This window comes from Cyprinodon tularosa, unplaced genomic scaffold (genome assembly GCF_016077235.1).
Source record: "Cyprinodon tularosa strain WSP-4 unplaced genomic scaffold, ASM1607723v1 ctg484, whole genome shotgun sequence".
NCBI classification, from domain to species: domain Eukaryota; kingdom Metazoa; phylum Chordata; class Actinopteri; order Cyprinodontiformes; family Cyprinodontidae; genus Cyprinodon; species Cyprinodon tularosa.
In genome coordinates, this window is record NW_024039212.1 from 427,785 (window position 1) to 547,344 (window position 119,560).

The following is a 119,560-nucleotide window of genomic DNA, read 5'->3' on the forward strand; positions in this document are numbered from 1 at the left end:
GGTGTATCCCGGTGCGGAAAAAAACCAAGTGGAAAACAGAATCTAAATAAAACATGTTTGAATTAATTGAAAGTCTGGAATGTATTTTCGTTTATCCCATCTTTCCATAGAGCTTTGAGCTAAATTTCTGTGTCTCTATTTATTTTGGGAAATTGGTCAAACTCAAGAATACTTAGTGGAGAGCACCTCTTTACACTAGGTCAATTCATCGATTTTACTGATAATACAGATTTTCTCTTTATGGAGCTTTAGTTTTTGGAAAGCCAGGGTTTTCGTCACCAATGCACTCCTCGGGCTTTCATAGCTCAGAGTAACATCAGTTTATCAGCTTTGGTTCTTAGATGTACACTCATAAATGATAAAGTAGCTCATTTTGTAAAGACTGGGTCACTTTGTTGCTTCTGATTCTGCAAGCTTCAATGCAATTTTTGTTTTTTCTGTCGCACTGGCTGTAATACTTATAGAGAGGCTCCTGTTATGCATATGGTGAGGAGATCCCGATCAATGTAGGACTGTAGTAATATTTTCACCTTTATCCCAATTATCCCATAAATTGAAACAATACCCCACATTTGACCAGGTCAAATTATGAAAGGTGGAAAATTATATGATGCTACAGACTCACAATGTGTTAAGGCTTTAATACCACTAGCTGCAAACATTTAGTGTGTTACATTTTAGATAGATAGATAGATAGATAGATAGATAGATAGATAGATAGATAGATAGATAGATAGATAGATAGATAGATAGATAGATAGATAGATAGATAGATAGATAGATAGATAGATAGATAGATAGATAGATAGATAGATAGATAGATAGATAGATAGATAGATAGATAGATAGATAGATAGATAGATAGATAGATAGATAGATAGATAGATAGATAGATAGATAGATAGATAGATAGATAGATAGATAGATAGATAGATAGATAGATAGATAGATAGATAGATAGATAGATAGATAGATAGATAGATAGATAGATAGATAGATAGATAGATGGCTTGCCTTGTTTCTTTCATTGTAAACCGCCAATAGGTTTTTATGAGCCTCAGAGTAAAAAAATAAAACTTGAAATTTATTAGGACCACAGTTATCTTACCAGCAATGGTTTTACTGTAATCAAGTTTTGACCCTTGAGGGTAAATAGAATAGAAAAAGCCCTTTATTGTCCCACAATGGGGATATTGTGGGATCCTGCAGATGATTTGATTGGTAATGGCTTTATTGCAATGACAAGACCCGCTACCCATTTAAATTGCATGCAGAAGCATTTCTTCCCCTGCATTGAAAAATCATTTATCCTTTGGAATGACATGGGCTGGAAACAATGCTGCCATGTGTAATGTTTGGCCTAAAGCAGCATGTGGGCAAACAAATAATTGCAGGGAAATCATAAGCTTAATTCATGTGGTTACAATATTTAGAAATAGAAAACAGACAAATATATAATTCAAGCTTTAACCTCCATGGCTAAAACAGACATGTACATTTAACAAAGCAAGTTCATAGTATTGTTGTTTGATAGAAAAGGACATTTCAATTTGAAACAATCTTTTCTTAAGGACAACATTTGTTTACTTTTTAAGATAAATGGTTAGATATTAAAATATAGGCAGTTGAAACCTGTGCTCTTCATGCTGGTAAATGATAAAAACTTGGTAGTTCTGTTTTACAGATCTGAATAATTGTGGGAATCCTGACATTAGCTGTTTCAGTATTATCAATGAATCGTTAAGATAGGCAATCCAGCCCAATACCATTTGAGTTGAGGCTTTAATGTACCTTCACCAGAGACCGTGGTGTACTTAACGGAAAACATCTGATACCTCTTCTTTGCTACCTATGTTTAAGTTTTCTCTCTCAATAAGTCTAATGTTCTCTAACGTGCCTACTGAAGCTCCCCAGGGTGAATCATCTAGGTATTTCCAACAAATCGTCTACTGCATCCAAAGCAATTCACAGACAGCAAGCTTCCTGTCCAACACTTGTATTAAACCTAAAGCAGCCAATGGGATTATGTGACCAGAGTTTCAGATCAGTTCTCAGGGAGTTCTCTTTCTGATTTGTAAACAAGAAAGGTCTCAAAATAATAGAAAAAACAGACAGACAGGACTGGTGAAAGTAATTAAAGTAGGCATTTTGTAAAGTAAACCGAGGATCAAGAGCCTATTTGAACAGCGTGTCAACCTCAAGGACTATGTAAAGAACATCCACGGAATTGGATGAAATTCTCATGAGGGCAGCTGGCATGCATCAAAACAAAGACATTTACTGTTAGGACTCTGAACACTTCAATTCTAGTTTGTCAAAACTAGAATATACAACATTTAATATGCCCAAGTCAAAACAAATCCTTCAGATAAATGAGAGGAATTACAAAACACCCTGCTCCACACATCAGGCCTCTCCTATGTCATAGTTTGACTTGTTTGTATTTATGCATTTTGGAGTCTTGAAACCACAGCTTTTCTTTTGCAAAAGCTGCCTCTCAAGCCCACAGTTACAAGAGCATTGCATGCTATTTCTTTTTCTTAACTCATAAAACCTTTAAATATAGGATCCAGGAGATCATAAACAACGTTACAGGCTAGGAAAGTAAATGTCGTGATAATGTTTCACTATATGCACCAGGATTGGAATACAACTGGTTTGGCCCAACTTGAATGGGAATTGGAACCTAAAGGAATCTAAAGGAATTGGATGAGTTGGAAAAGAAACAGACTTTGCTACTATGATCGAGGAGTATCTGGGTAAAATACAAACTTGTGGATATGAATTGATAAGCAAATATATTAAGGCCAAAAAAAGGTTCTGGATAAATACTAACCTTAATGCTGACATGTTAAAGTGAATACACTGGTGTTCTGTACAAAACTACAGCTTTTCTTCTTTTAAACAGCTGCTTTTAATCTTGAAACAAACATAAATTAAAAGAACTTTTACCATTAATGGGAAATACTGAGTATACTGCCCCAATTCAGAACAAAAGATTGTAGATATTACATAATAATGCCAGCTCTGTACTGTACATGTTTGGATGGTGTTCTCAAAATTGAGGTGTTTTCATTTCCTATAAATCTGTGCCCATAACAAAGTTTTCACTTTTAACAGAAATGTTTTGTTGTGGTTCTACCCTTCATGTGGATCAGTTTTGAGCTTTTTCCCTGACAACAGCATAATTTGTAAGCAAACACCATAGAGGAAGGATTTAGAAACATTCCATTGCTGTTGTTGTGTGTACAATAAAAATGCTTGAATGAGGAAGTCCTTGGACACGCACAGTGTGTTTACACTCAACAACAATTGTATGGGGGAAGGATATTTCCCCAATAAGATTTTCATACAATTAATTCAAAGTCACTTTATGCAACAGTTGAAGCTGGATGAACCATTAAAATAATATAGCAGTAAAGCATTCTTTGTCAACATATCTTGGATTCATTTTTAAATTTTTTATACCTTAATGTTTCATGTTCTATTCAAGGGCTGTATGGTGGTGCAGTGGGTAGCACTATTGCCTTGCAGCAAGAATGTTCTGTGCTCGATTCCTGGCCTTTCTGCATGGAGTTTGCATGTGTCTCGCATGCATGGGTTCTCTCTGGGTACTCCAGCTTCCTCCCACAGCCCAAAAACATGATTGCTAGGTTACTTGGCTTCTCTAAATTGTCTTTAGGTGTGAGTGGGTGTGTGTGTGTGCATGGTTGTGTGTCTTTGTGTGTCTCGGTTGCCCTCCAACAGACTGGCGTCCTGTCCAGGGACGCCAGTCTCTTGCCCATAGACTGCTGAAGATGGGCACCAGCCCAACTGTGACCCTGACAAGGACTAAGTAGGAAAAAATGGATGGATGGATTTTCTATTTAAAGTATTCAGGCTTAGTTACAGTTTGTTTGAGCTGTATTTTTAATTTATTTCCATTATTTTCTTTAATGCAGGTATCACATTTCTTTGTTTTATTGATTATATTACACTTATATTCTTTTTGGTTATATAGGGCTTTGTGTGTTAATTTCTATTGGCTATCGCATTCCACACAATGCTTAGATACAGATATTTGTTTAAAAAATCTGACCATCTTGAATAAAAAAGACTTGCACAGTGCTTTATATGTGCACAGAAAGAACCATTAACACTTATTATACATATCGATTCAAAATACTGCTGGTTGCAGCCAAGAAAGTCCTCATCAGGAACAAAACCCCAATGGACTGGAATTGTAGAAGGAAACATTGACATAAAGGAAACACTGACATACATTTTGATGTCACAGGAGGGACATCTAAGAAGTAAATTGAAAAAAATAGACAATCTACAAGACCATGATTGAGGAAAGAGGACTGGAAAGATCAATGTATCAATGTGCAATGGCAGTATTACAGATTCACAGAGCTATTTATTCAGATTACTTTGCTGTTATTGTTTTTTTGTTTTTGTTTTTGGAAAAATCAATAAATATTTAAGTGGAAAAAAATCTGTCTTCCTCTGGGCATTATGTTATTGACTTCCTAATGTTGTTTTAATCAAGCCCTTTGGTCTAGTTTCTGGTCTCCTATTCTCTGGTCAAGCTTTATTTACTCACTTATTCTCTATGTGATCCTGTTCCTTTCCCAGATTATGTTATTCTTTCTTTTTGAGTTCATTTTATCTCTCTCTATATATATATATATATTCAGTGCTTTTTCCTTGCATTGGACACAGTGTAGCTTTTTTTTAAAATACCTTTTCTATATTTGTGTACAGCTGTTTTTGGATACAGTATATTTCTCTCTAGATCCTCTCTGCATCAGATTCCCTTATTAACTTTAGACCTTTATGTAATGCATACAAATGTATACAAGTAAGCCACAGGTGACCTTGAATTTATTTTCTTATTTTTTTGTTAATAAAATCTGACTTTTTTAAATAGGATATTTATTATTTTTACTAAAATCTTTGTATTTTTGGTATCAATTAATTGAAATATTTCATAATCATCAAACTGTTCCCTTATGCTGCAGTGACTAATGCGAACCTACAATATAAACATAAACATATGTCATGTTTTATATCATTCCTTTCTAAGATAAGTTATTTTCAAAATTCCTTGAAAATTATTTTTTGATATTCATTATCTGGTTTGAAATTTAAAGTTGCCATCTCAGCATAATTATTGATGAATAATTACTTATAAACTGAGATGTATAAAATATGGTTTTGCTTTGGCTGCATGTTTGGTTGGTAGAATAAAAGTTTCTCAAAAACAAGCTTGAGGGAGCTGCTTAAAAACTGCCTGAACAAACTATATGTTGCTTTGTTATGTTGTCTTTATTTGCTTCAATTTCATCTCCTCCTTAAAAACTAATTTTTTACGTCTGTCAAGTTCATCACATTTAATTTAAAAGTATAGTAAACAGAAGAGCATTTAACTGCAAGCCTTGAGGTTTTCATCAACAGACTGGATCAGGATGTAGATCTTACCAAATCAGCACCAAATGACACTGCACACAGAGCAGATCAACAGTTAAACAATGTTTTCATTGTCCTCTGTGGGAGGCTGGAAGCCACAACTCATGATGCCAGTTGGCAAACCTTCCACAGTGGTTGCCTGTTAGCATTTATCTGTGATCTGCTTTGTGCAAACTCATTAGGTACACATGAGATGTAAACATGTATAATAAATAAAATTACACAAGTTTGATTCACACCCACCATTTTGTTTTATTTGTTTTTCTGAAAGCTTGAGTAAAATGTAAGGTACCCTATTTTTTTATACCCTTTTTTTTAAGGCAGAATATCATATTTTAAGAATTTATACCGTATAAGCAACTACAGTATATAAGCAGTTGTGTGTCCTTGTTGGGAATATGCTTTTAAGGAGTTCTAGAATATACAATTTGGTGGATAAATGTAAACTTTGTTGTTCATTTAGACAGTGCTGTGCAGCTCCTGGTCCCTTTTGTGTTTTTTTTCATTCCTTACCTTCCTTTGTTTTTGTTTTTTTCTATCTCTATATCTTTTTGTAGACTCATTTCATCTTTACACTACCTGATTTTACCTCCATCTTACCTGTGTTTGGGTCCTTCACCAACACATAGGATGCTTGTTACAGTCTTATAGAGTACAGTAAACATACAGCCTGATCTACTAAAAGTGTTTGACAGCTCTGCATGATTTTCCAACTGGTAACTGGAAAAACTGGTTATGTTACACGTTATTCCTAGATTAAACTTGAAACTTCAGAAGCAGATAGATGAAAAAAAAAAGATTTAAAACTTTCCTATGACTTTAACTAGTATGTTTGCAGGAAAAATATATGGGGTTCGTTTTTGTAAATATTAAACTCTTAATATCACTATGAGAAGACTTTCCTAGGACTCTCTTCAAAAGGAGGTTTCTTATCTCAACTTGACTTTCCTGGTTAAAAAAAACTGAAAAAAACAATAAACAAAAATAACCTTAGACAGCTGATTTGTACAACTACACCTAAAAAAATAGCTTCCAGCAATACTTCATTATGAAGCTGCTCATTAGTATCACAGGTTGAGTGGGTTTGAACTAAATTTGAGACATATAATTTAACGGTTGGCAGAGCAACAAGGCCAGCAGGAACTAACTTAGACTGTCACAGTGACAGGTTTGAGAAGCAAGAAAATCAACTCACACCTACTTACCAAATCTGCAGTGGCTTTCCCAAGGTCTTAAACACATCACTAACTTCAGCTTTCTGACATTCCATTTGCAAGAAGAACAACCGTATGAATAAAGGAGATCTGTACATTATACAAAGTAAAATCCTTAAAGTTGATGTTATAGTTTAATTACCAGATACAAAAACATTGTTAGACTCTCAACATTAATAATAAAGACTCTTCTTGCCTTCTAACCAACTTATCAAAACCCCATCACTGCAACCAGACTTCAACAACCCAAAACATGCATCCTAAAATATGAATCTGTATTTGATCTAAGTGTTTTAATGTACTGCATTAAATGCTTAGTTTCTATTGGGTGACTGCAGAGGTGACTGGGTTCAGCTATATCAGATCATCAGTCTATGTGAAACAAATGCTAAAATAGATTTGTGGAAAATTTCAACATGGAACTATTAAACTTAATGATAATCAATGTTGGTGAACTCAGAGAATCTAATAATCTGTTTACAAAGATAAAAGCTGCATCATCAATAGATTTAGACTAAAGGACAAATTAATATTTGACACCTCAGCTTTTTTGAAGAGCTACATTGCTTGCCATAAATGAATAAAACAATGCTATGGGGGCTTTATGTGGGTTTTATGTGAGTTTTCATGGTAGTATATTTTACTTTGTTATATCTGACATCTTTCTAAGTTTATGATTGGAAACTAGTTGGTGATTTCCAAAGATTTGTTATTATTTATGATTAAAAATCATATTGAAGGAAACCTTTTGCAGGATTAATAGGAGTGGTCGTTATGAGAGAGGTTGTTCAGGCTGTTATGATTTTTAGATTTTGCAATCAATACTGTACATTCGAACTGAAGTTCAAATGTAAGGAATTGTACTGTTTAGCAAATGCTTTAAACATTCCAGCATCACCAATTCATAAAAATGTATATGCCAACCATTCAAAAAAACATGAGGTATTTTTTGTTTACCCGGGGCATAGAAACTAAAATATGAGGTGATTAGAGAAAATATCTGTGGGATTTTTGAGGAGGAAATTGGAATCACATGTAGATAACTTTCCAAACTGTTCCACTACAGCTTCTTTTTTTCTGCCCTGAAAACTATTCATTATTCTAATTCAATCTACTTTATTTATAGAGCACTGGACTCTAAGCAGAGTTAATCCCAGGACGCAAGTTTACAAGTTTGTCCTGAACTGTAATGTGAAACAGCAGGCCGACCACACACAACAAACACATTGGACTCACTCCCACAGAAACTCCTTTCAAGCTGAAAAAAAAAAAAACGAAAACAGGTGCCTGGCTTTTGTTTCGTTTTATCCCTTGAAAGCTTGTTTAGCTGCTATCTTTTCTTTGCAGCTTAGGCATTGCCTGAAGCAGTACAAGTTTTGGTGTGAAGTAAACTAACTCTTGCATAAAGATGAACTACGTATAGTAAGTCACCCTCAAGAGGCCGAGATTAAGTCCTCACTATCTAGGTTCATTACCTCACATGTTTAATGCATTAGAAGAATAATGTTTTAATGCAGGTATCATAAAATCTTGCAAAATAAAACTAGTGCTTGTGTTTCTTCTACTCAAACTTTTAAAAGGGTTTTTGGTGGATATGCAGCTTTGCATTTGGTGCCAATTGTTTGATTGAGGGAGGGAGTTCAACATCTCTGAAAAATCCCAGAAGAATGCTTTCAGAACCTGTTTATGGCCTTCTGAGGTCTTCAGGGCATATAGCCACTTTAGGGATATACTAAAAGAGAGAGATTTCAACCTCTTTTGCATAATGACTTCCAGACTATTGCGTGTTGCTTTCCTTTTATGCCGCATACTCCTGTCAGGGTCTATCATTGCGTTGCTCTCACTCTGAGACAAACGTTTTGTGGCACGGATTTAGTGTTCAAATGATTTATAAACCTGATGCACTTGGAGAGTAAGGCCTTACAGATCCATTTGCAACTTTTATTGAAGATATTTTTGTGGTGGATCAAGAACACTGACAGTCCATGATAGATTTGTGCAATAGATTTAAGCAATAAAAAATTAAATACCCTATGTGGCTATCTGGAAAGCTGTGCATATTTGAGAATTACATATTCATAAATCACTGCAAGTAAAATGAAAATAGCTCTAAAATATTTCAAGATAAATCACAAACTGCTACACCATTTTTCTCTGTGGGGTTAATATAGAAGTATTTTATGTGTTCTGAATCTTTAACCTCATTCCATACGAAGCCTAAATAAAAATAATTATAACAGCCTCTTACTGAAATTTTAATCACCAGTGGAAAGTAAAACCAAATCCTTCTGACAAACAAATCCTAAGAAACACAAATGTGTAGTTCTGAGTAAGGTCACAAAAATGAAATATGAAATGAAATCAAAATGTATTTCTTTGGTCTGTTGGTTTCTGATATTTGAGTCTATGTCAGTCCCATCTGTAGTGTTTGCCTGTTTGTATATAAAAGACATGCAAAACTCTTAGATGATATCTTTAGAATGTGATTTACCTTTTTTTAGGGGATTGTTATTTTTTTTTTTCGGGGGGGGGGGGGTGGAGGTGGTTCTAGTAGGCTTTGCAGAGAGGCTGGGTGGGCTTCAATTACCACAAATGAGAGACTGTTTTGGCTGCAGTTCCCTCCTGTCTGTTTGTATTATATGACCTTACTTTTATTATTGGACATTTAATTAATTGGCTTGATTACTCATTTCATTCACCTGGCTAGCTCCGCCCTGTCTCTCATTACTGCTCGTCTGTTTCACTTGCTTCAGCCTCTATTTAAACTGGCTGTTTCCAGTCATCAGTGCCAGGTTATTCAAGCCCTTGATGAGAGTTTTCTAGCGGATACTATTATTTGTGATTACCTGATCCCAACCCGTTATGCCGTTGAACCTCTGAGCCTGCCCATTCCGGTTCTAATCTGTTTGCCTGACCTGTCTTTGGACTCCTGCTGGATTATGCCTATTTACCAAACTGGAACTGCTTCCTGACTCCATTCTGGATTTCCTTTTGGTACCTCTTTGGATCTCTGATCTCCTGACCCGGACTTCTGAGCACCTCCTTGACATAGGCTTTGGCTTCGCCCTCTGGATTAACCTGCCTTCCTTCGGCACTGACGGAACTTTAAGACCAGAGGTTCCTGCCTTAGACGCCCTCACTGTTCACTGCAGATTTTTTATTCTAGATTAACTGTCTGTCTGCTTTGAATACTGGTTCCTCTGTTCTGAGCCTTTACATATACAAATTTTAGACTCTGTGTTGCCTGAACATGGTTGTATAATTATTGTCCAAGTATACAGTATATATTGACATTAGAAGGGAGTTATAAGGCTCTGATCAATTAGTCCTATGTTGAGAGCCTCATCTTTTCTCATGTTTAGTGTCTGGACTCTATTGTGATATACTGTAGGTCTCTTATTGGCAGCTCTGGTAAAAGTACACATTTGTCTGTTCTTCTGGAATAAGTATTGGCATTAAAAATTATTTGATTATAATAGAATAAAATAGAATTACAACGAATATAAAACAACGACAAATCAAAAACTAGAAACACAAGAATAGACTGGAAAACAAAGGGAAAACCACATTTCATAAAAGAAGTGCTTTGCAACTATAGAAAGAGGATCATATAAAAATTTTGAAAAGGAAAAGACAGTCAGTTGCAGCGAAAAAAATAGCAGTTTTGATGTTAACACACTCATGGTGAGGATATAAATGTGCAAATCACGGAAATATATGGAGCTGGATTTTGCCTTGTTTGTTAAAAAAATAATTTGCAAGTTTAAAAAAGTGAATGTTTTGAATAAAAACATACAGCTTGTTTTCTTTTTATGGACACTTTTCAGATTTTGAAATAATATGTTTTTCATACAAACTTTTTTCTTCAGGTTACATTTTTTTTCTTAAGAAAATTGTATAGCCTCTATTTAGCATCATAGAATAGTGTATAAATCAGGGTTTGAGTAGATGGGGAAAAGAGATAATTTTGAAAACAAGCCCGTAAGGCTGAATCAAATTATCTTTTAATCTAATTGTATGAAACAGTTTTCTTCTGATTTGAATTTTTTTTGTTTGAAGTTTCCTTCGGTTTTAATCTGTTTAATTAAATAGGGAACCATTTTCATCTTCATTTAGCTTTTCCAGTTTATTTCACATTCATGGCAGACTTCTTTTTCTGTCAGTAGCGTAGGTGACTCTCCACTCAAGTGACTGCCGCTAACCTTACGAACAAGGGGGGTAAATGGGGGGTTTCCCCTTTAATTTGTCACCTGTCTATACAAACAGCAATGACAGGCTCAGAAAACAAAAAGCCTACTCAGACGGAGAATATTTTGATTGCCTGTCGGCACCTGGCATTCCATTACAGGCTTTTAGTATGATGTTACCATTAAAACTGAATGGATTTTCCTTCTGCCATCAGATCTTATTAAGTTAGAAGTCCTCAAATGTTTGAGAGTTTTGTTGTTGTTAAGATGTGTGTTTTAGGATTGGATATTGTTACACTCCTAGCAGACATCATGTTTTCGGTTTTCTCTTGAATGATTCAGATGTAGAGCATTTGGTTAGAGGGAAGCACCTAAAATATGAACGATGGAAACTACTGAGAGATATCTGATTGGCACTGTTCAAAGCTGTTGTTCTTTCTCCACCTGGCACTGATAACTTTGAAGGAATCCGTCTCAGTTTCTCCTAAGAGGAAGCAAAACTAAAGTGAATAGTTATGCAATAAAATGGGAAAATAACCTAGGGCTCTGCTCTGTGTTTTCGGTTGAAAAGTTGCCATCCTTCCCTCCTCCTGATATTGCTCCCCAACATTTAAGAAGGATGGGGGGTTTTCTACAACCCACTTTGCTGTTATCAGTCTACCCCCCTTCTGGAGTTAGTTTGGAGTCCTCTGCCTGTCGGTGCAATGTGACGGCAGACAACCCGGAGTCATGCATAAAGAATTTTTCTAAAGATTTTATGTGCTCATTGTTTACACTGCAGTATCAGTATCAAGAAAACTGTGAGCAGTCAGGGTTAAGAATCAGGATGTTTAGTCTTTAATCATAGAGATGGTTCCACTGGACACTATTGAACAAGTCATGCAATGCAGGTAAACAGATACTACCTGAGAAACTACAGGGAATAAGGGCAGTCTGCTGAAGTAAGACACATACAACAATGTAGCCAACTGGGTCAGGGAATACCAAGCGTTCCAGCACAAGAAATTAAATGACAAACAGCCCAGCAGCATCTGTTAAACTGTCTTTCTCATTTGCTTGTTTTATTGCTGTGGGAACTTCCAGACAACAGACAGAGAGAAGGTTTTCAATCCTTCTGTGGTATGGTGTCCACCACCAGCCCAACCCCCTGGGGGCCCAACCTTCAGGGTAATTTCTGAAACTCCTCTAAGCATTCCCTGGGGTGATGGTTGTTTATAAACCTACTTGGCAGCAGTTTGTTGAGAGACGGGTGTGTTGGTTGGTGTCAACATGTCGTAATACATGATAAATATGCAGGAGTGACATTGCCAGTGATCTAGTCAATTTGCATTGCACATAAAACATATATAAAGATGAAAATCAACGTTTTTTTTCATCAACTATAAATGTTATGTTTGCTTGTATTTATAAATGGAGATACTAAAACAGATAATTAATATAGACTAAGTAGACCTGTGTTAATAGAAACAGCAGCTTTTAAATGATGATTTTATTTATTAAGGGTCAAAAATTATACAAATCTCCCTATGTTTTAACATAAACCCTAATATCTGGATGAACCCCACTTGGCAGCTAACGGGGGCACAAGAGTTTTCAGTAAGTGGCCATTAGTCTTTAACATTGCTGCAGAGAATTTCTTTCTAAAGTAGTCTCTACAGTTCTCTACATTATGCATTAACTGACTGTGGTCATTTGTGGCCACTGCATCTTTATCAGCTTTTATATTTTTAATCTAGGCCATTCCAAGCCTTCTTTTAATAATAATAACTGAACTTTATTGATCTCACATTGGAGACATTTACCTCTGCATTTAACCCATCCCCTTGGGAGCAGTCGGCTGCCATCATGGGGCACCTGGGGAGCAATCGGGGGTTAAGGGTCTTGCTCAAAGATCCAGAGCAGTAGTCTGTTCGAATGGGTTTCAAACTCACAACCTCAGGATTCCAAGCTCTATGCCCTAACCACTAGGCCGTCACTCCTTATAATTATTGTATTTCTTTGGACATAGAGGGATGCCTGGTGTTCACCATTCATAATTTTTCTTCTGCTTAACCCATCTGTGCTTGATGGCTGAACATTCCCTCTAAGATTTACAGAGCAAAGTTCATGGTTCATTCAATTACTGCAAATCATCTAGATGCTTGAGCAGCAACGCTTTAACATGCCAGACTTTTTGCATTGTGTGTGTTTGTTTGGAAAAAATGACCTTAACGGTGTGTGTGGGGCCTGCGGTTCTTTAGACTATCTATTCTGCTTTTATTTGTGATGTCCTTGATCAGACATCAATGCTCTTTTAACTTAATCATATTCTGACAAATCATGGGAGATTAACCCCTGTCCCACATTTTCCCCATTTGAGAAAAAAGGCTCTCAATTTGGTTCCCTGGAATCTGAAGGCCTTAGAAATTAGGTTTTATCTCTTTTAAGTATGATAGATTTCGACAGCTTTGTTTCATCATGGATCTGTAGCTGTTTGAAAACTTGATTGTACTTCATTTTACCTAAATTTTCTACAAAGGTTTTTGTTATAATAATTAATTTTCATTGAAAGTAAACTCAGTTTTTGAAAATATGTTTTAATCACAAGTAGTTCTAAATCTGCAATTTTTTTAATCTAGGTTCAGTGTGCTTGTCTGGAGTTAATTACGTGATTGAAAACATTTAACACCTTAAAAACTATTCTAAAGATGGAAAGTAGCTTTATAAGCATCCTCACTGGTCGCTTACAAAGTGTTACTGGTCCAGTTCATAAACTCTGACCTCAATTATTCCTTTCAATTCTAGGTTTCTGCAAGGAGATCACAAAGGCTGTGTCCAAATGTCCACAATAACGACTATATATGTCACTATATAGTGGTTGTTATGCCATTTTAAATGAGTGTCCGAACATCTAGTGTATGAAAAAGTAGTGGACTAAAACTTTCTCACAATGCACCTTGAAAAGTAGTGATCATCCATGGTCGCTAGACGAGCAGATATATCTCGGACTGCTTTCAGCGGAGTGCTCTCCTCGCAAAGCATTATGAGACTTGTTGTCACAGCGGCCTACTGTCGCCAGAGGCTGTCGCTATCCAACAGTGGCAACTAATAACAAAGATGGCACAGGCACCCCGCTGTGGAGGAGGAGTTACGTGACCAACCGGGAGTGAAAAGTAGTGATCATCCGTCCCAATGGTCAGTTAACTGAGTCCACTATAAAGTCCATTATATCTAGTCGTTGAGGCGGACATTTGGACACAGCCAAAGAGTCAAGTTAGCATGTGCCAGGTTTTTACAAAAGCTGTTCAAACACTAAGAAATGCATGGGGTGAAGGTACCACAGAGGATAATGCTCAGGCAGCGAATGAATGGGAGCCAGTTCCTCCTATAATACTCCTCTGATGAGTGGATGGGACAGATGTGCAGAGGGATCAGCTCAACACCTGCTCCACTGCACCCTCTAGTGCTCAACAAGTTGTTCAAACATGCGAGAAAATACATGACAATAAACAGAGCATGTCCAGATCCTGACTCAAGTAGCAATTGGTTGTTAAAGGTCTAGTTATTAAAATTATAACCAAAGTTGTCACTTGAATACATAGTTTGCTTATTCCTTGTGCTTGATCTTTGCTGGGTCTTAGAAAGGTCAAAGAGTGAGCTTACTCCTCGTCACCCTTCCTTCTGTATTACACAACGAAGATCGGCCATGACTTGTTTGTACATCTGCTCAGGCTTCTTGCTTCGTCACCAGGAGGAGCTGTGTCAATATTTGTGAAGTCGTAACTTAATGATTCATTGAAAAGCCCAATAAGACTTCAATGAAAGGAGATTTGTGACGTGATTGAAAGCTTGTACACAATCACAAATAAATGCGTGTGCTTACAGGCTCATACAGTAGAGTCGAAATACAAAACAGTTGACGGGAGAGAAGTAAACAAGCAGAGGAACCCTCAGTGGTGAAAGGTTGTATTTGTTCAGCTGCATGAAAATTTACAAAGGAAGAATTTCTATTATGGTCAACCAGAAACAAATATAACCAGTGACCCCAGTTATAATATATTGCCCTTTAAACTTCCTGACTCTTTCAATTCCTTTGATTATTAACAGGTAATCCTTGTTTTATTTGCCTTTTTAGCTTACGTAAAATCTTTTGTTGTGGCACATTTTCAATGTATTTTCCCCAAGTTCAAGTTTTGCTCCCTTATATAGAATATCCACACGCTCTTCCTGGCTTGGATTATAAAGTAGTACAATTTTTTTTTTTTCTTATAACCATACCGATATCCGCCTGCTTTAAAATTGGAAGAAACTACATGGGGACATTCTCTAACACTTTTTTCTTTACGAGCAAAAAAATAAATAAAATTGAAATATATAGCATCATGTGAAAATTACACTTTTGGAATTTAGTTACATTATGAGGTAAATCTGTTACAAATTCTGTTTCATGGTAAATTTAGAACAAAATATGCTCTGCATTTCTCACTTTTGCTTTTACTGGATGCATGTTACAGAAAAAGAGTTTCTTTGCTTTTAAATCTAGTAGTAGAATGTTCTAAGTTTATTTTATACAAGATATGTTTCTTGTGGATTTTAATTTTACTGCTTATTTCCCATCAGTTATTGTTTTTTAGCATGTAGACATTTGTCCTTAATTTTAAAACAGGCAACCAAAAAGAAGGTTAAATGCCTCCTCTTCCTGTTTTCTCCCAGTGTTCTTCTTCCCTTTTGGAATTCTTTTTTAGTTTCTTTTTTAGTTTTTTTAGGTATTTATGTCACTCTGTTTTGTTGGTCATTGGTTTTTTTCCATTTTGTGTTATATTTCAGCTGTTTGTATTCCTTGAGTTACTCTCTCTTTCCTCCTTGTGCCAGTTTCCTTCCGCCTAGCTCTCTTCTAGTTACTTCTGTCCACACCTGCTCCATATCAGCTGATTAGCCCATTCTTTGTTCTGTTCCCCATATATACGGTACACCTCCTGTGCAGTTCCTCATTGCTGGTTTCTGGTAGTTACAAGGCCCCACCTGTCTTGGTTTTCCACTGATGTTACATGGCTTTTTGGTTTCCTGTATTTTATTCTTGATTTTTTTTTTTTTTTTTTTTTTTTTCTGTTGCCCTTTTTGTTTTGATTAAATCAGCAAAAACTCCTCTCTGCATTTGGTTCCTCAACCTCCACTCAACCTTGACAAGTGTACCTAATGCTTAATGCTTCTTTGCACAACTTAAATCAGCCCTGCTTTAGAGATGCATTGTGTCATCCTAATAAAATATCAACAGCACAGTGAGATTATAAATGAAAAGTTTTTACTTTTGGTAGGTCTGGAATATTGGAATGGTGCCTTCACAGTTTTCAATAAAATAAATGAATAAATAAACCAAAAGGCAGTTTATTAAAAGTAATAAAAGCATGACTAGACAATACTATACTTAGAAATACTGTACAATATTGTAATCATTGCATTTTTTACAGTGGAAGATAGAAATATTAGATTTAATTAAATAGATTTATATTTACTCCATCTATCCTATGAAGGTAACACTTTTCTCATCGGTTCAGTTTTATAATGGCTTTTTTAAAGTATTTTTTTTTTTACAATTACTATGGATCAGAATACAGGACTTTAGAGTTTGTTTTAGTCTAATTTGTTAACTGTCATGTGTGCTGTACATAAAAGTTAGGAACCTAAACCTAATTTGCTTTTATCTGACTAGTTTGTAGAGTTTAACAACTTGTGGATATATTTGTATCCTTTGCACCTTTTTACCTACTTTTCCAGTTGCTAAATTGCTCAATATCAGGTTAGATTCCTCATAAACAGTAACCGTGTTCTTCAGTTACATAGTAGCTGAATACAGGCAAACAGAAGACAGCTGAAGATAAACTGTGAATCTAGCAGTTTATTGTTTATTCTTTCACAGATGAATGTAGTCTGAGTCCACGTCTCATCCAGGAAAGATTCGTCTAGCTCCAAACATTCAAGTGGATGCATTCACATGATGTCAGAAAGTAAACACCATATTTTTCCTCCTGTAATTTCTGTGGGGTCAGGCATCACCCACTTGGAACATCTGCATAGCTCAAGCAAATGTTAGGGATCACTTCCAGATAACATTTGCCATCAGTGTTGTGTGAACTGCACCTTGTTGCTCCTCGTCCCAAGGGGACTCATTTCATCTGCGCTGACAGACAGATCATGTAACCTAATCTGGTTATGCTGCAGCCAGCACTAAATCACTAGTCGACACTGGATTCATGCAGACAAAATACATCTAAAATATGTTTGCAGAAGAAAAATATATTTGATAATTAAAAGGTTAACTTAGATTATAGCTAATCGTTCTTTGGCTTACAGAAGATGGAAACCACACAGAAAGACAGGCATGGGAATTATCCATCTTTCAGCACTTTGACTTTTTTTTCCACCTCATTATTTTGCTGGAGTCACCGAGTGAGACAGCCGTTTGTTTTTCTCTTTGCCTTACAGTGATTTTTGGGCATCCAAAGGGGTGGATTTAAAATCACAAAGACTGAACTTCCTGTCATGCTTCAGAACTCAGCTAATGAGGTTTGATTAAAGCAGCTGAAATCCAAACCTCTCTCTCCTTGTGTGTTCACTTTCAACCCTTTAGGCCAAAACACAAGCCGGATAAATACATGCATGACGACTCACATTTGCAGGACTCTCAGTCTGTGCGTGTTTCCTCTCTAAATCATTGCCTTCGAATTGTGTGTGTGTGTTGGGGGCTTTTACCCTGTGACCCCTAGAAAGGCCAACCGAGCACCAACAGCAGGATGAATTTAGCTTAAACGAGCACTTGGAACATCTGGAAATCTTTAACCTTGGCTAAATAAATAGGTGGAAGAAGATCTGTGGTTTTTGTGTAGCAATTTGACACTGAAGCATTTTTGGGTCTCCATCCACAGAGGGGGGATGAAAATAGATTTTATGGATCTATATAAACACAAAATAGACACAAAACAAGCAAGTGTATAAAAAAAAAAGTCCTTAATGTACCCCAGTTTCTTTTAATATCACTCAGTGACTTCATGCAACTCAACAAAGTATCTTGGAATTACAGAGAAACTCAGAGGTGGTGAAAGCAGTGTTTTGTCACTGGACACTGCTGACTCCTTGTGGACGTTGCGGCCCCTTGCAGCTGTAAACTTTGGAAATTAAATAAATGATCCTAAAAGAGATTTTTCTCTGATTTTGACTATTTGTTCAACATATCACAAGCCAGCTATAGGTTATGTATTTCAACCTAAAAATATTTTTCCTGCTTACTTTAAAATTCCTGTTATTACAAACATGTTTGCCTTATGAATGCATTCTTATAATGTCACTGTTTTCTCTTTTTTTCTGTCATTTTTTCCAAGCAAAACAAGAGAAGACATTTAATGCCATTTTTTTTTTCATTTGCACTTACGGAAATCGGGTTAAGTTTATCTAATCCGTTTTTATAGGGGATTTTTTGTTTATCTGTTATTTTATGCCTTATATTATTTCATATAATTTCATTTACTTTTTTACAAGAGCTAAAAATATATATATATATTTTGCAAAATAGAGAATCCACATCCTAAAAAGGTTCAGCTGGATTTTACAGCTTCCATCTCTTCCACATACATATACCGTATATGCTCCTTGGCAAGGCAATGAACCATAGGTTTGCTATCAATCTGCTTATAATTGAATGAATGGGAACCATTGTCCAGAAAAATCTAAACCATTTCACTTTATTACACATAACTTAATTTCTGGACTTCTATGGTTGCATATCTTTATATGTGCGGATTGCATGGATAGTTACTGACATCTAGTGAAAATGTCATGTCAATAGCACCTCCAGAAATACAGTAGATTTACTGAGAAAATTGTGGCATGTTCAATCGGTATACACTGTATTTAAATATTTAAATCTAATAAAAAGAAATAACTGAGGCAAGCTGATTGACGATTTCTCACCTTCTAATAAAATAAAAATAAATAAAGTTCGGAATCTCCAGCTGACACCTGGAAACATTAAGCCAGAGGTCCTCCATCCCTTCAAGCTTTATTTTGGTTGAGGCCATGAATTACTGCCAGGTTGATCAGATACTGCTGCCATTACTATTACAAGAAATATCGGTCAACTTTGATAAAAAAAAAAATCTTAGTTAACAAGAAATTGAGATCCAGTGTTTCTCATACAAGCCAGCATTTTGTTAAATACCTTGCCAGGGAGGATGGATCCAGTGTTGCCAATATTTGTGCCTGTTCTGAATCTTTTTTTGTTTCCATATAGGTTTAAAAGCAACTTACACACAGTTAGATGAAACAGTTTAACAATAAAATGTTGAAAGAACCTTGAGAGGATGGAGTCTCCATTGTGATGGGAAATATTTAAAACAACCCCTCTCAGCCAGACACTGTGTAGCCTTACAGGTATGAGATGGCCTGAGCAAATACTTTAATAAAATAAAAGACAATGAGCACTCACATGAAAATATAGTGAAGGAATTTGATAGGAAATGGATTCTTCCAATAACAACCATTTTGATACTTATGGACTCATGATAACGTTAAAGAAAATAGTAGCTTAAAGGTCACTGAGTCATTGTGGCCGGCCACTTAACTAATGTTCAGTTCAATTCTATTCAGTTTATTTCTATAGCGCCAATTCACAACACGTCATCTCTAGACACTTTACAGTTCACCAGATCATACAGTCAAATTGATTCAAAGTTTTTTCTATCTAAGGAAAACCAGTTGATTGCATCGACTCATTGACTTGAATGCAATCCCTCACACTAAGCATGCTTGCAGCGACAGTGGAAAGGAAAATCTCCCTTTTAACACGAAGAAACCTCCAGCAGAATCAGGCTCAGTGTTAGCGGCAATCTGTAAATTTGCGTCCCTGTCCAGGAAACACACAGTCAGGCAGACGAGCTCTGAGCCAACTCCCATGTCAGAGGATAAAGAGAGCACATCCAGCCAGTCACAGTCAGAGAAACAGGACTACACTGAAAAACAGGGCCAATCTCACAAATCTGTAACAAAGGTGTTGATGGCAGCAGCACGGCTAATATTTCTCCCCAGAATTGTGTCACTGCCAAGAATGTTAGGAAACATTAGACAAGAGAAAAAGGGAAGGTGAGACCAAATATACATCAAAATAAATCTGTATTGAGAGAGTCTATGTGATAAACATTGCTTGTGTCTATGGTTTATAATAAATATCTCGTGATGACTAATACTGACTCAATGTTCAAAGAGATCAAGCAGCAACACAAACCCAGAGGAAAGTAGGGATTGCTCAACTGATTTCAGCTACCTTTGCATGATCAGAAAAAAAAGTGTATAAATAACAACAAAAAAAGTTCATGAATCTATTTAAGAATGATACACATGTAGTTATAAAAGCAGTTTAATCATCTTCAGCAAATATTTATTTATTTATTTTTTCATGTTCCACCGCAGTGGGTTTAGGACGTACAAACGAAAAGGGATCAACGGTGACACCTGCTGGTTAAACTCTGTCATCACACCAGCTGGTTTAATTTAAGGTGTTATTTTCAGCATCATGCATGTGTTTAACATCTGCGCTTCGATATCACAATCAGAGACCAGTACTATTCAAGCTCAGTGAGGAAAAACATTATTTCTACAGATGAAGCAAGTATGTTTACAAATGCGCGCTGAAAATAGATTTAATAGCATAAACAGATTGACCAAACTACCAAAATATCTGCAAAGACAGTTTAACTCTAATGCCATAAACTAATTATCACCTTGCAATCATGCTTCTTCAAATTATAGACCTGTTTTACTGTATATCAAATAGTCTTCGTCCTACTGTTCCATTGACAGAGAGCAGATTATGACAGAGGTTTAAGGCTTATTATTATAAAGATTTAAATAGTACAGCCAAAATGAGACAGGACCTTCAAGAACAGTTTCTAATTTAAGAAACTTCCTTTTCACCATCTGGTACCCAGCCCACCCCCAAAACAAACCTGGGTAACCAGAAACCAAACTGCAAACGTGACCCTTTGCATGAATGAGATTACCGTAACGAATGTAAAATATAAACAGCAATAAAGAGGGAAATAAATGTTGTCTGAGTAAGCATCAATAGCATATTTCTGGAAACAAAAGAGCATATAAATGATAAATTGGACTTTTTGTTTTTATATATTTTGGATTTATTTGTTTTATAGTGTAACTTCAGATGACTTTGAATAACTGGATAATTAATACCAAATAAAGGCAACTGAACTGAATTAAATTCGAATTAAATAATTCTTTTAATGAATAAAACTAAAACTACAAATAAAACTACTATTATTACATCTAATATTAATAGCAATATTAACAACAAATAATGAGTCTTCAGTAAAACAGGGATTGGGGGAAAAAATGGAAGAGAATAATACAAACAGGTTTGATGACATCTAAAATTGTAGTAAAAAATGAACAAATAAAAAATGATAAATGACAAATAAAAACAACATTGAAAGCATTGATATTAAATTAAGCATGCAACAGAACAGAAAGTATGACAAAACATCTGATCAAGAAAATATAGAAATGTTAGAGTATGCCAGCTTTTATTTTGACATGATTTAAAACCATCCTTAATTCTAACACAGATTTAAAAAAGTACTTAATTATGATAAAAATAAAAAACTCAAAAGTTTCTCCATTACTGCAATTAAAGCAATAATGGAAACAAAATTAATAAAAGAAATCACAAACAAAAATGGAAATAAAAGAATCGGTTGCTTTTTGTTGTTCACACCTGATCCTGCTTTCAGGAACTGTTTCCTTCTATCAGTTAAATGCTGCCCTATTTTGCATCACAAAATAAATAAATAAATAAATAAATAAATAAATAAATAAATAAATACATAAATGTCTAAACACTCATCCTACAATATACAGCAAATGATATGATATATTAAAACACATACTTTAAGAGCTTGGCAATCAACCAATTTTTCTTTATCTTTTCAGATATTTAAATGTTTACAAATATAAAAAATAAAATCTACCAAAATTTCAGATGTTGTTTTCCTTTTTTTTAATCATTCACTTAAAGTCTTTTTTATAAATGTTGTGTTTTGTTTAAAATTAGTGTTTTTTTTAAAACCTAAACAAGCTTTGCAGCTGAAATGTTATGTTGAATATTGTGAGTAAAAAAAACAAACAAACATTCCAGCTGTTTATATTGATATCTGTATTTTAATTCCTATGTAATTGTATTGTATAACGTGTAAATTACTGAGTTCGGAAACAAGAGGTTTCATTGTTTGAATAACTTTATTTTATCTAATAAAAGAAAAATACTTAACTTCGCTGTGAACCTTACTTTTATCAATTAATACGCTTTAAATATAGGGTCTTCTATTTTTCTTCACGAAGTGAAATCTCAATTTTGAGATTTACGAGGTGCACCCAAATGCACCATAATGTCTTTATAGATTTCCCGTGCGCGTCTTTTCCTTAAGTTAAGGTACAGCCCTCCAGTCTTGTTCTGTACGTGGCAGCGGTTCCAAACTATCCCTTCTCCACTTCCACGGGGGCACAGGGTTAATTTTCATCCACGCAAGAAAGGGTGACAGTTTAAGGGTGACAGTTTCCCTTTTAAAGACGCTAGAGGTTAACAGAAGGTAAGCCGACATTATAAGCTTATTCTCTGACATACAAGCTTGTCTTTACATCACTGATCTCCTCCTGCCTCCAGAACACGCTGTGATGGTTGTTATGAGGGAGTCCAACTAGCAATGTTTCGTGTTGTTACTGAACATTATAGAGCAAGAAACATGTATTTTGGTAAATTATTATGTGGCACGGCGGTTGCTTACTTCGGACGTTTGTTTCAAGTCGTTAAAAAAGATCGAGTTTAGCGGTTGCGTTAAGATGTTTCGCAGCGGACGGGAGGAAAGTTTTCAAAGTTTGCGCGAACTTTCTGACGGTGTACCTCACGGGGTGGCATTGTTTGACACACAGATGTTTTAAAGTGAAATAACAATTTTAAATTGTTAAATGAAATGGGAGCTCATGCAGGCAGACGGGGGATTTAACAGAAGCAAAGCAGTTGTATATTAGGATTTTTCTAGAAGCGACTGACCGGGGCTGACGTCACCTGGTCCAAAGCGATGGTGATGAGGATTTTTTTCTTTGCTCTGTAAAACAAACGAATTTAATACTCAAGCGGTACAAGTGAGTAAAACTCTCCTTAGCAACGATTACAGCAGTTCTTTTAAGGGTCAAGGAGCGTATGGGTTGCAACGGAAAGGATTAGAAAAAAAAAAGTTAACTGCTTTTTACATTTTATTTCAGTGTAGTATGGGGAAACGTCAGAATTCTGACTTTTTTCTCAGAATCTGACTTTTTTTCAGAGTAATCTCAGAATTCTGATTTCAATCTCAGATTTCTAAATTTAATCTCAGAATTCTGACTTTGATCTCAGATTTCTTTCTCAGATTCTGTCCTTTTTCTCAGAATTCTGACCTTTTTTTCTCAGAACTCTGACTTTAATCTCAGGATTCTGATTTTAATCTCAGGATTCTGACTTCAATCTCAGAATTCTAACTTTAATCTCAGAATTCTAAATTTAATCTCAGAATTGTGACTTTTTTTTTCTCCGAATTCAGACTTTTTTCCCCCTCAGAATTCAGACTTTTTTCTCAGAATTCAGACTTTAATCTCATAATCTCAGAATGATGACTTTAATCTAAGAATTCTGATTGTTTTTTTTTTCCCATATTAAACTGAAATAAAATTTAGTTACTTTTTTTTTGTTAGTAGGCTGCAGATTGGGACCATAAATAATCAGCTGGGGTGGTATATGCAGGGGTGGTTCTAGACAATAGGAGGGGCAAGTGGGGCCAGTGTTTCTGCACTGAATGAAGTGAAATGTCAATGCAATTTGAGTTAAATTGATTCTTTTGCAATTGAGAAATGGTATTATTGGTTTTACATTTTAAATTTTATTTACCCTAATTTAATTTTAAAAAACAACTGAAATAGTTAGCTGTTACATCCATATCTACCAAAACATTTAAAATAAACTATTCATAATTAAGGAATATTATATATTTGTGACATATTTGAAATTACTCAGCAGCTTTAACATTCTGGCTTAAACATGGCTGTAAGCCTTCTACAACAAACCAAGATTTTGCCACCCTGGCGTCCTCTTCCACAACAACTTAGTCCCACTTTCCTCCTCTAAATAAAATAATGTATGACTGAGGAGACTCATCCAAGACCTACGACACAAAACTCTCCTCCTCTTACATGTTTACGCTGTCCATAGCGTTCCTTGACAGTGTTTCTAAGTGCTACTTGGTCCCAATGTAATTTCCCATTGGGAACCCACTAGCACTAAGTTGCTAACTGGTTAGCAAGATGCTTCCGACAAATCGTCCACAGCCAAACTTGCTTGCGAACTTTCTGCCACAACAATTCCCCCCCCCCCCTTTATAATCACTTTATTCACTTGTGTAGATTCGGGCACCACTCGGGAGAATTCAGAAATGCGATGGTTGGAACAGCCGCTTCCCTACGACTTTAAAGGTGTAGTGGAGGATGTTCTTTTTCCAGGTGGATCATCAGAATAAATAATTCTGATGATGTTTACGTAAGGCCGTCCTACGTGCTGTTGCCTATTTTCACTTACCGGTGGTGAGTCTGACATACTGATAAAATGTCAAATCTTCTCTTCGAAAGTAAGCTTGTATGAGCGATGCTAACAGCAGCTTTAAACAGAACGTGCACAAAGAGAAATGGGCTTGTGCGTGCTCTCTCACATGTTTAATAGGCGTTCCGTCTGAGGAGCAGGGTTATGCATGTGCATTTTTTTTTTTTTTTTTAAGTGAAGAGGGCAAGTAAAACTGATAAATTAAGCTGGAACAATTGAGGAGGGCAAAATATAGTAGGATTATTTACACCCCTACAGCAAAGCTTTTAAAATTCCAACCAAATGTTTTCTTGTAGAGAAAGAGAGCCTGTTTTTGAAATATCATTCCACTTTCTTTGTTTAAGTAATCTTAGATCAAATCACATCCTTCTTAAAATAGTTTGAGGATTAAAAGCTTTGATTAAAAAGCCTAGGTCTTTGTCCACTTTCAGGCTTCGGCTTATAATGTTACCTAGAGTCCAGTTTGTAAATGAGAGATGCCTTTTAGTGACCTGGTTTTTCTTCTTTTTTTTTATCATATGACAATGATAGTAATTGGCTGTGTCAGCCACTGGAGCAGCGGAAGAAAAGATGGCATAAATCTGTCAGCAGCGATTAGGCTGGAAGGTGGATGACATGCAACCCAAGAAGGATGACTTTAGAAATACAGCTTGTAGGCAGAATAAAATGACCTTAATAAAATCCTGCTTCCTTTAATAATAAAACAAATCAGGCCCAACATGGAGTATTTTTCTGTTCCTGTCTTTTTCAGTGCGTTGCCATGGCAAAGAAATGTGTTTGGGACAACATTGCTGTACTCGTGTTCAGTTTGGGGCTTAAATGTGTGAATAATCATCAAAAAAAGTTTATTAAAAACATGATATTTGAACTGAAACTAGTTTTTAGTCTGATGGCTATAGAGTTGTTTTTTTTGTCCCACTCTGTAAACATTTATGAGATAAACAAGTTTAATTTTGGGTTACAGATTTCTGACCTCATGGTGTTCGATATATGGGAAAAACTAATTTTTTCTGAGAAATAAAAAGTGCAGTGTATCCAGAAAGTTAAACAAAACAAAAAGGGGATGTTTCAAACACCTCAAGCAAAGTTTTGTGGGAGTGAAAGTAGTTTTTTCATTGCCTTTTTTATAGACCTTTAGGTAATTTTCTTAAATAGCATCAGAGCTTTTATTTAGATTATTTATTTATTCATAATATGCAGCAAATATTTTCTTTCTGTATACCCTTAACCAATTGATCTAAACCTCTGAATCTAAACTATGTTTATATTTCCTTAAATGATGTTCTTTTTAGACACTTATAGATTGAATCAAGCATAAAACAGGTCTAAATGTCAAACTGTTCTGTAGGTAAAGGATGTTTGGGAGTAGAAGGGTGGCCTGGTCCTGTTTACACCATTATGCTGTTACCTTCTCCTCCTGCTGACCTCAACTACACCCATCATTAAAAGTCAGGCTGTATACAGAAGTGGTCTTCATGTCAGCTTAATGTACTGATTACCATCAGTCATAGAGAATCTGTTTAACATTCATTTCTCTCTGTTTACACACTGTGAGGGGCGCTAGAAGCTAGCTAGCTAGTAGATTTGGATCATGTCTTCACTTCCATGAAAACTATAACAACTTATTCCCTTTTAGTCGAATAGTTTAGGTCAGATTTAGCCAAACTTTAATCTTTTTATTTTCTTGCCGGCTTCTTCACCAGCTGCACGTTGGCTTTTGTTACGCTGGTCCTCTTTATTAGCTTCCATTTTCTGCTGGATCCATGTGAAAATGAAAGCCCGTAGGGGCAGAAGTTATGATTTCCAAAATTACTGAGAATTGAAGCAAAAGTTCTCTTTGTAGGCATTGAAATTACACACTTCCTCTTTTATTTGATTATTACTTTTCTTCTTTCCCCTTGATCTTTAATTTTCCATAGAAGACATTAGATCCGTTTAAACTCCTCAGGAACACATTTATCAGCCAAAGTTTTATTCCTTATCCTCTAGACACTAGCATTGTATTCAATATAGCGGGTTTTCTTTTTACAGATCATCAGCTGATCACTCCTATGGCGACACAGCTGAAAAATCATTCCGGTAACAGATCTGAAGACCCTGATATTGTGGTTATATTTAATTGCAATTTTATTATTATATCTGGTAACAGAAGTAGAGAGGAGTAAGATATTTTTTGTAAACATTTTTGAACATTAGTCTTTCCCTTTCATTTTATTGAGTGTAGCCAAGTCCCCTCGCACTTCTCTACCCTCAGGGAGATGTGCAGCATGTGTGTCAGTCAGTGACACACTTGACCATTTTTTGAGAGGTTCTCTTTTGAAATGTTATCAGTAAAGGCTTGCACTGTCCCATTTTTTTTGCCCTTTTCTGGGCGACCTTCCAGTCGTGCAAGAATGTTCCGATCGGGCCAACTTTCAGCCTGATCGTGCGTCGTGTTGTGTAAAGGGGTCATGAGGGGTGATCAGCCTCTCACGATCACCTCCGATCAGGAATTGTGAGGTCGGGAGAAAATCAAACAGGTTTGATTTTCAGTCAACCGTTTTGGGCAAATGCTCAGAGGACATGGGCAAACAAGGACTCTTCTTCTTCTTCCTCTCAGACGAACCACAGAAAACACAGGAGCATGGCGGGGGTGCAGGCGAAATGGAGTTATTTCTGTAAAATTGACAGACCGTAGTAGCCACATTTGCTCAGCCATGTCTTTGTCCAAATACATCGTTGCCTTTTCTTTTTAGGGCTTTCAGCACAAAATTGCACAAATTGCCAAGGCAGCAAGTTCCACTCTAGTGAGCTTCATATTCCTCCTCTACTCATTTGGCATCCGGATAGACAAGTCTGAGTAGTGCCATCTCACTGCGGAGCTGAGTCCGACGTGGTTTTTAGACGTACAGTGTGAGCAGGTAGATTGCATCAGAGCGTTGTGCCGCACATACATTGTGAGCTGTGAACTCAAAATCGCACAGTGTATGCCCAGCTTAAGGTATGGAGAAACCTATCAGCAACAGTCCTGCCTGGTCTTGTTCAAAAAACCTGAGACCGCCCTGTAGGCAGCCCTGACCAAGACCGATGGAGGACTGCGTAAAAATGCTGTCAATACCAAGCCCAAGACTTTGGGGAGTGGTGGTTTAGTGGTCAGGGCATTGTGCTTGGAATCCTGAGTTTCTGAGTTCAAGCCCCACTCCCACAGACTGCCACTCTGGGTCCCTGAGCAAAGACCCTTAACCCCCACACTGCTCCCTTGGAGCCGCACAATGGCAGCCCACTGCTCCCCAAGGGGATGGGTTAAACGCAGTAAGTTCATTTCGTTACTCTGTACTACAGTGTAATGGCAATAAAATGCTGGAAAAGTCACATAATCACACCAGTCTGTGTTTGATCTCTCTAACTGATTCTACTGTTTGAAATACTTTTCAATAATGGAAAAGAAAAATATGAGACCAAGAACCTTAAAACATGGTCTCGAGACCCAGACGGATCTGGGGTACTATGACACTACCAGACACTAAATAAGAGGAATGGTTTTCCCAGCTGGCCCCTAGAGTGAAGAAAAGGCAGCTGTTGGACAGAGTGTTCATGTTCTTCTGCTTTCCTCTGCTACAGATGTCAGAGAGTTTACCTCTGGAGCAAACACTGTTTCCTTAGGATCTCTGCCACATTAACCCATGTTGTATAAATGTTCAAAGCTTTGATCCCAATTGATTAGTTGTGCAATGGATCCAGGAAGGTTATCCTAGGAAATCAAATATCCTGACCTTTTTTTTTTGGTTCATTCTTGAAGGATCGTGTGTCAAATATTAAGCTCTTGGCGAGCTTGAAACATGGAAAGTTATTTTCACACCGCGTGACTCATTGTTTAAAACACAGGCCAAGGTTGTCTGGTAACACAGCCAAACATGTCTGTCTTTCACATCACCTCCGCTACCTGTTTCTCCTCTGGACCTTTTACAGAAACGAAAAGCTAGATTTAGAGCCCAGAAATCCCTGAAGCAGGATTGTGCTTCAGGAATGCCACATGGAGCTGCTGCGTGCAGCAACAGGCGGGACTCTGTTTGAGCTGAGTAATCATTCTGGCTGTAAATTACTGGGGGGATTTGGTCACTACTTTTCCAGCTCGGGACTGTGGTAATGATAATCTAGGGCAAGGAGTATTTCATTAAACCATTCAGCTTAAAAATGCTCCTAACAGAGAGAGAGACTAAGAATATAACAGACAAGCTTAACAACTCTACTTTCTTGATTATTGATTAGTAGTAAAACACATCAGTGTCGTATATTTCTTAAAAGTGAACTGTATTGTGTATACAGGTGTGTGATGATCAAGTGCCCAGTTTCATTTACATTTTTCCGAATAATTTGGGTTTTCATGACATGTAAGGTGTAGTTACAGAATCACACCAGTCTGTGTCTGATCTCTAACTGATTCTAAAGACTTCAGAATCAGAAAAACTTTAATAATCCCAGAGGGAAATTACTTTTGTTACACACTCAAGTTACAGTTTTACATGATATATACACACATCCAACTATACAATAAAATAAAGATAAAAAAACTAAGAATAAAAAGAGATAAAATATATATACACATATAGCTCTTCTGTATATATATCTGTACGTATATCTATGCATATGTGCCTGAATCACTTGAGGGAGGCGTTATAGAGATTGATGACCACAGGTAGGAATGATTTCCTGTGGCGCTCTGTGGTGCATCTGGGTAGGAGGAGTCTTTCCACTTATATTCCAGCTTATTGAGATGCAATCAGACGGACGCTGTATCCTGAATATTTTCTGTACAATTCTGCACGTTTCTTTTGTCCCTATTTAAAATATCTATGAAAAACTAAAGTTTTAGACATCAATTAGCTTAGCAGCTGTTGAAAAAGGCCTTTTCTTCTCTGACATGTCTTATACTTTGCAGCTCTCACATGTCCACGCCCACTGTGGCACATTCCATTGTAATAACTATAATCGTAAAGACATTAAAGCTAAAAACGGCGATTATAAACTCTTTTCGCCAACATAATTTGAGTTTATGTACCTTCATTCAAATCTATAAAATACATTTTTTTTATTTACTTCCTTACCATTCTTTTAACTTCTTGGGTCATTTTTTGACTCATCGGTATTTACTTAAGAAGTGATAAAATCATTAACAGACCCTCTGAAAGGGTTTTAATTGCATAGTACATTAGAGCTTTTGCCTTTATCAACTCAATTATTTATGAAATAGCTTTTTTTTTTAACTAGAGAACTTTTTAGAACCATTGATCAACCTATTTCTGCCTTTTATTTAGCCTTGTTTTTTTCACTCTTCGACTATTCAGTTGTGCAGACAACTGTGCTTGTGTTTGTTTGTGTGGTTGATGCAGCATCATTACTGAGGTTGGCGGTGAGGCGAAAGTGAAGAGACATCACTGAGGGAGCATCTCTCTCTGTTCCACAGAGCTCACACAGACCGTATTGCTTCTGGCCCCGGATAAAATTTTTTTAGCTTCCGATAAAAACATTGCCTTTACTCAGAAACGATAGATTTTTCACAGCTGCTTGAACTGAAACTCAGCTTTTTCTGATTCGTTGGAAGTTTCCTGGTAATGATTTTCGTTTGTGTTTCAGATGTGGAAGTTGGAATGAGTGTGGGCCTTTTTATGACTAGCCATTGGATAGACATGTGGGAAAAACAGACTTCTCTCTCTGCACAAGAGGGAACAATGGAATAAGAAAACGTAGCATATCTCATGTTCAGCTCTCTTGTAGATCAAACACATTTTTAATCGGAAATATTTCTAACTGCTCCTTCCGCCTCCTGTTGATTTTATTGAGAAGCAGACATAACAGCTACTAATGACTGAATTAACAGGAAATACTGTGTTAAACACAGTACAGAAACATGGTATCCTTGTGCAAAACAACTCCACATTTATTCACAACTAAAGAAAAAGTCCTGAAGACATTTTATCAGAACTACATTCAACTTTTATATTTTTATGTTTCCATTTCTCTTCTTTTTATGATTTCTGCATCAGCTGCACCTTAATGCAGCATAAAAAGTTATGCTTTAATGTGCCAACATATTTGCAGTACAGAACTTTTTCCTTTCAAATAAAAAAAAACTGTTTAGTTGCAACTTTAAACCTGTGAAATTTAGCTTTTTCTTAATTGGATTGAACAATGATGAAAACAGACCCCCAGGGATTTATTTACATTGCATATGATAAAAAAGAGCCCAATAACAAGTAGACGGGTTTATTTCACTGTGCTGTAGACCTTTTTAGAGCTCGAGCTTCTAAAGTATCCCTGATTGCTGAACAGTTTAGTTACAGTAGATGAACAAAAAGTCTTGGTTTTAGGACATTCCTCATAGAGACCTGATCAGATAGCCTGTCATGGATACTTAAAAGTAAATTATGATATATACGTTGAGTATTGGGTGTTTTATTGAGTTATGTCTTTCTGTTATTAAAGGTTACTGAAGCGGGGAAAAATGAGAAACTCTCTGTTTTTGATCTGCATTTTTCTGTGCTGCTGGTCGACACATGGGGAAGTCTTCACCTCCATTGGTAGGTTATAGTCACTTTATTTCTTTTTTTCTATTCTGATGGCTATTTTAAATGTTAAGTATTTATTCCTGTTTGCCTTTTTTGCTCATACCTCCTCTTAAAAATATTTTAACTTTATTTTAGGAGTATTATAATTGGTGAAAGGTTTGAAGAAAACCACCTTGTCCAAAACGATTTTTTTTTCTTTTTGTGAAGAAACAGATATTTGATTAATAGATTAATTAAACAAATGTATCAATTAGGGAAACAATCTCAGTAGATGGCCCGCAACACGCCCATGAATTATACATGCAGTTTTTAATGGCACAAGCTGTTTCCTGCTTGTTATTTGGGATCTTGAGATCAGGCATTTGTTTTAAGTAAGCTTAGATTAGAAAATGACACTTTGTTTAAAAGATACATAATTTTAAATACCAGCTGCTTAATGTGAAGTAATCTCTTGATGTCATCTTAAAATAAGATAAAACTCCTATTAAAAAAATGGTTTATACTTCCCTTCTGTTTTGTGTGTTTACTTTAGTTTATCTATATACGTCTTTAATTTGTTATCCTGTTGGATGAAAGAGTATATTGTCCAATGTGCATTTGCTCTTTTCTGATTTATTACACTGCTTGCATTTATTCCCCGCTTGCTTTCTCCTCCTTAAGTTAGTCAGACTCGCATGCCTTGCTGATATATTCACTACAGTCTTAAGAGGGTTTGGATTAATTTAGGCTGTGGTTTGCTTAATATTCCTACACTGTCACAGCTGTACAGTATCAAAGGTTGGATTTATTTTACAACCTAGTAAAACAATTTGACCAAAAGGAAAGTCGTTAAAAAAGGATAAAGACATCAAAAACTGGATGAAGTAGGTCATCTTTCCCTTAATCCTAAAGACAAAGTGATGGTGCTATATTAAGTTGTTTTTACACCAACTGACCAATAATATATTTCTCTATATCTCTTTTTTACTCTGTAGGTCAAATGACTAATTTGATCTACACAGAGAAGGAGCTGGTCCAGTCTCTGAGGGAATACATCAAAGCTGAGGAGTCAAAGCTGGAAGCGGTCAAAAGGTACCTCATAAACTGTGACTTAAAAATTACCCTCTGAACCTAGTAGTTCAGAAGGTAATGTACTACAAGTTTTTAATTTTTCTTATTTTAAGAAGACAGTTCCTTTTTTTTTTTTTTTTTTTTTACACTGTATTTTCTAAAGTGCTCACACTTATAAAACCTCACTAGTTTAAGTCATGTTACAACCTCCAACCTGAACGTATTAAAATGTATTTTTTTCTCTGGTAGACCGACAAAAAGCATTATCTTAAATAATATGATATTTTGTTTTTATTTACTTATGCAGGAAATCCAGTGCAACATATTACCTTTAGAAGACTCTTAATTTGTCAAAAATTACATTTGATCTGAGTGTAATTACAGCTGAGATTACGGCAGAATATTTAAATAAAAACACCACCTTATCTAGTACGGGTGACAGGTTTTAAACGGCCTATTAGCAAACTAAAACACAAAGCTCATGCTGTGTACGAACTGCAAAATGGCGAAATACTGAGACTAATCAACCAATAAGGATCAGGCTGCTTTGCATCCTCCCACTACAAAGCCTCATCTTTAGTTCTTCAGTCTGACCTGTGCCTGGTTTTTACAGTGGAGTAACAATGGGGGGAGCTTTCCTTTAAAAGGATCCTTAAGGCTCCAACAGTGAAAAAGAACATCAGGACTAAACTGTGTCCCTAAGCTCACAGGTTAGTCAAAGAGAGCATTATTTAGAGAAGCTACCAAGGTCTGATGTTAGGAAGAGGTGCGCACCTCAGCTGGAGCATCTTTCTAAATGAGAGCAGTTGATCATCTATAGGCCCCATAAAACCCTTTTTATTTTTTCCCAAATTCCGTTTTTTCCGTTTCAATTTTTGCGAATTCAGTTTTTTTACCCTTTACTGTTATTTCAGTCGTAAAAAGAATGTGCTTTTAATGTGAATAATTAAAATGTACATAAATAAAATAGGAATGACCTGAAATTTATTGAGGTAAAAAAAACACATTTTCTCAGTACTTTTACTGCATGATGCAACATAACACTGCACTCTAAGTACTTACAAATTATTAATGGTTATAAACCAAAGATTATAAATAAAAGTGCTCCATTAGCTTTTTCAAGTAAAAAAATAAAATAGGACCTCTCATTTTCAGAATTATAAAGTATTTCATAAAGAATCATATTTTCTATACAGTACATTAAAGTGCATAAAAAACAAGGCAAAATACAACAAGTATGTAAGCAAGTGTTTCTCAACTTTTTCGCTGAAAGGGGAGCTGTGGAGAGCCGCTTCGCCATTTTTTTCAATGTTTTGATGGGGGAGGGTGAGTGGAAATGACAGAGCGGGGGATGCAAATCTGTGTCACCAAGATTTGCATCCCCCGGTGTGCATTTCCCCCTGACATACGTTCTTCTCTCACTAAAAAACAGAATTTCATGTCAAATGTTGAAATTCCGCGTTTACACTAGATTCTGGGTTAATTTGCCAATTCCGCGATTCCGTTTATAGGGATATAAATATAAATATATATAAATATATATAAATTATAGGGCCCTACATCTACTCCGCGTACCTTCAGTTTATTAACGAGGCAAGAAAACCAACATTAGATGTTTTGTTGTCATTGGGTATAAACCAGAGAACAGGAAAATCCTGGTGACCTGAAACCTACGGAAATTAGATCACCCAGAAATATACAGAATGTATCAATATTGTGTAAACATGTGTATTGTAGTTTAATTAACTACAGTACAAACCCATACCTTGGTTTCTTAACGAAAACAGGCTTTTCTTTTTTCAATGCATTTTAGTCCCATTTTAACACTGTTTAAGATATGTTTTCTGTTTAATTAATTTGCTCTTTTTGGAATCTTTGTGAATACCTTCTTTTTGTTTATTAGTTGGGCTAGCAAACTTGATGCTCTGACCAGAATATCCACGTCTGACCCTGAGGGCTATCTGGCCCATCCAGTGAACGCCTACAAACTAATGAAAAGGCTGAACACGGAGTGGTCTGAGCTGGAGAACCTGGTGCTTCAGAATCCATCGGATGGTAAGAAAGTATCTCCGTTCACCGGAGAATGATTCTGCCTCTATGTGACACAGTTAGTAGTTACACCAAGTATTCTTAAGGCTGACTTATACTTCGAAACTTGGTCGTCTGCGTAGGTGTCGCAGTGAACATTGAGACACCGCTTCCTCAGACACTCAGCTGCACCTCCCCCAAATTGTAGGTGACTGCAGACAGTGCTGCAGACAGGAGACCTCTTATTGGTGCAATCTACATCCGCTCTACACTATGCGTATCTCCTGTTTGTTTCGATTGCGGAAAACGACTCATGAAGATGGACCAGCTAAGAGCGAGCTGCGCGAGAACGCTGGGACCCTTTTTCCACCTGGATCGCCCTCATGTCCCCCGGTTGTCGCACAAACTTGCGATATTTCCTCAGCACCTCGGCCGTATCTAGACCTACAGCTAGTTTGTGATTGTCCCCTTTTGCCTTGTGGCGTGGAATAACACAGCATAGACCACGTTTCAAAATTGAGCATAAATCAAAAATGTCTTCATCATACCTGCAACAAGCTCCCTGCGACACACTGCTGCGGGAGTATAACCAGCCCTTTAGACTTAATCCTCTTTCATGATACACATTTTATTGAATTTAAAAGCTTGTATAGACAAATCTTGTTCAATTTTCAGCATTTTCATACAACACATTTCATTTCATGTAGAAAACAGCATTTTTTTGCTTAAAAAAACCCAGAAATCCAGAAGGGATGTAAATGGAGCAATCAGAGCTTTGGCTGTTCAGCTTTGCTCGAGGGTTCCTTTCCAACTTTGACTGCAGCTGGTCCTCATCTGAGCATATTTTAGCTGCGTTCTCTCTTTGGGTGTGTGTGCATGTTTAGGCAAAGGCTCTTATCTGTTCGAGACAGCCAAACAGAGCATGAGTGGAATAAAAAAAAAAAAAAAAAAAATCTGTCGACGTGGCCATTAGAGCAAGAAGCTTTGAAATGTCACTGCTACTACTAATGCAATCAAACAACGTACCATCATCCAAAAAGGGGAGCTTCGATCGAGGTGTCAGGTGTGACACCTCTCTTTGCTCAACCGTCTAAACATATTAGGAATGTGAAAGTTTTGGCTCATACTCTAGAAACCTCTCTGTGCAGGACTGTACTGACTCCAGCTGCTGCTGATGTGTTGTGAATCACTAACTAAACTAAACTCTTCAGTTTGTGCTTCAGTCCTCTCAAGGCTGTTTTTTTTGTTGCTACTTTTGCTCTATTTTCCACCACACTTTTCTCTTCCACTTAACTTTATTTGCTTAGATACAGCCTTCTGTGAACGGACTACTCCTTCGGTAATGCTCGTGTGTCGCTTACCCCAACTGTCATATCAGCAGACTTCCCTATAACTGCAAAGGCCATAGCTGTCATAGATTATGAAAATGCTAACAATATTGATCTTTGGTCCTGCTGTTATTTGGGGTTTTTGTTAGCTTTGATCCTTCGTGTAAAAGTTAGATGAAAATGAATAATTTAAATGTATTTCTCTGTTTAAATAATCTAAATATGGCACTTTTTGTCCAATACGAAAGAAGTTTAAAATCAATCCACAAGCCACTGGACTTTTTTTTTAAGTTTAAAGACGTTTTGCTTCCTATCCAGGAAGCTTTTTCTATTCAAAATGTGAGAATTAGTGTTCAGTTTGAAGCTTAATATAGTAGCCCAAAAACTTATTTTGGAGAAGATGAGAAGATGCAATTTCAAACCAGAAGAATGGGTCCGCCCCTTAGAAAGGAGGAGTCATTTGGGTTCTTTGTTAGCCTGCAATATCAGATACTGGTCTATGCCTCTGAAAGGGGGGTTGTTGGGGGCAATGTTGGCCTAGCTGCCCAGGTGATATGTTTTTCCCCCCTGCATTTGGGTGGGTGGGAAGCGAAACGTCTTCAAACTTGGAAAAAAAAGTCCATTGGATTGTTTTTGTTATGTTCTGTAGGATGAGTTATACAGAAATATCTCATTAGGTTCATGTTTCAGACTCTGGTTGCTAAAGTACTGCTCCACAGATAAAACTACAGAGTAACAAATCCAACTGGTAAAGTTCAAGCAGTACTGACGGCCAGTCACGTTCTTCTTCTATCACATATTTGATCTATAAATCCAAGGCTATAAGAGGAACATATTCTGCTGTCTATCACGAAAAACATAGAGACCACTAATACCTAAAGAAATTTATTTTCATTACATTTACTGACAAAATCAGTTGTAATATCTAACTTCTATTTCAAGAAAAAAAAAAATCAACAACCTACCAAGTTCTGCTATCTATACAGAAAAATAAAGGTATTTGTCTTTTTTAAAGCAGTAAATCCCCTATTTGTGATCCTGTTGTTTAAAAGAGCCACGCTGTTTTCACAGGCTTCATCAGCAACATGTCCGTACATAGGCAGTTCTTTCCTGATGCTGAAGATCAGACTGGTGCTGCCAAGGCTTTGATGCGTCTTCAGGACACATATCAACTAGATTCAGAAGCGTTCTCCAAAGGAAAGCTGCCAGGTAACCAAATGGTTGGAAACTGTGTGATTTATGCTGTCTTAATCTCCCCAGTTTCTACTTAAAGTGACTGTGGCTTAAATGAGGAGTTTGGATTGGTTATTAAAGTAGAGATGTGCTGATCTACAGTAGTAGCTATTCAAAATTTCCCCACTGTCCTTGATGGGCCCTTGGCTGGTCCTTGTTTGTCCCCTACAATTCCTTTGTAGGGGACAAACAATTCAACCAGATCATACAGTTGGATTGGTTCAAAGTCTTTGATCTTAGGAAAACCAGCTGATTGCATCGACTCATTGACTCGAAAGCGATCCTCACACCAAGCATGCTTGTAGTGACTGTTTAGAGGAAAACTCCCTTTTAACAGGAAGACACCTCCAGCAGAACCACACTCGGTGTGAGCGGCATAGAAAAAGAAGCAAAAGGCAACTGCCAATCATCTCCACAGGCAGCCCCGTCCATGAAACACACAGCCAGGCAGAAGAGCTCCAAGCCAGCTCCCATGTCAGAGGATGAAAGAGAGCACATCCAGTTTGTCACAGTCAGAGAAACAGGAATACACTGAAAAAAAGGCCAAGCTCCAACATCTATAAACAAAGACGTTGATGGTAGCATCACGGCTTATATTTCTCTCTAGGATGATGTCACAGCCAAACAGGAAATTACCAGATAAAGCTACTATGATAAGGTTAGAGGTTGAGCCAACAATCACTGAAGAATAAGGGAGATGTAAAGGGGTCAGTATTTCCTCTTGCAGTATAAGCATATAGCAGCACAAATGAAAAATAATATCTCAGAATAACCTACTAAGTATATTGGGTGAGGTATAAGAAAGGTAGAGCCACAGCACAGTCAAGGTAGAGCCAAGCACTTTTTCTTAGTCAGATAGAAGGCAGGATTTTTAATTCTGTCCATTTTTCTTAAATTAAAACAGATAAAATTTTCTTTGGAAAAAAGTAATCCATTTTTTAAAATGTGTTTGTGGGAAATGTTTTCTGATGACACTATTATTGGAATATTGAATAAGTTTCCTTATATTCCCTCTCAGGTGTTCATTCTAACGCCGTCCTAACTGTGGACGATTGCTTTGACATGGGAAAGACAGCCTACAATGACGCCGACTATTACCACGCCGTTCTGTGGTTTCAGCAGGCTCTGAAGCAGCTGGATGCTGGAGAGGAAGCTGTGGTCCCCAAAGCAGAAATCCTGGACTACCTGAGCTACTCTGTTTACCAAATGGGGGACATTGCTCGAGCTATTGAGCTCACACGCCGGCTAGTGTCCATCGGTAAGTCACAAGGCAACAAACCATCTTTTTAGCTAAAAGGCGGTTTCCATTAATAAACACAGCCCCTACCCAGCCCAGCAAACAATATGATCACAGCCACCAACTGTGATGCAAAGACTGGTAGTTTTTCTCTCCAAATCCCAAACCACCTTGGTATCCGGGTTAAGCTGTTGCTCGGTGCTCACCAGTGCAGCAGGGTGTTGTCCACTCTGAAAGTCGGTGGTTTTAAACTGTGATTTCTGCTCCACAGACTCTGAACAGCTGCAGGCCATTCATTGTGAGCTGTGGTGTCCTTGGTTACATGTGAAGTGAGAGGGACTGACAAGAGGGAAAAAATAAATATACTTTACTCTGGCTTAAATAATAACATTACTTAGCTTTAACATCAAAACTTTTCTTACTGCTTTCCGCTTCCACTTTCAGTGCATCTGAACTGAATCAGCAGAAAATCCAACAGTATTTTATTTTATTTTTATTTTTTAAGTTTTTGATGTGGGATTCATGTAGGAAGACAGTGATTTGACAATCTCCACTTTCTGTGATCACCCATATTAATAATGCACAAACCTTTAGGTCAGATATGTAATGCTCAGTTAATGGGAGTGTTTTGAAATATTCAGGGATTAAAGATATTTTTTTTAAAAAGTAGAGAATAATGGAGAAACTGAAAAAGGGAATAATACTTGTAGAGAATTATGAGGATATAGAGATAAACTCCTGGTTATATGTTCATTTAATCTGTTCAGTGTGTAGCTCCAAATAACATTTTTATGTGGTTTTTTTTTTGTACAATTATGTCTAAAATGATAATATGTTATAGCTTCATAGATGTGGCAAAACAAATTCAAAATTCTAAGCTTTCTTGGCATCTTTCTGGGTCTTTCCTCGCAGTTTTCCTGAGGCTTTCATGTTCTTTATATTAATATCGAAATCATATCACACTGACAGAGAAATAAATTGTGATATATTTGCCACATTGTCCCTCCTAACACAAGCATATTTACAAAGAAGTCATCCCCCCATTTATTGCCATTTTCTCCCGCCATTAGATCATAAAGATAAATTAAGATCTCACCGACACCATATTCAAATGTCTACTTTTTCATCTCTCCATAATGACCAGTTATGTATTCAACTTAAAGCTCTAAAAAGGAAAAACAATTATGTCAGTATAATCTTGCATTGTCCACTTGATAGCGCCATTGAGCAAATAAAGGATGCAAATGCAATGGCTCAGGTGTTGTGGAAAACCTCAGCTTTTTTTTAAGAGGCTTCCTTTTTTTCCATCCCCTAAATTTGTATTGATTGTATAGTTTATGTTCAAATCAATAATTATTTAATTTAGCCTATACATTAGAGCATAACCATAAACATTTTTTTCCATATAAATATTTATATGTTCCAGCTTCAGGGGGTTATACTTCAGCCTCTAAATCATGAGGCTGCAACACATGTAGCATTTCCAAAAGGTGAAGTATGGAATCACCGTACCAGCGTGTTGTTTGATGATGATGCTGCTCCTGTTTGAAGCATTTATGTAAAGCACTGAATAGCTTTGGAGGTAATACAAACCATCTACAGGAACTGGTTTGCTTTTGTCAGGAGAAACGCTTAGATTAGTTTGATACAGGGTCAGATGGTGTCTGTCTGTTCCGTACAATTTCCCCAGAAACCCCAAAACAAACTTTGGCTAAATCTATTATATATAGTGTATTTGCACCCTAGCAGTGTGTAAATGACATGACAGGAGCACACCTTCATGCTTCAAAGCTTCGATCAAGCATAAGCCACAAGTTTTTTATAACATTTTTACTTCACCTTCTCTAATAAATATTGCCAGTTATCCTAGCATGTATCCTGCTAAGGATAAAGTGTGAAATATAATTTTTTTTCCCCTCCACTTTCCCATAGTGGTAGCAAGGCCTTGGACACCTCCCCCCTGTATGATATCTATGTGTTGTTTTTCTAGGTATTTTCTTTTTATTGGATGGGCTGTACCAAAACTGCATTTCCCTTTAGGATTAATAAAGGATGATTGAATTGAGTTTGTATTAGGAGGTGACATTTTTGGTCAAACTTTCTTAAAGCTTAACTGTTATTAGTAGAGTTATAAATGTTCATTAAATTCATTAAAATAGTTTTCAAATATAATGTTTTTCTTCCTTGTTAAGTTACTATAGAGCTACTAAAGGGTCAAGCATGTTTTCCTACTAAAATTCTCTCAGAAAAGTATTTGTTGAACAGTTACTTTTCCATACAGAATTTATGCCTGTTTAACATTTGCCACAAGAGGGCTCACTTGTTACATCAAACAGTTCTCTCCTTTATTTTGAAAACATATAAGATTGAGACAAAATATTGGCCAAGGCTACTGAAATATACATCAGTGAAAAAAAAAGAGATTCTCAAATAGTAGTTTTATTTCTGATCAATTGCACTATAAAGCTCTTATAGTGCAATTGCAACTCTTATAAAGTGACAGATTATAATAGACTATAATTTAGACTTCTGCCACTTATAACTTATGTCTTTTTATACACACAGAGTATATACAAAATCAAATTTAATTAAGTACAGCTTTTTAAGACAGGAAAAAAACTCTTACCCCTTTTAGCATTTTCTAACGGCAGTCTCATTTCCTTACTTATTGTTAAAGAAAAGTAAGGTAGATATGAAAATGTGCACTTGTCAGATTTGCAGGTTTTCTAATGTTAGTTATTCTTTTTTTATACTGACAGACCCGACTCATGAGAGGGCAGGAGGAAACCTTCGCTACTTTGAGCGACTGCTTTTCAAACAGCTTAATGAGATGAACCAAACCTATCAGCCTGCCTCTGAAGAACCCATCCAGCTTGGGACCTACACTCGACCTAAGGACCATCTGCCAGAAAGAGAGGCCTATGAGGCTCTGTGCAGGGGGGAGGGGCTACAAATGGTGAGGCATTGATGAGCTTTACACTTTATTGTACAAACCTATTGGTGAGTGACCTTTCAAAGCATCTGTGTCTCTATCAGAGAGAGAAGTGAAAACAGTATTATACCAAGAAACTAGAGCCAACCTGAAAAGGCCTCAATTGGCCTCATCGATTTTCTTTCTTGTTTTGTTTCTGTCACTAACTGATGTCTGAAAGGCAAAGGGCTGGGTGAATTCTGCAGACTTGCTTGGAAATCCTTTGCTACCAATTATTGACTTACCTTAGTGTTGACTGTTGAAGGTGAAGAAGCTGGAGCTGGGAGCCACAATGTGATAAAGAATTATCTCAGTTGTAAAAAGAAAAAGGGAAGATTCTACAGGTCAATATACAACACTTGGTGTGTATTTATGTTCTGGGTGGGATGTTCCCCTCAAAAATGTACCTATTTATGGAGGGAGTCACCACCTCTTCTCAGTCTTCTGGTCCAAAAGGTTTTAGCGGTGCTAGACCAGGAACATACTGGTGTACTACATTGACTGGATAAAGGTTGGACAGTGTTGCTTTAATTCACATATCTGCTTTAAGCATCAATGAAAATACACAATAATTAGCAGAATAGCTTTTATCCGCTGTCCTGAGGACACATAAAAGATATTTAGTTCCTCACACATACCCCTGTGTTAAAGGAATAGTACACCCAAAACATGATTAGCCTTCATTTTCTACTCATCCCCATGCTGAACAACACTCTGGAGTACTTTTTTGATATCTCAAATGCATCTGGAGATCTGGGAGGCTTCTTGCTGTCTGCTGGCATTCAAATAATGGAGGTCTGTGACGCCCGAGACAGAAAGGTCCATAAAAGTCTACAAAAAACGTGTCAATATCCCTCCATACTGCTCGTCCAATGTATTCCAAGTGTCCTGAGTGGGTAGCATCCAGAATTTACCCGAAACGAAGTCATTTAGAATGTTTTTAGAGCATAAACAGTAGTGTATAGGATTTCCTGAAAGCGCGCGCCCGCACGTTCACGACGCTACGGAAGCCGGCAGATCAAACCAGATGAAAGTGCGCATTCAGCATCTGCTCTGCCGATAATGCAAGCGTAGAAGAAGAAATGTGCTGTTTACCTGTGCAAAGAAAGAAACAACGAAAGAAAAATGTCTGAGGACTTCAGTGTTAAGGAAGAGCATGAGTTCTTTGCCGAGCTAAATGCGCACTTTCATCCGGTTTGGTCTGCCGCGGTTTCCGTAGCGTCGTGAACGCGCTTTCAGGAAATCCTATACACTACTGTTTATGCTCTAAAAACATTCTAAATGACTTTGTTTCGAGTAAATTCTGGATGCTACCCACTCAGGACACTTGGAATACATTGGACGAGCAGTATGGAGGGATATTGACACGTTTTTTGTGGACTTTTATGGACCTTTCTGTCTCGGGCACCGTAGACCTCCATTATTTGAATGTCAGCAGACAGCAAGAAGCCTCCCAGATCTCCAGATGCATTTGAAATATCAAAAAAATACTCCAGAGTGTTGTTCAGCATGGGGGTGAGTAGAAAATGAAGGCAAATCATGTTTTGGGTGTACTATTCCTTTAAGAGTATAAATCCAGCCTGCCTTTTTATGGAGCAATGGCCAAAAGATTTTTAATGAACTTTGTCTATGCTGTGAAAACAAGAGTAAGCTTTACCTTTTTTTTTTAACCAATAGGTCAAGATAATAGATTCTGGTACACCGGATTCTGGTCATATACGATTAGTTGGTATCATGCTGTGTTGACTTTTAATGAAGACTCACATGGAGGTGAAATGTTTGCTTGTTCGTTTCTCCACGTAATTTGCACCTAAAAGTTGCGCTTTTTTTCAATGGTCCTTATAAATACTATTTTCTTTCTGCCATTTTGTGTCATTGTAAAGAAATTTTTTACTTTTATATCGTTTAAACTTGTTATAAATAAATCCCCAAAAAAATTATACCTCAATGAGCAGTTAAAGAAATCTTCAACAAAAAACAAACAAACAAACAAACAAAACACTAAGATTTCATTTCAAGAAAAATAAGTTATAGTAGCTTCATTTTAGGTATGGGCCAAGTTGGAAAATATTGTGGCCGATTTCCATGAAGAGACAATCTAAAGCACCAAACCTCAGTAATATACTTTTTCTTTTTTATTCTGCAATTTTGCACCCTGTCCAGCAGATGGCGCCTAAGGCAGTCGCATGTGTAGCGAAGCAGGTGTTCTGTCAGAGCAGCATACCTCGTCAGACCAGTATACCCATAGTAATATGTATGTGCTCATGCAGAAAGGGACATTTAAACAACTTCTGTTACATTTGCAGATCAGTATGATAATCAGACAGGTCAACTGGTACATCCGGGTGCGAAGTACGCAAACAAAGAAAGCAAGCCTGTCTGTGTTTAAAGAAGTGTAGCTTTATATTCTGTTTAGCTCAGACTAAAACTTTTTGTTTATTACATCCCTCTTGAATACACTATTCTACTTAAATTTCGGTATGCTTTTCTGGTATGCCTGTATGTTTACCTTCAACTACGACTTTTTGTTAATCATATCACGTATAAATAAAGTCTCCTAATATGGAGGTCTTCAACAGGGAGGTACTGCATCAGGGTCACGAAAGTTTTGGTTGATTAGACTTTTTTTTTTTTTTATCTATTTAAATGTCTTTAAATCCACATTAATATGAATTCAACGAACTGTGGTAAACAGATATATGGAGGCAGAAGATGTCTTTCAGTCATCAATGCACACACTCAGTTAGAGCTGGGCGATATGGCGATATATATCGTGAGGACGAGAGAAACATGTCTATCGTGACCTTTCTCCTCTATTTTTTCTATCGTGATAAACTTCTTTATTATTATTATTACTGCTAATATACATTTTAATATAATCTGTTAATATAACATTTTGCGTTTTTGCTATGCAAATTCTAAGTGTATATAACGAAAAAAAAAAGAGAATAAAAAGATAATGTGTAGAGAACGTGGTTTTGCGACACTACACCGCTTTACGTCACGCGGCTTTGCACCATACGTTTGCGACATTACTGATGGAGAGAGCCCGTGAAATTTCTTTCTGGCTTGAAAAAAAATTAATGATGGACACCCAAGAAGATTTTACCGTTAAAGCGGAGCTGCCTGGCTTATATGCTAGTTGTCGGGCTGAAGTGGAGAGAGAGGTACGCAGTGGTGCGACGCATTATGCGTTGACTACGGACATGTGGATGAGTAGAGCAACACAGCCTTATATGAGTCTCACCATCCTTATCACGGACTGGACCCTCCGCGCTCGGTGTCTACAGACCGTGTACTTTCCTGAGGACCACACCGGAGTGATGCTCGCCCAAGGTATGAGCCTGACATTGCTATGCACTTTTGTACGTTCGCTAGTTTTACTATTATTGGTTTTACTAATATGCTTACACCAATGAACTGTGTGCTTTTACAGCATACGCATCCATTACTGGACCTCACTGATATTATAATTTATTCTGAAGGGGGGAAAAGTGAAGGCTACTGCACCTGTGAGTGTTGTGTTTACACACAAAGGTGCTGTAGCATTCACTTTTTCCCCTTTAGAGTAAATCATACTGTGTGTATTAGTGTGTACTGTTTGTTATAGTTTGTTGTATAGTACTGTTGTGTTCCATGTTTTTAAACTGTGCAGCACGTTTCTCTTGTGACTGCTGAAAAATAAAGAGAACAACTGAAACACCCATAATTGTGGTACAGGTCGTATGATGGATCACATTTTTAACTACACTGACACTCCTATCCAGTAGAACATGTGGGCATTTTAATTAATGTAGTTATTACCAGTGCAGACACATTTCTTCTTAAATAGGCGAGGCGCCTCCTAGTGGAAAACAAGGTAAGTGAAAGACAAGAGAAAAAACTGGCCTTGGAATTTTATAAAATGTCAATAACAAATGAATATTAAATGATTAATTACTGCAGCGCAATAGCCAAGATTCTATACTGTTCACTGTCATGGCCGCAAATTGCATAACTGGTGTTCTTGGTTTGGGGTTGGGATTCTCATATTAGGAAACAAGATGATGGGTAAAAAATAGGCGATGAAAGATTTTTTTCAACTCTGTCCATCTGACGGACTATGAAAACATAAAATGCAACATCAGTTGTGGTATATCGTGATATATATCGTTATCGTGATATAAAATAATCCATATCGTGATATAGTATTTTTTCCATATCGCCCAGCCCTACACTCAGTGACACACAGGAGCTCTTTCAAGCTGGGCACCGTTTCATTAACATTACCTGTCCTATCAATAAGGAATTAGAATCAGAAATACTTTAATAATCCCAGGGAGAAATTACTTTCATTACATTACTCATTATGTATTAGAATGACTATAGGACCAGTTTGCTATAACACAATTTCATACAATATATATAATTAGGGGCTCCCTGCTCCATCTCGCCATCAGTTTGGGGGTCCTTGGCCTGGAAAATGTGGAAGACCCCTGGCCTTGTAGACTTCCTTCCACTTAGTGTCAGACGGATGCGAATCTGAGGTCTTGCGCATGCGTATTGCCTATGGTATGCTTGTCTGACAGGTAGGGTTGTCACGATACTAAACTTTTCATTTCGATACCGATACTAAGGAAAATATTCGATACTCGATACCATTTTCAATACCACAAGGATAAAAACAAAGACTCCAAAAGTCTACAGAAATATTTTCATTAATAAATAAAATACAATAAATAAACACAATAAAGGTTGTATGCTGTGCATAATATTAAGCAAGCTTGATAAAAAACTTATAAAATTCAAATTAAGTGTTCCTTCCTTGGCTATGCTTTGCACACATAACAATGACGCTAGCCAAACCAGTTAAGAAACAAAAATAATTCTCAGCAGCTGCACCTCTTACAAAAAAAAAGAGTCTGAAACTGAAAAGAGCACAGAATTATTCAATCCCACAGTGTTCAGAAAGTGCATTGTCCTCTATTCTGCACTCTAGATGAATGACTGCTTAGGTGCCACTGGTGACGGCACTGTATCGATACTTTTAAAAACGAGTATTGTATCCGGATACAACATTTCAGTATCGATACTTTTTTGTGTTTCGATACTTTTGACAACCCTACTGACAGGGTATGCTGTTCTGACAGAACACCTTCCATGATCCTGGTTTTGCCATCCAGCCAAAAAGCTCTGCCAAGTCTGTGCAACCTGTGATGACTTGTGGGGGAAAATCCAAAACAACTCTCCAATATTTCTCAGCTGATAACCACTCCTGGCTGATGAAATTATGTTTGTTTTATCACAAATGTCAATCATGCAAGATTATTTGCTCATTATTTGTTAGAAGAAGCTTCACTAGCTCAAACGTTGGCCTCCAGACATTAAGTAGACCAGCAATTTTGACTGACTGGAAGCAGCAGGTGACGCTGCAAAGTATCTTTTCTTTCACAAGAATATCAGCTCATTCTGTGATAAATATGAAAAGTCATAGGAATCCAACTGCCTCCACCAAAATGGTAAAAGAATATGCGTGAAATCCAAAAATTAAGTCTGTGTTCAGTTAATCGTTCACTTATAAGATAGATACAAATAAATTGAAATTAATTTCTTAACTTGAATCTCTTCTGTTTTTTTCCTATCGATTTTTATTTTTATTTTTTTTTCAGACTGAGGCAAGACGGAGTCGTTTGTTTTGTCGGTATCACAATGGTAATCAGAATCCTCGTCTCCTGCTGAAGCCAATGAAGGAGGAGGATGAGTGGGACAGCCCCCATATTGTTCGCTACCTGGAAATGCTGTCAGATGAAGAAATTGAGAAAATTAAAGAGATTGCAAAACCCAGGGTGAGATAAACAATTCAATTCAGCACAGTTTATTCAATTAATGCATATTAAAAACATGTAACCTAAAGCACTTAATAGGGTCAATTCAATCAAATCATTTCAGATCGATTCAGTTTATTTATATAGAGCCAATTCACAACACCTGTCACCGCAAGGCATTTTACAGAGACAATACCGTCAGATTGGTTAGGAAAACCTGGAGATTGCACCCAGACATTGACTTGCAAGGAATGCTCTTGCGACAATTTCTATTTGCTTTTCGTCATTGAGTCTTCAGCAATCGCTCTTATGAAAAAAAGCATGCTTTTAGTGACAGTGGAGAGAAAAAACTCCCTTTTAACAGGAAGACACCTCCAGCAGAACCAGGCTCAGTGTGAGTGGCCATCTGTCGAGGCCGACTGGGGTTTAAGGAGACAGAAGAAGACATACAGAAAGAAGTACAGATATTAAAGACAACTGGCAACTAGCTCCACAGGCGGCCCCGTCCAGGAAACACACAGCCAGGCAGACGAGCTCCGGGCCAGCTCCCATGTTGGAGAGCCCATACAGTTAGTCACAGTCAGAGAAACAGGACTACACTGAAAAACAGGCCAACTCCAACATCTATTAACACAAGATGTTGAAGGCAGCAGCACAGCTGATATTTCAATCCAGGATGGTGTCTTTTTTTTTTCCAACTTGCTACCTAAAAGTTTTGTGGCAACAAAGGAAAAGCTAGATTATTTCCTCTGTTATGGAATTTATTGTGTACTTTTTGTTGTTTTCTTTAAGCTGGCCAGAGCTACAGTCCGTGATCCCAAAACAGGAGTTCTCACCACAGCCAACTACAGAGTGTCAAAAAGGTCAGTACTCACTTTGGTCACTAATATGTAAAAAACATATTTGTTAGGTGGCTCTTAAGAAGCACCCTGCTTTTCTACGTGTGACTTTAGTCCTATTGTTGGTGGCTTTTATTAACGTATTTATAAACCATAAAACAGATTCTCTTATGCAGCGAGTAAACAGTGTTATAATCTGAGAGTCTCAGCCCAAATGTTTAGATTTAGTCTGTTTTATGATAATCTGATCAAAATAAACGGAACTTTGTGGGATTTGTGGCACTGCGCTTGTAATAAGAGTAAATAATAAGTTTTATACAGCTTAAACCAAGGAGAATCAACACGTAGTGATGGGCGATTACATTGAAAAAAAATGTTCTCAAAGAGATATGGGGAAAGAGGAATTTTGGATAAAAATTAAACAAAATATTGAGATAGGACCAATTAAAAATAATGTGAGGAGAACCTTGGTACAAATTAAGGGCCTGACCTTTGAGGACAACAAGGTAAAAAGGAAGAGTGAAAAATGCCTAGCTTTTAGAAAGCAAAGACACATAGGTCTGGATATTAGCTCTGGCAGTGGGCCTTAAGGGATTTATCTACTTTGAATTATGAACCAGTTTGGACTTTACTGTACTGTGGTATACTGTCCTATTTGATTCATTGTGGAGACAGTTGTGGTCACATTTCGATAAACTAGTCTCACATAATGACCAATGTACAACTTAGCTGGTTGCTCTATTTTCCAAGTACAGCCATTCCAGAACAATTTTAAAGCAGATTTCTTCCTGAAATGCAAAGAAAATGAATTTGAGCGCTTATATTAATTTACAAACTTCCTTTATGTCGAAACCTAATTTTCCATCAAAGACAGAGAAGTATTCATAACATTAAATGTTCCAGTTGCTTATTTTTAGTTCACTTCTCCGTCATCTCACAAGTGATTTAATGTATTTCATTCATCGTCCAAAAACGTCATGTTCCATGACGTGTGTTTAAAAGCCAGCTAATATGTCTTATCCACAGGCTCTGTACTGCACATGATCACTGAATAAAACTTTTATTACATTTAAGCTCCTTGGAAATATACTGTACACAGCTTAGTCTCACACGTGCTCAGCATGTGCTCGTTTACCTAATCCATGTCCTCTTCAATGTGTATTTTGTGTTTCTTTTAGAATTTTTCTGCTTGTTCTTTATGGGTTCTGTAAGTATTGAGGTGTGGAGTGTTCGGTTTGAGCAGAAAAAGAACAGCCCGTTTAATTGGAAAATCCATCAATTAAAAACTTCTAGTGACGCTGTTAGGAACAAATGGAAAAGCCGCAGGACACATAAAATTTGCAGATGTGGTGTCCGCACGTCTCATTATTCGTACGGAACGTACTTACGTCAAGCATAAATCTACTTTACAGCTACCAAGTTAGCTACCGTAATCAAACTTTCTTCCATTGGGTGCACTACAACCTATTTATTCATTCATAAGAACTCATTACTAAAGATGAGAATAGTTTAAAGTTTGGTAGATGTTTTTATGAAAGCAATATTGGATGTTTTGCTAATAAAAATCCAAAATAATTACTTACTGTCCTTTTTAAGGCCATGGTTATATAGCACTTCCAAACAGCAACATTGTAAAAAAAAAAAAAAAAAAAGTTTTTTTCCAAGCCAGGCACAGAGATAATTAACCAATACCTTACCTGTGAGTTTTGACGGCTAGATACATTTTTAGAAGTTATAATGACTTTAACTCCTCATGAGTATTATTGTTATTACTTCTTGAAAAAAATCATTATTTATTTAAACATGTCTTTTTTGGTGATTTTATTTTGAAGGCTTAACAGTAAAAGATAAGAATGAATCTGGATAGGCTGCCGTTAAACATTTAATATGGACTTCCTGGATAGGTGCATATAATATTTGTTTCTTTCTTCAGTGCATGGTTGGAAGGAGAGGAGGACCCTGTGATTGAAAGGGTTAATCAGAGAATACAAGACATCACTGGCCTCACAGTAGAAACTGCAGAGTTACTCCAGGTAAGCGTCCCTTTGTTTTTACAGTCATATAAATTTACTTTGCACACCTCAAAACCCCCATTGCTGACTCCTACCAATGAACATAACTTTAGGTAATTTTTTTTCCTTTAGAGTTTACATTGTGTGGCCAAAGAGGTGTCACTGTGTCATTTTATCTTAGTAAAAAATAAAAGCCATAGAGTGTTTGATCATTTATGGCTTATCAATTAACCCTTAAAGATTTCAATCAACTCGATTACATCAGAGGATAAAGCCTGCGGGCATGGATGTGATACAATTCTAACTCAAGGTTAAGTCATTACAATCTGAATTACTCACTATGCATCTAACAAACAGAAATCTGGAACCAGTTCAAACCAAGTAGTGATAGCATCATTTAACCTTATTTTAAACAGCCAGCATATATAAGAACAGCTGGAGTCTGGTTCCCTAACATGTACAGTATTGTAAAAACATTGAAACATTTAAAGAAATGGAACATGTAAACTTAAAAATTTCATTTTCTTTTCTTCTTTTAATTAACTCTGTTGTCATGGACTCATCAGGTTGCTAACTATGGTGTTGGAGGACAGTATGAGCCACATTTTGACTTCTCAAGGGTAAGTTTAGCTTTTCAGGGGCATTTTGGTGGTAAGAGAAATCTGAAAATTGCATGGGATCTTTACAATGTTTAATTTTGGATTGAGCCTGATTCTAGTCTTTACATGATCTCTGCTGTTAATCGCAGTTTTAAAAGGTCTTGCATGTATCATTATATGATATTGTTTTTATTTTTTACTTTTTATGATATTTATTATATAATACCATGCTTTATTATATTATGTAGAAAAAGTTTTTTACACTATGTAATAATACTCGACATATATGGGCTAAGCTGAAAATCCTATTAATGCATCTGGCAACAACCTAACTTACCCGAAGTAAAGGAAAGAAAAGTTGGATTTAAAACAGATTACGTAGTTTTAAATCCTTCCTCTTTAATTTAAAACATTCAGAAGTGGAATTGCAATGCTTTATTTTTAATACCTCCTTATTAGCACAGTTTACACTGTGCAGGAAATGTGCCTCAAATCTGGAGAAAAAAAGAGATGCCCAGTGTCATGTGACCAGATCAGACTCTGGGAAGACTAATTTGGCCTAAATCTGATCATTTTGTCTTACATTTGAACCTCTTTCATATTTTGGTGATCAACAAGGAATCTTCTACTATATGCTGGTAAAGATTCTCATTCATCAACGTCATAGTCATTCCAAAAAAAGAAAATGAAAAACAATCCACTGGACTTTTTTTGGATCTTCCACTATACCTTTAAGCTTAAAAGATCAGCAGTCTCACTGCTTCTGCTAGACTTGATTTGATATCTGACCACTAAGAGATATGATAGCCAAGAGATTTTATTAGGAGAAAGATGAATATTTGTGCTGTTTTAGAGTTTCATTTTAATTGCACTTAAAGAGGAACACCGTTTTTTTTTTTTACATTTGGCTCTTGATTTTACGTTATTACATCATGTTCTACTCACCCATATGAGGTTTGTGTCATTTGGAGCTGTTCTGAAGATATTCGGGAGATGACGTCATACACACTCCGCTTTGTTTTGAAAAAAAATAAATATAATAAATATAACTGCGGATGTCTGGGGGGCCGTGATTCGCCTTCATGTTATCAATGCTGGCGTACCATAAATGATAAATTACGAACAGTTTAGTTTGTGCCTTCAACTCCTAGCCCAAAGGAAGACGTTACTTGGATATAACCTAACGGAATATCTTCAGAACAGCTCCAAATGACACAAAACTTATATGGGTGATAAGAACATGATGTATTAACGTAAAATCAAGGGCCCAATGTAAAAAAAAAAAACGGTGTTCCCCTTTAAGGTTGGTTATTTTTTGTCTGTTTTTATGTCTCAACAAGTCATTTTATTAAGTTGGCACACAATGCTCTTTTTGTACGGTTTAATTTTTATTTTATTTTACTCTATACCTTTTTAATTGTTTGTTTCAGTTGCCAACAGTTTTACTAAAAAGTTTATATCATGCAAGACAGAAGCAGAAGTCTTCTGAAATGAATCGATCAAAGCATGAGTAAGATTACAAATTCACTGTGACATGTTTTATTTAAGACAATATCCGCATAGTATGCCTTTATGATAAAAAGTGAAGAATAAAATTTGAACCTAAACTTAAGTACGGTGTGCCGTAAGTGGCAGGCTTTTTCAAAGTGTTTCAGATAATGAGTTAAACATATAAACATCTGTTGCAGCGCCCCTTTGACAGCACTCTCAAGGTCGATGGAAATAGACTTGCTACCTTCCTAAATTATGTAAGTAATGATGTGGCCTGTTTTTATTTTGAATTTTTTTCTCTTAAATTTTTTTCATAGAAAGACGAGCCTGATGCTTTCAAAAGGTTAGGCACTGGAAATCGCTTGGCAACATTTTTAAACTACGTAAGTACAAGCGTTCGGTCGCCACTGATTGTTGACGAGATGTAGAAGCCGCTTGAGATCTTGTTTCAAATCACTATTTCAAGCCAGGAGAAACGATGATTAGAATCCATTTGCTCGGTTGCAGATGTAAAAGTTATCCATAGTAAGTTTAGTTGGTTGAATTTTGTAGATCATTGCCCCAATTTCCTCATTCCGAGATGCCTTGATTATCAGGGTGGCTCTCATGATGCTCTTATTAGATAATCCTACTGTGTGTGCGATGTTTCTTTAAACATTTCTATAGTTTCACTAGTTTATTTCTCAGTGAGGCAGATGCTTTATCTGTGATGTTTGTTTTTAAACTGTTGTTCAGATGGAGCCAATCGATGACTGACATGGAACTCAATTTGCGCAAAAACGCGGACATGTACAATTGCAGACTGGGGTTGCTCGTCACAGAAAGTGGTCTAAAGAAAAACAAACGTTGCTATTTTTTGAAATTTCAATGAAATAAAGACAAATCACTACACAGTGAGTGATTAGCCATCTAATGGCAGATAACAGCATATGGTGCTGGGATGTGTTAAATTTCCTAGCATGCTGTGAGGACACGTCTTTGTGAACGTTTGCACTACCACAAGATTAAAACACGAAGATTTTGTCTTGAAAGGGCATTAACTAAACGTTAATCCCACGTTAAGTTTTACATTTTTAAAGCCAATTCAATGTTTTTCAACATGGTATAACTCATAGTGTGCATAGGACTTTTCACATTAATTATGTTTGAAGGGGCTATCGTGCAAGCGAAGAAGAAGATGGTGTCAGGGTAAGGGAGTGGATGCAGCATGTTTTTCCTTGTATATTAACAGAATGATGAGTGTGGGGGGGAAGTGTTGGATGGCAGAGATTTAGGGACTAAGAGAAGCCTTGAAATCTTGAGAACAATGAGGAATTAAACACTAAAGGGTTGTTCAATTTTCCAGGATGTTTCCAAGGAACAATAGGAGGTACCTTTAAAGGATTACGACGACTAAGGTTCAGCATGCAGCTTGGAGTAAACAGTGATGCTGTATCTGAAGAAAGGTAGAGGTTCTCCAGGAGAAGGTTGATAGCACAATCGCAAAGCACAAGTTCTGTGAGGTGGAAGGGAGAGAGCTTGATATTTGATGACAACCAAATGAAAGTCATGACTAAGGTAGAGATTTAAAGGCTCCACCTCATAAATGCATGTTCCCACCGAACAAAAAGTCTGCAGCTAATGATTACCATTTTATCTCAATGTAGAATGGCAGATCTGCAGCGAAACAAAGCGGCATGAGGCGACAGTGGTGAATGTATGGAAGTTGAACAACATGATTTTTGACGAAGTTGGCCACGTCTGATCGGTACTTTGCCTGCAAATTAAGTTGAAAAATCTGAACTTTTGTTTACATTCGCATCGCAAAATCCAGCCAGGGACCAGATGTGGCTGTGAGCTACAGTGAAGGAGCGCAGCGGAGATTAGCCTTTTTAAAAATTAAAAATGGAAAATGGAAAAAGATATAATAATCTTGACACAGGATGAAGTGGGGATGCTTTTAAGAGGGTTTAAAATGGCTTTTAAAAAAGCTATTTCAGTTTAGCCCAATAAGGACTATTTCGTCAGCGCAGACGAGGCCTTCTTTCCCAAGCTCCGCTTGTGTCAGTGGGCCATGCTTCTCTGATCCTGTATGGATTTCCTTTCATCTAGCGCAGTTAGCTTAGAGGCTACATCCAGCAACCTGTAGCCTCTCCTAACTCTGCTTCCATGGCTGGCTTCTCCAATATAGAACTGTCATACTCCCGGGCAGCTGTAATCTCTACACCGCCTTCAGTGATGTATCTTGCGGGTAGACAATCTGCTGCTGCGGCCAAAGCAGTTGGCTACCATAGGTTGCCAACACATGCGTTTGCCCCAGCGGGCTTCTCGCTCTGCCTCCTCTCCTTGCATTAGTGTGCTGATTACCCAGAGGAGTCCTCTGATCTTCCATAGTTAAAGATGGTTCTATTTTTTTCTCTACTGGTGTTCTTGCACCGATTTCCTGCTGCTCCTGTCTGAGATCCAGAACGCTGTCTCGCCTAACCCTCTGTTTTTTGGGGTGATTCCTCCTACAATATGGGACGGCAGGGCCCTGAAGTGGGTCACCGATAAGCAAAAGTACGGCTGCAAATGGTACCACTGAAAAAGTTCCTGGAGGAGTTGGTGATATTCCCCGTACTTACACCATCTTCGGAGAATAATATCGGAGAATCTGTGAACCCAGAGATATCTACGGTTTTGTTCGGCTTTCATAAGTAAAAATAGCACAGAAAATTTCTCTGAGAAATCATGGTCTGCCATTGTGGCAATCAACAACCAGCAGACTCAATGACATAGGAGCTTCAGGAGGAGAGCTCACCTGAGATCAATTCAGGAGCGGGAGGACTGACGTCAAGACTGTTGGCTGTGATCTGGATTTGTAGGGGTGGTAGAGTAATGGAAACATCTGATAGAAGAACATCAGACTGTCAGACTTTGTTCAGGATGGCTGTTATCTGATCCAGAATTTGATTTGTGGTTTGTTTTTCTCCCGTGGATCTGATAATGGTTTTATGAAATTTGATGAGGTTTTGCAGTTTAGATATCATTTTCCTAAGGGCCGCTATTGGGTAAGTTTGGCTCAAGTGTTACCCCATAGTTTAGTGAAGTTTCACCCCAGCCATTCAAGTAGAAAGAATAACATGAAGAACCTCAGTAATGGTGAACGGTTTGCTACTACTGATCAATACACAAGTCTCTTGACAGTTATGACAGCTACAAATAAATTATTTGTTTTTAGTCTAAATAAAGCTCATATCCAGAACAAATAAGGCACATGTCAATAAGTTGGGGAAATCAAAAGAACATAGAAATTATAAGGTGGTCTATGTGAAGAATTACAAAATATCCAAACAAAATAAATGAAGACATAAAAGAAATCTTCCCCATGGAAAATGAATACCTGGTCTAACAGCTTGGTCTTGAAGCTTCGGACACGCTGTGAGCAATTGGTGGACATTTCCATGAAAATGTGCTGGATAGTTTCAAAAGTATACCTGCTGGCTTTTGGAAACTCCATGTTGAGGGCATACAGCAGGCCAAAAAGAAATGCAAGCGCAGGCGGGGTGTCTGGGATGTCTTTGAGGACAATGGCTTCCTCCAACACGAGGGCAATAGTAATGACTGCATCATCATCATCATTAAGCACTGTGAGGACACCGATCTTGATGCTTTTTGTCTGCTCATCATCTGCATCAGTGGCCTGACAAAACAAAAACACCACTAAAATAATGTTCTGTAGAAAACTACCATATTTTCACCACTATAAGGCGCATATAAACGTCTTTTTTTCCCCTCAAAATGTGCTGCGCGCCCTTTGGTGCGGTGCGCCCTATGTGTGTTGTTACTGTGGACTTTTGAGACTACCTCATTGAGGAGATGATGAAAAAGTGGCTGAATGTAAGGAGACCAGGTGTTTTTTTTCCACTCATCACCATTGCTGTTAATCTGTGACTCCATGCATGCCGATGCTCGACATCGGTGTGAACCGGACGCAGCAGGTGCAGCAGAAGCAGCGAGTTTACGTGCAAAGTGTATATGCGTATAGGCGCAGCAAAAGGTCCTGCAGCGCGTTTTGAGCAGCAGGCGCAGCGCATCGGGAGCGTTTAAGCATCTGGAAAAATTTAAGTTTTGCTGCTTGACGCGCCGCATCAACCAATCAGAGAAGCTGATCTGGGAGCTGACAGCGAGACAGACACATCGCTGATGATACACATATACAGAGCGCTGTGATCGCTCCTCTAAAACAGTTTATTGACGCCTAAATTAACTTAACCTGCCGACAGAATATGTTTGCTTTTATTATCCAGTTTTCAGGTGGATTTTCCCACTTAAAAACATATTAAAACTACTTTATTCCCACTGATCACAGCAAATATAGCTGCAAGGTGTATTTAATACAAAGTATTAATCAAACCTGGGAGCTGGCCGTGAGACAGACACATCGCTCTGATGACATATGATATTAAGGCAAATGAAAAGGGCTGGATGGATGAGGAGATGATGAAAGAGTGGCTGAGGGAGGTGAATGTAAGGAGACCAGGTGGTCACCTTACATTCACCTCCCTGGTCACGCATCACCATCGCTGTTAATCTGTGACTCCATGCGTGCCCATCTCACAGCCAATGTGGGGGAAAAAAGGTGAATCAAATGAACGCTGTGCTCACCGTTATCCCGGGAGGTCTGACAAAGAAACTTCAACCGCTCGACATCGGTGTGAACCGGCCGTTCAAAGTAAGGCTGCGAGCGGCGTGGGAGCGATGGATGACCGACGGAGACCACAGTTTCACGATAAGTGGAAGGCAGCGCCGGGCAAGTTACGCCACAGTTTGCGGATGGATTGTTGATGCTTGGACTAACGTGTCTGCTGGCTCTGTTGTCCGAGCTTTCGCAAAAGCCGGCATCATTTCCAAGGAGCCGCCCGGCATTGAAAGTGACTCTGACAGCAAAGAAGGGGAAATTGGCATTTCTGATTTAGCGCAGCTGTTTAATTCAGAAACAGAGGATGATGACTTTGATGGTTTGATTAATACTTTGTAATAAATACATGAAAAAAGCACAAGCATACTCAGTTTTGGTCCCGCTCTATTTTTTTACCTGAAAAATAATTCAACAGCAGCCTCTTGGCTGGGTCTCCTCCGGGTTCACCGCGGTGGCTGGCAGGTGTTTTTCATCTAAATAATTTAAATCTTGCAGCTATATTTGCTGTGATCAGTGGGAATAAAGTAGTTTTAATATGTTTTTAAGTGAGAAAGGCCACCTGAAAACTTAATCATTGCATTCAGTTCATCCAGATTATCATCGTGCCTACCGTATTTTCATGACCATAAGGCGCACCATACTAAAAGGCGCAGTCTAAGTTATGTGTGCCATTTCTGTATTTAACACACACATAAGGCGCACCGGACTATAGGGTGCGTTTTTTATATACAGGTACATGTCCTCTACTACCTTTAAATACCTCTACAGCATATTTAAAAATACAGCGGGGGCAAAACTTAGTATGATTGTGCTTTATTCATGTATTTATTACAAAGTATTAATCAAACCTGGGAGCTGGCCGTGAGACAGACACATCGCAGATGACACAGCGCTGTGATCACTCCTAAATTAACTTAAAATCCTGAAATCTGCCGACGGAATATGTTCGCTTTTATTGCCGGTATCCTGGTGCCTGCAGTTTAAATTATTTAGATGAAAAACACCTGCCAGCCACCGCGGTGAACCCGCAGGCTGCCCGACCTAGGGGCTGCTGATGAAGGGATTTCTACTGTCGGTGTACCGCTGGTATGTGGGGGTCTGAGCGCCTCCGACAGAAATAGATAATCTGGATGAACTGACTGCAATGATTAAGTTTTCAGGTGGACTTTCTCACTTAAAAACATATTAAAACTACTTTATTCCCACTGATCACAGCAAATATAGCTGCAAGATTTAGATTATTTAGATGAAAAACACCTGCCAGCCACCGCGGTATACGCGGAGGAGACCCGGCCCAGAGGCTGCTGTTGAATTAAGTTTTCAGGTAGAAAAATAGAGCGGGAGCAAAACTGAGTATGATTGTGCTTTATTCATCTATTTATTACAAAGTATTAATCAAACCCATCAAAGTCATCATCCTCTGTTTCTGAATTAAACAGCTGTGCTAAATCAGACATGCCAATTTCCCCTTCTTCGCTGTCAGAGTCACTTTCCGTGCCGGGCGGCTCCTCAGAAATAATGCCGGCTTTTGCAAAAGCTTGAACAACAGAGCCAGCAGACACGTTAGTCCAAGCATCAACAATCCATCCGCAAACAGTGGCGTAACTTGCCCGGCGCTGCCTTCCACTTATCGTGAAACTGTGGTCTCCGTCTGTCACCCATCGCTCCCACGCCGCTCGCAGCCTTACTTTGAATGGCCGGTTCACACCGATGTCGAGCGGTGGAAGTTCCTTTGTCAGACCCCCGGGATAACGGCGAGCACAGCGTTTATTTTTTTTTCACCATGTTTTTCACATCAGCTGTGAGATGGGCACGCATGGAGTCACATATTGAAAGCGATGGTGATGCGTGGAAAAAACCACCTGGTCTCCTCACATACACCTGCCTCAGCCACGCTTTCATCATCTCCTCATCCATCCAGCCCTTTCATTTGCTTTAATATCATATGTCATCAGAGCGCTGTGTCTGTCTCGCTTTCAGCTCCCAGATCAGCTTCTCTGATTGGTTGATGCGGCGCTTCCAGCAGCAAAACTTCAATTTTTCCATCTCGAGCAGCAGCAGCGCGTTGGCGGCGCGCTCCCGACGCTCAAAACGCGCTGCGGGACCTTTTGCTGCGTCTATACACTCGTCAACCGTTGACTTTGCATGTAAACTCGCTGCTTCTGCTGCACCTGCTGCGTCCGGTTCACAGCGAGCACAGCATTAATTTGTTTCACCATGTTTTTCACATCAGCTGTGAGATGGGCACGCATGGAGTCAGATTAACAGCGATGGTGATGAGTGGAAAAAAAACCACCTGGTCTCCTTACAATCAACTCCCTCAGCCACTCTTTCATCATCTCCTCAATGAGGTGGTCTCAAAAGTCGCAGTTGCAACACACATAGGGCGCATCAATAAAGTGTTTCAGAGGAGTGATCACAGTGCTCTGTCATCAGCGATGTGTCTGTCTCACGGCCAGCTCCCAGGTTTGATTAATACTTTGTAATAAATACATGAATAAAGCACAGTCATACTCAGTTTTGCTCCCGCTCTATTTTTAAATACGCAGTAGAGGTATTTAAACGTAGTAGAGGACATTTACCGGTATATAAAACCCGCGCCCTATAGTCCGGTGCGCCTTATGTGTGTGGTAAATACAGAAATGGCACACATAACTGAGACTGCGCCTTTTAGTACGGTGCGCCTTATGGTCGTGAAAATACGGTAGTCAATGTAGAGTAGTAGAGTGTTATGAAGAGGATTAGGGCCACTGAAAAAAAAACTAAGTTAACTGATTTTTTAATTTTATTTCAGTTTAACATGGGAAAAAAGTCAGTTTTTTCTCAGAATTCTGACTTTAATCTCAGAATTCTGAGAAAAAAAGTCAGAATTCTGAGATTAATCAGGCAAAAAAGGTCCCAGCTTTTTCATTTTTGGCTTATAAGCATCTTTTATGATGACAACTAACCCCTGAAACTTTGGAGTTGATTGACCTTTATTTCTTAAAGTTACAAGGGGGGGAACAAATTATAGCAAATTATAGCAGGCCCCTGCAAGTTTCAGGGGTTAGTTGTCATCATAAAAGATACTTATAAGCCAAAAATGAAAAAGCTGGGGCCTTTTTTGTCTGATTTAGGCAGGGGGAACAGATTACAGCAGGTTTTATTTCATCCCATATTGCCAATTCTGGCAATATGGGATGAAATAAAACGGCTGATGTTAGAACACAAACTGTTTATTAAGGATAGTACAACAGTGATAAATTGTAAGTTCGTATAAACACAAATATAGATTTAAGTACTAAATTTCAACCAGGAAAAAATTATTTTCCTTCTGCATATAGTCTTTAATGATTACACGTGCGCTTTTCTATTTCATTTTTATTACAAGTATATTGTTTACAACGGTTTTCAATAGGATGAGAACATTTGGACACTGTGAAACAATGAGAGATTTTTTTAATGAATGTATGGAAAAGAACAAGGATCTGTTTGCTTTCAGAGGGAGGAGTAGACACTGCTGTCAGCGACCAGCTTTCAAGCAAACGTTTGTTTTATTATTAGTTTTAAATCAATATCACTGGCGATATTCTGCTATAACATGTGAAGTAAAGAATAAAACAGTAAAGCTCAACTTTCATACACGTAAAACCTTTCAAATTTCAAGTTCTGCACGTTGGAATTGAGGCGGAGTTAACTCGGGTTGTTCTTCCTACTCCGTGCGCGCTCCCGACGAGGGGATACAAATTTTCGCGGGGATAACTACCTTGGCACGACACCGGTTTTGAGCGCGCGCGTGTTGTCTTGCTGCGCGCTCGGATTGCTCCTGCGCTCTCAAACCAAAGGCACAAATATCGCGCCATATTTTTGGGAAGTTATAATCGGGGAAATGTAGGCTGCGGCAAGAGCTGCTATAGACGGCGATTTGCCGCCGTTAACCGGCTACTTATGACTGCCCTGAATTACTGTATCAAACGTAGTTTTGCATCACAGTTATAGCAAGTTAAGAGCTACCTTAAACTACCCTGGTTGCAGCACATGGTCACGAGGAACAATGCAAACTATAACCACCGCCGCTGTTTCGTTTTCAAGTCAATGAGCAAAGCAGACGTACATAAAGCAACTCCATCATTCATAAACATAACGGCACCACACATTTTTCAAGTAATAATCTAATACAAACATAAAATGCATATAGAAAAGTTTGATTAGCTTACCCGTTAGAAGGAACATTATTCTTCTCTTGGACGAGGGAAAGTTACCGCCAGCAGAGGGACCAGATGGCTGATGCAAACTTTAGTAGGGAGCTCCTGGGAAAATCCATAGAAACCCCATAGCAGCCGGTTGCCATGACAAATTTGAAATGAGCATGCACAGATAAGTTGACCTCGCTCGGACTGGGTCTCAACTACAACTTCAAAGTAAACTCAACTTAATTTATAGAATAAGATGAACTTTTCATCAGAAACTTATGAAAGTGAGTTCAACTGGCTCACAACAGACAGTTCAAGTTCTAACTGGCAATTTTATTGTCAGTGAATGCAAAAATCTTAGTAAGGTGAACAATTTTGAGTTGTCGTTTTTACAGTGTGGAACACATTCGTAAGTCAGAGTTCAATCTGAACCGTTATCTTGGCTGTCCTCACTTTGCACAAATGTCAACCCCACCCAGGGTTCAAGTGATTCGATTTTGTTAGCGTTGCATAAACAATCCTGAAGTGTTACAGAAACAGAATTCATCAGTTATTGCCACTGCTCAAAGATGCAGTGACATGGAAAATAAATTTTTCTCTGTTCACTTTAAAAGCCTGACGTACTCTGCAACATATAGACATTTTCATGTATTTGTTTACAGACAAGTACGAGGTGGCTGACTGTTAAACTCCCACTGCATTTTTACTAAAAATAGTGGTCAATGTAAAAAGGCATAGAAGATAAATATAGCTTATAAATATAACTATCCAGAAATATGTAGTATTAGTATTTTTAATGCGGTAAAACTAATTTATTTATTTATTTTTTTTATCTGGTGTTTTTTTTCCCCACAGATGAGTGATGTTGAGGCAGGAGGTGCTACGGTCTTCCCTGATTTTGGTGCAGCAATCTGGCCAAAGAAGGTAATACAACTGGAATGTGCTGAACAGTATGGTCTTGCTGGTTTGGGTTTTTTTTAACTAGGTACATAAAAGTTTCTTTAATGTTTTTTTTTATTTTTATTTTTTATTTCTCTTTGTAAAAGATAAGCAAAAAAAATCTCCACAATAGGCTGATGATTCTGATGATAAAGGCTGGTTTCCCGTGGCTCAACTTTTTAAAATCTTGATTATAAACAATGATTTTTACTATAATTCTGTTTTCATTTGACTACAGGGAACATCAGTGTTCTGGTATAATCTTTTTAGAAGTGGAGAAGGAGACTACAGAACCAGACATGCAGCATGTCCAGTGCTTGTAGGCAGTAAATGGGGTAAGTCTGTGAAATCAGTGATTTGATTTCACATTGGCTCATTTATGATTGTGGTATCACTAGTTTGTACCCAAAATTCAGATATCAGTCAGGCCCTTCATATAACTAATGTTAGCATATAGTGCTTTAATCCTACTCCGTACTGGATTTGAATGGGGAGAGCAGAGCTTTAAAGAAGGTGCTAAGCTATTTGTGTTTACAATTCAGCAGACACATTGACCATGTGCGAATTGATTTTCCAAATCAGATACTCGACTGTCGGGAAACGGGATAGATGGACCCAGTAGGAAAGTGAGACAGCCAGTTGGAAAGTTCAAAACTTGTATTAAAACAGAATAGAAACACAGTGCACTGCTGTGGATCCGCGGCTCGCGGCGGCTGCAGGAGATGACTGACACTCTCTGGTGGAAAGAAACACTGGTTAGTGACCACGATCATCTCACAGAAGATGATAATCTCATTGAGTCGCTTACCTGGTGTCACAGTTCAGTCCATCCCCCTAAAAAGGGGTGCGATCCAGCCGACGGGCTGACAACCAGACGCAGGGTGCGTGGCTCAGAGCGTCCCTGATGCTGCAGCCCTAGGAAGATGCAGGAGCCTGATCCAGGTCAAAGGAAGACAGAGCAGGCAGTAAGAGTTAAGGAATCCAGAAAACCTATGCTTTATCAGAGGTTTCCAACCAAACAGGAACAGCAGGCCCAGACTTCCAGAAATCTACAGAGCTTTCAGGCAGGTTCATAGTCCAGAGTCAGGCAGGTACAGAAGTGTGCCCACACAGACACGCACAGAAGCAAACAGGCAGGCTCAGTGGTAGAGGGAAGCTGTGATGAGACATGGAACCAGGATTTCAGCAGGACTTTAAACTGGTCCCCTCCTAGGAGTTATGCTTACTGGAATAAAACTGACACTCTCCACGTTCCGAACCAAAATCCTGAGGGCTCTTCGGAGAGGGACCAAGACAGAAGAAAAGACAGACACGAAAACCCCCTAAATCCTCTGGCTGCCAGGAACCAGGACACAAACCTTGGAACTAAACCAAAAACGAACCAAACAGAACACAAGACACAAAACCTTGATCTGGCCTGGATAGCTGGGCTACACCGAATATAAAAGAGAGCCTACAGGTGGATGAGATCAGAGATGATTAGGGACTGGGCAAAACTAGGCAGGTGAGTGAAATTAGCAATTAAGGCCAGCTATCAGAGCAGATCATGACTCTCAACAGTTCTTGCATCTTTTTAGTGCTTCTTTCCAGTCAGGGACTAGAACCGTAAAAGGAACCGTATATGCTCTTGAAAAGGTGCAAAAAAAAAGAAGCGAAGTGTTTCAACATACAAGCAAAATAAAGTCGAAAATAACAGAGTTGTGGCTGTCAAATAAAAATGATTCTGAGGTTAAACAATACATACAAAAGTTCAATACGCTATGTGAAAAGCATTATCTCTCTATGGTACCCTGCGAAATAATTTTAATTTGCCTGAGGACGAGCAACAATAACAAAATGCCTGGTTTCAGGAGAAAGGAGCCGCAAATAACGAGTTTGTGAATAAAGTGCACACTTGGTTGAAAGAAAATAAGTGTGTAATGAACTTAATGGCACTAACGTTCAAGTGGAGAACGGTTGTGGTGTGGTCAGTGATAACATAAACCCTGAGGATAGTGTTTTTAAACGTTTCAACAAGCGTTCTAAGCGCAGTCATGCGCCCAGCACTTCCTCTGCTCGTAAGCAAGCCTTAGCCAATCATGCAGCTTTACAGGCAAAAGCAAAGGCTTTGAAAAGGAAACATGAATTGAAGAAATTAGGGCAGATATATAGACTGGAAGCTGATAAGATAAGAAAGCAAAAGGAACAAGCGGAACTGGATGCGCAAATAGCTGCTGCAGCTGCACACCTTTCTGTGTTGGAAAGCAGTAGTGTTGGAGGAAAATCTAAATCCATGTCAGACAGAATGAACTTTTATGTCAGTAAGGGACTTAAAGAGCAAAGACGCACTGAAATTAACCCAAAGGCGAAATAATTTGTGCCGAATACAACCACGTGCACTGGTATTTACTGCTACTGCTCCCATTGCGCCAGCTGTGAAAAAAAAGTTTACTGCAATACAAAATCAGAAGATCAGCCACACCACCCAAAACAACCACTGTATGGCGCTGTTAGAACAGATTCAAAGTTGGATGGATTACCTTTTTGTAAACGTCAACCCAAAAACTTTTCCCTTTCAACCAACAGATCTACAATTACAAGTAAGACACAAGGTACAAATGCAACTACAATTAATTTATCCATAAATTCCAAATGATTATGTAATCTGTACCCATCCCAGTTTTTGATGGCAATCCTTTACAGTGTATTCTTTTCCTAAGAGCGTTGGAACATTGTGTGGGAAAAAAAGACAAACAATGATCAGGACTGTCTGTACTTTTTAAAATAATATACCAGGGCAGCCAAGAAAGCTAAAGCTTTAAGGAGCTGTATGCACATGCCATCACAGCAGGGCTACCAGCGAGCAATGAACTCCAAATGGAGCACTTTGGAAATGAACATCAAATTGCTTCTGCGTACATGGAGAAAGTGTTTGCCTGGCCAGTCATAAAATCTGAGGATGTTGCAGGAATTTGCCTTGTTCTTACCTGGCTGCTGTAATGCAATGTTAGAAATACAGTACATGGAGGAGTTGAATGTTCTATGTCATATAAGGCAAGTAATCATGAAATTGCCCTATAAAATCTGTGAAAGATGGAGAATAACAGCTTATAAACTGCAAGAGTGTCAAGGCTTCCAAGCCACATTTAATGATATGGTCAGCTTTCTTGAGCAACAAGTAAAGATCCTGTCCCATCCACTGTTTGGAGACATCTATGACACCAAGCCAAGCCCTATGATGAGAGGACCACTTAAGACTAAATCCTCATTAAAGGCCAACATCAAAGGCAGCAGCTTTGTAACATCAGTCTCAATCCCGGGCAGTGCCTCTGCTCCAACAGTTTACAAGCAGCCAATTGTCCCAAATAATCCTCCCTCATCCTCCCGTCTTTACTGCAAACAGCCTCATTTAATATCAAACTGCCAAGAACTGCAAGGAATTTCTTATAAGGAGAAAATTGAATTCCTGAGAGGGACAGGAGTATGTTTTGGATGCTTTAAGGTTGGCCACATTAGTAAGGAATGCAGGAGTCTTCTCACCTGCGACAAATTCTATCTAAAGCACCCCACTATTCTGCATTTAGACAATGAAGAACCATTATTAAGCAGTGCGCTTGTGTCTCACCAGGTTGGTGCTTGTACTGGGGCCGGGGACCATGACTGTACGTTGTCTATTGTTCCGGTAAAAGTTGGGTCTAAGAGAGGAGATATGGTACTGCAGACTTATGCCTTCTTAGATCCTGGGAGTACAGCAACTTTCATCACCAGTGGTCTTGTCTACCATCTGAACCTAGAGAGTAAAAAGTCCAACATTCTGCTGTGCATCATGGGTCAAGAAAAACTGGTGCCTAGCCATTGTGTTTCTGGACTAGAGATTTCTGAGCTGGAAGAAAATAACTTCATAGAGCTTCCAGAGGTCTACATACAAGAATCCATACCCGTTTCAAGGACCAACATTCCCCATCAGCAAGATGTTGAGAAATGGGAATATTTAAAAAAATATATTAAGATCCCCGTATTGGTTGCTGATGTTGGGCTTTTTATTGGGACAAATACACCAAAGCTCCTGGAGCCATGGGAGATTATTAACAGCAAAGGTGATGGACCCTATGCCGTGAGAAACCTATTAGGATGGGTCATAAATAGACCTTTAAGGAGTGGAAATGGTGTCCAGAAGAGCTGTCCTACTGTTTACACTAAATAGATTTCCATTGTCAAATTGGAGGAGCTGTTGGTGTCTCAATACAACATGGAGTTCAGTGAGAAGACGCTGGAAGAAGAGCATGAAATGTCAATTGAGGACACAAGGTCCATGGAAATATGGGAACAATCAGCTTGTATCCAAGATAGACATTACTGCATGGATTTGCCTTTTAATAAGAATGAAATAATCATGATCAATAACCGGTGTATTGTAGAGCAATGCATTCAAAGCCTCAAAAGAAAATTTGACAGGAACAAGGCCTATAAGAAAGAATATACAGCATTTGTTACTAACCTGATTGACAAATGCTATGCTAAAATTGTTCCTCATGACCAGCTGGAACCTAAGGATGGAGGTGTGTGGTATCTGCCTCATCACGGAGTTTACCACCCAAAAAAAAGAGGACCTTGCAAGTCGTGTTTAATTGTGGAGCAAGCTATAAAGGCACCTTGTGGAATAGCCAGCTGCTACAGGGGCCGGATTTAACCAATTCTCTTTTGGTGTGCTGACCCAATTCCGAAAGGTGAACATTGCATTGATGTTTCATCAGGTGAAGGTGTCAGAGAAAACATGTGGAATTTCTCCGCTTCTTGTGGTGGCCATTAGGAGATGCATCAGTCAGCCCAGTTGAACACAAGATGAAAGTGCATATCTTTGGAGCTGCCTCATCACCAAGCTGTGCCCATTGTGCTTTAAGAAAGAGAGCAGCAGATAATATCAACAGCTAGAACAAGTATGTGACTGACACCATTTACAAAAAGCACTGGGCCTCAGCTGGAGTGAAAAGAGTAATGCATTAAGCTTTTAACTTGCATGGCATTCTCTCAATGGTCAGTTCAATCTATGACCCTCTTGGCTTCTTGGTACCTTACACTCTGTTACCTAAGTTGTTGTTGCAGGAAGCATATAGACAAAATCTGTCTTGGGATGATCCTATCGAGCCAAATAGTTTTAAAGGGCGTCTACTTGCCCAGTTGCATCATTTTGCAGATGGTAATGGTCATGGATATGGGACAGTGTCTTATTTGAGACTACAAGATGAAGGCGGAAATGTGTATTTGGCATTCATGTTTGGAAAGGCTAGAGTAGCTCTAATAAAGCAGACAGCAATTCCCCGCCTTGAACTCACTGCCGCTGTGTTGGCCGTCAAGGTGGACAGAATGTTGAAAAGGGAGCTCTCTATCCAGCTGAATAGCTCAAGCTTCTGGACAGAGTCAGACGGTGTTGAGATACATCAATAATGATACCAAACAATTTCACACCTTTGTTGCAAATAGTGGCTGCAATAAGAGAGGCTACTGATGTGTTTCAGTTGAGGTACATCAGCTCCAAGTCCAATCCAGCAAATGAGGCCTCCAGAGGTCTGTCTGCAGACAGTTTTATGTCATGCTAGAGGTGGATAAATGGCTCGGATTTCCTCTGAAGGCCCGAGCAGGAGTGGCCAGAGCCCTTTGAACCCCACCCTGTTTGCTCTGAGGACCCAGAAGTGAAAAGGGATATCCTGATAAATACCAATGACACACAGCCTCATGATGCTACTACTAAGTTTGTCCATTATTTTTCATGCTGGGCCAAACTTAAGATGTCAGTTGCTTGGTTGTTTAAATTAAAGGATATTCTGCTGAGCTTGAGTGCGAAGAGGAAAGATTTGATGGCAGTTGGTCAATCTGTTGACTCTTCTATAGCTCCTAGGAGGATAGAAGAGGTTGATGACCAAGCTACCATAGCTAAGTTGCCTGGTTACCATCACTGCCCCAAGTGCCCCAATGACCACGGGCACCACAGATGCCTTTTATATATATATATATATATATATATATATATATATATATATATATATATATATATATATATATATATATATATATATATATATATATATATATATATATAATTTATTTATTTATTTATTTATTTTTTTTGAGGTTGAAAGGATTCTGGCATGAAGAAAGTGAATTCTTCTGTGGTTAAACTTCAGATACACAGATTCCTGCATTGTTATTGTTAGATGCCATCAATCAACCAAAATGTGGGGGTCTGTCAATTATGTTATATTCCAAGTACTTCGTGTTCTGCCAAACTTCTCCCTTCACTAGGTAACTTGTCTAGACAGGTCAGAAGTTGTGCTTGTAGGTAGAGGAACATAATAATACAGGAACATATAATTTTACTCAATTAAACACAAAGCCTTTTTCAATAAGTTCATAAAAGGTTAAATTAAAATGAAATCAAAGAGTTAGGTTTTTCTCTGCAAAGTCGAACCAATAGAGTGACTGTACTTTTAAACAAAAATATGCTCCGTATTATAGAAGCAGTGATGGGCAGTAGCGCCGCTACATGTAGCGAAGCTATTAGTTTAACTACATTTTCCAGTAGCTTGACCGTAGCGTCGCTGCTTTATTTATCAAGTAACTTTCCTGTAGCGACGTTATTGTTTTGATCAAGTAGCGACGTAGCGTCCACAAACGCTACAAAATCCAGGGCAAAACTAAGAAATGAAACCAGGTTTTCTATTTTGAAACAACAATCAGCCACAAGCTACTGTAAATAGCAGTTTCAGCTGACGCTCTTATAAGTAGCATAGTAGCACAGGCACACTCAGTAGGGTTAAACAAGCGCACCCTTTCCGAGGCTGTCGTTCTATTGGCTGGAAAGGTTGCTAGGCAACGATCCAACTGCAGTCTGAGAGAGCAAAACAAATCCGCAAGCAGAGCCTACGGATTTGCGAGCGTAACAGAGTGCGGTTTGTGCGCGAAGAGAAGGAGGCAAGCGAGAGGAGAAAATATCTGTGCAAGAAGCATTAAATCTGAGAGATGAAACAAAGAGAGAAGAGAAAATATTTGAGAGAGAGCGCATGTTTTGAGTGTGAGCATTATAAGTTTTGAGAGCAAGAAGATGAAATTCTTTTCTCAAATTGAAATGATGTGCTCTTGCATTATGGCAGGATAATTCTTCCATATCTATGTGCCACTAAGATACTCTAATTAGAGAGCAGTAGTGAAACTTCCATATTGTATTTTCATGGCCTAGTTTACCTGACAGGATGTTTACATAAATCTGTTTTTAGGCTGTGCACAGATAAGATTTTTTATGGAGGAACAGCTCTACCGTATATAAAATAAATACATAAATAAATAAATGCTCAATAAATAAATAAATAAGCATTCAATTAATTGCCTCCAAAAATACAATGAATAAATATGTAGGTAGAAATTAAATTAAATGGTGAGACATATATATATATGTATCTCTTAATTAGCTTCTTTATTTTTTCACCTTCTTTTGTAAACAGTTTTGTTTGTTACTTGAATCAACTGTTTAATTGAGGTCTTTTGTAGGGTTTTGTTTTCCCTAGAGATGTCCATTTAATGCAAACTCATAGCCATGTCTCGGTGTGTAGAACACTACACAGTACCTTTCATTTGGTTCTAATAACAGCAGATTGTTTACTAGTTTGTCTACTAGTAATTACTTTAGTTTTTATTTTAATATGCTGATCATAAAGCAATGTTTACACTGTGATATGTCATTGGCTGATCTTTAATAAATATTTTAACTAGTGTGTCAGACTCATTTTGAATTGACATTAGGTTGGTACAACGTTAAGTAGCTTCTGATGTAGTTAAGCTACTTTTAACACATTAGTGTAACTTAGTTTGCTATAATTCTTTAGGTGGTAGCTTTTGTGTAGTGAAGCTTAATTTATTGTTGAGTAGCTGATAGCTTAGCTCACTACACTGGACAAGTAGCTTGCCCAACACTGTATAGAAGCAGTAACATTTCTAAATGATATTGTCCTTAAACATCCTTTTGTCTTTTTTTTGTATGAATAGTGTCAAACAAGTGGATACATGAGCGTGGACAAGAATTCAGGAGACCATGCGGCCTCACAGAAGTGGACTGAAGGTTGCCTCACATCTATACCCAGCCTCTTTGGTGCCTGTTTTGGTCAAAATTTTGCAACCAGACACATAGCCAATGGTTTGCAGGGAATCCTACATCAATGAGGCAAAGTTCCTCAACTTCCGTTCTATATGATAATTTAATCAGAAAAAAAAAGAAAAATTGATATCAATATCTACATTAAAAACTAAAACATAACCAACACTCAATTTTCTCAAGGATTTATTTTCAGATATGTACTATTTATTTATTTTTCTGGTCATTTTCTCTATTGATTAAAGCCCTAATGGTACAACGTAAGCTTTCGGATGAACATTTTCCTTTAATTGTGCCAATTTAGTAGCTTTTATTGACCTGCAGAGGACCAACTGTCTAATTGATTTGATGTGTTTGTCAAATGGATTCACCTAGTTTATGTTTTATAAACTTTACCTGACCTTTGCCTTGATGTTTTTGTTTTTTGTTGTTGTTTTTGTTCTTTTGTAACTGCTTTTTATCTGGTGCTGAAAAAGTTCAACACTTAAAAGCATTTCAAATTTTTTTGCATGGAAATTTGGTCTAGAAATGTAACAATTTCCCTGCAAAGTGCACACAAACCCTGTCCACAAATTATGTATATTGTTTTTATTTATAGTGTGTTTAAATGATGACATTTTGTATTCTCATTCCTCAAGATGGCAACCAAAAAGTCAATAAACAGTGTGTTTTATTGAAATGCTATGTAAATCTTGTTGTTTATCAATTTCAAGGTGTAATAAGTTATTATTCATGATAAAACATTGCTTACAACTATAAACTGACCCAGTGGCTGTATGCCATCAATTCCTGCGAGGGCCAGAGATAATTATGTTAACGAACAAGTGTAAAAGAGTTTGGCCAAATCAAAAAAGAATCAATATACAGTATGTCCATCCAGCTGAAGTTTCTACAGGCTGCAGTAGTCCAGGCAAGGAGAGATTAACTCTAGTTCTGTTTATTACAATATCAGAATAGTTGGAAATAAATGATTCACGACAGGCTTCAAATGACAAAGAATTTAAGTTTAATAGATCTTTAAAGTGAACAATGACATGTAAAGCATTCAGTGTCTTAAAGCAATGAACAACATTTAAATATTGAAAATATTTGGTCATAGCAACAAGAGCTACAAAACCCCCTTTACAAATCTTACATTCAAACTACAAATAAACCACAATTTACATATTTATTCTGAGTAATAAGAAACTATACAGCACATTAGGTCCTTAGAATAAGGATTAAATTATTTGATGCTGTTTAAGAAAATATTTAGAGAAGAATGTTAACATGGATCCAGCTTTGTTTTCTGCAGCGCCAGTCCAGGAATGGCTCGTAAATGAATGACAGAAACATCTACTAGATTATTCTAACATTTGTCAGTCTGATTTCAACATTGATGAAATGTCTTTCCAACCTTATTAAGAAGCCTGAACATGTTGGAGCACTTGGAATGCAGTATGTGACTGAACCTTCAGGACAGAGTGCCTGAAGGGCAACCCTCTGTGTTCTGGAAAAAGTACAATAGGTAATAGGTAGGTGGCAAGAAGTACTAAAGATGTCTGTGGTAAGAGAAAATTATAGTGGAAATAATTTTTTATTAGCTTGGTGTTTGACTGACACATAGCAAAGAGTTTTTGCCACAAGGCACTGAAGCATTTAACCAGATCTCTTTAAAGCTTTTATGCTTGGTTGCTGCAGAATGATTAGGTGTTAGACAACATCAGCACCCTCTTACATCTAAAAGCTTTCATTTTCAAAATATTTGAAAATACTAATACACATGTTAAAACCAAATGTTGGAATTTATATATTGAGATCTGAATCACTAAAAGTATTTTTTAGAATAATCTACTGACATCCATTTAGTTAAAATGTTCAATTTAGTTCCTTTTTAGTGAAACGTTTTTATGCTTTCAACCCTTTCTCCTTTTTAGATTTTTGTATTTTTATGTTAAAAGCTTTAGGATTTGTTTCTCAGATGATGGATAGTTTTCAATGTCATTTGAAGAATCTGCCAGCAATGACCCAAATGTAGACGTCATTTGGACATAAATCATGTTGTCAATTCAATATCATCTCAACCAATCTTTGCACAGTGAGTTACTTATATAGCACTTTATCAAGCAAGAGACCCCCAAAGGACTTAACATCCAGTCATTCATCCGTTCAATCACACATTCAAATGCTGATGATGATGATAAGGTACATTGTAGCCACCGCTGTCCTGGGGCACACTGACATAAGTAAGGCTGCTGTACAACTTGTGCCACTGGCACCTCGGACCTCCAATAGCAGCCATGGTGGCCCAAGTATAGAACGATGGAGACATAGGATACTTAAGGTATACGTGTTCCTATTGTCTCAGTCCGAAGGAGCTTTGTTTACTGTACCTGGCACATAGAAACATTTTATTTACAAATAAAAAAAATCTCCTTTTAAACAACTATCCTAAAAAAATTCTCCCATGTAGTCCATAAACAAGAGACAGACGCTTTTATCTGTTTACCAAGAAGATGCCACATCAAAAGCTCAACAGCTTTGTTGTTCCAACCTGTTAAGTGTTCAGTCACCTTAGGGTTTATAATTATTGCCCGATTTTTAAGATAGAGAGTAATTATTACTCTTTCCGGGCTCCATACAAAGGTTTGAGCTCCGTGTACAGAGCCTTGCTCTCGCTTTCTGGTGCAGGGGGCGGACACATCTGATCCAAGGGGACGACAGGCTTGCAGAGAGATAAGAAACGCTGAGAGAAAAAAAACAAAACATGAAAAACCAATGTGAATATTCTCAAAATGCTGTAACCTCCATCCTTTGCTGTATCTTTTTCTATCTTTTTCTTTTTTAGAAGGTGCCTTTCCCCAAATTAAGTAAAACTGAAAGAAAAACTGTCATCCCAATATTTCCTTTTTTTTGTTTCTAAAAAAATGCATTTTGCTCTGTAACTTGTTTTTATTTGATTAGTCTTCTGCTATGATCATTCTTACCTGTTGGTATGTGCCTTGTCCTTGGAATAATTTAAAAAGCACAAACAGAGGGATGAGTGAAAGAGAGACACTGGCAATAAACCATCCCAACACATTCGCCCATAGTGGATAAACGTAGGAGTTACTGAACTTCAGTGGAGAGTATTTGATTATCGAGAAGATGAAGGTTCCCTGTGAGGAGATGAGATGGAGTGGATTAAAAAAATTAATAAACTGGAAGACACTATCATTCAAACGACAGGTTTTCTACAGCTTTAGGTCTTGTGGCTTAAATCACAGAGGGAGATGTTTGATTTTGTGTAGGGTGAAAATGTTCTATTTTGATTTAATATGGTCATTTCAGTATATCAATTGACAACCATCATTTTTTTAATTGAATTTCTCATATTTAGGGGGGGGGGGGGGAGTACATTTAAATTATCAACATGGAATATATTAAAGACATATCCTGATATAAAGATAAGCTTCACAAGAGCTTAATTAATAAAAAAACTGACATTCTAAACATGAGGAGGTAATTACAAATCGTGTACAAATATGTTTAAGTAGGCTGAAAAATTAAACAGAAGCCTATGAATTGTTTCACATGTTTTCATTCACATTAAATATTCATGCTACAGAATTCAAGCCTACAGAAACAAATAAATTCAACATAAATTTTGAGATGTTGTTTTCTTGAAAGGAATTGAAATTAAATGTTTAAGGAATATAATTTTGAGGAGTGGCTGCAGTGCAAATTAGCTTTAGGTTTGGAATCTCTGCTGTTTATAACCTCTCAAAACCCTCCGGTTTTAAAGCGTTTACAAATAATAACTCAGAATGCATAAAAATTACACTGGTAAAATGTTTACCAATATAGACACATTCGACAATATTGGAAAGCTTAGATTCTCCACCATTCAACAACCAAGTTCATTTTAAGAACATAGCGATCACCAAAGCACAATTAACATAAATATAGCAGCACGTCAAAATGTACCATGATAAAGCAGCCACAACAAGCAAGCATGTCTTTATTACTGCTGTTTAAAAAAGTCTTATTTTCGAGAATACAAAAAAAAACTTTCAGTCATGTTTGAACAGATGCAGTTTGATGTTAAGAGGGTAAATACCCACATGTAAAAATCTAATAAAAATATGTGTCTAAAAAACAGACATGATGTAAGAGGATTGTTTTACTTACAAAGCAAACAAAAGGAGTGATGTACTTCCAGCAGTACATCATGAACGGTAATGGACGATAGCCAATCATATCTGTGATGTTGTCATAAAAACGATCCGCACCTACAGTATGAATTAGTTCAGATAACGATTAGAAAATGCTTTAATCATCACAAAAAAAAAAAGATAAATGTTTCTTTCCATTATTGGTAGCTGTTTTATACGTTTATCAAAATCAAGACAACAAAACAGGAAAATAAATCCACAACTCACCATAAACCCACCCAATGCTGATAGACTGACATAAACAAAGGAGCAGCAGAGTGGTGCCACTGCAGACATGGTGGTCCAATAACTGGAGCAGGTAAATCCCACCCTGCAAAGGAGGACAGAGGTGGATAGATTTGCTAGGCTTTTGGTTAAATGCTTAAGCAATAACAGTCTAATATAAATTAAAACATGCTGTAGATAGCACTGTAATGTTTTGCACCATTTCAAAAGTTTTGTTTTAAATTACTTCAAAAGTATTTGACATAAATAAACAATATAGTTATATTGATTGAAAAAAAAAAAAAAAAAAAAATATATATATATATATATATATATATATATATATATATATATATATATATATATATATATATGATTTAAAGCATGGAAAATTGTGACTAAACATGGCTACTTAAATGACTCAAACATTACAAATGTGTTTAGCATAAAGATCAGAAATGCTGCACACCATCCTGTGTTTGCTTGGCTCTGCCCTCCACCACCTGAGAACAGCTGCAACTTATACTGTACCTAGATTTAATTGCTTTCTATTAACTTGTTGGCATGTAGGTGTTTTTGTTTGTAGATTGAGAAAAAAATAAAAAAAATATGATCTTTTGTTGATTTGATTAAAACGTTTGCATTGTAAGCATTTAACTATTATTTAAGTTTTAAGCATTTCCAATGAGACTAAGGCCCATTTTCACATTTAACCTGGCAACGCTGGGATGGATGTACCCAATATCACCTGCAGGTGGCAGTCATCTAAGGGGTATCACTTAAACTAATCAAACTAACATTTAAAGAAAATTTTCAGCCAGAACTTATGACTGTCAAAAACTTCCTTAGCAATAACAAAGAAATGCTTAGGGTTCAGTAGTTGTTACAGTTGTTTGTAGTACTTTATAAACTTGAAAAGTGTTTTGCTTGTACTCCACAGTCTGGAAGAGCAACTGTTGTATTCCCATACATAACTGAGTCCCAGACAGTTCCTGACAGTTAGCGTACTATTTCACTCCATACACCGAAAAAGTCCAAACAGTTTCCTGCCATTATTAAACATTTGACCGCTTGCTAGATAAAATGCTTGATAGTGATGCTGCCAGTGATAATGTTGCAAATGTTAAAAAGATGTATAATAGCAGGAGCCAGGACTGTTGTTAGGCAACACATCACTATGAGCGTTTCACATAAATATGCAAAAGCATGCCTTACAAAGTAATGTAACGGCTTTATTCGACCTAGAGCGGCCCTGCTAAAGTGGTTTGATACTACATCTGTACCCAGTTAATTTCCAAGGTGGTTTTACCCAGTGAATAACCATAACTCTGGCCGAGTAAATGTCAGGATTAAGTTTTAAGTATGAAATGGGATTAAGACAATAACTAAAAGTACATGTCAGAAACAAAGCTAAAGCGAGTATTTGCAAGTGTCACAAGGGATGAATGGTGTGCAAACTGTCACAGTAGCTTTTGATCGAAGAAGACTAAGTTGAACCCAGGGGAGATTATATTTCTTTGTTGAGTGTGTTTGTCATGCTGTGATTGCAGTAATTGGATCTTTTCAGTCTATGTCTCAATCTGTCAATTTTTTTTTGTTGTGCAATGGATGGTCTTTGGATATCAAAAATGAATAAATGTAACACATTGGATCCTGCAATGGCCAAAAATTTCTTCAGGAAGATAGTCTCTTTATGTTTAGCCGATGGTGGAACTCAAGTCCACTAAACTGATAACCACATAAATACTAATCTCTACTATTGTTCACTATCATTCACCACCTAGCACTATATAAAAGGAAAAAAAAGAGTAAATCTAATTGTGCTTGCAAATGACAAAAAAAAAAGCAAATGTGGAGTGTTTTTTTCGGTGTACAAACCTCAGTGACAAGTAAGAGTCCGAACATGCAGGAGAAACAACAAATCATGAGCAGAAGCAGCTGCCGCCTGTAGCCTTGATTCAGGTATAATGGAAAATGATCAACCAGTGATGTCATCACACATTCTATACCGACAAACTGAAATAAAATGATCAGGGGAAAACCATTAGTTTGTTTGTTCATGCATTGGTTCTTTCATCCTTTCATTCACTTACATGCCGATTATTACCTGGCTATCTAGTCCAAGCAGAATGATCATGAGGAAGAAACACACTGACCACACCTGAGGCATTGGCATCATGGCCACAGCACGTGGGTAGACAATAAATGCCAAACCAGGGCCTACAATATAGAAAACAACATTGAAAAGATTTACAAATATCGACATACAAAATAAAAACTGCTTTAAAGTTCTTCTTAAAAACCTAAAGCTGCTAAGGGGTTTAAAAGCTGAGCTTAATCAAAGACCAGATTATTCAATATTAATTCACCAAATAATTTTTTTTCACAAATGTATGTAGTACTAGGTGATGAGTTTATTTTAATATCATGTGTAGGCTGCAGTTAATAGAGAGCTCTGAGTGATAGTCATTAAAACTTGGAATATTATGCTAACTATGAACTTTTTTTCCGTTCTTGCCTGATTCTGCCACTTCAGAAATATCCACGCCTTGTTCATATGTCATAAAGCCCAAAACAGAGAAAATGGCAAAGCCGGCGACAATGCTGGTGCAGCTGTTCAGCAGACACAAGTGGAAGCAGTCCCTGTCAAAAGAGAGAATAAAATGTTTCATGTCAGATATTTATAAAACAATTTAAAGCATAATTTTTGCATATTGGAACATAAGAGTTATTTATGTTAACATATCTATTTGTTATATTTATTTATTTTTTTGGTTTTTAACAATTTAGTATAGTAGTTCAGGATGGTAGTTAAGCCATATAGTTTGCATCCTTTCAACAGAGCGTGTCTGACCATTACCACTTAAAAGCAACCCCATCAGCAGTTCACTGCTTTTTATATTTTTTAATGAATATCAAAACCTTCTGAATTTTCCAGGCGAGTAATTTTAACAGGTGCTCCAAGCTTAGGGATGCAAACCGTAGTACTTTTTTACTTTTGAAAGCTAAGGAAAGCTTTTGACGTTCCTGGATTCATCAGTTCAGGGATTGCTACTGTGATGGGCACAGCAGACTTATGTACAGCCATAGCTATGGGTGTTTTTTCAAGTCACTGAGCCCCCTCACTCTCCAATGTTCTTAGCACCAGTCCCTCATGGTTCCCCCTGTAGGTGCTTGGGCCACTGGGGGATGAACTCAAGTTACTCCATCGAACTTGGCTTTGCCAGGTCCCACAAGGAGGAAGCAGACCACCACTTGCAGACGCATCCCAACCCCAGGCCTGGTTTTGTTGTCATAAGGGCTTTTTGAACTGATCTTTGTCTGACCAATTACTTAGAGCCTGTTTGCCTTGGAAGACCCTAACAGTGGCAATTATGCACCTGACAACGTAGCCTCTGGGTTCACCTGAGCACTGAAACTCCTCCATTGCATTAAAGGGGCAGTTCAAGAAGAGGCCCAAACAAATGATTCCATGTCTATATACAGTTTTAAACTGTGACTCTATCCAATACATCTCTACTAAAATAAATTAAGTTTTTGGAAATGAGTACATGCTCAGAGGGTGCTTAGAGAGATGTAATTCAGTTGTTATTTTACTTACTTGTAACAGTTGTTGTTGTAAGTGTTATAGCTTCCAAGAGAAGTGAGAAAACCAAACCCGATGGCATAGGAGAAGAAGACCTGAGTTCCAGCATCCATCCACACCTGATAAATAGTGCACAAACATATTTATGTGCCTACTTAAACATTTTGTCTTAACAGGTATAAGCATTGAATACATTTTCTTACCTGTGGATCTGAAAGACGGGAGATATCTGGGTAGAGATAATAAATTATCCCATCTAGAGCTCCTGGCAAGGTCACACCTCGCATCAGCAAAATAAAAAGCATAACATAGGGGAATGTGGCTGTAAAGTATGCCGCCTAATATGAGAAAGAAAGAAAAGATGTTTTACGTTTTTTGAAGTATACAGATAAAAGAGAATGAAAATAATGTGGAAGCAGATGCCAAAAAACAAAAGTTAGACATATATATATAGAGGCAAATAAGGGATTCAGGCCACAACCTATTTGTTTCACAAAAAATGTAAATAAAAATACTATTATATACTATACACTCACCGGCCATTTTATTAGGTACACCTGTCCAACTGCTAGTTCACACTTAATTTCTAAGCAGCCAATCACATGGCGGCAACTCAGTGCATTTAGGCATGTAGACATGGTCAAGACAATCTCCTGCAGTTCAAACCGAGCATCAGTATGGGGAAGAAAGGTGATTTGAGTGACTTTGAACGTGGCATGATTGTTGGTGCCAGAAGGGCTGGTCTGAGTATTTCAGAAACTGCTGATCTACTCGGATTTTCACGCACAACCATCTCTAGGGTTTACAGAGAATTAGGGTTGGGAATTGAAAAGATTTTCACGATTCCGATTCCCTTTTCGATTCTATGAAACGATTCGATTCTTTATCGATTCTTTTTTCGATTCCAATTTGGGGGAAAAAGGAGAACAAACAGTTTGATTATCAGAATCAACTTTGTTTACTTAACTATTGCACAATCTTACAAAATCAACAAGATCAAGATGTCCACAGGAAATGTGAAACTGGAGTAACATCTGTGTTTAAATGAAAAATGAATACAAGAACAAACTTAATAACAAACAATGTCTAATAACAAATGATGGGATTATAACCTATTTTAAATAACAAAAAGTACTAATTATAAAACAGTAGTAGGGAAAATTAACAGTTCTTTTGCAGAAAGATGAGCATATCTGCTTTTTCTGGAAGGATACGGGATCTTTCAGGGCTTAAGGTGTCTCCAGCCGTGGAGAACACCCTCTCAGATGGGGTGGAGGAAGCCTGCACACAGAGGTAGTTTTCAGCCAGTCCAGATAGCAAGGGCAGCACATCTTGCTTGTTCCACCACCACAGTGTGGCACTATCCCTGCAGGGGATGGAGGGCAAGCTTTTATAGAGCTGGATTTCCTGATCTACCCTCTGGGCTAAGGAAAGACGGGGCTTTGATTCACAAAGTGACCGCAGCTCGTTGTCTTCCTCCTCGAATAGTTCTTCCAACTTGCGTAACTTGCGTAAGTTGCGTAAGCTGCGTAACGTACGTAAAAAACGTGACGTAAGTCGTGCTCCCCAGAGCCGGCGCGCTAGGCTCTGTTGCTGCGGGAATCGAAAAAAGAATCGTTCAGCGAGCTGCCAAACGATGCCATGGAATCGAAAAATACGGAACCGGTTCTTAACAGGAACCGGTTTTCGATTCCCATCCCTACAGAGAATGGTCAGAAAAAGAAAAAACATCCAGTGAGCGGCAGTTCTATGCCTTGTTGATGCCAGAGGTCAGAGGAGAATGGCCAGACTGGTTCGAGCTGATAGAAGGGCAACAGTGACTCAAATAACCACCCGTTACAACCAAGGTGGGCAGAAGAGCATCTCTGAACGCACAGTACGTCGAACTTTGAGGCAGATGGGCTACAGCAGCAGAAGACCACACCGGGTGCCACTCCTTTCAGCTAAGAACAGGAAACTGAGGCTACAATTTGCACAAGCTCATCGAAATTGGACAACAGAAGATTGGAAAAACGTTGCCTGGTCTGATGAGTCTCGATTTCTGCTGCGACATTCGGATGGTAGGGTCCGAATTTGGCGTCTACAACATGAAAGCATGGATCCATCCTGCCTTGTATCAACGGTTCAGGCTGGTGGTGGTGGTGTCATAGTGTGGGGAATATTTTCTTGGCACTCTTTGGGCCCCTTGGTACCAATTGAGCATCGTTGCAACGCCACAGCCTACCTGAGTATTGTTGCTGACCATGTCCATCCCTTTATGACCACAATGTACCCAACTTCTGATGGCTACTTGCAGCAGGATAATGCGCCATGTCATAAAGCTGTAATCATCTCAGACCGGTTTCTTGAACATGACAATGAGTTCACTGTACTCAAATGGCCTCCACAGTCACCAGATCTCAATCCAATAGAGCATCTTTGGGATGTGGTGGAACGGGAGATTCGCATCATGGATGTGCAGCCGACAAATCTGCGGCGACTGTGTGATGCCATCATGGAGGAATGCTTCCAGCACCTTGTTGAATCTATGCCACCAAGAATTGAGGCAGTTCTGAAGGCAAAAGGGGGTCCAACCCGTTACTAGCATGGGGTACCTAATAAAGTGGCCAGTGAGTGTATATTGCCAAATGTCATAAAATTGTCTTGCCCCTAAATATTATAGTAACAGTAATAAGGAACAAAAGGAAATAAAATACAAAGGCCCTGATCTTCAGAGGGTTGGCTTGTTTTAAAACAGGTGCCAGTAGAACATGCAATCTGCTCATTTTAATGTGTTGGAACCAAATCGCAAGTTTTCACATTTGTACAGCTATGTATGTAGATTAGGACCAAAACAATTTATCGGAGTAATTGTGATTATTGAAATAATCATCAACTGATTTAGTAATTGATTAATTGTTAACTGGAGTATAGAGACTAAAACATGCCTTTAGCTGACAGAGCAACTCACTTAGAGCAGTAATTATACCAAGATTGTAAAAAATAATTAAACATTTAGCGTATATGATAAAAAAAAATATTTTCGTCTGTCAACATGCTCACTCCAGAACTCCTCAATCGGAAAAGTTTTGGTTTCACTTGGTTGAATTTCATTAAAAAATCTGCTTTAAGGAACCTTTGGCTATCCAATTATTAATCAATGAATAAAACAAATAATCAACAGATTAAACTAATTGCAAAGTAATCGTTAGTTGCAACCCTAATGAAGATCATCCCTGAAAGGGCCATGCAGTTAAAAACAAAGAGCACATTCAATCTTTGAACGCCCAAATTTGTAACCCGTGCAAATTGGAAGAATGGTGGCAGTGGATGCTGATAGACACAGTGTGTAAAGGTCACAAAGAGTTAATTTTTACAAATCCCTGTGCAAATTCTCATTCATACAGTTCATGGCAACCACAAAACAGGCTTAAAACAAAGGAAACCGGAGACTTGCAAAAGAACATTTTCAGTTCACAAGGGAAGATCCATAAAGACACTGTTTGTCATAGACATGTGGCTTGTGGAGGAATTAGAGCGTAGACAGACAGCCAGGACTGATAAGTGGTCTGTTATTAAATATTTGTATAAACATGCTCTTTAATCTTGTGGCAGCAATTGTAGAACAGATAAAGCAATTAAAGCTGCAAAGTGTGGCTCAATCTCAAAGCTAACCGAGAGGATAAACCTCATAGTGCTTTTGGAAATATAGTGTGTGTAGAAAATAATGTTTGCCTTTGAACTAACATACCTTTCCTGTTGACTTGATTCCTTTCCAGACACAGAAGTAGCAGATGATCCAACTCAGGATGAGGCACAATGCCAATTCCCACCTCACCCCACCCATCTCTTCAATCCCACCAGAGATCTTTAAAACTCGTTGTCTGGTCAGATAAATGTTGTAAGAGAGTGAGAAAAAAGGAGGAGATTAGGGCTGAATGACATATGTTGAAAGGGAAGAAAACAACATTGATTTTTTGTGACTCTGTCCTCTTGATCCCTTGTCAGTTATCACTGCTTATAGTGAGCCTGATTCTTTTGGAGGGCACCACAAAGTTGTCTGCCTTCCTTTCTAATTTCTGGAAAGTCAATTTCATGCAATGCCATTTGAACAGATAGAAATAAAATGTAGCACATAGTATTTCAAACTGAATTATACATGTCCTTTAATTTAGATCTGTTAATATAAATGAACTGGATTATGCAGTTCTTAAACATTCCCTATGAACTGTACCTGTGTTTCTGATAAAGTACCTGGAGATGATTTTTCTATTTGAATAAGTATAGTTTAAATAACAGAACTGAATATAATAGCACTGAATTGAATTAAACTGCAATAGAAGTCTGCTTCACACTTAGTTTGGTTCTCCCAGAAGTGTTTTATCCATTAATAAGGAGGTTAACCTTCCACTGACACTACATGCTGGTTCAGCATTGTAGATTGCTGCAAAATTAACTACTTTAATAGCCTGTTAACTGTCACAGCATGACTGTTTGGTAAGAAAGGGCTGCCACAAAGTAAATGGATTAAATAAACTTAATTGCATTTAAATGTATTTAGCAATCAAAGAAACTCTTGGAAAGAACTACTTTCTTAGATAGGTTTATATCCCATTTGCTAAAAAAAGAAAATGGAATATACATTTAAATGCAAGAAATTTGAATAACCAATAGGAGTCGTGTATATATAGTAGGAGCCACGGAATATATGTAACTTTAATTTTAATGTGACTGCATGACTGGACTAAACTGACAATACATTACTGTACAGAGTTTGGGATTAAACTGAACTGAAGTTGGGTCTAAAAAAAAAAATCACACTTTTAAGTTTATAAATCACAAGGATGCATCTGTCCAATTTACAATTGTGCAGCAGTATGCAGTGTTTTGTTACATTAAATTTCAAAGTTATAATGTGGCAAAATTCGGAAAAGGCGCTGAATTTAGAAGGAGACTAAATAAAACTAAAAAGGAGCTGATGCATAGGAGATATTGAAAAATGACCCAGAATGAGTGAAGAGATGAAAGAAAGAAGATAAGGGAAATAAATAATAAATAAACTGTCTGACTTGTAGGAACATATGCTTACTGCCAGAATTCCACAACTGGGAGCGTGGTGTTCAGTTTGGATTTCATACTCAGATTCAGACGGTTGTCGAAGCAGGACTCTAGAAACAGAACACAAAAACATATATTAGAAGGCTTAATTTATGCAGCAATATTTTAAAAAGTTACACTCTTCTAAATAAAAACATAACTTTGAAAGCAACTTAAATCCCTTTTACAGAGCTGCAAACAGTAAATGATAATAAATTACCTGAATTCCAGTAATTCCCACATGAAGCCCACGGCAAATCTGAGCTGAAGGATGAGAATAAGTAGAAGAAAGCCCAGGCAAGGATCATGATATAAGAAGTTGCACTGAATGCGATAATCAGGTGACTGGCATAGCCAATGCCTAGGGGGAGAAGCAATAAATCAGTCTAGTGTGTTGACATTTATAATCGAAATAAAGTACTGAGAGAATAAATAAAAATTATTAATTGTAACTGCGTACTTTGTCCTGTGAAACAAAAGCCTAAAAAGTAAAGGTTATTTTATGAGGCCGTTAAAAAATAATCAAATTTTCCTACATTTTTTCCTGTCTTTTGTTCCCAGCTGAGAGGAGAACACACAAAGTCTTCTTACTGAGGCTAACTTTAAAACTCAACCTGAATTTTACTTTTTTTTTTTATTCAGTCAGGATTTTAATTCATTTAGACTTTTATGTTTCACTAAAACTGCATTTCTGACTGCATGATAGGGATGCAACATAAATCCAGAAGTCTATTAGGGGAGGAGGTTGTGTGGCTGTTGGTATCATACTTTGCTGTGAGGAAGAGACAGAACTGCAGACACTATAAAATAAGTCACTGAGTCACTATGATGACTGTATCTTTTTCATCTCATTACCTGCCCAAACAGTTTTTTTAGATCACTATTATTCTCTTTCATATACCCGGTACAGCTGAGCACCTCACTGCCAGCTGCAACAAAGCAGTCAGTGAGACATGAATGAAGCGGTAAAATTTAATGGGTGATACTGTATAACCACAACCTTCCTTCCTCTCTTAAAGGAATTATGTCAAAATGTTCACCAAAAAATATGCTGGATTTATGCTTTAGTAGAACCACAAATGCTTGTATTACAAAGCCATGCCCACTACTTGGCGTGTTGGAGAATAATTTTATTATGTTATTACCCAAACAGCAACACGCAGGTAATTACTTGGTTTATGGGTACACTTTGTGATAACTAATCATAATAAAATCTAGAGTTGTGCTGCCAAATTTATCTCTCTTTCAGACAGTCAGCATCCAGGACCAGCAGGTGGAGCAGTGACAGACATTTAGGGATCTGGAACAAAAACTGAGATTCAAATTTCTTAGAGCACACAGACTAAATTCCTATTTTTTAATTGTTTTTTCAGGGACAACAATGTAAAAAACACATCAAGAAGAACATTTTAACACTGTTATTTTAAATCTGTTATTTAATCTTTCATCTCTTTCAGCATTTTACTCTGCTACCAGGCCAGCAAAAATGAATGTTTGATCTCAAACATCCCTCTCCATTCCCTGCACAAAATGTAAATCTAAATAAGTCATTTTTTCTTAAACTAAGTGCATTTGTTCTTGAATTGAAGAGGTAAGTGAGACACTTTGCCTATGAAACAAGACAATTTACATTTAAAATAAGAAAAAGCAACTATGTTGTCTTATTACAATTGCATATTATCTAGTTATCTTATTTTAAGAATAAAAATACTGATTTAATTGGCAATTCATCCCATTTACCTACTAAAATTAAGGGTAGATACTCTTAATTTTAAGAAAATTTTACTTATTTCTGGACTATTTTTGCAGCATGCTGCTTAGCCATGAAGAAGACTCTTCTCCTTCAGAATTGAAGAATTCCCAACAATGGCTCAGGAAGATGATACGGAATGGTCTTTCTACTTTGTTGCTCACAAACCATCATAAAGCCACAATTAAAAGATACTTTTGTCTTAGTGTAACGGTGTAATGTGGGATGCTGTATGTTAGATCTGGTCTGAGTGTATTCTGCAAGACTCCAGAAAAGCACTCTTGATATCTATGTCTCAAACTTCATGGTAAGTTTTGTCTTTTTAGCCCATAGTTTCCAAACTAAATAAGAAAGTTTGTAATTAAGAAGTAATAATGAAATGTCTGTTTTAGAAATATGCAGCAACTGCATAGAAAATCTGTAACAGAAGTCCACCATTTATACAAGGTTTTGAAAGCTAATAGGAGCTAATATCTGTCTTTATTCTCAATATCTACAGAAATAACACTCAATTAATTAATAACTTTTTTTTTCTTTGTGAAGATGAGTTTGTTTACAAATCAGAATATGGGAAATAGGCACATTTTAGTTACTGTTAAAAGGTGCTTTTTGGATTGCTGACCCTGGTTTGAAAATTTTAAGTTGACATTTTTAGAGAAACATTAATTCAATTCAGTGTGTTTTACCTTGAAAAAGCGGACAAATGTGTCGCCAGCATGTAATTCCGCCTTGGCTTGTGTACTGCCCTAACGCAGTTTCAAGGAAGAACAGTGGGATCCCACACGTGAATATGAACAGGATGTATGGAATAAAGAATACACCTAGAGAAAAACAAAAACAATGACTTTTATACTTAAATAAACTTGTGAGATAAAGACACTGTGCGTAAAAGCCTGTGCGTAAAAGCCTCACCTCCACCGTTCTTGTAACAGAGGTATGGAAATCTCCAGATATTCCCAGGCCCGATAATTGCTCCCATTACGGTGAGGATGAACTCCGCTTTGGTCCCCCAGTGGCCCCGCTCCTCAACCTGCTTTGGCTTCTCAGTGTATCCATCTGGGACGCAAATCACTGCGTTTCCTTTCACTCCTTTCTTTGTCATCTTTACTTTTCGTCACAAACGCTGAGCTTTGTGAGCAAAAGTTGTGGCACATAAACAGGCCACACCAAGCTGGAGGAGAGAGAGATCTGCTGGGATGTGAGCGGAGCTTTCTTTCATTATCTGCTGGTATCGCAGCTATTTAAGTTGGAGATGGACTCCTGTGTAGTGATAATGGGGGGCGTTTCTTTGTAGAGTTAAAAAAGTGTAGGCTTGAAGTTTGGTGAAGCAGAACCACGCCTACCATTTTTCCCTCTAATACAGATGGTGGCAGCAGTAATACGTAAAATGTTCTAACTTATTTAACATATACATTTTTCATGTGTTAACAGTTTGTTGACAACAAAAACACAGTGGTTAATTATGCACATCAATATACCAACATTAAAAATGATAAATACAGAAATCATGCTCTTTTTGAAATGAGATTTTGCCTTATTTGGTAAAGAAAAAATTATGTATCTGCAAGTCATCTATGAGCCTTCAGTGAACTCAACATTTTAATAATAAGTAATCAATTTAATATAGATATTAATACATGTAAATATGAATTTTATTCAGAACGACTTGATGAAAGTAATGACAATGAATAAGATTTGCCCCAGAACTCAAACCTGAAAGAATTTTGTCCACTATACGATTACTTTAGACAGCATGGATGTTTAAATATATGTGTCTATGTTTTAGCAAAGGCTGTAGGAAATTATAGTTAGTCTTTATTTAGAAAATATGGATGTTGTGGTTGTTAATTTTTTTTTATGAACAGTGTAGATTGACCCTGAGCTTCACGTGCCTATCCGCTTTTTGCCACACCCCAGTGTACATTGGTTATTCCTTGGCCACCCTTATAACATTTTTCTAGGCTTCTGTGTGTGCATGGCGTATAAGCGTAATGTCTCATGTTTAATATGCTATTAATCTGATGTGTTAAAATCAATTATAAAACAGTTCAATCATAGATGCACAGGGATTACTTTCTGAGGGACTGGTGTGGACATGTCCCCACCAATAATTTTCACTTTTTTCCCCCCTTTCCACTCATTTGCTTTAGCTAAAGGTAACAGAGGTTGGGTGCAGCTCTGTGTTCAGAGCATTTTGAGTCCTTTTTTTTTTTTTTGCTCTCTCCCGCAGCTGCCGTGTCCTGCATCTCGGTCTAACATCATCGGATCTGTTGCTTTGTGACATCTGATTTGTGGTCGCATTAGTTTGTTTTTCATTCACTTACTGTGAAATATAAGAAAACTGTTTCTATCTTTAAAAAATAGATGAAAAGTTTGTAAGAATAGTGTAATTTTTATTATCACCGAATGGGGCAGGGATTAACTGATCATAGTTTACTTAAGAAAAAGATAAATTAACACTAGTAATTCAAATAACACTACACTGAAAAGGTAATAATAATTTACTAAATGATCATTCAGCAAAATAAAATATTGATAAGAATCTTTACTTAAAAACAATTCTAAAAAAATATACTATCCCAGACAAACTAGAGTACCTTGCTCATAAACAGTGAACCAATATACCTGTAAACCTGTGCAGAGCGCTTATTGAACATTTCCTGAACTTTACAGAAAACACCTGATTTCAGTGATTGCCTCATATTGTTAGCTCAGATGGACGGGTGTGTAAACTTTAAAGCACAGCTGTATAGTTGTATAGTTCAACCATTACATCTATTCAACACTATGCTTTTGAATTTGCAGATATTTACCTTTTATTTGCCAAAATTACATGGGCGGAACAAAATATTTCAGCCAATTAAAGTACGTAGTTGCCCCTGGATAAAGTGAAAATAAATTAATTTACCACACTGCGAAAACGATCTAGAAATAAGTAAAAATGTCTTAAATTAGGTGTATTTACCCTTAATTTGAGTACGTTAATAAGATGATTTGCCAATGAAATTAGTACTGTTACTCTTAAAATAACATAATTAGATAATGTGAACTTGAAATAAGACAATGCAATAGTTTTTTCTTATTTTAAATGTAAATTATCTTGTTCCATTGGCAAAGTGTCTCAATCTCTTCCTCAATTCAAGGAAAAATTAACTTATTTAAAAAGAAAAGACTTACCGGTACTTAGATTTCCATTTTTCGCAGTGCAGAAAGTCTTTTACAGCCGTTAAAAATCCCATTAAGGACAACAAACCCTGTGACATTTTCTCTTTGTTTGCACTGGAGGAACCAAAAAGCTGAAATATTCTGCTTCTATAACAAAGGCACAAATTACTTCACCTACAAGCATTTTGCAGTGTTTATTCCTCCCAATATGGACAATAAGTTGTGTAGAAATTAATTTGCTTTTTATTTGCAAGAATTATATGGAATGAACCAAATTTTTCAGTGGGCTGAATTATTTTGTTTCTCCTCCACAACATAATTTACTAGCATCATGGATGTCAATGTGAAGACTTTGGCTCTTTCCTTTCCTTACTTACATATTATGCAATTTTTGCAAAGAAAAAGTTCAGATTTCAAAATTACATTTACTAAGATTTCAACAAACTCTCATCAAACAGGCACTTGACAGAAAAGAGAGCAAACAAAGAACATCTAAAGCAAACAATCTCCTCTTTTTTGGAGGGCTTCCAACACAGATCTGATAGAACCACCTCAGGCAGGTCTCATCTTGGATATAAAAGAAACAAATAAGAATTTTTTAGGACATGGATGATTTGTGCTTCGATAACATTACAGTAATTGGAGTATTCCTCCCGTGTAACTTTGTCATAAAGAGCAAATATTTTATGTTCACAAGACGTGTTTGTCCTTGATGGGAGGAATAAACACTGTAAAATAATTGCAATTGAATTAATTTGTTGTTATGTTATGGGGAATATATGATTTCAGTGTTCTGATACATGTGGTCCCCTCCATGTAACTTGGCAAATAAAAGGCAAATGTCTCCAACTATGAAATAACCTATCCTACATGATGAAAGGAATAAACACTGTAAAATACTTGCTCATAGTGTCATGAAACAGGAGAGATGGACCCAGTGTTCAAGGTGAGGCAGCCAGTAGGACAGTTCAAAACGTTTATTGAAGCAAAAACACACAAAACAGAAACGCGCTGCTGTGCAACTGCCACCGCAGTGACTGCAGGTGCGGACAAAACCCATCACTGATTCTGTAGAGAGAAACACAGGTAAGTGACCACGATCATCTGAATAGAAGATGATAATTAGAGTGAGTCACTTACCTGGTTTAACAGTACAGTCCACTCAGAAATAGACAGATCCGGGTTCCAGGAATCCACAAGAGCACGAAAGCAGGTTCAGAGTCCCATGCAGCTCAGCATCCAGCTCAGACAGAAAACACACCTTGGAGGACAGGTTCAGAGTCCCGTGTGTCGAGCATCCAACTCAGACAGAAATGCACAAACAGGCAGAATCCAGCAGAAGTCCAACAGAGGTGCAGGAGGGCAGATCAGACAGGGCCAGTGGATGAGAGGAAACAGAATCAGGAAGACAGAATAACTTGGGAAATGCTGAAACATTCTAACCACTGGTTAGGGAAATAACTCGCCTCAGGATACTGGCTTAAGAACAAACTCCTGGCTGGAACAGGGACATGAATCTTGGAACCAACTAAAATAAACAAAACTTACTGACTGGAGAAACAGAAATCAAACAATAATCTGGCCATGATAGCTGCAACTGAACCCAATATAAGGGAAACCGGCAGCTGGATGAAATGAGTGATAATTGGGAGCTGGAGAGAGCTAAGCCGGTGAAAGGTGTAGTGGGAAAAAAGTATTTAACTATTCAACCTAATTAGATAAATGGAGATCGGTCGATTTCACTCAGTAAGCACTTTATTAATCATATCATATCTTTGCAAAGAGAGAACAGTTCATCGTACAGCACTTATGGCACAGTATTCAGCCCAATTCTGCCCATATTTATTCATTTTACTGGTTTATTCATAACTTAGTATTTTATTTAGGTTGTTTATTTATTCTGCTCTCAATTGCCAACCCAAAATCCACATGGACTGTTCCAGATGAAAAAATAAACAGCATCTAAATGGATCCTTATGAGATTAGGTTAGCTGTTTTTCTCTTGTTTTATATTCTCCACCCATTTTTCTTCATCAGAACAAATAACATGTTCTGTTGAAGAAACAACAACCTAAAGTTTTAGTCAGTTTAACCTCCAGATGTACAGGTGCTGGTCATAAAATTAGAATATCATGAAAAAGTAGATTGATTTCAGTAATTCCATTTAAAAAGTGAAACTTGTATATTATATTCATACATTACATACAAACTCATATATTTCAGATGTTTATTTTGTTTAATTTTGATGATTACAAATGACAACAAATGAAAATCTCAAATTCATCATATCAGAAAATTAGAATATTACTGAAGACCAATAAAAACAAAGGATTTATAGAAATGTTGGCCAACTGAAAAGTATGAACATGAAAAGTATGAGCATGTACAGCACTCAGTATTTAGTTGGGCCTCCTTTGGCCTGTATTACTGCAGCAATGCGGCGTGGCATGGAGTCGATCAGTCTGTGGCACTGCTCAGGTGTTATGATAGCCCAGGTTGCTCTAATAGTGGCTTTTAGCTCTTCTGAATTGTTGGGTCTGGTGTATTGCATCTTCTTCTTCACAATACCCCATAGATTTTCTATGGGGTTAAGGTCAGGAGAGTTTGCTGGCCAATTAAGAACAGGGATACCATGGTCCTTCAACCAGGTACTGGTAGCTTTGGCACTGTGTGCAGGTGCCAAGTCCTGTTGGAAAATGAAATCTGCATCTCCAAAAAGTTGGTCAGCTGCAGGAAGCATGAAGTGCTCTAAAACTTCCTGGTATGTGGCTGCGTTGACCCTGGACCTCAGAAAACACAATGGACCAACACCAGCAGATGACATGGCACCCCAAACCATCACTGACTGTGGAAACTTTACACTGGACTTCAAGCAACGTGGATGAAGTGCCTCTCTTCTTTTCCTCCAGACTCTGGGACCTTGATTTCCAAAGGAAATGCAAAATTTACTTTCATCAGAGAACATGACTTTGGACCACTCACCAGCAGTCCAGTCCTGTTTCTCTTTAGCCCAGGCAAGACGCTTCTGACGCTGTCTGTGGTTCAAAAGTGGCTTGACACAAGGAATGCGACAGCAGAAACCCATGTCTTTCATACGTCTGTGTGTGGTGGTTCTTGAAGCACTCACTCCAGCTGCAGTCCACTCTTTGTGAATCTCCCCCACATTTTTGAAGGGGTTTTGTTTCACAATCCTCTCCAGGGTGCGGTTATCTCTCTTGCTTGTACACTTTTTTCGACCACATCTTTTCCTTCCCTTCGCCTCTCTATTAATGTGCTTGGACACTGAGCTCTGTGAACAGCCAGCCTCTTTAGCGATGACCTTTTGTGTCTTGCCCTCCTTGTGCAAGGTGTCGATGGTCGTCTTTTGGACAACTGTCAAGTCAGCAGTCTTCCCCATGATTGTGTAGCCTATAGAACTAGACTGAAAGACCATTTAAAGGCTTTTGCAGGTGGTTTGAGTTAATTAGCTGATTAGAGTGTGGCACCAGGGGCCATCAATTTTGAACCTTTTCACAATATTCTAATTTTCTGATATGATGAATTTGAGATTTTCATTTGTTGTCATTTGTAATCATCAAAATTAAACAAAATAAACATCTGAAATATATGAGTTTGTATGTAATGTATGAATATAATATACAAGTTTCACTTTTTAAATGGAATTACTGAAATCAATCTACTTTTTCATGATATTCTAATTTTATGACCAGCACCTGTATCTGAGCTATGGATTCAATGGGAATAGATCATTTTAAAGCCTCCACAATTCATCTTAATGTAGGAATTAAATCCTGTTATCTATATTCTTTGTCACTTTTATCATTATTATTGATCTTATCATTATTATTATTATTAGATAATATATTATTATTATTATTATTTCCAATTGAGTTATTGGAACACTGTATAATTATTAACAAATACGTATGTTAAATCAATTAGCATATTCATTCTAGATCAGCTTAAGATACATTAACTTCTTAATGAATTGTCTGCAATTTAAAAGCAAATTCAACCTAATTTATTTTTATAAAAAAAATTATTTTTTGTATAAAAATATTTACCATTAAATTTAAATCCAAAACCAAATTAAGATTAACAAATGAAACGTTAGCATTAAAGTAATGACACAATTCCTTGCTTATTTTGAAAAAAAAAAAGAAATTTGTATAATTTATTTAATCTGTTTCATTAAACATTATTTGTTGTGATATCAGAACCTCACATCAATACCCTTTATTCCTAATTTAAACAGCTGTGCATAACCTTTAACACATTTAACTCCTGGTTTGTTTTGAAAACAGGTTAGGAATGAAGGAATGAGCCATGGAAACTAGAAACTGTCCTTATTTTACAGTTTAACCTTAACTATTTGTTCACCTCTATTTTCATATATTTTCATTTCACAAATTACAGACAATCACACAATCCACAAAAAGTCAGACAACAGAAAAGACAAAACGATAAATCAAACAAGACAAACAACACAAACAAATGGCCATAATTTAAATGATTAAACTTTCTAATTATTGCATGCAAACCTTCGTGTGTGTGTGGGTGTGTGTGTGTATGGGTGTGTCAGGCCCTTTTCTCCCACTGGGGGTGGGCCTGCCCATTTTTACCGAACCTCCTGTAACTGGGTCAACAGTAAAATGGACGCTTTTCAGTCTATTTATCTGCAGGTAATTTATCTCTAGTCAATAAACAGCGAACCAGATACTATTCTGCTGAAAGCCAACCTCATATAATAGGGAGATCTCTCTGAAGACCTCGTCACCTCTGACCAAAGAACGTCTTATGGCGTATTCTGCCATCCCTCAAAGTTAAACTTTGAAGCACCCCCTCTACCTAAAGCCTGTGGGGGGGTCTTTTGGGGTTCTCAGGTGAAAACTCCTAATCGGCTTTTATGTCCCAGTCCAAGTAGAAAGCATTATCAACCATTTATTACTTTATGTCAGGTGCTATTTCAGTCCTAATTCTGAAAGTTAGGATGTTTTTTTCAATCATCCTACATTTAAATCTATTAAGTAGGTTTAGGTTTTACTCTCTTTAAACATACTTGTTTTAAATGTGCCAAAAATATTATCATTATTATTTCACTCTCTCTGGAAAATATGCCACTTTGAGTCAAATCCTCAGGAATTATTATTATTATTATTTTTTTAAATGAAATCAAATCAAATTATCTTAGATTTTCATTTAGAAAAATCTAATTCAGATCAAAATGACACGTGCGCTATTTTGTTTACATTTTCATAAGTCAGAGCAACCATCACATAGATAAAAGTCATGTGAAGAAAATCCATCTGTCAGCAAGCGTTTTCTTCATTTCAATATGCAGAAAGGGATCTAATGAGAGAGTTGTCAATCTTTTCTTGCATAGTTGGAAGTTGAGTGATTTAGGTGAGCTATCAGGGCAGATCGTGACACGATGGTTAACTTGTTCCCACGTTATGAAGGTATTGTAGTGTATTTTTGGCAAATAAGGAATAAGAAAACTGGTTCATTAGACAATTTAGACAAATCAAAAAATAAATTATTTTTTTAAATTAACCTAAATCACCAGGAAGAGTCCCACTGAGATTAAAAACCTTTTTTTTGACCGGACCCTTGGCCCAGAGGCAGCACAACAATAATAACTACTCAACAACAAAAACACAACAATAGACAAATAACACAAATAACAAGTAACAACATAAATACAATCACAATGGAAGGATGCCTCTCTGAGCTAACTCACCCTGGACTAAAAAGTATAGTGTCTCTAATGTTTTTGAAGACTGTTCCACGTGGATGTAGAAAAGTAAATAAAATCTACTTTTCCCAGTTCTGTGCAGGCAAATGGAATGGAGAGCAATAAATTATTGCTTGATTGCAAAGAGAAACGCTAGACGCATCTCTGTGTGATCATTTTACAGATTTAGGAGGGTAACAGCCAAAGCATGGCCTCATAGATAAAAACGTTCCAGTGTCCCAGCCTCCTCGTGGATAAAGAAGGCCACAAAATGATGATTTAGGGCTCCACAATTAGTACTGCTGTATATCTCAGAGAAGCATGTTAAACAGAGTCGATCTTTTGAAGACTTTTAGCTGAGGTGGTCAACAACTGTCCATAATCTAAGACTGACATAAATGTTGCAGAAACATGCTTCTTTGTCATCTTAAAGGAAAAACAATAACAATTTCAGTTAAAGTTTCTTCACTCTATAGCAGTGACGTGCGGTCAGGGGAGGCAGGTGAGGCAGTGCCTCACCAGCCATCATGGAAAGAAAGAAAATATATAATCATAAAGTAATTTAAATTGTTATATTCATCCGGTGGTTTGTACTAAAAAATATTCATTTTTCATGTAGCTTCACCAATTTCGATTTTTATTTGTTCAAAATCGCTGAATTTTCTTATTTTCCCATTCAAATGCTTGGAAGCGATGCCGGTGAGGCAGCAGCGAGCTCTGCCTCACCTTGGATTGCGCAACCCCTGGCTCTGCGCTGGCTGCAAAGCGGAGAGAGCATGTTGCTGTACGGCGTCAATAAAATGGTTTAAACAAATGTAATATGTGAACTTATTTCTAATAATTTGGCTTATGTATATAATGTACAGAGCTTTTTGTCACCAACTGTGTTTGTGTAACGTGTTTCGTGTAATGAGCGATTATAAACGGCAGAGAACAAGTTCGAGGTGAGGCAGGCAGTTCTCTTGCCTCATGGCAGGGGGTGCTCAAGAGACTGAAAACATAAGGCAGGAACAGGACGGATCAAGGAAGGCTTTCTTCCCTGGCAGTGATCTCCATTGAGACAGAGAGACTTTTAAAACTGAAGGAAGATAAGGAGGACTTCTATTCATTTATAAGTAAAGGTAAGACAGTAATAACATTTATTTTGTTTTGTTTTTTAAGGAAATGTGTGTTTTGTGAGCTACAGTTTGTATGTGTAAGGATGCAGAAGTGAAACATAACCTGTAAACTGCTGTCAATCTATGCATCTATTTGCAAATCTGATTCTGATGACGTCAGTGCCTCACCAGCTATGAACCTCACCGCACGTCACTGCTCTATAGGGTTTGAAATTGAGGGAATCCTCATCTAGTAAAATGCATAGATGTTTTTACACATGAACTACCTCTGTTACGTTGCCCTCTAAAGTGGACACATTGGGGTCCAGACAAGACCAGCTTTATTTATTATTTATTTGAGGCTTTCTTTTGGTCTTTATTTTTGCCAGAATCCATGGATCAATCTAAAAGTCACTACATTATTTTTGTGGAGTCTTTTCACCGAGAAGGCTGCTCAATCTGTCTCGCTGGCTGCAGTGCGCGCTCCCAACACAGGGGGAACAGATTTTTTAAAGGGAATGAGAATTTTGCACAACAACAGTTTTATAAATTGATTTTGTACCTGCTAATAGTAAATCCTCATTTTTTTAAAACATGTTTAAGTCTCTTTATATCTGATCTGGTTCCTTCTCCTTTACTTTTGTAGGGTTTTCTTTGTAATTCTTTTTACTAAATTAAGATGGAAGAACACAAAGGGCTTCAACAAGCATAGAGTACGGTCTTTAAAGAAAGCCACAGTCTGCTGTTTACAGTCAGAGGAAGTGACTTCCAGAGTTTTGGAGCCATGAATAAAAGCTTTCTCCTTTTGTTGTCCCGTTTTACAAAGGACAATCAGCAGATCTTGATCACAGGACCTCAGAGCCCTACTACAGGTATAAGGATGTAATCATTCAGAGATTTCTAATGTCCATGTAGAGCTCTCCAAATCCAGAGAAATATATCGTAAAATAGCTACTTTATACAAGATTAGAATTCAACTTTATTGTCATTACGTTGTCACAAGTACAAGGCAACGAAATTTACTCTCTGCATTATCCCTTCCCCTTGGTGATGAAGTGGGCTGCCATTGTGTGGCAAAGGAGGAGCAGTGTGGGGTTAAGGGTATTGCTCAGGGACCCAGAGTGGCAGTCTGTGGGAGTGGGGCTAGAACTCAGAATCTCCTGTATCCAAGCGCAATACCCTAACCACTAGGCCACCACTCCCCCTAGTAAATATGTTAGAAATAATACATATCTTACAAATATATCACAAGGCTGTCAGGTCCTCACCCTCTTGTACAGTTCCTGACTTTGCCCTAAAGATCTTTTTGTTAATAAGCTTTAGATCAGATTTATGTTGTGTTTTTTTTTCCCAGCGAAAATATCTAACCAAGATTGCTTAAGAAGGTTTTTGTTGGCATTGAAAACTTTATTGTCAATTTAGTAACACCTGTCTGTAAGATGTGTCCAAGTCTTTTTCTTGTAAAATTTTAGGCCATTTCTCAGTTGTGTGTTGTGGTTGCACTGTTTTGCACTTTTGTTTATGCTTGTTCTTTTGAACATTAATGATAGGAGTGAAAGCCATACAGCTTTTTTTTCCTGCACAGTTCCTCTCTCTCTTTATTTTACCCACATTTCTTGGCAACATGTGTAATATTTTAGTTACGAGCCAAGTTTTACACATTATTTAGTTTACCTTTATAATTCTTGATTTATTATATTATCTTGATTTACTATTTCTCACCACTGATACTGTATAACCTTTTCTCGTTGAGCAAGCCAAGCTTTGTCCATTGAGTCTCCTATCTTTGTTGCCTACTTTGAGAAAAATTGGTAATGAATGTGGGTTCAGTTCTTCCGCAGCTATGAATCCTTTTGATAGATAATGTGCTTTCTCTGTGTACTGCTTGCTCCCAAATAAGATCTCACCCATTTAGTTTTTGGCAGAACATCATTGCTGGGTTTTCCCTTTTTGGCACAACAACCAATGTATCTAGACTGCACTAATAATTTCCATTGTTATGCTGATGACTGTCAAATCTTTTCCCCCCTAAAGCAGGGACACTGTACTCAGGTAAAGTCATGAACGTTTTAGATCACATTCAAACCAAAACATTGCCCCATCTTGCCCCTCTGAACTTTTTTCCCCCTATTTGCCTACTCAATCCTTCATGTAAGCAGAACTGCTGCACCTTAGAGAGCCTCTTTGTCAAATTTTAAAACTTGTATACTGTACTTAAGACTTACTTTTTTTAACTGGTTTTTAAAACTGACAGGACTTAGTTGTTGTGGAGTGTTTCGTTTAAAATGTTACTTTTATAAATTTGTGCTGCATTTATTCTTTAATTGTGTGTTTTATCATGTTTGACTAATCTCAGCACTTTGTTTTCAGCTACTGGCTGTTTTAAAGCTCACTACAAAAAAAGCTGATTATGATAATAACTTGAACTGTCTTGTCTGACAAACCAACAGAATTTCCTCCCTTAAGACCAAACCCCTTTATTTACAGTCTTATATTCTGATCTGCAGCCATTCTTCTGTAACGATTGCGGCTCTGTTGGTTTTTAGTTTCACATTTATCCATGTTTTTCCTTGTTTTCTAGCTTTATTGGTGTGTTCTGGATTTATTTTAGTTTCTTAGGGTTTTCCTCGCTTGTCCTCTGTTGCCCCCTTGTGTTTTCTTTTCCCTTGGCTCCCTCGTCAGCTCTGCTCGCACCTGCTCCTTATCCGCTCGTTACTCCTGCCTTTGTTCAGTCAGCCATAAATACACTCCTTGTGCAGTCCCTCAGTTCTGGTTCCTCGTCTTACTTCATCTTACCCTGGCTCCTCATGATTGTTTTCCCCTGATGTTACCATGGTTCTGGTTTGTGTTAAATTTTTAGGTTGGACTTTTGTATTCCTGTTTTGTTTAACATTTTTAAGTTGGATTTTTTGGATTCCTGTTCTTACTGCCTGTGATCATTCATTAAATCTTCAAAGAACTCACCCCTGCCTCTGAGCCTCTGTTTGGGTCCTCACAAAAACCTCCAACCAAATCGTGACAACTTCAATTTCTCTAGTGCATTTAACATGATTCAGCCTAACTTACATTGTTAGACAATTAGTTGGAAACATCAATAATTGCCCAGATGGATTACTACATTACATATAGATCAGAGTTTGAATAGTTTAAATGGTCTAATTCAGTATTAAGCAGCACAGGAGATGGTACTCTCTTTTTTTACACTGCACACTTCTCACTCCCAGAATGAGAGTCCTGCCATCAGCAGAAATTAGATGAGAAGATCAATAAAGGGAACTTTGGAATCTTTTGGAAACAATCCTCTCATTTGATTGTAGATTTCAGAATTAACATGAACAAGTTTATTAACATCATGGGAATTGTAGATGGTAAATGGCATGTACTTATATAGCGCCTTTATTCAAGTCAGGAGACTTGACCAAAGCACTTTACACTACATTCATTCACCCATTCACGCACACACTGATGGTGGCAAGCTACATTGTAGCCACAGCTGCCCTGGGGCTCACTGACAGAAACGGGGCTGCCGTACACTGGCGCCACCGGGCCCTCTGACCACCATCAGTAGACAATACAGGTAAAGTGTCTTGCCCAAGGACACAACAACACTGAAAGTCAGAGTCGGGGCTTGAACCATCAACCCTTCGATTTCAGGGCAAACTCCTACATCCAACGCCACTATAGATGGTGGAGGGATATAAATACCTCAGTGTTCATCTGGACCACAAACTCGACTGGAGACACAACCAAAAGCTGTACAAGCAGGCACAGGGCAGACTTGGCTTCTTTCAGAAAATACTTGTTTAATAAACTTAGGTTCTTCAGTGTTTGGAGCAAGATGCTGCTCTTTTATTGACTTTGGCTTCTTTTTGTGTTGTTGTTCTGATTTTCAGCCACCATATGGGATCTGGGAGCTGACTGGAGGGGCCGAGGAATCACAGGTGCTGCTTGTCTAGACCTTGTTAAGAGAGGAGCTTAACAGAACCCTGCTTCCAGTACCTCTACACCTGAGTTTCACTTCTCTGTTGTAATCTCAAGCCTCTGAGTTTTTTTCCTGTCTTTCCTTCTGGCTCTTGTGCTGAAAACTTCCCCAAACCTCGTGTTACTGTTCTAGGATGATTAATGTCTCAGTTCTGCTTCAGTGCTCCAGACCAACCTCACTTCCTAAAGTCTGTTAATGACCCATGGTTCTCAGTCCTGACAGGCAGCCGTTGGTTCCAACTCCCCAAGAACAACCTCCGAGTTCAGAACCTGCTCACCCTCCGATGCCAGCCTCAGGGTTTCTGCCTTTATTAATATTTAAAATAATGCCCTCTGTGGTGGCATTATTTTCTCCAACCCTGTGAGTTAAACCGCCCACTACTCCTCACCACAATCCTATATCCTTACTAACCACGGTGTTTCCTCCAGAGCTCCTGCTGACGGATTCCTGCCTTTGTTCCGGTCCCCTGAAAAAACTCAACAAGCTAATAAAGAAGAGCCAACTCTTTTCTAGGAACTCCTCTTGACCCTATCGGAATTTTCTAACAGAAGAACTGTTCATAAAATGAAGACTATAATGAATGGTGAGCATCCTCTTGAGGAGACTGTTAAACACCAACAGTGTTTCAATCAAAGGCTTCTCCAGATTCAGTGCAGGACAGCAGTCCAAGATCCTTCCACCTACAGCTGCCCACATCAACAACAACACAAAAAGGTTGACGAATTTCTAGTTTTAATTAAGCATTTCTTTATTGATTTTGAACTAAGTTGAATTGACTTAGGTCCTTAGTGTTTAAACCATCCTAAAAACAAACAGCATGGCACATATAAATAATAATTGAACTTTATTGATCTCATATTGGAGAAATCTGCCTCTGCATTTAACCCATACCCTTGGGGAGCAGTGGACTACCATCGTTGGGCACCTGGAAAGCAAATGGGGGTTAAGGGTCTTGCTCAGTGACCCAGAGTGGCAGTCTGTGTGAGTGGGGTTTGAACTCAGAACCTCAGGATTCCAAGCTCTCTGCCCTAACCACTAAGCCGCCACTCCCCTTTTAACCCACCCCGTTGGGGAGCAGTGGGCTGTTTTTGTGGACCACCCGGGGTCATCGTTAGGCATGGGTTTAAGCCATAAAGATTATGCAAGCAGTTTTTAATCTTATCTGTAAAAATAATTAGTTAGATGATAACAGATCCACACCATAGATGATTTGGTCCAAATCATGAATGGTTGTAAAAATCACTATTTTCCAAGTTGCCCGACAGACATTTCCTAAATCAAACTCCCATTATAATGTCAAACAGTCACCTCGAAAAGGTTCACTTTAGGGACAAAACATGCAGTGTTGGATTGTAAACAGTGAAATGCACTGAGTGAAGAATCTTTTACACTAGAGGAATTTAACTATTTCCTTACAATCACATTAAAATCACAGTCATCTGGTCAATAATTCATACATCAGGCATCTGTTTACTTTTTCATGTAGGTGTGGAAAGACTCTGACAAAAAATATACAACTCTTGAGACTTAGCAATGCTATTAAGTTACATTGCTGTTAATTTTGCAGTAAATATGTCACTCTGGTTTAACTGAAGGAAACCTTTTTTCCCAAACAGACATAAAGCCAAGTCCTTGGTTTTCGGCTCCTTTTGAATGTATTCATGCCTCTGTCACCCAATATAGGCTTGAACATATTTCAGTTTGATTATAGAAGGACTAAATCATGGGAGTGCATAATTCTGAGGTGTTCTCACGACTGTTTTTATTATAATTTTTTTTAAGCTGTCACATACTTCAATTAATTATGTTATGCTATATGAGCCATATAGTTCAGGTTCTGTCCAATTAGGTTTTCCATTGTCCTTGAAAAATCAATTTGGGAGTTAAGTTGAGTGAGCAATCTTTAAATAGATTTAAGTGTATGCTTTACTTTTCTGATCTGAACTTAACCTGCACTGAAAAAAATCGAAATCTAGATAACTAATTTCTTTCTTAAAATAAGTACATGTGTTCTTAGATTGAGGAAATAAAAGAGACATTTTGCCAATGGAACAAGACGATTTACATTTAAAATAAGAAAACACGGTTGCATTGTCTTATTTCAAGTACATGTTATCTAATTATCTTATTTTAAAAGTAAAAATATTAATTCCATTGCCTCTCATTTACCTACTCAAATTAAAGGTAAATACACTTAATTTATGAAATGTTTAGTTATTTCTAGATAGTTTTCCAGTGTGAGCTATATCTATTTAGCTCTGACTGTTCTTTAATTGTTATCACATCAGATCTCTGCTCTTATTGAGGAGAATCCTCCACACATCATAATACAGAGGTAGGGAACTTTGGTCCTTAAGTGCAGCTCTCTTACATCTTCAACACACAGGAAACAAACAAATGGTTAATGGCCGGACCTCAGCTAAACTTAACAACATGCCAAGGAGGTAATTTGATGCAGAGATGCATCCAAAAGCTGCAGGACAGTGGCACTAGGGAACCAAAGTTACCTACCCCTGGCATAATACAACCGATTTTCATTTGCTGAATGGTGTGTTTTGAATGATAGTCAGTGTTGTCAGGTGTCAGACAGAAATACTAGATTTTGTGATAGATTACAATGAAGATTCTGGGACTAAAACCAACCAAGAAGAAGGCGTGGTAAAACTAGTTGACACCAGTGCATAGTACCTTGTAACCCCAGGTAGAGGCAGAAAAAGATTAGATAATGTTACAGGAAGGTTTAATTAAACTGCTTATGAGATTATCCTCTTCTGTCATCGACATGTTTGATCCTGTAATATCTATGGTGCTAGAAAATACATTGATTTAATTAATTTTTCCCTATAAGCCATTCTCTGACTAAATTAAGAACATGTATTAATAAAGTTACCTAAGACAAATGTCTTTACAAGTCAACTCCTTAACTTTAATTTTCTGACAGTGCGTACTGTGGCGAGACAGAGAGGCCGACTGCACCGCCTGGAATAAGTTGCATCTGTATTAATTTCAGAACAGTTGGAAGTCAATAAAAGGGTAGATACATTTTTTAAACTTAAAATGGCACAAACTATGGTTATAGCCTGAGCCTGGTGGTGCAGTTTAAACAGAGATTAAATGAACACAGCACACACACAGCAGGAGCCAGGAAGGACCAGCTGTGCAAGACTTTTTAAATGTCTTCACTATGGTGAAAGTATCATAAATTAAAAGGCAGTTATGATAAATAAGCTCAGTTCCATCTGCACCGACTGGTTCTCTGTGCATAACTTTTATGTTGACCGAATTTCAGTAAATTTTTGTGTGGTGTCATAGATGTTTTTTTATGACATGCAGGTTTTTTTCTTTTTATCTCAATCACTTTCCTGTTATGATAAGGAGTAAATGATGTAGCAACTTCCAGTTATCTGGAACAAACTCCCACGATATATTTTATTGTTTGTACTATAATGATTTATGCTATACAAATGAATGTGCCTTGCCTTACCTTGTTAGTGCTAGCCTTGCCTTGGTGAATGAGCATAAAAACTTGGTCAAGAATCAGCATAACAGCAATTTAATTGTGATAGCTAACGTGTTTTTATTCAGTCCAAGGACCTACAATGTTTTTTCCACTCACAGCCAGATTCCACATTTATTTCTCTGAATAAGAGATATGCATTACCAAACATGCCCTTAAACCTAAAGTAGGATAGATAATCAATTTCCCTTTACCCAGAATTGGAAAATGGTATTTTTTTTTTTACTAAATTCAAGCATGGCAACTTAATTCTAAACAGAGTAAGATGAACAAATTGATTTGTAAAAGCTAAATTGTGTAAACAAATGTTTCATGTCAGTATATTTTTCAGATCAAATTTCATTTAGCTGACTTTCCTTGATGTCATCCATAATTTGATTCTTGCTCATGCGCTAAGAAATTCATATGTATTTTTCAGACCTGATTTTTCTGTGGAGTTGGGAAATGTCCTGGAAAGTTTACTCTGTGGAGTCAAAACCTCCTTCATAAGCCTTTATATCATGATACAGTGCCTTGCAACAGTGTTAGAATAAAAGTACTTTTTTCATATTTTGCTTATTTCATCCACAAACTTAGATTTTTTTTTCTCTATACATATTATATGGGGCTAAATTGGGGCCATAATGTTTGTAAATAAAAAAACTTAACCTGAAAACCTTTTATTTTAGAGGAAAAATATGAACCTGAAAGATTATTTTTTTGCAGCTGAAAGAAAAAAACAAAAAAAAAGACAAAACAGAAAAAAGTTTTGCGAAAACAAAAACAAAAAAATCTAGAAAATATAACTCAATATACTTTTCAGTCACGTTTTATTTTCGTAGTTGCAGGTTTTCTTTTTTTGGCATCAAACATCTGGCCCCACATTAGCTTGGGGGATGGGGCCTCACCTGAGTAGCCTGAGCTGTTACGCAGAGAAGAATGGAAGTGCAAATCATTTCTAGATTTGAAAGCAAAAATTCAAAACGATGGAGTTATAACTGCATTGAAAGTTGGATTCCGACTATACTGGCTCACCTTTCGTTGATCCACAGTGACAGCGGAAAAACAAGCTGACAGAAGAGACCTTAAAGGTGTTTTGGAGGATTTTGGCGAATTTTTTTTAAAAGACCCTCCCTCGCCACTTCTCCAAAAAATGCACATGCACAACCCTGTACCCGCAACCGAGAGCAACGCCTATTAAATCTGTGCGAGAGCATGTAGGGGCCCCTTTCTCCTTGTGCACGCTGTTTAAAAATTGCTGTTCTCACAGCTCATAAAAGCTTACTGTGCCCAAATATGTAACCCCTACATCCCTCAATAACTATATAGAGCAGGGACTAACTCACCGTTCAGAAGATGATCAATGCGTTCTGCTCTCAGATGGTCTCGTAACTCTTCCTTCACTGCGTGGTGCATGTGCCATCTTTGTTATTTAGTCGCCGCTGTCAGGTAGCAACAGCCTATGGCAACAGCGGGCCGCTGTTACATCAAATCCCATAATGCTTTGCGAGGAGACCTGTCTGCGCAAAGCATTCAGGGATATATCTGCCTCTACTGAGGCCTTTCTTTTCTTCTCATGCACTTTGTGTATGAGAAGCTTTCACCCTTTTCTCTTACAACCCTCCAATTTCAAAGAACCGCGGTGAGAAAGGTGAGCTTCAATGACTGTCTGAAAATGTAGCTCACCACACATATATGCCTGAAAGTGTATATAAGTTTATATATCTGGACAATTTGTTTAGATGACCCACCTGGAAATAAAGATTGTCCTCCATACCTTTAAGGTTACTTACAAGACTAAACGATATGCAAAGGAACAAAATAATTAAAGTTAACTGTACAGTAAATAACATAAAGACTGGCTTCATATATCAGAGTTCAAAAGGAAGAAATTGCATTAGATATAAACCACAGTTCTGCTACTGACCTTTGGGTGGCACTAACTTTCATATCCTAGCTCTCTGAAATGTATTGTCTTGTTTATTGAAATACTTTGTGTTTAGACACAGCCTTAGAAACTATCTACATACATAGTGCAAAGAAAAACAAAGTAAAGATATTGAGTTAGAAAAGATATTTTTAAAAAACAAAACAAAGATTCAAAAAGTAGATTTGTTTGAGTAATGGATGGGAACGTGGAATTGTTTAAGGCTTTTTTTCAACATATTTTACAGTTTTGTTGGTTGGTCTTCTTTGAATTAGAGCCAGTCAGAAAATCAGCTTTGCAAAAAACCTGGAAGAACTGAAACACTCTAGGAAAATTAAATCTGGGAAAAGTGAAAAAAGAAAAAGTACTGTGGGTGGGGATTGTGTGTACAGTAAACTGCTTTTGGAGTGCTATAAATGCTTTAAATCTTTTTCTTAGAAAAACAAATGTCTATGTTCCTGACCTGAGGCAATGTGCTTTGAAAAGTCAAACTACGCTCAGATATTAAACATAATTAGTTTTCTTCCTTTTAAATAAAGAAGATCTTTAAAATACAAGAACAGGAAATGAAAGGGTATTTAGTTTAATCCTGTTGTAACACATTTATTTTTTCATTTTAATTAAACTAAATATTGTCCATAGTGAAGCCCAAATTATTGTTTTATGGCAGAGTTAGGTTTTAAAAAATTTTACTTTACCAACATGTAAACATTGTAAGATTAAGGTTTTGAAGTGGCCCAGCGAGAACCCAGAAATAAATCTCATTAAAAAAAATGTGGGAGGGGAGCTAGAATTAGGTGATGAAGGGAAGTCTTCAAACACTTTACCAAAAACTCAGCTTCATTATATTAGTGAAAGCCTTTAAAAAGTTTTCCAGAAACAGTTTGAGAGACATGATGCTATTACTATAATTATTATTATTATTTTAGTAAATGTAAAATTGATGTTTGAAAAAAACATTCAATTTAAAAAAACTAAAATATAAGAACACCTAGAATTTCTTATTTCTTATTAAGAAATATGTACTCTTTTTACATTCCAATGTCATCTTTTCTGAAATACCTTTTCTTATTTCCTACAAGGAACAAACTATATGGTATAAATTTATATCAAGGGGTATGTATACCTTTATATGTCAAAGCAATTGTACAAGGAAACAGTTTTATTCATTTCTTAAAATGAATTCCTTAAAATTATATTTCACATGTCATATCCACTCTCTAACATACAACTTTGCTTAAAAAGTATTTGAGAAAATTTTTAAACTGTGTAAAATGTGTAAACATCTGTAAAAGAATTAGCAGCTTTTGTAGATAATGTCATGAGCCAAGGCCTTTGGTTTTTCAGTACAAGGCTCATGTGCAATTACAACGTCGTGTTCTTCAACATATTTTGCAATCATAACTGCATTGCTTTTATATAGCCTGTGCATGTTTTTAAGTTTTCATTTGTGTTTCAGTTTCTATTTTAATTTCAGTGCAAAAACCCAACATAAGAACACCAAATGAACATACAACTAGTGGAATTCTATGTAGCTGGGTGTTCACTTGGACTGCATCTGCATGGTATGGATGCTCAGCGTCCTCTAACTTGAATTCCTGCAAAGTTATAGCTTAAAGGTACAGTGAAGGATTTTTGTAAATTTTTTAAAATACCCACCCTCTTCATTTAAAAAAAAGCACATGTACAACCCTGTAACCGCCCCCAAGAGGGGACAACTTTTAAGCGAGAGCACATTTCTGCTTGTGCATGCTCTGTTTGCATCACTTACACAAGCTTACTTTCCAAAAGCAATTTTTCCACTATGTCAGACTCACCACTGTAAAGTGAAAATGGGGACGAGCATGTAGAATGGCCTTATGTAAACATATCACCAGAATGATTGACAATTAGGAGGACCACTTATTTTGATGATCCACCTGGAAAAAGAACATTCTCTAATATACCTTTAGGTAATTTATGCAGTTGCTGAGAGTGATTCATTGGAAGAACAAACAGAAATTCCAATAGCATGGAGGAGTTGTGGTTGACCCTCTAACTAGGTGTGACTGTTTTCTCAGAACTGTGACTGGTATCACAGCCTCAGAATATTTGACGTGATTACATTCCTTAACATTGTTTTCATTTGCTTACTGTTATGTTTAACCATGCATGTGATCTTACCACGCCATTTATTTGATATTAATGTGTGCTCATCTGTCAGCTTACTGGGATTTCTTGTTCGTATAAAATGATTGTACTAGGGAAAATTATCAATATAAAACCAAAGGACCAGTGACTGCTTTATTTATAGCTTTTAGAGGAGATTAAAAGAGAGCTAAAAAAGTAAATTATCACTGTGTGAAGAGTCCAACTTTGAAGTGCATTGAGGAGCAAGTCATTGCATCTTTTCATCAACTTCAAACAGCCTGGAATGTGAAAAGTGCTGGTGTGTGCAGAATGGTGTGGACAAGGTGGGTTTTGCCCTCCCATATGTCTCAATTATTAAAAAAGCAGGTAAGTAGTCCTCCTTGAAAGCCAAAACACATTCTAAGTGCCCCTTTGGAAACCAAAAAAAGTGTCCTCTTGGGAGCCAAACGCTTAACTAAAGGGCCATCTTGGAAGCAAAAAAGGTGTGCTAAAGAGCTGTCTTGCGAGCTAAAACGTGGTAAAGTGTCCTTTCGGAGGCCAACACGTGTGCTAAAGTACTCTTCGATGCCAAAACATGCGCTACAGTGCCCTCTTAGGAGCCATAAAGATATATATATATATATATATATATATATATATATATATATATATATATATATATATATATATATATATATATATATATATATATATATATATATATATATATATATATATATATATATATATATATGGAGTTTGTATGTTTGCATGCATGCGTTCACATGACACATGACTGTTAGGTCAAATGGCTTCTCTTAATTCTCCTTTCATGTGAGTGTGTGTTTCAATAGTTGTTTGTCCTGTTTGTCTCTGTCTTGCCCCACGATGGACTGGCGACCTGTCCGGGTGTACCCCGCCTCTCGCCCATTGACAGCTGGAGATAGGCACCAGCACCCCTCGTGACCCCAGCAGGGACGGCAGCGAGATGGAAAATAAATTGGATGGATTAATATATATATATATATATATATATATATATATATATATATATATATATATATATATATATATATATATATATATATATATATATATATATATATATATATATATATATGTGAGAGAGGCGGGGTACACCCTGGACAGGTCGCCAGTCCATCGCAGGGCAACAACTTTCCATAAACATTTAAGATGCAAAACTGTATCATACCAAATATAGTTTTTTTTTAGAGATGTCTTGTAACAGGGTGATAATTAGGCAAGGAATATAAAGAGCAAATTTTGAAGTTCAAAGGGTTTTGTTATTGCAAAAATTGTACAGCAACTAATGGCACACTGCAGTAAGGTTCTGGTACTCGTCGTCTCCCGCTTTATCTGGAACCGGGTCGCGGGGGCAGCAGACTAAGCAGAGACTCCCAGACTTCCCTCTCCGCAGACACCTCCTCCAGCTCTGCTGGGGGAAGCCCTAGGCGCTCCAAGGCCAGCCGAGAGACGTAGTCTCTCCAGCGTGTCCTGGGTCGTCCCCTGGGCCTCCTCCCAGTGGGACGTGCCTGGAACATCTCCCGAGGGAGGCGTCCAGGGGGCATCCGAAGAAGATGTCCGAGCCACCTCAACTGACTCCTCTCGATGTGGAGGAGAACCGGCTCTACACTGAGCCTCTCCCGAATGACCAAGCTCCTCATCCTTTCTCTAAGGGAGAGCCCAGCCACCCTGCGGAGAAAGCTCATTTCAGCCGCTTTTATCCGGGATCTCGTTCTTTCGGTCATGATCCAAATTTCATGACCATAGGTGAGGGTAGGAACGTAGACCGAACGGTAAATTGAGAGCTTTGCCTTTTCGCTCAGCTCTCTCTTCACCACGACAGACCGGTGCAGCGTCCGCATTATTGCAGCAGCCGCACCGATCCGTCTATCGATCTCCCGCTCTATTCTTCCCTCACTCGTGAACAGGACCTTGAGGCAGGGACTCTCCTCCAACCTGAAGGGGACAAGCCACCTTTTTCCGGTCGAGAACCATGGCCTCGGACTTGGAGGAGCTGATTCTCATCCCGGCCGCTTCACACTCGGCTGCGAACCGCCCCAGCGCACGCTGTAGGTCTTGGCAGGAGGGAGCCAGCAGAACTACATCATCCGCAAAAAGCAGGGACGAGGTCCGCTGGTCCCCGAACCAGACCCCCTCCGGTCCTTGGCTGCGCCTAGAAATCCTGTCCATAAAAGTTATGAACAGGACCGGTGACAGAGGGCAGCCCTGTCGGAGTCCAACATGCACTGGGAACAGGTCCGACTTAATGCCGGCAATGTGAACCAGACTCCTGCTCCGCTTGTACAGAGAACGGATGGCCCCTAATAAAGGGCCCCCGACTCCATACTCCTGGAGCACCCCCCACAGGGCAGCACGAGGGACACGGTCGAATGCCTTCTCCAAGTCCACAAAACACATGTGGACTGGTTGGGCAAACTCCCAAGAACCCTCAAGCACCCTGCAGAGGGTGTAGAGCTGGTCCACTGTTCCACGGCTAGGACGAAAACCACACTGCTCCTCCTGCAGCCGAGGTTCGACAATCAGCCGGACTCTCCTCTCCAGCACCCTGGCATAGGCCTTTCCGGGGAGGCTGAGAAGTGTGATTCCCCGATAGTTGGAACACACCCTCCGGTCCCCCTTCTTATGGAGGGGAACCACCACCCCAGTCTGCCAATCCAGGGGGACTGTTCCCGACCTCCACGCGATGCTGAATAGACGTGTCAACCATGACAGCCCAACAACATCCAGAGCTTTAAGATACTCAGGACGGATCTCGTCCACCCCCGAAGCCTTGCCACCGTGGAGTTTTTTGACCACCTCGGTGACTTCAGCCTGGGTGATGAACGAATCCATCCCCAAGCACCCCGTCTCTTCTTCCCCCATGGAAGGCGTGTCTGTCGGGTTGAGGAGATCCTCAAAGTATTCCTTCCACCGCCCGACAATATCCTCCTTCAAGGTCAGCAGCTCCCCACTCCCACTGAAAACAGTGTTAGCGAAGCACTGCTTTCCCCTCCGGAGGCGCCGGACGGTTTGCCAGAATCGCTTTGAGGCCAACCGATAGTCTTTTTCCATGGCCTCTCCAAACTCCTCCCAGGCCCGAGATTTTGCCTCTGCAACCGCCCGGGCCGCGACACGCTTGGCCTCACGGTACCTACTTAGTTATTTAGTAAGGTTATTTAGCTGAATTTGAAAAATGAATGGTTAAACTCAAAAAAGACAAATGGTTTCAGCCTAGATTAATTTCTCATACTGGTTTCATATTAAGGATAATAATGAAACATTTGATCAAAATACTATACAAAAAAACACAAGTGTCCCAAACCGTCTTTTCACCTTTCAGCTAGATATGAAAAACTAATGATGTCTGTTTATAAACATATGCATATTTTTCTGTTTTGTTTGAGAAACAGCAGCATTGATGAAATAATTACAATTTGCAATTGACATTTGTTTTAACTTATTTAAGTTATATTAGAGCTAATCTGCATAAAACCAAAATTTAAAGAAAGTGTATTTTTTTTAAATGAAAAGTCTGCTAAATTTTGTATCCGATTGAAAGTCAAATCATTTTTGTTGTAAAAACAGCTTCAGGCTTTATGGGGTCCAGATATTTTATTTAAAAAGATTTTACAAACAATTATACAGATTTTACAACAAACACTTTTACAGAAGGGTTAGGGTTCTAACATTAACCAGGTGCTCTAAAATAAAATAAAACTACAACCAGTTAAAAGGAGTGTAAATATATTATTCTTTGAAAAATCTCTCAAAATATCCATGAATGTATAGCTATTTTTAAAATCAATGAATGTAAGGGATTTCATGTACCCTTTGAATTAATGCAAGAAACATTTGAAGTTGGGTGAAATCTTAGAATATTTACATTTGTGTATATGAAATTTGCCATACAAAATGAGTAGGTTTGTAACAAAAGTAACATTAGTGTCTCCATGGGAAAAATACAGTATTACACTCTTACATTAAATTACAATGCGTGTTTTGAGTTTACACATTATATATTGTTCAAGAAAAATCCAAAAATTGATAGAGTGGGTACAGTGATAGAATAAATCAGATAAGCTTTCTTGTTCCATGTTACAAAAATTGCCTTTATCTTCAGTATCTGAGAATTTAGAAAAATATTAATTTGTTCGATATATAGTGTGTAAAATTTAGATGTGGATCTCCTTTATCTTATTGGAGATACAGTACAGTAGGCAACAACCAGGCCATCTTCCAGTCTGTGTAATTTACAGGTGCTGGTCATAAAATTAGAATATCATGAAAAAGTAGATTGATTTCAGTAATTCCATTTAAAAAGTGAAACTTGTATATTATATTCATACATTACATACAAACTCATATATTTCAGATGTTTATTTTGTTTAATTTTGATGATTACAAATGACAAATGAAAATCTCAAATTCATCATATCAGAAAATTAGAATATTACTGAAGACCAATAAAAACAAAGGATTTATAGAAATGTTGGCCAACTGAAAAGTTTGAACATGAAAAGTATGAGCATGTACAGCACTCAGTATTTAGTTGGGCCTCCTTTGGCCTGTATTACTGCAGCAATGCGGCGTGGCATGGAGTCGATCAGTCTGTGGCACTGCTCAGGTGTTATGATAGCCCAGGTTGCTCTAATAGTGGCTTTTAGCTCTTCTGAATTGTTGGGTCTGGTGTATTGCATCTTCTTCTTCACAATACCCCATAGATTTTCTATGGGGTTAAGGTCAGGAGAGTTTGCTGGCCAATTAAGAACAGGGATACCATGGTCCTTCAACCAGGTACTGGTAGCTTTGGCACTGTGTGCAGGTGCCAAGTCCTGTTGGAAAATGAAATCTGCATCTCCAAAAAGTTGGTCAGCTGCAGGAAGCATGAAGTGCTCTAAAACTTCCTGGTATGTGGCTGCGTTGACCCTGGACCTCAGAAAACACAATGGACCAACACCAGCAGATGACATGGCACCCCAAACCATCACTGACTGTGGAAACTTTACACTGGACTTCAAGCAACGTGGATGAAGTGCCTCTCTTCTTTTCCTCCAGACTCTGGGACCTTGATTTCCAAAGGAAATGCAAAATTTACTTTCATCAGAGAACATGACTTTGGACCACTCACCAGCAGTCCAGTCCTGTTTCTCTTTAGCCCAGGCAAGACGCTTCTGCGATGTCTGTGGTTCAAGAGTGGCTTGACACAAGGAATGCGACAGCAGAAACCCATGTCTTTCATACGTCTGTGTGTGGTGGTTGTTACAACCCCCACCCTTAAGAACACTAAAGGGTAAATTCTGGCACTGGGTGTAACACAAAAGTCAGTAAACTAAAAGATGATGTCAGCAGGAAAATATGATTTATTTACAATTTGCAGGGGTCACAAAAAAAACAAACAGCAAAACAGGGAAGCTTAAAGCCTCAGGGTCTCCAAGGCCAAAACAACAAACAAACCCCCCCCCTTACTTATAAAACAAAACACTTTCTAACATAGAAAATGAAAAGGAAATACAATACCTGGACTCCCTGGCTAACCACAAAACAAGGAGAAAACAGTTCAACAAAAATGGCAGAGAACCCCTACCAGCTTCCACTGTGAACAGAAAAACAAAACTTTAGTCAATCAATTGTTCAACATGAACACACAGAGACATTCAGCTCATGAACAAGATCACTTCAGATCAAGGCCCAGTGAATAAGAGAAGGGGCCTGACATCTCAGGATTGAAGCTCTTTATGAGGTGGCTGACGAGCTTCAACGCGTTGCACCTGTAACAGCCAGGGAGACCTGAAACACAAACATAGAGCTCTCTCATGAAGAGAGCCCCTAGAGGTCAGTGACCGTAACACCCTCCCCCATAAAATCCTTCATTAAATAATTTTTCAGCATCATACGTACTCTAGGGAGGTGAGCAGCATTATATCCTGGACAGTACATCAGCTATTACGTTTTCAGCCCCTTTCTTATGCCTGATGTCCAGACTATACTCTTGGGCCAGTAAGGCCCACCGCATTAATCGCTGGTTGTGGTTATACATACGGTTTAGGAAGACTAATGGGTTATGGTCTGTATAGACTATAACGGGACTTGTTGAACCCACATAAACTTCAAAATGCTGCAAAGCTAGCAGCATGGCCAATGTTTCCTTCTCAATTGTGGAGTAGTTCAATTGATGAGGCTTGAACTTAGCTGAGTAGTAGGAAACTGGGTGACTGATGTCATCAGTTCCATCTTGGAGTAACACTGCTCCAGCCCCAGTGGCGCTGGCATCCACTTCCAGCTTGAAGGTCTTGCTAAAATCCGGAGCTGCCAATACAGGAGCACTGCATAGAAAGGACCTTGCACAGTCAAATGCATGTTGACACTCAACAGTCCACGTGAATGGTTGCTTCGGACTACACAACTTTGTCAGAGGAGCCACCAACATTGAGAAGTTCCTGCAGAAACATCTATAATAACCAACCAAACCCAAGAACCGCCGAAGCTCACGTCGTGTGGTGGGCACAGGGTAGCGTAGGATAGCATCCACCTTTGCATTCACTGGACGAACCTGGCCATGGCCTACTTCCTTTCCCAGGTAGGTCACCACCGCTTTGGCAAACTCACATTTTGCCAGATTCAAGGTGAGGGAGGCTTGAGCTAGACGGGCAAACACAGTCTTCATAGTGTTAATGTGATCTTTCCAGGATGATGAATAAATTACAATGTCATCCAAATAGACATTGCAGTTCTTAACGTCTCCTAATATAGTGTTCATCAGTCGCTGAAAGGTAGCTGGTGCATTTCGCATTCCAAATGCCATCACTGTGTATTGTAGGAAGTGGTCTGGTGTGACAAATGCTGAAATATCAGAAGCCCTGGCAGTTAGGGGAACTTGCCAGTACCCCTTCAGCAGATCTAACTTGGTGATATAGGTGGCAGGACCAATGCTGTTTATGCAGTCTTCCATGCGAGGTAATGGGTGTGAATCAGGGACTGTAACTGCATTTACTCTCCGATAGTCTGTACAAAAACGTTGGGAACCATCAGACTTTGGTGTCAGTAGACATGGAGAGCTCCAGGAGCTCTGCCTTTGTATAGCCATGCCATTTTCCAGCAAATATTGAACCTCTTTCTTCATCATTTCCCTCTTGACTGGAGGACAACGGTACGGATGCTGTTTAATGGCGGGGGCACCACCCACGTCAATGTCATGCTCCAGTACCAAGGTCCTAGAGGGCACATCTCCAAAAAGTGCAGGGTGTAGCTGGATCAGTCCTTTTACATCCTCTTTCTGACCCCTGGGAAGATAGGACAGACACTCATCCAAGGAATTAAGTATTTCAGAGTTTGAGAGCCTACCAGAGTGGCCTTCATCACACTTTCTCAAACCATCATGGGGGTTATCTCCAGACACGAGAGAGATCACAGGTTTTGGAGAGTCCTCACAACATGTGTCCTTGTGGTCATTTTCCCTGGAATGAAACAGCTTCAACATATTTATATGGCACAGACGTGTTTGGCGCCTCCTGTCAGGAGTATGAACAATGTAGTCTGTGTCATTGACTCGCCTTTTTACCACATATGGACCTGCAAATTGGGCTGAGAGGGATGGCCCAGGCGTAGGCACCAGCATGAGCACTTTATCACCTGGTTCAAATGAACGCTTCACACTCTTTCTGTCATACAGTTGTTTCATTTTCCCTTGAGCAGCTGACAAAGATTTTCTTGCTATTGAGCAAGCATGGTGTAGACGTTCCCGACATTGTGTGACAAACTCAAGGACATTGGATTGTTTCTGAGTGTCGTCTGAGAGGAGTTGCTCCTTCAGAACCTTCAGTGGTCCCCTTACACCATGCCCAAAAACCAGTTCAGCAGGGCTAAAACCAAAAGACTCCTGTTTAGCTTCTCGGGCTGCAAACAACAGAAAAGGGAGTCCTTCATCCCAGTTTTTGTCTGTCTCATGACAATATTTGCGCATCATGGCCTTTATAGTCTGATGCCATCTTTCTAGAGCGCCTTGTGACTGGGGATGGTAAGGACTGGAGGGAATGTGTTTAATGCCAAAAGACTGTAGTGTCTGCTTGAAGAGTTTGGACTGAAAATTGCTGCCTTGATCCGTTTGTATAACTCTAGGCAGACCAAAAGTTGCAAAAAACTTCAGAAGAGCTTTAGTTATAGTGGGCGCCGTAATTTTTCTTAGTGGAATGGCTTCAGGGAAGCGAGTGGCAACACACATGATAGTCAAGAGAAACTGACTACCAGTTTTAGTTTTGGGCAGAGGACCCACACAGTCCACCAGGACACGCTCAAAAGGCTCACCAACTGCAGGAATTGGCTTAAGAGGGACAGGTGGTACCCTCTGATTAGGTTTACCCACTATTTGGCAAACTCTACATGTTCTACAGAACCTGGCAACATCCTTTTTCAGACCTGGCCAAAAGAAATGCTGTAGAATACGGTCATGGGTCTTAGTGATTCCCAAATGACCTGACCATGAGTGGTCATGTGCCAACCGCAGTATTTGTTCACGATAACCTTGAGGAATAACAATTTGATAAACTACTCCCCAATCCTCCTCAATACCCTTCTGTTGCAAGGCAGGCCTAGAGATCCATTTTCTCATAAGTAATCCATCTTCAACAAAAAACATATGGGTCTTGTCCTTTATTGAATCAGTCACATTCTCAAAGCACTTAGTGAGTGTTTTATCACTCTTCTGAGTTTGGCTCAAAACCTCACGTGACATTGGTAGTGGGAGAAAAACCTCAGAGTTTGGAGTGAAGTCCTCTCGGAGTACTGAGTTTGAATGGTCATCTGCTGGCAGCTTATCCTCCATCAAGGCCGAGCCCAGAACAGAGTCATCCAAGTTCACTTGCTCCAGCTTACGAGCTTGGGACCTGGTAAGAGCACTGGCAGCAAACACATCAGGAAGGGATTCCAACATGTCATTTTCACCCATTATGCAACTGGGAGTATCCACCACCTCAGGGATAGGTAGTACCTGTTCTCCAGCAAGATCATTCCCCATTATAAATTCAACCCCCCGAACAGGAAATGAATCTCTCACCGCAACCTTGAAAAATCCAGAGGCCAACTTGGACTTTAGGTAAACATGATGCAAAGGTGCCGGCACGTAGGCCATTCCAATTCCTTGTACTATTGTACTTGCATTACAGGAGGTATCAGCATTGAATGGCAGAAAGCTGGACAGGATAAATGACTGGGAACCACCAGTGTCCCTCAGTATCCTCACCGGTTTCTCATCCTCAGAACGTCCTGTTAGGGAGACAAGACCATCAAAAATGAAGGGTTTAAAACAATCATCAGGTTCACTCATGTTTGACAGTTGTGGGGTGGTCCTCAGAGTCTTAACCAGGCTAACCCCTTTAGCTGGTTGGGGTGCCTGCTTACGTTTCAGGGCCAAACAATCAGAAACAATATGCCCCATTTTATGACAATAAAAACACTGTCTCTCCGATTTGGAAATTGAAGAGTTCTTAACCCTAGATTGTGATACATCCTTCCACGTCTTGTCACGATAGGGTTGGTCAGGTTTAGAAACAAAAACATTTTTGTGAGTAAGGGCAAATTCTTCAGCCAGGACAGCTGCCTCTTGTAAGGTTGAGGCTTTCTGTTCATTTAAGTACAAAACTGTACGATCTGGAAGGCAGTTTTTGTACTCTTCCAACAATATCAACTCACGTAGTGAAGAAAAATCAGTAACTTTAGTTGCCTGGCACCATCTGTCAAATAACATTCCCTTCTCCCTTGCAAATTCAACAAATGTTTGTGCACTGGATTTTCTTAAGGATCTGAAACGCTGCCTGTATGCCTCAGGCACCAGCTCATATGCCCTGAGTATGGCAGCTTTAACTTTGTCATACACAAGACTGTCTTCAATTGTTAGTGCTGCACATACTTCCTGTGCCTTACCACTGAGTTTGCACTGCAACAAAAGGGACCAAACTTCTGTGGGCCAATGAAGGGCAACAGCAATACGTTCAAACGCATTAAAATATGCCTCCACCTCCGTCTCCCGGAATGGTGGGACCAGGGCAATATTTTTGCTGATGTCAAACGTGAAAGGTGATGAAGGGGAAGAAGGTTTATCTGGGGAAAGAACGCCGTCATCTTCATCCCCACCAGAATCCGTAGTGAGTACAGTGGTCAGTTTATGAGATTGTAGCTCCAGCTGACGCATTTTGATGGCAGTTTCAGCTTCAATTCTTCTGCACTTAAGCTGGAACTCAAATTCATCTTTGAATGGTCATCTGCTGGCAGCTTATCCTCCATCAAGGCCGAGCCCAGAACAGAGTCATCCAAGTTCACTTGCTCCAGCTTACGAGCTTGGGACCTGGTAAGAGCACTGGCAGCAAACACATCAGGAAGGGATTCCAACATGTCATTTTCACCCATTATGCAACTGGGAGTATCCACCACCTCAGGGATAGGTAGTACCTGTTCTCCAGCAAGATCATTCCCCATTATAAATTCAACCCCCCGAACAGGAAATGAATCTCTCACCGCAACCTTGAAAAATCCAGAGGCCAACTTGGACTTTAGGTAAACATGATGCAAAGGTGCCGGCACGTAGGCCATTCCAATTCCTTGTACTATTGTACTTGCATTACAGGAGGTATCAGCATTGAATGGCAGAAAGCTGGACAGGATAAATGACTGGGAACCACCAGTGTCCCTCAGTATCCTCACCGGTTTCTCATCCTCAGAACGTCCTGTTAGGGAGACAAGACCATCAAAAATGAAGGGTTTAAAACAATCATCAGGTTCACTCATGTTTGACAGTTGTGGGGTGGTCCTCAGAGTCTTAACCAGGCTAACCCCTTTAGCTGGTTGGGGTGCCTGCTTACGTTTCAGGGCCAAACAATCAGAAACAATATGCCCCATTTTATGACAATAAAAACACTGTCTCTCCGATTTGGAAATTGAAGAGTTCTTAACCCTAGATTGTGATACATCCTTCCACGTCTTGTCACGATAGGGTTGGTCAGGTTTAGAAACAAAAACATTTTTGTGAGTAAGGGCAAATTCTTCAGCCAGGACAGCTGCCTCTTGTAAGGTTGAGGCTTTCTGTTCATTTAAGTACAAAACTGTACGATCTGGAAGGCAGTTTTTGTACTCTTCCAACAATATCAACTCACGTAGTGAAGAAAAATCAGTAACTTTAGTTGCCTGGCACCATCTGTCAAATAACATTCCCTTCTCCCTTGCAAATTCAACAAATGTTTGTGCACTGGATTTTCTTAAGGATCTGAAACGCTGCCTGTATGCCTCAGGCACCAGCTCATATGCCCTGAGTATGGCAGCTTTAACTTTGTCATACACAAGACTGTCTTCAATTGTTAGTGCTGCACATACTTCCTGTGCCTTACCACTGAGTTTGCACTGCAACAAAAGGGACCAAACTTCTGTGGGCCAATGAAGGGCAACAGCAATACGTTCAAACGCATTAAAATATGCCTCCACCTCCGTCTCCCGGAATGGTGGGACCAGGGCAATATTTTTGCTGATGTCAAACGTGAAAGGTGATGAAGGGGAAGAAGGTTTATCTGGGGAAAGAACGCCGTCATCTTCATCCCCACCAGAATCCGTAGTGAGTACAGTGGTCAGTTTATGAGATTGTAGCTCCAGCTGACGCATTTTGATGGCAGTTTCAGCTTCAATTCTTCTGCACTTAAGCTGGAACTCAAATTCATCCTTCCGTTCCCTTTCCTTAGCTTCAAGTTCTAGCCGCACCAGACGTACCTTTAGACGTGCCTCAACACTAGGATTTGGGGACTCCATAGAGAAAGGCTCAAACCGTGGGAGAGAGGCTGGTGGTTTTTCCAACTCTGGCTTGGCAGCAACAGGAGGTGTCTTCACTCCCTCCTCAGCACAAACCTCAAACTGTTCAGCAGTTTCAGAAGAGCTGGCCTCCTCCTTATCCATTCTCACTGGGAGTACTCCTTTCTCAACCAAGCCACTGAAGACAAGAGATTTCAGTTCACGTTTAAGCAAAGACTTAGAGACACGGATACCAAAATGTGAAGCAATTTCATATAAATCATCTTTTCTACAGACATCAAAATATTGTATGGTAGGGTTACCCAAAAACTCCACCAAACTAAACTGTGCCATGTTCAAAAAGTAAATCAGAATCCCGGACAAGCCCCCACTTATGTTACAACCCCCACCCTTAAGAACACTAAAGGGTAAATTCTGGCACTGGGTGTAACACAAAAGTCAGTAAACTAAAAGATGATGTCAGCAGGAAAATATGATTTATTTACAATTTGCAGGGGTCACAAAAAAAACAAACAGCAAAACAGGGAAGCTTAAAGCCTCAGGGTCTCCAAGGCCAAAACAACAAACAAAACCCCCCCCTTACTTATAAAACAAAACACTTTCTAACATAGAAAATGAAAAGGAAATACAATACCTGGACTCCCTGGCTAACCACAAAACAAGGAGAAAACAGTTCAACAAAAATGGCAGAGAACCCCTACCAGCTTCCACTGTGAACAGAAAAACAAAACTTTAGTCAATCAATTGTTCAACATGAACACACAGAGACATTCAGCTCATGAACAAGATCACTTCAGATCAAGGCCCAGTGAATAAGAGAAGGGGCCTGACATCTCAGGATTGAAGCTCTTTATGAGGTGGCTGACGAGCTTCAACGCATTGCACCTGTAACAGCCAGGGAGACCTGAAACACAAACATAGAGCTCTCTCATGAAGAGAGCCCCTAGAGGTCAGTGACCGTAACAGTGGTTCTTGAAGCACTCACTCCAGCTGCAGTCCACTCTTTGTGAATCTCCCCCACATTTTTGAATGGGTTTTGTTTCACAATCCTCTCCAGGGTGCGGTTATCTCTCTTGCTTGTACACTTTTTTCGACCACATCTTTTCCTTCCCTTCGCCTCTCTATTAATGTGCTTGGACACTGAGCTCTGTGAACAGCCAGCCTCTTTAGCGATGACCTTTTGTGTCTTGCCCTCCTTGTGCAAGGTGTCGATGGTCGTCTTTTGGACAACTGTCAAGTCAGCAGTCTTCCCCATGATTGTGTAGCCTATAGAACTAGACTGAAAGACCATTTAAAGGCTTTTGCAGGTGGTTTGAGTTAATTAGCTGATTAGAGTGTGGCACCAGGGGCCATCAATTTTGAACCTTTTCACAATATTCTAATTTTCTGATATCGTCACCTTCTTAAAATAATTGCCTAAGTCATTTTTTTTCAAAAATGATTTTTTTGCCTAAATCATCTCTTCATGATGCTGGCCACCTCTGGTAAAATTGCCTACATCCTCAATTAAACAGATCATGCCATTCTACCCCTTTTGTATAATTGCCTATGTCAAGAGTGTGACTTAGGCAGTTTTATTTTTGCTTAAGTCACCAGACAAATTGACTTAGGCAATTTTAGAAGTTTTTCAAAATGGCGGATGATTCTAGGAGACGAAAATTCTACACAGCTGCTGAAGCTATTTCCAAGATTCTGGACTCTTCCCATGTTGGTAAGTGAAGATGTTTACTATAATATACACTAGGCTATCAAAATTGCATAAAATGTGATCTTTTGTGAAAATTTTAGTTTAGGAAGCTAGCTAAAAATGCTCTGTGTTAGACTGGCGGCCTGTCCAGGGTATGCCCTGCCTTTGCCCGAAGCCAGCTGAGATTGCCTCCAGCAT

The 119,560-nt window shown here is 38.2% G+C and overlaps 2 protein-coding genes across 4 annotated transcripts; one reads left to right on the forward strand and one right to left on the reverse strand.

Annotated features, from left to right (window-relative positions):
* The first annotated feature begins 22,443 nt into the window (after positions 1 to 22,443).
* p4ha2 (procollagen-proline, 2-oxoglutarate 4-dioxygenase (proline 4-hydroxylase), alpha polypeptide 2) lies at positions 22,444 to 70,227 on the forward strand. Of its 3 annotated transcripts, XM_038302220.1 has the most exons (16): positions 22,444 to 22,482; positions 30,981 to 31,075; positions 32,038 to 32,134; positions 34,017 to 34,168; positions 36,541 to 36,678; positions 37,721 to 37,960; positions 40,699 to 40,895; positions 46,559 to 46,735; positions 47,507 to 47,577; positions 49,487 to 49,586; positions 50,132 to 50,185; positions 51,853 to 51,876; positions 51,973 to 52,038; positions 61,343 to 61,411; positions 61,665 to 61,761; positions 69,443 to 70,227. In XM_038302220.1, exons 2-16 carry the CDS (start codon positions 31,000 to 31,002, stop codon positions 69,511 to 69,513), a joined length of 1,629 nt encoding a protein of 542 aa, XP_038158148.1. In that variant the 5' UTR covers positions 22,444 to 22,482; positions 30,981 to 30,999; the 3' UTR covers positions 69,514 to 70,227. The 3 variants fall into 3 exon arrangements, with proteins under 3 accessions (XP_038158148.1, XP_038158150.1, XP_038158149.1); XM_038302222.1 differs by lacking the exon at positions 51,973 to 52,038 and having other exon boundaries at positions 51,853 to 51,912; XM_038302221.1 differs by lacking the exon at positions 51,853 to 51,876.
* A 464-nt stretch (positions 70,228 to 70,691) lies between these two features.
* Positions 70,692 to 85,646, reverse strand: LOC119794592 (sodium- and chloride-dependent GABA transporter 2-like). Its single transcript, XM_038302212.1, has 14 exons — positions 85,270 to 85,646; positions 85,044 to 85,178; positions 82,828 to 82,968; positions 82,600 to 82,678; positions 81,262 to 81,394; positions 77,735 to 77,869; positions 77,547 to 77,650; positions 76,464 to 76,588; positions 76,053 to 76,165; positions 75,824 to 75,961; positions 73,949 to 74,051; positions 73,698 to 73,798; positions 72,515 to 72,685; positions 70,692 to 72,273 (listed from the first exon to the last, which is right to left on the reverse strand). Exons 1-14 carry the CDS (start codon positions 85,457 to 85,459, stop codon positions 72,148 to 72,150), a joined length of 1,794 nt encoding a protein of 597 aa, XP_038158140.1. The 5' UTR covers positions 85,460 to 85,646; the 3' UTR covers positions 70,692 to 72,147.
* Positions 85,647 to 119,560: the final 33,914 nt, after the last annotated feature.

Excerpts from the sequence above, each read along its gene's own strand:
- p4ha2 (XM_038302220.1), top strand. The coding sequence starts at position 31,000 with ATGAGAAACTCTCTGTTTTTGATCTGCATTTTTCTGTGCTGCTGGTCG. Across the intron at positions 34,169-36,540 it reads GCTTCAGAATCCATCGGATG|GCTTCATCAGCAACATGTCC; the intron begins GTAAGAAAGTAT and ends CTGTTTTCACAG. Across the intron at positions 37,961-40,698 it reads ACGCCGGCTAGTGTCCATCG|ACCCGACTCATGAGAGGGCA; the intron begins GTAAGTCACAAG and ends TTATACTGACAG.
- LOC119794592 (XM_038302212.1), bottom strand. The coding sequence starts at position 85,459 with ATGACAAAGAAAGGAGTGAAAGGAAACGCAGTGATTTGCGTCCCAGAT. Across the intron at positions 76,589-77,546 it reads TACAACAACAACTGTTACAA|GGACTGCTTCCACTTGTGTC; the intron begins GTAAGTAAAATA and ends CTCTTTTGACAG. Across the intron at positions 73,799-73,948 it reads CAGCATTGGGTGGGTTTATG|GTGCGGATCGTTTTTATGAC; the intron begins GTGAGTTGTGGA and ends TTCATACTGTAG.